We start from the raw sequence: 144,179 nt of genomic DNA on the forward strand, positions 1-144,179 counted from the left end.
AATCTGCTCACTCCAGCGAAACCCACGGAGAAATCATACGACGATTTGTGCACACTAGTGCAAGATTATTTGAACCCGAAGTAAAGCGTTCTGATGGCGAGGTACCGGTTCTACGCCTAAAAAAGGTCTGAAGGACAGGAAGTGGCGAGTTATGTTGCCGAGCTAAGGTGCCTTGCAGGACATTGCGAATTTGAAGGACATTTGGAGCACATGCTCAGAGACTTTTTCATACTTGGCATTGGCTACGAAACCATACTTCGCAAGCTTTCGACTGTAGAGACCCCAACCTTGAGTAAGGCCATAGCGATAGCCCAGGCGTTCATTGCCACCAGTGACATTACAAAGCAAATTTGTCAGCACACAAGTGCTGCTATAAGTACTGTGAACAAAGTGATGCTGTTTTTGAATCGTAACATACAGGGCAAGTCACACATACCTGCAGCTGCACGTCCGCAGATGTCTGAGTCCACCATCAAAGGTGATGAATGCAAGGCCATTAACACCTTGTTGGCGCTGCGGGGGTGATCATCGTTTCCATTCATGCCGATTCAAAGAGTATTTTTGCAAGGGCTGTGGATCAATGGGACACCTCCAACGAGTGTACAGGTGAGCTGCAAAGCCTGTTAAACCTGCAAACCACCATGTTGCAGAGGAGGACAGATCCACGGAGGATCATGACGAACCAGAGCCTCAGACTGAGGAGGCAGAGGTACATGGGGTACACACATTCACCACGAATTGTCCCCCCAATAATGCTGAATGATGAACTAAATGGTCTCCCAGTTTCAATGGAGTTGGACACGGGAGCGATCCAGTCCATCATGGGCAAAAAGATTTTCGAAAGATTGTGATGCAACAAGGCCTCAAGGCCAGTCTTAACTCCAGTTCGCACGAAACTAAGAACTTTCACAAAAGAACTGATTTCTGTAATCGGCAGTGCTACCATAAAGGTCTCCTATAATGGAGCAGTGCACAAGCTACCACTCTGGGTGGTACCGAGTGATGCTCCCTCGCTGCTTGGCAGGAGCTGGCTCGGAAAGATACGCTGGAACTGGGATGACGTCCGAGCGCTATCACCCGCTGATGACACTTCGTGTGCCCAGGTCTTAAACAAATTTCCTTCGCTGTTCGAACCAGGCATCGGGAAATTCCAAGGAGCAAAAGTGCAGATCCACCTAATTCCGGGGGCGCGACCCATCCATCACAAAGCGAGAGCAATACCCTACATGATGAGAGTAAGGGTAGAGATCGAGCTAGACCGGCTGCAAAGAGAGGGCATCATTTCTCCAATCGAATTCAATGAGTGGGCCAATCCTATTGTCCCAGTCTTCAAGGGAGACGGCACCATCAGAATCTGTGGCAATTACAAAGTAACTATCAATTGTTTCTCCCTGCAGGACCAATATCCACTACCAAAGGCTGACGATCTCTTTGCAACACTAGCGGGAGGAAAGATGTTCACGGAGCTGGATCTGACTTCAGCCTACATGACGCGGGAACTGGAGGAATCATCGAAGGCCTCACCTGCATCAACACGCACAAAGGTCTTTTTGGTTATAACAGATGCCCATTTGGAATCCGATCGGCAGTGGCGATATTCCAGAGAAACATGGAAAGCTTACTGAAGTCGGTCCCGCACACTGTGGTCTTCCAGGACGACATCTTGGTCACAGGTCGGAACACAGTCGAGCATCTGCAGAACCTGGAGGACGTTCTTAGTCAACTAAAACGCATGGGGCTCAGGTTAAAACGGTCGAAGTGCATTTTCCTGGCGCCTGAAGTGGAGTTCCTGGGAAGAAGAATTGCGGCGGATGGCACCAGACCCACCAACGCGAAGACGGAGGCAATCGAGAATGCACCGAGGCCACAGAACGTGACGGAGCTGTGGTCGTTTCTGGGATTCCTGAACTACTTTGGTAACTTCTTACCGGGTTTCAGCACAGTGTTGCATGTCTTACTATGAAAAGGGGACGAATGGATTTGGGGCAAAAGCCAAGAAAATGCCTTTGTAAAAGCGAGAAAATTGTTATGCTCAAACAAATTGCTTGTGTTGTATGATCCATGTAAGCCTTTGGTACAAGCATGTGATGCGTTGTCATATGGCGTCGGGTGTGTATTGCAACAAGTTAATGATTTTGGGAAACTGGAACCGGTTGCTTATGCATCCAGGAATCTGTCCAAGGCTGAGAGAGCCTACAGCATGATTGAAAAAGAAGCGTTAGCGTGTGTCTATGGGGTAAAGAAAATGAATCAATACCTGTTTGGGCTAAAATTCAAATTGGAAACTGACCATAAGCCACTGATATCCCTGTTTTCTGAGAGTAAAGGGATAAATACCAACGCATCGGTCCGCATCCAGAAATGGGCGCTCACATTGTCTGCATACAACTACACCATCCGCCACAGACCACAAACTGCGCCAATGCTCTCAGTAGACTGCCATTGCCCACCACGGGGGTGGAAATGGTGCAGCCCGCAGATCTAGCCATGGTTATGGAAACATTTGAGAGTGAGCAATCACCCGTCACTGCCCGGCAGATCAAAACCTGGACAAGCCAGGACCCCTTATTATCTCTAGTCAAAAGCTGTGTGCTTCATGGAAGCTGGTCCAGTGTCCCAGTGGAAATGCAGGAAGAGGTAAAGCCGTTCCAGTGGCGCAAAGATGAAATGTCTACACAGACAGACTGCCTTCTGTGGGGCAATCGAGTAGTGGTCCCCAAGAAGGGCAGAAACACCTTCATCAATGACCTCCACAGTACCCACCCAGGCATCGTAACGATGAAAGCGATCGCCAGATCCCACGTGTGGTGGCCCGGTATCGATGCGGACTTAGAGTCCGACGTTCACAGATGTAATACATGCTCTGTTAATCAATGCACCAATGGAGGCGCCGCTAAGTTTATGGTCTTGCCCTCCAACCGTGGTCTTGGGTGCACGTTGACTGTGCATGCCCGTTCTTGGGTAAAATGTTCCTTGTGGTTGTAGATGTGTACTCCAAGTGGATTGAATGTGAGATAATGTCGGCTAGCACGTCCGCTGTCACTACTGAAAGCCTGCGGGCCATGTTTGCCACTCACGGCCTACCCGATGTCCTGGTGAGCGACAACGAACCATTTTTTACCAGTGCTGAGTTTAAAGAATTTATGGCCTGTAACGGTATCAAACATGTGATATCTGCCCCGTTTAAACCAGCGTCCAATGGTCAGGCAGAGAGAGCAGTGCAAACCATCAAGCAAGGCTTGAAGAGGGTAACTGAAGGCTCACTGCAGACTCGCCTATCCTGAGTCCAGCTTTGCTACCGCACGAGACCCCACTCACTCACTGGGATCCCACCTGCTGAACTGCTCATGAAAAAAGCACTTAAGACGAGGCTCTCGTTAGTTCACCCTGATCTACATGAACAGGTAGAGAGCAGGTGGTTTCAACAAAGTGCATACCATGATAGCGCAAATGTGTCACTCAAGATTGAAATTAATGATCCTGTATTTGTATTAAATTATGGACAAGGTCCCAATGGCTTCCCGGCACTGTCGTGGCCAAAGAGGGGAGCAGGGTGCTGCGGGTCAAACTTTCAAATGGACTCATTCACGGGAAACACTTGGACCAAATCAAACTCAGATTCACGGACTACCCTGAGCAACCCACCTTGGTCCCTACCTTTTTTGATCCTCCAACATACACACCAGTGGCAACCGACACCACGGTTGACCACGAAGCAGAACCCATCATCCACAGCAGCCCAGCAGGGCCCAACACACCAGACAGCCCAGCAAGGCCAGCTGCAAAGCAGCTCAGCGAGGACCCAACAAATGATTCAACAACACCGAGACGATCAACCAGGGCAACAAGGGCCCCAGATCAACTCACATTGTAAATAGTGAGGGGGGGGGGAGTGTTGTTATATATGTAAACTTGTATTTACTCTGCACAGCCACCAGAGGGCTCATCTCCTGGAGTCCCAAAGGATCCCATAATCCCTTGGGAGCACAGGTATTTAAGGAGGCTTCACAGGTTGGAGAGGCACCTTGGAGACCTGCAATAAAAGACTAAGCTCACACTTTACTTTGAGCTCACAGTGTTCAGTCTGACACTTTCTCCATACACTACAATAAGAAAATAAGAAATAGGAGCAGTAGTAGGCCATATGGCTCCTCGAGCCTGCTCCGCCATTCAATAAGATCATGGCTGATCTGATCATGGACTCAGCTCCTTTTCCCTGCCCGCTCCCCATAACCATTATCCCCTTATTCTTTAAGAAACTATCTATTTCTGTCTTAAATTTATTTAATGTCCCAGCTTCCACAGCTCTCTGAGGCAGCGAATTCCACAGATTCACAACCCTCTGAGAGAAGAAATTTTTCCTCATCTGAGTTCTAAATGGGTGGCCCCTTATTCTAAGATCATGCCCCCTAGTTCTAATCTCCCCCACTAATGGAAACATCCTCTCTGCATCCACCTATACCACTGTGCCATCACCTCGGGTGGGTCTGTCCTGCCGGTGGAACAGGACATACCCATGGATGGTGATGGAGGAGCCTGGGACATTGGCTGATAGGTATAATTCTGTGATTATGACTTTGTCAGGCTGTTGCTTGACTAGTCTGTGGAACAGCTCTCCCAACTTTGGCACAAGTCCCCAGATGTTGGTGAGGAGGACATTGCAGGGTCGTCTGGGCTGGTTGCACCTTTATCATATCCGAATCCAATGCCTGATTCGAAGTTGAGTGGTCTGTCCAGTTTTATTCTTAATATCTGGAATAAAAAGCTACTATCAGTAAAGGTGACCATGAAGCTATTGTGTTGTTGTAAAGACCCAGCTGGTTCTGTGAGGTCCTTTAAGGATGGAAACCTATCATCCTTACTGTCGCAGTTTGATACAGCTGAGTGATTTGCTGGGGCATTTCCGAAGGCAGTTATGAGTCAACCACATTGCTGCGGGTCATTGGTCAGACCGGGTAAGGACCGCAAGTTTCCTTCTTTACAGGACCTTAGTGAACCACTTGTGTTTTTTTGACAATCCAATAGCTTTATGATCACCATTATTGATATTAGCTTTTTATTCCAGATTTATTTCATTGTTTTTTTTTACTGAATTCAAATTCACAAACTGCCATGGTGGAATTTGATTACCACCCATGTAGTGAAGGTGAAATTTTATCTCAATGTGTTTGTGTGACATCCCTCTGATCACTAATTGAATGGAGGCTTTAGTTAACAGCTTTGTTAAAATAGGGATGTCGAATGAATATGTGAAGTGTATGCATGCTAATATCACAAACAGCAATTTCTGGGCTAAATCCTTTTAACTTTATTCACAGAAGAACTATAGCATGAGACCATAGATATCCATTCCCACTGGACCACCTGGAATCTGACAAAAACCATACTGATAACTGTCACAAGGGATATGTTATTTAACTAAGCTTTGTTTTAAAGCCTTGTGTTTATTAAACAGACAGCAATTAATTTGCCTACCACACAAGGGAGCATGGAGCAAGACATACAAATTATGACCATGGATGGAGAAAGAGAAATTTCAGTTTTGTGCTCAGGGGCATTTTTTTTTCAGAGGAGCAGTTGACCAAAAACTGAAACAACCCCAATGGACAGTTGTTTTGCAAATTAAGTTAAACTGCCCCAATTTATTTAATTGTGTTTTTTTCTAACCCCCAATTTTGTGAAGCTGTAGTGGCAGTGTAAAACCTTGCTATTGGTGAGTGGGGCTTGTGAGATTTAGGGTTGACTTTCTGCAGGTGTTTCTTCGGATTGCCTGCTGTAACTGTGGTGAAAGAACCGTGAAAACCTGGTAAACGGTGTGAACCCCTGTGAAAATTCAACCCCTGAGCGTGGGGAGCATTGCATGCACATAGTGGAGCTATTTAGAATAATGGACATAAAATCAAGATGGGCTCCATTTTGGAGGTGCAATCCTACCCGCCCAATTTTTTCTATATGCTGTGCCCAGGCAACCCCTTATGCACAATTTCAATAAGATGATAATGTAACCCATAATTCTTTTTCTTGAAGAAGCATTGATGTGTAATTGCATTCTGCTCCCTGCATTCATTTCAGTTGCTATAGAGGGCACCATTTTTACACTGTAATTTTTTTTTGTAAATACTTAATGACAGTATTGTTGCTTGCTGTTACAATCCATCCTGCATCAATCAAAATGCTGAGGCTTGGAAATCCTTTGGGCGTTCCTATAGTACTCCACCCTAAGAGTTTCTGGCCTCAATCGCCTTCCACATCTGTCTCTGACACTCGACATCAGTTTGTCGATGCTCCAAGGTAACTCCACGCTATCCATGTCACCTTTATCCCACCACGGGAATGCTGACTTTAACTTTGGACTCACTCATATGGTCTCCTTAATATTTCCTTTTTATTACCGGGATATATCTATCCTAATCTTGCTATGTAAGCTCACCTATGTAACTTTAGTTTTCTTGTGTCCATTCATATGTGCATTTTGTCTGCCACTCCAGATCCGAGCCCATCACATTGACTTCCCCTTTTTGTTCTTTTCTTTTTACTACTCCTAGGCCCCTCTCTTCTGCCATCATAGCTCCTTTCATTTCTCCCTTCTTGGGTACTTTGCTTGCAAAAATCTCTGTCCTTATCCTTCATTACTCATAGAAACATAGAAACATAGAAAATAGGTGCAGGAGAAGGCCATTCGGCCCTTCTAGCCTGCACCGCCATTCAATGAGTTCATGGCTGAACATGCAACTTCAGTACCCCATTCCTGCTTTCTCACCATACCCCTTGATTCCCCTAGTAGTAAGGACTTCATCTAACTCCTTTTTGAATATATTTAGTGAATTGGCCTCAACAACTTTCTGTGGTAGAGAATTCCACAGGTTCACCACTCTCTGGGTGAAGAAATTCCTCCTCATCTCGGTCCTAAATGGCTTCCCCCTTATCCTTAGACTGTGTCCCGTGGTTCTGGACTTCCCCAACATTGGGAACATTCTTCCTGCATCTAACCTGTCTAACCCCGTCAGAATTTTAAACGTTTCTATGAGGTCCCCTCTCATTCTTCTGAACTCCAGTGAATACAAGCCCAGTTGATCCAGTCTTTCTTGATAGGTCAGTCCCACCATCCCGGGAATCAGTCTGGTGAACCTTCGCTGCACTCCCTCAATAGCAAGAATGCCCTTCCTCAGGTTAGGAGACCAAAACTGTACACAATACTCCAGGTGTGGCCTCACCAAGGCCCTGTACAATTGTAGCAACACCTCCCTGCCCCTGTACTCAAATCCCCTCGCTATGAAGGCCAACATGCCATTTGCTTTCTTAACCGCCTGCTGCACCTGCATGCCAACCTTCAATGACTGATGTACCATGACACCCAGGTCTCTTTGCACCTCCCCTTTTCCTAATCTGTCACCATTCAGATAATAGTCTGTCTCTCTGTTTTTACCACCAAAGTGGATAACCTCACATTTATCCACATTATACTTCATCTGCCATGCATTTGCCCACTCACCTAACCTATCCAAGTCGCTCTGCAGCCTCATAGCATCCTCCTCGCAGCTCACACTGCCACCCAACTTAGTGTCATCCGCAAATTTGGAGATACTACATTTAATCCCCTAGTCTAAATCATTAATGTACAATGTAAACAGCTGGGCCCCAGCACAGAACCTTGCGGTACCCCACTAGTCACTGCCTGCCATTCTGAAAAGTCCCCATTTACTCCTACTCTTTGCTTCCTGTCTGACAACCAGTTCTCAATCCATGTCAGCACACTACCCCCAATCCCATGTGCTTTAACTTTGCACATTAATCTCTTGTGTGGGACCTTGTCGAAAGCCTTCTGAAAGTCCAAATATACCACATCAACTGGTTCTCCCTTGTCCACTCTACTGGAAACATCCTCAAAAAATTCCAGAAGATTTGTCAAGCATGATTTCCCTTTCACAATTCCATGCTGACTTGGACCTATCATATTACCTCTTTCCAAATGCACTGCTATGACATCCTTAACAATTGATTCCATCATTTTACCCACTACCGATGTCAGGCTGACCGGTCTATAATTCCCTGTTTTCTCTCTCCCTCCTTTTTTAAAAAGTGGGGTTACATTGGCTACCCTCCACTCCATAGGAACTGATCCAGAGTCAATGGAATGTTGGAAAATGACTGTCAATGCATCCACTATTTCCAAGGCCACCTCCTTAAGTACTCTGGGATGCAGTCCATCAGGCCCTGGGGATTTATCGGCCTTCAATCCCATCAATTTCCCCAACACAATTTCCCGACTAATAAGGATTTCCCTCAGTTCCTCCGCCTTACTAGACCCCGACCCCTTTTATATCCGGAAGGTTGTTTGTGTCCTCCTCAGTGAATACCGAACCAAAGTACTTGTTCAATTGGTCCGCCATTTCTTTGTTCCCCATTATGACTTCCCCTGATTCTGACTGCAGGGGACCTACGTTTGTCTTTACTAACCTTTTTCTCTTTACATATCTATAGAAACTTTTGCAATCCGTCTTAATGTTCCCTGCAAGCTTCTTCTCGTACTCCATTTTCCCTGCCCTAATCAAACCCTTTGTCCTCCTCTGCTGAGTTCTAAATTTCTCCCAGTCCCCGTGTTCGCTGCTATTTCTGGCCAATTTGTATGCCACTTCCTTGGCTTTAATGCTATCCCTGATTTCCCTTGATAGCCACGGTTGAGCCACCTTCCCTTTTTTATTTTTACACCAGACAGGAATGTACAATTGTTGTAGTTCATCCATGCGGTCTCTAAATGTCTGCCATTGCCCATCCACAGTCAACCCCTTCAGTATAATTCGCCAATCTATCCTAGCCAATTCACGCCTCATACCTTCAAAGTTACCCTTCTTTAAGTTCTGGACCATGGTCTCTGAATTAACTGTTTCATTCTCCATCCTAATGCAGAATTCCACCATATTATGGTCACTCTTCCCCAAGGGGCCCCGCACAACGAGATTGCTAATTAATCCTCTCTCATTACACAACACCCAGTCTAAGATGGCCTCCCCCCTAGTTGGTTCCCCGACATATTGGTCTAAAAAACCATCCCTTATGCACTCCAGGAAATCCTCCTCCACCGTATTGCTTCCAGTTTGGTTAACCCAATCTATGTGCATATTAAAGTCACCCATTATAACTGCTGCACCTTTATTGCACGCACCCCTAATTTCATGTTTGATGCCCTCCCCAACTTTACTACTACTGTTTGGAGGTCTGTACACAACTCCCACTAACGTTTTTTGCCCTTTGGTATTCTGCAGCTCTACCCATATAGATTCCACATCATCCAAGCTAATGTCCTTCCGAACTTTTGCCTTAATTTGCTCCTTAACCAGCAATGCTACCCCACCTCCTTTTCCTTTTATTCTATCTTTCCTGAATGTTGAATACCCCTGGATGTTGAGTTCCCAGCCCTGATCATCCTGGAGCCACGTCTCCGTAATCCCAATCATATTTGTTAACATCTATTTGCACAGTTAATTCATCCACCTTATTGCGGATACTCCTTGCATTAAGACACAAAGCCTTCAGGCTTCCGACTCTCATGCTGCTGTCCCAGCTTGACTCTTTCTTAGGTGATCTTTGCCTCTCTTGGTAGCCTCCATGGAGCCCATCGAGGCACTCGTCGTTGCCTCCTTATGAGCAGAAACCCCAACTGCCCCATGCTACTCTCTCACCTACCTTGCCACTCAGTGCACATACTGGGGGCTAATCTTGCCAATTTCCTTCCTGTCTCACTCAACCTCCCAGCGATGACCGTGTGGACTCTGTCAGTGGATCAGCTTTCACCGCCCCTCTCCGCATCTCCCTCCAGAATATCCATTTACTTTGTGCCATCCACGAGCTTATTGTGAATGATGGCATCAACATCATGGTCTGGACAGAAACTTGGCTGATGGGTGATGACTCTTTCCACCCTTAATGAAACATCCCTGCCTGGTTATACCTTCCACCACTTTCCTTGGCCCCTCTGTCCTTGCAAACTACCGCCCCATCTCTAACCTCCCTTTCCTCTCTGAAGTCCTTGAACCATGGTGTTGCCTCCTAAATTTGTGCCCATCTTTCCTGCAACCCCATGTTTGAACCCCTCCAATCATGTTTCCGCCTCTACCGCAGCACTGAAACAGTCCTTATTAAAGTCACAAATGACATCCTATTTGACCGTGACCATGGTAAAGTATCCCTTCTCACCCTTCTCGACCTCTCTGCATCATTTGATACAAGTGACCAAACCATCCTCTTCCAACTCCTCTCCTCCGTCACCCAGCTGGGCAAGACTGCACTCGCCTGGTTCCATTCTTATCTATCCAGGCATAGCCCAATAATCATCTGCAATGGCTTCTCTTCCTGCTCCTGTATATTTACCTCTGGAGTCTCCCAGGGATCTGTCGTTGACCCTCTCCTATTTCTTATCTACATGCTGCCACTTCGTGACATCATCCAAAAATACAACATCAGTTTCCACACATCCGCTGACAATATCCAGCTCTACCTCACCACCATCTCTCTCTATCCCACCACTGTCTCTGATTTGTCACGCTGTTTTATCAACATCCAGTCCTAGATGAACAGAAATTTCCTTCAACTAAATATTGGGAAGAACAAAGCCATTGTATTCGGTCCGCGACACAAACTCCATTCCCAAGCCCCAACTCCAACCCTCCAGCACTGTCTGAGGCTGAACCAGGCCGTTTGCAACCTTGGCCTTCTATTTGCCCCTGAGCTGAGCTTCCGACCCTTATCCACTCAATCACCTCCATAATATTGCGTGTCTGCACCCATGCCTCAGGTCATCTGCTACTGAAACCCTCATACATGCCTTTGTTACCTCGAGGCTTGGCAATTCCAATGCAATCCTGGCTGGCCTCCCAACTTCCACCTTCCAAAAACTTGAACTCAACCTAATCTGCTGCCCATATCCTAAGTCACACCAAGTCTGGTTCATCCACCACCCTTGTGCTCACTGACCTCCATTTGCTCCTGGTCCAACAATGGCTCGATTTTAAAATTCTCATCCTTGTTTTCAAATCTCTCCATGACCTCGCCCCTATCTATGCCTGTGTCCTTCTCCAGCCCTACAACCCTCCGTGATCTCTGCGCTTCTCCAATTCTGGCCTCTTGCACATTTCTGATTTTAATCACTCCACCATTGACGGCCGTGCCCTCAGCTGACTGGGCCTTAAGTGCTACAATACTCTCCATAAGGCTCTCTGTCTCTCAACCTCTCTTCATCCTTTAAGATTCTCTTTAAAATCTACCTCTTGCTGTCCCAATATCTCCTTATGTGGGTCAGTGTCAAATATTGTTTGATAATCGTCCCTATGAAGCACCTTGGGATGTTTTGCTAGGTTAAAGGCAAGTTGTTATATTCCACAATTTAGATGAGTGATAGAGAATTCAAGCAGGCTGCAAAGTTGAGAAAACACAGACCCCTGCCTACGTGAGAGATAGCACGATGCCTTAAGCATCAATCAACTTGACATTTCAAGACTTTTGGCAGAGAGCCAATTATGGGCGAACAACATATCAATTGAGCCAATAAGGTCAAAGGAGGCGAGCTCACAATTGTAAATTGATCCGGGGATAAGTACAGCCATTTTTTGCCATGTGTTTCAGAAGGACAAAGGACCTGGCATAAAGCCAGCAGTTTGTTGTAGCTGCCAGAAAAAGTTACTTTAAATCTATCACCGGAGTTTGCATCTCATTGAAAATTAAGAGATCTAACAATGAGGAAGACTCATTCATGAGGAAGAATAAACACAGGCTCACCAATATTGGATGTTCTATATCCTCATGAACATGGATTTACAGATCTCAATGCTTTAAACTTGACACATAGGGCTAAACCATTTACTTTTCTGTCAATTCTGTATTTTCCAAATGCTCAATACCCCTAAATTTTATACTTATTACTAACCTCGAGATTTAGCCATGTTTCTGATATTCCCACCACATTATAGTTCCCGACTGCCATACAGCCATGTCTACCTGGTTTCATGTCTCTCTCTGGGTATCTGCGGCCATACCGTGTTCATACCTACCTGTTGACTGTGTTCTTTTTTATTATCTATCTCATCTGGGATGCAATTTACTGACTCCCTCCCCACCACCTATCTAATTTAAGTGATTTTCAATTGCTTTCTCAATATTTCTCGCGCGTCTCTTTTCCCCTATTTGGTTTAAGCGTGTTCCATCTCTTTTGTACCTGTCCATTTTATTCTGGAAGAATTCCCAGTTATTGTTTGCATTGTCTTTCTCACACCATTCTGGTAGCCTCCACAATGGTTTGCTGAACTACCCTTCAATTCCCAAATACCAGAAGTATACCAGAAAACATTATTTATTACCCTCTGTCCTTGAGTTCTCATATAGGTGGCATTCAAGGCCCATATGTTAATTTTCCTTATGTAATTTATTCCTACATCTATTACATTACTAGAATCTTATCTGGTCTGTTTCATTATACCTTCTAACCTTTCCTCTATATGTACTGCTCCAACTCCAGGTAGACAACTCATCATCCTGTAGGTGTTGTCCTCATGACACACATGGCTATCCAATTTCCTGAGCAAAGAATGCTCTGTGATTACAATCTCTCTGTGACCTACAAACTTGTCTTTATCCAAGCTGCCCTCTATGGATTACATACTATCTTTTCTTCTGGGACCTTATTACCATCTGCAGTGTTGGACAGTGCCTGGTGTCTGTCCACTAATATAATCTCTTGGGTAGTTTTGTAGGTTTTCCTTTCTTCTTTTACTAACCTTATTCCAGCTCATATTGCCATTTCCATGGCTTTATTTAACATTTGTCACACTGTCACAGTAATGCTGTTCCTAATTATTCTGGTCTACTATGAAGGTATGAGGCGTGAATTGGCTAGGATAGATTGGCGAATGATACTTAAGGGGTTGACTGTGGATGGGCAATGGCAGACATTTAGAGACCGCATGGATGAACTACAACAATTGTACATCTCTAGGGAAATCAGGGATAGTATTAAAGCCAAGGAAGTGGCATACAAATTGGCCAGAAATAGCAGTGAACCCGGGGACTGTGAGAAATTTAGAACTCAGCAGAGGAGGACAGGGATTAGGGGAGGGAAAATAGAGTTCGAGAGGAAGCTTGCAGGGAACATTAAGACGGACTGCAAAAGTTTCTATAGATATGTAAAGAGAAAAAGGTTAGTAAAGACAAACGTAGGTCCCCTGCAGTCAGAATCAGGGGAAGTCATAACGGGGAACAAAGAAATGGCAGACCAATTGAACAAGTACTTTGGTTCGGTATTCACTAAGGAGGACACAAACAACCTTCCGGATATAAAAGGGGTCAGAGGGTCTAGTAAGAAGGAAGAACTGAGGGAAATCCTTACTAGTCGGGAAATTGTGTTGGGGAAATTGATGGGATTGAAGGCCGATAAATCCCCAGGGCCTGATGGACTGCATCCCAGAGTACTTAAGGAGGTGGCCTTGGAAATAGCGGATGCATTGACAATCATTTTCCAACATTCCATAGACTCTGGATCAGTTCCTATGGAATGGAGGGTAGCTGATGTAACCCCACTTTTTAAAAAAGGAGGAAGAGAGAAAACAGGGAATTATAGACCGGTCAGCCTGACATCAGTAGTGGGTAAAATGATGGAATCAATTGTTAAGGATGTCATAGCAGCGCATTTGGAAAGAGGTGACATGATAGGTCCAAGTCAGCATGGATTTGTGAAAGGGAAATCATGCTTGACAAACCTTCTGGAATTTTTTGAGGATGTTTCCAGTACTGGAAACATCCTCAAAAAATTCCAGAAGGTTTGTCAAGCATGATTTCCCTTTCACAAATCCATGCTGACAAGGGAGAACCAGTTGATGTGGTGTAGTTGGACTTTCAGAAGGCTTTCGACAAGGTCCCACACAAGAGATTAATGTGCAAAATTGAAGCACATGGGATTGGGGGTAGTGTGCTGACGTGGATTGAGAACTGGTTGTCAGACAGGAAGCAAAGAGTAGGAGTAAATGGGTACTTTTCAGAATGGCAGGCAGCGACTAGTGGGGTACCGCAAGGTTCTGTGCTGGGGCCCCAGCTGTTTACATCGTACATTAATGATTTAGACGAGGGGATTAAATGTAGTGTCTCCAAATTTGCGGATGACATTCAGTTGGGTGGCAGTGTGAGCTGCGAGGAGGATGCTATGAGGCTGCAGAGTGACTTGGATAGGTTAGGTGAGTGGGCAAATGCGTGGCAGATGAAGTATAATGTGGATAAATGTGAGGTTATCCACTTTGGTGGTAAAAACAGAGAGACAGACTATTATCTGAATGGTGACAGATTAGGAAAAGGGGAGGTGCAACGAGACCTGGGTGTCATGGTACATCAGTCATTGAAGGTTGGCATGCAGGTACAGCAGGCGGTTAAGAAAGCAAATGGCATGTTGGCCTTCATAGCGAGGGGATTTGAGTACAGGGGCAGGGAGGTGTTACAACAGTTGTACAGGGCCTTGGTGAGGCCACTCCTGGAGTATTGTGTATAGTTTTGGTCTCCTAACTTGAGGAAGGACATTCTTGCTATTGAGGGAGTGCAGCGAAGGTTCACCAGACTGATTCCCGGGATGGCGGGACTGACATATCAAGAAAGACTGGATCAACTGGGTTCACTGGAGTTCAGAAGAATGAGAGGGGACCTCATCGAAACGTTTAAAATTCTGATGGGTTTAGACAGGTTAGATGCAGGAAGAATGTTCCCAATGTTGGGGAAGTCCAGAACCAGGGGTCACAGTCTAAGGATAAGGGGTAAGCCATTTAGGACCGAGATGAGGAGAAACTTCTTCACCCAGAGAGTGGTGAACCTGTGGAATTCTCTACCACAGAATGTTGTAGAGGCCAATTCACTAAATATATTCAAAAAGGAGTTAGATGTAGTCCTAACTACTCGGGGGATCAAGGGGTATGGCGAGAAAGCAGGAATGGGGTACTGAAGTTGCATGTTCAGCCATGAACTCATTGAATGGTGGTGCAGGCTCGAAGGGCCGAATGGCCTACTCCTGCACCTATTTTCTATGTTTCTATGTTTCTTTGGGCTCAAGTTTCGGGCCGCGCCTAAAATGGCGCAGCCCGGACCTGGACGCCCGTTTTTCGCGCCACAAAATGCGCCTAAAAAAACCGTACCTATTCTCTGGCTCCCTGCAGGTCCTCTGGAGCTGGGCGTGGCGCAGCACGACCTGTAGAGGGCGGAGCCACGTCCCTGCGCTGAAAACAGTGCCGGGACCTCTGCAAACGCGCACTACAGTCGGCGCGCATGTGCAGTAGCTCCAGGCGCCCAAAACTGTGGGAGGGGCTTGAAGCACGCAGCCCCTAGCCCTGGCCGAATGTCTTCACTGGGCCTGCGTGGATAAGGCTCCTCCCACTTGACCGGACCCGACCCGACCCCCGCTCTCCCCCCCCCCCCCGGCGACTCGACCTCTGCTTCCCCCCGCCCCTCCCCCCCCGCGACACTTCCCCCCCCCCCCCCGGATCCTCGCGACTCTTTCCCCCCCCCGGACCTCCGCGACGCCCCCCCCCCACGAGACCCGACGCCACCTACTTGTAAATCCAGCCCGAAGTCTTGGGCCCGGCCATTCAGCCTCCTTCTCTCCCTTCCTTCTTTTCCTCCCTTCCTCCCTTCCTTCCCTCCCCTCCCTCCATCCCTCCCTCCCTTCTCCCCCCTCCCTCCATCCCTCCCTCCCTTCTCCCCCCCTCCTTCCCCCCTTCTCCTCCTCCCCTTCTCCTCTTCCCCCCTTCTCCTCCTCTCCCCCATTCTCCTCCTCCTCCCCCCCGTTCTCCTCCTCCTCCCCCCTCTCCCCTAACCCCCACCCCCCTTCTCCCCTCCCCCCCACCCCCCTTCTCCCCCTCCCACTCCCACCCCCCTTCTCCCCCTTTAACACACCCCTTCTTCCTCTTCCCTTCTCCCTCTCCCCTCGCTGTCAGAAACACAGACACTGACAGACAGAGAGTGAGAGACACACACACAGACAGACAGAGAGATAGAGACACTGACAGAGACACACTGCGGGGGGAGGGCACCCCAGCATGCTGTTGGAGGACTCCCGGTGCTGCAGTCGGTAAATAGAAAATGTTTTATTTATTGATTTTTAAATTTAAAAAAAAATTTTATTAATTTTTTTTGGTTGATTTATTGGTTGATTTATTGATGTATTTATCATTTATTATTGATGATGGCTCTTTATTTGTAAAACTGAAGTGTTTAATGTTTGTAAACTTCCCTTTAAACCCTAGTCCCCCCCCCCCATTCCCTACGCCTGATTTGTAACCTACGCCTGATTTTCTAAACTGTAGACAAGGTTTTTTCGAACGTACAAAAATCTTCACTTACTCCATTCTAAGTTAGTTTGGAGTAAGTTTTCACTGCCTAAACTTTGAAAACAGGCGTAAGTGGCCGGACACGCCCACTTTTGAAAAAAAAATTCTGTTCCAAAGTGAAACTGTTCTAACTGACTAGAACTGGAGCAAACTAAATGCCGAGAATTCAAATTTCTAAGATACTCCATTCTAAACCAGTTGCTCCAAAAAAACAGGAGCAACTCAGGCCGAAACTTGGCCCCTATGTTTCCACTCCTCAAAGATTGACTCTTGATTCATGATGCTAGCCTGGCATATCACTTAACTGAGATAACTTACTGAATCTAACTATCCTGCCATGTATATACTTTTGGATCACTGACCACTAGATGGCGTCACTGTTGGAGGCCATTGGGCTGCACGCATGTGTGTGCAGCCCAAGTATAAAAGGCCAGCCATTTTGTATATTAGTGACTTTGGGCCTTAATAAAGCAGAGACAAGGTTATACCTCTTGGAATTAAACAGTACTCAGTTTAACAGTTATCGCATACACAACATTTGGTGACGAGGCAACAAGAACCTTTGCATGTAAAAATGAGCACAATTGGATTGTTGGAGCGATTTGTGGCAGGAGAAGATTGGACAGACTTTGTGAGCCATTTGAGCCAGTTCTTCGTGGCCAACAAAATGGAGGAGGTCGGCGATGCAGATTGGCGCCGGGCGATGTTCCTCACGGTTTGCGGTCCAAAAATTTATGATCTGATAAAGAATCTACTCCTGCCTGTGAGTTCAACAGAGAAGACGTATGAAGAATTGTACACACTGGTACAGGACCACTTTAAGCCAAACGAAGACATCATCACCTCGTGATACCGATTTTATACGCACATTTGCTCAGAGGGCAAGAATGCGGCAGAATTCTTTGCCGACCTGAGATGTCTAGCGGGACTGTGTAAGTTCGTGGCTGTGTTGGCAGACATGCTGCGGGACTTCTTTGTAATCGGCATCAACCATGAGGTGATCCTACAGTGGAGATGTTGGACTTGAACAGGGCCATTACGATCGCTCAGTCATGCATGACGACGGATAGAAGTCTAAAGCAGATATAAGTGAAAAATTGAAACTCGGCAAGTACTGTAAATATGATTGATTCGGTGTTCAGCAAAGCGGCACATGGCAGGGCCTACTCGACTACGAACGCAAAACCTGTGGCTGCCCAAAGTCTGCCAGCAGGAATGCATCCGATTTCTCCGTGTTAGCGTTGTGGGGAAAATTACCAGTACCAGCAGTGCCGATTTAAACAATATAGTTGCAAAGGCTGTCTGAGAGTGGGGCATCTCCAGCGCAAGTGTCCGCAGCTGAGCAAGCGTGCTGCGACACACCATGTGAAGGATGATGGTCAGACTAGCGCGGATCCGGATGCGCAATCCGAGATAGTAGAGGAAGAAGTGTATGGACTGTACTCGTTCCTAACTAAGAGTAAACCGATAATGATCAACATGAAATTTAATAGGGTGCCAGTATCGATGGAACTAGACACGGGGGAGAGTCAATCAATAATGAGCCAGAGGGCATTCGACAAGCTGTGGGATACTAAGGCTGTGAGGCCCAGGCTAAGTCCAGTCAATGCCAAGTTGCGCACGTACACCAAAGAACTTATATCGGTGATTGGCAGTGCCACAATTAAAGTGTCGTATGATGGTGCGGTGCACTTGTTACCAATATGGATTGTCCCAGGCAATGGCCCAACGCTGTTCGGCAGGAAGTGGCTTGAAAAAAATCAGATGCGACTGGTAGATACATGTGCCCAAGTACTGAGCAAGTTCCCCTCGCTGTTCGAACCAGGCATTGGCAACTTCACGGGAGCCAAGGTGCAGATCCATGTGGACTTGGATGCAAGACCCGTCCATCATAAAACTCGGGCAGGTCCATATATGATGAGGGAGAAGGTCGAAATCGAACTGGACAGACTCCAGCATGAAAGGATCATATCACCGGTTGAATTTAATGAATGGGCCAGCCCCATTGTTCCTGTGCTGAAAAGTGATGGCACTGTCAGAATCTGTGGAGATTACAAGGCTACGAATCCAGAGGGTTTCGAAACAGGATCAGTACCCGTTACCGAAGGCTGATGACTTGTTTGCAACACTAGCCGGGGGGAAGTTGTTCACCAAACTGGACTTGACGTCGGCCTACATGACACAGGAGTTGGTTGAGACATCGAAGAGACTTACGTGCATTAACACGCATAAAGGACTATTTATTTATCACAGGTGCCCTTTTGGAATTCGCTCAGCTGCAACAATATTTCAGAGGAACATGGAGAGTCGACTGAAGTCTGTTCCTGGAACCGTCGTGTTCCAAGATGACATCCTGATCACAGGTTGTGACTCCGAGGAACATCTGAACAATCTGGAAGAGGTTCTACATCGTCTGGACAAAGTGGGACTCAGACTGAAACGCTCGAAGTGCGTCTTCATGGTACCAGAGGTTGAATTCCTGGGGAGGAAAATTGCTGCTGACTGCATCAGGCCCATGGACGCGAAAACTAAAGCCATCAGAATGCACCCAAGCCGCAGAATGTGATGGAGTTGCGTTCGTTCCTGGATCTACTCAACTACTTCGGTAACTTCCTACCTAAATTGAGCACCTTATTAGAGCCACTGCACATGCTGCTAAGAAAAGGCGACAACTGTGTGTGGGGTGCGTCTCAAGACAGAGCCTTTTGAGAAAGCCACTAATCTGCTTTGCTCTAACAAGCTGCTGGTACATTATGACCCATGTAAATGTTTAGTATTGGCCTGTGGTGCTTCGTCATATGGAATTGGTTACTTACTCCAACAAGCTAATGAGTCGGGTAAACTTCAACCAGTTGCGTATGCTTCAAAAAGTTTGTCTAAAGCGAAAAGAGTCTACAACATGGTAGAGAAAGAAGCACGAGCATGTGTGTATGGGATTAAAAAGATGCATCAGTACCTGTTTGGTCTTCGGTTTGAACTGGAGACAGATCACAAGCCGTTCATTTCACTGTTCTCTGAAAACAAAGGTATCAATTCCAATGCTTCATCCCGCATCCAGAGGTGGGCGCTGACATTATCCGCTTGTGATTATGTCATTCGCCATAGATGTGGCACCAAGAATTGTGCCGATGCTTTGAGCCGTCTGCCGTTGCCCACACCAGAGGTGGAAACGCCACAACCAGCGGACTTATTGTTAGTTATGGATGCTTTTGAATGTGAAGGAACCCCTGTCACGGCTCAACAAGTTAAGACCTGGACCAGCCAGGACCCGATTTTATCGGTGGTGAAGAATTGCATCCTCAAAGGTGATTGGTCTGCCATGCCTAAGCAAATGTGCGAGGAGACCAAACCTTACATTCGGCGCAAAGATGAACTGTCTATTCAGTTGGATTGTATACTGTCGGGCAATCGTGTTATTATGCCCAAGAAAGGGAGAGAGAAATTTGTACGTGAGCTACATAGCACACATCCCGGCATTGTAATGATGAAAGCCATCGCCAGGTCTTATGTATGATGGCCGGGAATTGACTCTGAGCTGGAATCGTGTGTGCATCACTGCAACACTTGTATGCAGCTCAGCAAAGCACCAGCGGAATCGCCGCTGAGTCTGTGGTCGTGGCCATCGAAACCATGGTCCAGGATCCACATAGACTTTGCAGGTCCCTTTTTGGGGAAGATGTTTTTAGTTGTGGTGGATGCATATTCGAAGTGGATAGAGTGTATAATCATGTCATCCAGCACATCCACAGCTACCATTGAGAATCTCAGTGTCATGTTCGTGACACATGGCCTGCCTGACATCATTGTTAGCGACAACGGATCGTGCTTCATCAGTCAGGTAGTTCAAGAGTTCATGAAACTCAATGGTATCAAACATGTAAGGTCAGCACCGTTCAAACCTGCATCCAATCGGCAAGCAGAACATGCTGTCCAACTCATAAAGCAGAGTATGAAGCGAGTAACCCAAGGGTCACTACAGACCCGCCTGTCATGCATACTGCTTAATTACAGGACAAGACCACACATGCTTACCGGGGTCTCACCTGCTGAATTAATGATGAGGAGAGGTCTTAAGACCAAGCTATCTCTTGTACACCCTGACTTGAATAATCATGTTGAATATAGAAGACAAAGTCAGCAAGGCTATCACGATCGCGCAGCTGTGTCACGTGATATTTCTGTAAATAATCCTGTATATATTCTGAATTATGGTCAAGGTCCCAAGTGGATTGCTGGTACTGTCATGGCCAAGGAGGGCAACAGAGTATTTATTGTCAATCTCAAAAATGGGAAAACATGCAGGAAACATGGATCAGATAAAGCTGCGGCACACAGACGAACTGGAACAGTCGGAGGAAGAGACAATCGACGACCAACCAACCTACCCCCAGTCATCAGAGGACTCAGTGGTCATCAGTGAATCGGGACTTTCAATCACTGACATGTTCAATGAAAATGGGCTTTCAATCCCTGACATGGTCATTGCCACTCCCACAGGTCAGCCACCCAGCCATCAGTCACAACAGACTCTGAACACTCACCGGCGGCTGGAGTTGAACTGAGACGGTCAACCCGGGAACGTAAACACCGGACCATCTCAATTTGTAAAAGACTGTGTTAATATCTCAGAGTGGGGTATTGTCATGTATGTACTTTTGGGATCACTGGCCACTAGATGGCGTCACTGTTGGAGCCCAAGTATAAAAGGCGAGCCATTTTGTATATTAGTCACATGGGCCTTAATAAAGCAGAGACAAGGTTATACCTCTTGGAGCACTCAGTACTCAGTACTCAGTGAAACAGTTATTGCATACACAACATATCCACAGGCCCAAAACACTACCAGAGGAGGTCTGGAATATTGACTGATAGATATGATTCTGTAAGTATGACCATGTCAGGTTGTTACTTGATTAGTGTGTGGGATAGCATTAGATTTAGTCCCCAGATGTAAGTGAGGACTTTGCCGGGTCGATTGGGCTGGGTGTACTTTCATCAGGTCCGAATCCAATGTTTTGCTCACAGCCAAGAGGTCCATCTGCTTTTTTATTTTTATTCTTTGTAGTGGTTTGTTAGGCCACTTCATAGATCAGTTAAGAATTAACCATCTTTGTATGGGACTTAACTCACATATATATAGGTCAAACTAGGTAAGGATGGCAAATTTCCTTCCCTAAAGTTGGGTTTTAGATTAATCTGACAACTTTATGCTTTTATTCCAGCTTTTTATTCCAGATTACTTTATTTTTTGTTTAAATACTCATAAACCATGGCGGTGCAAGATATGAAGGTATTCCCACAGTGCTGTGAGGGAGGGAGCTCCAAGATTTTGACCCAGCAATGATGAAGGACTGGCGATATATTTTCAAGTCAGAATGGGCACATACGGACACATACAAAGTTAGTTTGAATGCAAAGGTTAATTTGTAGAAGCAAATGACGGAACTTCATGAATGTAAGTAACAAATAGTTCAAGAATCATAAGATAACAACCGGTTTAATGTCGTACCTTAATGGGAAGAAACAGCCCAAAGTACTTCACAAATGGAAAATAGCCCAGGTATGTCCTGCCCACAAATCTAATCCGGCCAATTACCACCACATCGGCCTACTCTCAATCATCAGCAAAGTGATGGAATTTGTCATCGATATGGCAGTGTCCTAGACCCAACCATCTTCAGCTGCTTCATCAATGACTTTCTCTCCATCATCAGGTCAGAAGGAAGGATGTTCGCTGATGATTGCACAGTGGTTCCACTCACAATTTCTCAGATAATAAAGCAGTCCGTGCTCGCATGCAGCAAGACCTGGATGACATTCAGGCTTGGGCTGGTAAGTGGCACGTCGGGGTGGCCCACGACCTGCGAGAGGAGACCACCGCAGCTCAGGAGTATAAAGAGCTGGGGCACCCCACTACAGCTTCCAGCGCGAGTCGTCCCACGTGTGCGATGACTTTGAGGTCATGTCACCAAGGCCCAGGTCGTCCATTAGGGCATGGGCTGGAACATTGGCGGGGCTCAGGCACAGCGGAGGAGCGGGAAGGTTGTAGCAGAAGTGCGGCAAATGAGGGTACGGGGCCCAGAAGAGCCGAGGGACCTTGTGTGTGCACTAGGTCCATGCAGCAGAGCAGGTCTCCAGTCGTCCTGGTTAACCCTTGCCACTGGATAAAGGCCTAGCTCTGTCAAGCCCTTGTGGTGGCTGATGTGCAACGGTCACCACATGTTAAAAAAATCCACACACAGACATCTTCCACCCCTGGAGTTCAGGACTGGAATATCGGGTCCTTCATTGAAATATCTATGAACTCATCCCTTTTGGTGTGGAAGCAAGTCATTCTCAATCGAGGTGACTGCCTATGATGATGATAAGTAGCAAGTAACGTTCATACCACACAAGTGCTAGACAATGACCATCTCCAACATGAGATAGTCTAGCCACCTTCCCTTGACATTTAATGGGATTGCCATCACCGAACCACCACCATCAACATGGGTGTCACCATTGACCAGAAACTTAACTGAACCAGACACGTAAATATTGTGACTACAAGAGCGGGTCAGAGGCTGGGTATTCTACAGTGAGTGACTCACCTCCTGACTCCCCAAAACCTTCCCACCATATACAAGGCACAAGTCAGGAGTGTGATGGAATACTCTCCACTTGCCTGGATGAGTGCAGTTCCAACAACACTCAAGAAGCTCAACACCATCCAGGACAAAGCAGCCCGCTTGTTTGGCACCCCATCCACAACCTTAAATATTCACTCCCTCCACCACCAGTGCTCCGTGGCTGCAGTGTGCACCATCTACAAGATACACTGCAGCAACATAACAAGGCTTCTTTGGCAGCACCTCTGAAACCCGTGACTTCTACAACTTAGAAGGACAAGGGCAGCAGGCACATGGGAACATCAACATCTGCAAGTTCCCCTCCAAGTCACACACCATCCTGACTTGGAAATATGTCGCCGTTCCTTCATTGTCGCTGGGTCAATATTCTTGAACTCCCTCCCTAACAGCACTGTGGGAGTACTTACAGCTCACGGGCTGCAGCAGTTCAAGAAGGCGACTTCACCCTCAACTTCGCAAGGCAATTAGGGATAGGCAATAAATGCAAGCCTTGCCAGCAACGCACACATCCCATGAGTGAATGAAAAAAAAGCTCCCAATGTACGACTGAGAGTTTGATCTTCACTCGTGAGACAAGTCTTTACCATTCGTTTTCTATTAGTACATTTCAATGAAATTCTCTGGCTTCGTGGCAACTCTGAAAGAACTGAGAACGATCATTTCTGACAGGTTGTTGACTTTCATCACTGGATTAGTTTTCACTGTAGTAAGTCTGCTGCATTGGTGTTTTATGTTAATTTCAAGTGTTCCTTCATCTGATGACTGATGAATGTCTCATTGATTTCAGAGACACACATCATTATTGTCTGACTTTATTTACTAGGTATGTTCTCAGTGCTACTTCTTATTGAGTGACACCTTATGTAGTCCACAGGGCTAAATTGCAGAGTTTAGAAAATCAGAAATTACTTTTGGCTGTAGAATTTACCAATATTTCGCAAAGATTCCTTGTACCTTTCCCCTGCAGAGGAGAAGAATCCCTTTCTGGACTTTTAAAATGGAAGGAAAAACTTCGGGACACAAATGAGTTTAAAGGGCAGACGAGGCCTGCAGGTGATAAAAGGGGATGCATTCATGGAGACCCCCCACCCCCCGCTAGTGTTTGGACTCAAAGGAAAGGGAATTTAATTTGGAACTCAATGAACATTTTGGTATCCGAGGAAAAACTCTGAGGAAGATAACTAAGAGCTTTACAAGTTTAAGATCTTGAAAGGAACATTTTGGAAGAGACTGCCAGAACAGAGGGTGGGACTTCACTCAGGAATTAAGTTTTGGAGCTGATTTAATTTGCCTGGGAGAACGAGTCAATCGATAACTAACAAGAACTGTGAGGCATAAAAATTCACTCCCTAGGATATAAACACATCAAGAGCTATCAGGCTAATCACCAGAGACCATTAGTGGTATGCATGTGCAAATAGTCCTATAGAAATCACAGGCCCAGCCAAACGGCCCAAGAGTTTAAACACTGCTTCAACAATGCCAACCGGTGATTTTCCACATTAACACATCATAATCAAATTGCTGCTGAACGAGCCCGACAAATTCTGACAGAGAAGAGAGCTCAAAACTAGTGAGCAGCTCCCTTGAAACAAAGAGCTGGGCCAGATTTGGCAGGAGATAAGGAAGCCTTTTTGGGGTATATCTATTCCCAGTTTTAAAGGGAAAAAAAGCAGCAGGAGGTGGGGAGTGAAGAAATGGAGTAGTGGAGAAACCTACAAGAAGCCATCAAGGATTGACCGAGCACGCCGACAGCAAGAGGCCCACGAAACGGAAGGTTGTCAGCAACCAAATTGACAACTCGGGCCACCACAACCAGCGAAACGACCAACCGAAACCAACTCAGCAAAAACCGAATAATCGACATTTATTTCCATTCTACAATCTACTTCTGAATGACCAACGGGTGAGAAATTACCTAAAAGGACTAACTAAAACTATTCCTAACCAAAGAAAGTGGGTACTTACCCCATACATCCACAACGCCAATTACCACATCAACGGACTCACCCCAACTGAAGACTACGCAGTCCGAAGTTCTCTCTTCCGTCCTGGGTACAGCTCGCCTAGAAGGCAAAGTGCAGTGAACCCCGAAACCGCGATTCACCAGCAACTGTCAAAAGGGATTGGTGAGCATAGCCCCTGAACCCCCAGAGCTATAACTTAGTTAGTTAGGGGAATTGGGAGGGGGAGGCAGGGATAACTTGTGTAAATGTATCTGCATTCCCCTCTTTATCCCATTTAGAGTTTAAGCTGTATTCTTTTCCCCACAGGCTGTATTTTGACAATTTATTCAATGTGTTGTACCCCTCAATGTGTATTGGTATCACTATTCTGTGTGTGTTATTAAAGGTGTGCCTTTGACTTCTTCTTAAACACAATAAAGCCATACCTGCTTCTTACCTTGAAACCGATTGTCTGTCACAGTCCCTTCATAATTCCAGAGTCTAGAACCAAGGATGTGGGAGCGATTCGAAACCGCTCATATAAGGTCAGAAGGGAAAGCTGACCCCCTGAGAACCACCCCTTACAGATAATGGCGACCACGAAGGGACTCTGGGGCAAGGAACGTTACAAGAGAGAGACTGGTTTCAGGAAAAGAAGCAAAATGGAAGAGGGGATTTCCTCGTATCTGTTTAAGAGGATAAATGTGGCTAAGGAGTGGGTACTCGACCTATTGTATGCTGAGCGTCCAGAAAACACTGCAGCTCAATGGACTGAGAGCAAGGACCATAAAAGGTCGATGAAGAAGGCCATTTGGCTAGTTTGTCTTCAGCGACAGATCCGGCTTCTAGATGAGGAGAATGATAAATTAAAGGGAGTATTGAGGCAGGCAGAAGAGAGGTCCAGCGCAAGGGCCACAGTCGGAGAAAGGCTGTGCACAAAGGTGGGACAGTTGAAGGAAAGTAGAGAGCTCACTAAAGAAAGGCACAAAACCCAACTGGACCTTTTACAGTGTCAGATTATTGAAGCCAAGAATAGCGAACGGGCGTTGCGGGAAGAGAATTCCTGCCTAACCAAGTAAGTTAAAGAGTACGGGAAGAGGGTGAGAGATATTCAGGTAGCCTATAAGGTAGCCAGTACCAGGGAATTTGAGGCAGGAGACCATGGCCCCTGCCATCAGCAGATCCAAAGCTTGAACCTTGCTCTATCCCGGGCTAAAGGCATGGTGTGCCTGATAAACCCGGGTTTAGCCCAGGAATACCTGGTAGAGCAAGGAGAAACCCCTCAGTCACTATCTGCAGCTCCCGGGAATGGCCTGGAGCAGCAGGGGTGTCAGCCAGAGTGCGGGGCAGGCAAGGATTGTGAACTACCAACACCGGCAGCCCCGAGTCTTAACTTGGCTTGGCAGCAGGGGGAAGAGGGCGAGCCAATACAAGAAGGGCCGGAACCAGGGCCAATGCACCCGGTCCGGCAGCAGAAGTTTGGCCCGCCTGGTGCCAATGGGGCAGCAGGACCCCTAGAAAGCAACTTCGTAGTCCCCCACAACACCCAAAACCTGAGGGCTATGATAGGCCACCTAAGTAAGCTCACCCAACAGGGGGATCCCTCATTACACTTCCTGGAAGTGGAACACACAGGGGATATTAACGGGTGTGATGATTCAGAGCAGGCTAAGCTGTTGCTCTTTTCGCTAGACACCAAGCTGTGCCATTCCCTCTCTGCAGAGAGCAGAAAGGGGCAAAACACATACGCTGCGGTTAAGGAGGAGGTTCTGGAGGCCATGGGTATGAATGGCGGGAGTCCTTTCTCCCGAGTGGAGAAAACAGTGCAGCTCTATTGGGAGACTCCACAGGCTTTCGCCGACAGGTTGTGGCCGGTCTACGAAAGGGCCTGTAGTGGCGTTCTTGACCGGGCCCACCTGGCCCTAACGAGCTGGCTCACTGGCTCCGCAGCCTGGTGGCAAACAGCTTACCTGAAGTAAAGGCAAAAGCTAAGGTGTGGTTCGATCCAAGAGATCTCAGAACCACCGAGGAGACAGTGGTAAGACAGCTGACCCTGGCTTACCGGAACGGTGGAGGGACAGAGGAGCCCTCCTCTAAAGGGAGATTAAACCCAACCAAGGCAAGAGAGAGTGGCATCAGGAAGGTGGGAACCCGTCCCACAAAAGTGGGTGAGTGTTTTGGGTGTGGGAAACATGGGCACTGGAGGAAGGATTGTAGGAACCCCTGGAAAGAGACTAAGGGAAAGGCCACTCCAGCCCCAGCCCGTAAGGCCGGGGCAGGAACACCCGACTCTTATGAGACACTCGTAGCTACCCTACAGACACTTATAAACAGACAGGGAGCAGTAGCTATCGCAACCGGTACAGTAGCCGGTACGGTAAAACCCTCTGCTCCAACCCACCCAGATGCATGACTAAAGCCAGCGCAGCCTGTATACCTCTGTTCCCTAGAGTACAATGCCTGGAAGAGACCGTGCGTTACGATGGAGGTGGAGAAAGTGAAAGGGACCGACCTGCTAGATACCGGTGCTTCCAGCACCATTGTATATGCAGATAACCCGGCTACCTCACCTCTATCGAACGGGGTCCCGTACAGTCTAGTGGGGTTCACAGGCAATGAGCAAACTGGTTTGTTTTCCATCCCGCTCACCATTCAGTTAGGGACACACAAAACCAAATGTAAGTGTATCCTGATGAAATGGGAGCAGGAGGGAAAAGGGATCCTGGGGGCTGATTTTATCATTGGCCACCAGATCCTAGTGGAATTCAGGAACCACTGTCTATGGGGAGCCATAGGGATAAACAAGGGAACGTTTTGTACCGTGAAGCCAAAGGAGGGTTACGACTTGGAATTACTGGTCAGTGTTATGTTTTGTCCATGTACATTAAATGTATAGTTACAATGGGGTACCACAAGGGGCACTGTAGTGGGAGATCCGAAAGTACCTGCGAGACAGAGTATAAAAGGCTGCCCACCACACCTGAGGGGCACTCTGGAGTTACACAATAAAGGACCAAGGTCACAGCAGTTACTACAACACCAGATTGTGTGGAGTCAGTGATTTGAGTGCTACATACATTACAAATTGGCGATAAGGACACGGACGAGCTCTTCACGCAACCATGGCTACTTTGGGCACGCTAAAGGATTTCACAGAGGGTAATGACTGGGATGCCTTTACGGAAAGGCTCGAGTACTATTTTATAGCAAACGACCTGACAGGGAACACAAACGCACTGATAGGGAAGCGTAAGGTGATATTGCTGTCCAGTTGTGGCAATGAGGTTTATCGTCTCGTCAGGGATTTTCTGGCACCCACGAGCGCCAAGGACAAGTCATATGAGCAGCTGAATGAACTCATTCGTAACCAACTGAAACCGAAGGAGAGCATCCTCATGGCCAGGCTCAAATTCTACCACCACTGCAGACCTGAGGGCCAGGATGTCACAAAATATGCTGCGGACATCAGGAGACTTGCGGCGCCGTGCGATTTTGGCACACACCTTAATGAGGCGTTGCGAGACATCTTTGTTATGGGGATTGGCCATGAGGGTCTCCGTCACAAGCTGCTATCTACTGAACCTACAGTTAGCCTGCAGCAAGCCATCAACATCAGCCGGGCATTTATGACCTCGACTTGCAGCACCAGGCAGATGATCCGACAGGTCTCGAACCCGACAGGTACTAGTCACAGGATAGCGCCCGTCACGGACAAAACTGCAGAATGTGGCTCTGCCCAGGACAGAGAGCACGGACCTCAGGGTCCTGGAACTCAGAGTCTGCCAAGGGGGGCTAATTGAGTAGCACCATGCTGGCACTGCGGAGGAAGCCATGGAGCTCACCGGTGCAGGTTTGCGGAGTACACGTGCAATACCTGCCACACAAAAGGCCACCTTCAGCGTATGTGCAAAAGAAATACGACTCACCGTGTGGCTGAGGAGATGGTAGATGATCTGCTATCCTGCGAGGAGCATTGCGGTTTGGCTCGACGGGCATCCCAGCCCCAGGTAGAAGAAGATGATGTGTTTGGACTGTATACATGTACTGACGATTCGGCCACAGTGATTATGGCAGTCAAGATTAACGGAGTCCCAGTGAGTATGGAAGTGGAGACTGGGTCGGGTCAATCGCTGATGAGTCAGGAAACTTTTGATAAACTGTGGATCAACCCAGCTGCACGACCCAAGCTGGTCCCGGTCACGGCGAAGCTGCACATCTACACCAAGGAACTGATACCTGTTCTTGGCAGAGCGGATGTGCAGGTATCTCACGGTGGCGAGACGCACGGTTTACCTTTGTGGATCATTGCAGGCGATGGGCCGACGCTAATCAGCAGGAGATGGATGGGGAAGGTCTGTGGGAGCTGGGAAGACTTCATTTCTCCACAGACCGCTGTCCCCCATGTTCACAAGCAGCAGCGCCGACCGAGCTGGAGAAGAGAGAAGGGCTTCGACGGGCTGCTCCAGCAGGCACTGTCGGCCCACAGGCAGTGGCGGCTTTCTCTCTCGAGAGGGAGAGCAGGCAGCAGCACAGCGAGTTCAAGATGGTGGCGAGCCTCGTGGCAGCAGAGTTCTGCAGAGAGAGGCAGGCAGGCACCAGCAGAGCACCTAAAATGGCGGCACCCAGTAGAAACCTCGTGGGATAAAACAAAATGGCGCCTTAAAAGGGAAATATACCCGGGAGTCTTAAAGGGCCCTTACACAATTGGCGGTCCCCACAAAGAGACTTTTGTAAGGGCAAGAGTGAGTCAAAATGATTACTGTGATTTGTATGATGATGTGATTTATGACGAGTTAATATTTTGATGCTAAAATGATTACTGTGATTAAAATGATTGATATGATTGGTGAAAAGAGTTAATATCACAATGCACAGTTAAAAGGGTTAATGGATCTGTGACTAACATGCCTAATGGATTAATGCGATTTCTGATTTTATGTGATTTATGCAATTGTTCAGCGGCTGCAGACAAGCCGCAAAGGCAACTATTTTCTGGGAACAGAGGCAACGCACTAGTTGCCATACCCTGTCTCAGAGCAGCCCATTACCGCAGGCAAAAATGGGCAGTATGCCACCACCATACCTCACCCAGTGGAGCTGGGATTTAATAACTGTTCAGTGTACCTGCAACCTTTTGATATAACTCTTCAACGCATCTATATGTATCATACAAATGTACTGTCTATGTGTATCTGCTTTCTACTGGAGATTATGTTTGTGTACTTGTATCACCCATGTAAGGACTGCAAACACCACATGCTTGCACCAGATCGCAAACATAATCTCTACATGGGGGGGGAAGAGGGAAGCGGATGGTCATGGACTCACACTCACAAATCAACCAGGATGAACAAGGCCGAGGTTACCGGCAATTTGCTTTTGGAACTGGGTGGGGGGGGGGGGGAGTGAGATGTTATGTATTGTCCATGTATATTAAATGTATAGTTACAATGGTGCGCCACAAGGGGCACTATGGTGGGAGACCCAAAAGTACCTGCGAGACAGAGTATAAATGGCTGCCCACCACACCTGAGGGGCACTCTGGAGTTACACAATAAAGGACCAAGGTCACAGCAGTTACTACAACACCAGATTGTGTGGAGTCAGTGATTTCAGTGCTACATACATTACAGTCAGTAACACCCCAGTGGAGTACCAGGCATTTGTACGGTCCCATCTTGCAGCATTCGCCACCCACACACATGACTGTGATAGGGTAACGGGGGTGGAAGTTAGTATAGAAGGGGACCCCATGACCCGACCACAAAGGCAATATAACTTCCCCAGAGAAACAGAGGCAGACCTGACAACGGCGCTGGGATCACTGGTAGAGCAAGGGGTGTTAAGACCGATAGCTACCCATGTGAACTCTCCACTGTGGCCGGTTAAGAAACCGGACAACTCATAGAGGGCCACCGTGGACTATCGAGTACTAAATAAGAATATCCCTGCCTGTGCACCCGCTGTAGCAGCCGTAGCAGACCTCATAGGGAGTATTCCAGCATCCGCGACCACTTTCACGGTGCTGGACATTTCCAATGGGTTCTGATCCATTCCTTTAAAACGGGAGGACCAGTACAAGTTCGCCTTTACCTTTAAAGGCCAACAATACACATGGAATTGTCTTCCCCAAGGCTTCCACAATGGCCCCAGCATTTTTCACCAATGCATGGCGAACTGTTTAAAGGGCTTTAGCAGACCCCAGCAGTTGGTGCAGTATGTGGATGACCTGTTCCTGTTTACTGATCAGGGGGAGGAGCATGGCCCACTGCTGGCCGAGCTGCTGGAGCTGCTAAAAGAAGAAGGGTTTAAAGTAAACCCCAAGAAGGCACAGATCGGCCAGAAGGAAGTCAAATTCCTGGGGCTGACTGTGCGCGCTGGGAAAGGACCATAGACAAGGCTAGAAGGGAGGCAGTACAGGAGTTACCAGCCCCCAACACAGTGACAGGGGTAAGATCCTTTCTAGGACTCACCGGGTACTGCAGAGATTTTATTGAGGATTATGCAGCCACCGCAGCCCCTCTGCTCAGGCTCCTACACAAGGGTGTAGAGTGGGACTGGGATGAGGGTTGCGAGGCAGCATTTAATCAGCTCAAGAAGGACTTGCAGACTGCGACAGCCTTAGGAGTGATAGATGTAGGAAAGGAGTTTTTCCTGGAGGTGGCAGCCAGCGGGGACAGTTTGAGCTCAGTGCTGCTTCAACAGTGGCACGGCCAGCTGAGACCGGTGGTTTACTCCTCCAGGATCCTCACAGATGTAGAGAAGGGGTACTCCAACTGTGAGAGACACCTCCTAGCCACACATTGGGCCTTGATCTTGATCCTTGATCTTCACGGGAGGGTCTCCTCTAACACTTCTAACCCACCACACACCTACTCAGATGCTCTTGGATGGGAGGATTAAAGACGGGATGGTGAGCAGTGCCCGCATTGCTCGCTGGACCCTGCTCTTCTCCCAGATGGACCTCAGAGTAGAAGGCCCCCGTGAGCCAAGGCTGGCAGCCAAGCTAGTCTACACAGCAAAAGCCCACAGGTGCTCCATAGAAGGGGTATGGGAGGTAAACATTAGCCTTCGGGCGGGGTTACACCCTACAAGCCGGGACATCTACGTGGATGGATCCAGCACAGTATCTGCTGGCGAACAACTCACTGGGTGCGGAGTCTATGACCCAAAGCCAGGTATTGCCCTGGCAATCAAGCTCCCCAGCACTATGAGCGCCCAGCATGCTGAACTGTCCGCCGTAATGAACGTGGTGACCCACCCCGAGGAATTCCCTACCCCGTACACAATTTGCTCGGACAGTATGTTCACCTGCAATTCGTGTACGGAGTACCTGGCTATCTGGTCCCATCGTGGCTACACGTCCGCTGACGGGAGACCCCTGGCAATCAAGCCCCTGCTGGAGAAAATCATGATAGCAGTGGGGGAAGAAGGAAAGGTCTACATACATAAGTTGAAGGCCCATTCAAAACCCGAACATCGTGCAGAGGAAAACCAACAGGCGGACAAACTGGCCAAAGAAGGTGCCTGCACGGGAAGGTTCTGGGACCCCTATGACACCGGCCGCATAACAGCGGTCAAGAATCAGAACAGGGCAGCAGAGGGTACAGGGACAGCTTTGGCCCTGGACTTAAAAACAGTTCAGGCACAGGACCTGGCCCTGAAAGCTGTCCTGAACGCGTTAGCTAGAGGAGAGAGAGTCGAAGGTCTGTACGACACAACAGCCATTACCGTTAAGGAAGGCATGCTGTTTAAAGAGAGACAATGGGTCGTGCCACAGCAGTACCAGAGGGAATTCCTAAAACTGGTCCATGAGGGTCCAAGAGCGGGACACCCCGGGCCTGAGACCACCTGGCAACGGGTGGAACAGGCAGGATGGTGGCCGGGACTCAGGGAGGACGTCCGCGAGTGCTGTGCGAACTGCCTGGTGTGTGCTGCGAACAACCCTGACCCCCAGAAAAGGAAGGTGTCCCTAGGTCATGTCAGGAGGGTAGAGGGACCATGGCAGTCAATCCAAATTGACTACATGGGGCCCCTACCCACCGCCCAGGGAGGCTACAAATACTGCCTAGTCCTGGTGGACGTGTTCTCAAAATGGGTTGAAGCTTTCCCCCACCGAACAGTCACCGCACTAGGGACAGCTAAGATTCTAATGAGGGAAGTGTTCTCTCCACAGTATGTGGAGTCGGACCAGGGGAGCTATTTCACCGGGCAGGTAATGCAGGCAACCCTTAAGGTGCTCAGCATTGAGGGGAAATGGCACGTTGCCCACAACCCACAATCATCGGGCATTGTGGAGCATTTAAACCACACCATTAAAGAAAGGCTGCGGAAGGAGACGGGAGACTCACCACAAAAGTGGGTGGAGGTCTTACCGTTGGTCCTAATGGGGATCCGAGCCAGCCAGTCAAAGAGCACGGGATATTCCCCATACGAGCTCATGACTGGCCGGATCATGCGGACCCCCACCCATATCCTAGCCCCGGTGCTCACAGAAGGTCAGCTCAGAGAGGTGAACCGGAACCGGTATGTCAGGAACCTGTTTGAACACTTCAAGCAGATTCACTGGCAGGCTGCTAGTAACATGGGCAGACAGCATTGAAGTAACCGATTGCTGCTCGAACTCAGCAATCACCATGAATGGGCGATAGGGGACCAGGTCATGGTCAGGAACTATGCTCGGGTAGGAGTTTTTGAAGCATTATATATGGGGCCACACAGCATTGTCGACAAGGCAAGCCTAATGGTCTATGCCATAAAGCTGTCCCGCCGTACTCAGTGGTTCTACATCAACCAACGCAAGCTGTACAACCCAGGGTCAGCCAAGCACAGAGGGCAGCCGGGAGGGGTGAACCGTCCTCAGGGCGGGGACCCTCCGTTGGCCACCCCCGATGGTGGAGGGCCCACAGGGAATGTGGCAGGCTCAGAAACCGTGCCTATAGGGGCGGTGAATTGCATTACTGGAGGGGCTGTCCCACCCATCGTTTGGGATTCGGACGCACCCCCAGTAACCGAAGCCCTGAGAAGGACCCTCCGTACACCACGGCCAAAGATACCGTGGTCACCGGCATCTGAGCCTCAGCGATTCTACCCTAGGTGAAGGGCAGCCCGACAGGGAAGGCCAAAGGTCAGAAGTACAGAGGCCGCTCAGAGTAGGGACCCCCAGCCAGCCGCCTCCAGCGGTGAGGGTCTCAGAGGAGCAGTAGCAATGAGCTGTCCCAGAGACAAGGGTCTCCAGCTCACCGGCTGCGGGGAAACCCTAGCATCCAGGCGGCTATCAGGCCGCACAAAACATGGGTACGACAGGGATTAACTCGGCCACCCGGAGATGGGTGGCGGTTGTACATAGCTCTAATTTTTATTTTAAGGCAGCTGACTGCACCGTTTTACATTTTAAGTTTAGTTTAGGGTTAAGGTTAATGTAGCAGTAATGTTTAGGTGATTGTTTTGAGTTTGTCTTGTGTGTCAGCCAGTCTGAGAGCAGTTTTCAAGGGCAGGATCCAGACATTACCGGACAAACCTCAGGAGACCAATTGATGTTGTTTAATTTTAATCTATTTTCTTCCTTCTGTAATGTTATTGTACATTGCCTACATGCTGGTGAATATAATGTAATTGAAATGAAATGTAACTGTGCTGAAATGCAATTATAGTGATGGAACCCCCACCAAGCTAGGAGGATGTAAATGTAAAAAGTTTGTACCTGTAAAGGGAAAAGTGTGTATCTATGGTGATGTTGCATAAGTGTAATGCATATTTTGGGTATAAGTTTAGTTAATTTATGTGGAAGGTTATCTCTTGGGAGTCAGGAACTTTGCTCACCTGGAAGATGATACCATAAGTGGTATGGTATCACAGGGGGGACTGTAGAATTTACCAATATTTTTCAAAGATTCCTTGTACCTTTTCCCCTGCAGAGGAGAAGAATCCCTTTCTGGACTTTTAAAATGGAAGGAAAAACTTAGGGACACAAATGAGTTTAAAGGGGCAGACGAGACCTGCAGGTGATAAAAGGGAATGCATTCATGGAGACCACCCCACAGTGTTTGGACTCATAGGAAAGGGAATTTAATTTGGAACTCGATGAACATTTTGGTATCCTAGGAAAAACTCTGAGGAAGATACCTAAGAGCTTTACAAGTTTAAGATCTTTAAAGGAACATTTTGGCAGAGACTGCCAGAACAGAGGGTGGGACTTCACTCAGGAATTGAGTATTGGAGCTAATTTAATTTGTCTGGGAGAATGAGTCAATCGATAACTAACAAGAACTGTGAGACATAAACATTCGCTCCCTAGTGACAATAAGCACATCAAGAACTATCAGGCTAATCACTGGAGACCATTAGTGGTATGCATGTGCAAATAGGCCTACAGAAATCATAGGCCCAGCCCAACGGCCCAAGAGTTTAAACACTGCTTCAACAATGCCAACAGATGATTTTCCACATTAACACATCATAATCAAATTACTGCTGAACGAGACGGACAAATTCTGACAAAGAAGAGAGCTCAAAACTAATGAGCAACTCCCTTGAAACAAAGAGCTGGGCCAGATTTGGTGGGAGATAAGGAAGCCTTTTTGGGGTATATCTATTCCCAGTTTTACAAGGAAGAACACAAGCAGCCGGAAGTGGGGAGTGAAGAAATGGAGTAGTGGAGAAAATTGCAAGAAATCATCAAGGACCGACCGAGCATGCCAACAGCAAGAGGCCCATGAAACGGAAGGTTGTCAGCAACCAAAGTGACAACCCGGGCCACCACAACCAGCGAAACGACCAACCAAAACCAACTCAGCAAAAACCAAATAATCGACATTTATTTCCACTCTACAATCTATTTCTGAATGACCAACGGGTGAGAAATTACCTAAAAGGACTAACTAAAACTATTCCTAACCAAAGAAAGTGGGTATTTACCCCATACATCCAAAATGCAACTTACCGCATCAACGGACTCACCCCAACTGAAGACTATGCAGTTCGAGGTACTCTCCTCCATCTGGGGTACGGCTCGCCTAGAAGGCCAAGTGCAGTGAACCCCAAAACTGTGATTCACCGGCAACTGTCAAAAGGGATTGGTGAGCATAGCCCCTGAACCCCCAGAGCTATAACTTAGTTAGTTAGGGGAATTGGGAGGGGGAGGCTGGGATAACTTGGGTAAATGTATCTGCATTCTCCTCTTTACCCCATTTAGAGTTTAAGCTGTATTCTTTTCCCCACAGACTGTATGTTGACAATTTATTCAATGTGTTGTACCCCTCAGTGTGTATTGGTATTACTATCCTGTGTGTGTTATTAAAGGTGTGCCTTTTACTTCCTTTTAAACACAATAAAGCCATACCTGCTTCCTACCTTGAAACCGATTGTCTGTCCAAGTCTGTCACAGTCCTTTCATAATTCCAGAGTCCAGAACCAAAGGTGTGGGAGCGATTCGAAACCGCTCCTATAAGGTCAGAAGGGAAAGCTGACCCCCTGAAAACCACCCCTTACAGTCCCCATATGCAGTCTTTAAGTGGCTGAATCCCTTAAAATTGTCAAAGCAGCCCTATAACAGCAGCGGAGGCCCTGGGAGCAGTGTGGAGACCCCGACCTGCGGGAGAGCACCAGCGGCAGGTCGGAGCCATAAAAGGAGCGGTGAGCGGAGGTGCTGGGAGCAACATGGAGGCGTACCACTACAAGGTACAGCATGAGCTGCAACGGCAGCAAAGAGTTACGTCATCAAGGTCCAGGTCGGTGATTGGAGCATAGGCAGATACAGCAGGAGCGGTGAGGTTGGGGCGATGGAGCAGCGAGGTTGGGGCGAAGGGGCGGCGAGAGACTGGAGGGACGTGATCAGGGCCCGGGAGAGGCGTGAGCTCAGGGCCAGGGGCCTAGGGGCCCAGGGGCAGCATGGGCCAACCCACACTGCGAAATGTGTGTGCACAAGGTCCGTGCAACAGAGCAGGTCCCAGTTATCTGGGGTAATCCTTGCCACTGGACCAAGACCTAACTCTGTCAAGCCCGTGTGGTGGCTGGTGTGCAACAGCCATCACACGTTAAAAAAATTAACGCACAGGCATCTTCCACCCTTCAGGATGTCGTTCAGGAATTTTAGGTCCTTCATTAGAACACCTGTGAACTTATCCTTTTTTTCATGTGGAAGCAAGCCATCCTCATTTCGAGGGACCGCCTATGATGATGATGGGTATTGGATATCCAGCCCATCTAGACTGCTGCAAAGTGCATCTGGACTGCAGAATTAGCCTGTAGTTCCTTTCTGTTATAACTGAATTGAATTCAAACAGTGGAAATTGCTAGTAAATGGACTTTCATTTAATTTACAAAAGTAAAATACTGCAGATGCTGGAATCTGAAATAAAAACAGAAAATGCTGGAAGTACTCAGCAGGTCTGGCAGCATCTGTGGAGAGAGAAACCGAGTTAATGTTTCAGGTCGATGATGAAGGTTTTGACGAAGGGTTATCGACCTGAAACATTAACTCTGTTTCTCTCTCCATAGAAATTGCCTGACCTGCTGAGTATTTCCAGAATTTTCTGTTTTTATTTCTTGTTATTTAATTTCACTATGAAAAGTTCCATTGCATTATAGCTCTGAATATTACTCACATGCTATAAAATAAAGTTCCTTTATTTAAGAATTCAATTTGTCATTCCATAACTGAAATGGCTGGCACACAAATACTCTTGTAAGCAATACAAATACATGAATGATTAAGAGATACAAAGCAGAATTAGCCTTTTACTTATGTGATTAAAAACTATCGATTGTAAAGTGGGGTTGCATACCCTCAACCATTTTCTTTCTAACTTTAAAATTATGAGCATCTATAATGAACATCATGATAATTATTCTGAAAATTATGAATAATTTCTTTAAAAATGAATAAAACAATATTACTTAAATATATATCTCAGCCATACATGTCTAAGTTAAAATAATGCAAAAATGATTTAAAATAATTGTGTAACATTTTCAAGTAAAGTAAAACTACCTTCTAAACACAAATGTTAAATAAACATTAAAGTTTCATCTGTAGTATTCAGCAGTAATGCTGACTCCGCAGTGCTGTCCCTGTTGGAACAGACAGGGTTTGGGGAGGACACCTCGTTTAAATGGGGCAGGTAGGTGAAGCATTACTATGGGTGCATCTCGAGCACCTGCCTATCCAATTCTGTTTATCGACATTGGGGGTAGCCCAAACCAACCCCGCTCAAAGAGATCCCATTTGCTCACGTTCTCAGCACCGCCCCCCCACCCCTCTCCCCCAGCTGTGTAACATAGAAACATAGAAACATAGAAAATAGGTGCAGGAGCAGGCCATTCAGCCCTTCTAGCCTGCACCGCCATTCAATGAGTTCAAGGCTGAACATGAAACTTCAGTACCCCCTTCCTGCTTTCTCGCCATACCCCTTGATCCCCCGAGTAGTAAGGACTTCATCTAACTCCCTTTTGAATATATTTAGTGAATTGGCCTCAACTACTTTCTGTGGTAGAGAATTCCACAGTTTCACCACTCTCTGGGTGAAGAAGTTTCTTCTCATCTCAGTCCTAAATGGCTTAGCCCTTATCCTTAGACTGTGACCCCTGGTTCTGGACTTCCCCAACATTGGGAACATTCTTCCTGCATCTAACCTGTCTAAACCCGTCAGAATTTTAAACGTTTCTATGAGGTCCCCTCTCATTCTTCTGAACTCCAGTGAATACAAGCCCAGTTGATCCAGTCTTTCTTGATAGATCAGTCCCACCATCCCGGGAATCAGTCTGGTGAATCTTCGCTGCACTCCCTCAATAGCAAGAATGTCCTTCCTCAAGTTAGGAGACCAAAACTGTACACAATACTCCAAGTGTGGCCTCACCAAGACCCTGTACAACTGTAGCAACACCTCCCTGCCCCTGTACTCAAATCCCCTCGCTATGAAGGCCAACATGCCATTTGCTTTCTTAACTGCCTGCTGTACCTGCATGCCAACCTTCAATGACTGATGTACCATGACACCCAGGTCTCGTTGCACCTCCCCTTTTCCTAATCTGTCACCATTCAGATAATAGTCTGTCTCTCTGTTTTTACCACCAAAGTGGATAACCTCACATTTATCCACATTATACTTCATCTGCCATTCATTTGCCCATTCACCTAACCTATCCAAGTCACTCTGCAGCCTCATAGCATCCTCCTCGCAGCTCACACTGCCACCCAACTTAGTGTCATCCGCAAATTTGGAGATACTACATTTAATCCCCTCGTCTAAATCATTAATGTACAATGTAAACAGCTGGGGCCCCAGCACAGAACCTTGCGGTACCCCACTAGTCACTGCCTGCCATTCTGAAAAGTCCCCATTTACTCCTACTCTTTGCTTCCTGTCTGATAACCAGTTCTCAATCCACGTCAGCACACTACCCCCAATCCCATGTGCTTTAACTTTGCACATTAATCTCTTGTGTGGGACCTTGTCGAAAGCCTTCTGAAAGTCCAAATATACCACATCAGCTGGTTCTCCTTTGTCCACTTTACTGGAAACACCCTCAAAAAATTCCAGAAGATTAAGGGGGCCAATCTATAATTTTTTTAAACTTCCCATCTTTGGGGAGCTGAGCCTCTTCCATAGCTTAGGTGGGTTTACTTCTACCCTACTGAAGACCATTATGCCTCATGTCACCGAGCATGCTAGCATCCAGTGTTATATTATGTCCCTTAAAGACCAGAGAAGTGGGAACTCCAACTGTGGGAAACCCTGTCCCTGCCTCCTCAGTGGTCGTTTAAGGGATAGACAAACCACTATCCCTTACAAGACCGGAGGAAAAATCCCAAACTAATGTCAAGATTCACCGCATTTGCATCCCAGCCTTTTTCAAAGCTATTCTGCTAGGCTCCCACCAAAACTCTAGCAGAATAGAATCGCAGAACCATAGAAACAGAATGGTTGCAGCACGGAAGAAGGCCGTTCGGCTGGTCGAGCCTGTGCCAGCTCTCTGCAAGAGCACCTTAGCTAGTCCCACTCCCCCGCCCTTTCCCCGTAGCCCTGCAAATGTTTTTCTTTCAGTTACTTATCCAACTCCCTTTTGAAAGCAATAATTGAGTCTGCCTCCACCACCCTTTTAGGCAGTGCATTCCAGATCCTAACCACTCGCTGTATAAAAAATATTTTTCTTATATCGCCTTTGGTTATTTTGCCAATCACTATAAATCTGTGTCCTCTGGTTCTCGACCTTTCTGCCAATAGGAACAGTTTCTCTCTTTCTACTCTGTCCAGACCTCTCAAGAATTTGAACATCTCCATCAAATCTCCTCTTAATCTTCTCAGCACTAAGGATAACAGCCCCAGCTTCTCCAGTCTATCCATGTAACTGAAGTCCCTCAGCCCTGGAATCATTCTCGTAAATCTTTTCTGCACCCTGTCTAAAGCCTTTACATCCTTCCTAAAGTGTGGTGCTCAGAATTGGACACAATAATCCAGTTGAGACCGAACCAGTGTTTTATAAAGGTTCATCATAATTTCCACACTTTTGTGCTCGATACCTCTATCCATGAAGCCCAGGATCCCAGAAGCTTTTTTAACTGCTTTCCCAACCTGTCTTGCCACCTTCACTGATTTGTGTACATATACCCCTCGGTCTTTCTGTTCATGCACCCCCTTTAGGATTGTGCCCTCAAGTTTATATTTCCTCTCCTCACTCTTTCTACCACTTTTTTGTGTTAAAATTCATCTGCCACGTGTCCGCCCATTCCACCAGCCTGCCCATGTCCTCTTGAAGTCTATCACTATCCTCCTCACTGTTCACTATACTTCCAACTTTTGTGTAATCTGCAAATTTTGAAATTGTGCCTTTTACACCCACATCCAAGCCCTTAATATATATCAAGCAAAACCGTGATCCTCGTACCGACGCCTGGGGAACACCACTGTGTACCGTCCTCCAGTCCTAAAAATAACCATTCGCCACAACTCTCTGTTTCCTGTCACTTAGTCAATTTTGTATCTATGCAGCCACTAACCCTTTTATTCCATGGCCTTCAACTTTGTTGGCAAGCCTATTATGTGGCACTTTGTCGAACACCTTTTGGAAATCCATGAATACCATGTCAACCACATTACCCTCATCAACCCTCTCTGTTACCTCATCAAAAAACTTGATCAAGTTGATTAAACACGATTTGTCTTTCACAAATCCATGCTGGCTTTCCTTAATTAATCCACACTTGTCCAAGTGACTGTTAATTTTATCCCTGATTATTGTTTCTAAAAGTTTCCCCACTACCGATGTTTAACTGACTGGCCTGTAGTTACTGGGTTTATCTTTTGAATAAAAGATGGATGAGTGAGTTAAGCTCCTTTATCTTACAGAGGTAAATACATCCCATAGCTGTAATCTTCAAGCAGCTGTTTTATTTAATTAAGTTATTCAATTCATGCACATAGTCATTTGCTGCAAAATTATCAGCCCTAATTTTAATCCCCCCCAAAGAGTCCTATGATGAGTTCGGACCCTGACACAATGTTAACCCTGGGTCACGCAAGTTGCAGACTGTGCCGAACCTACCAGAGAAGCTTAGTGGCAAGCAGTAGCATGGGCAGAAGAGGGCCAGGACAGTACCATCTTTTTATAGTTTTCTGTAACATTATGGGCTGGATTTTCTGTCTTCTGCTGCCCATGTTAGCACCCCGGATAGGCGGCAACGGCGGCGGGAATGGTTTCTGAGCAGGCAGCCAGGTTGCCGGGAAATTAGTTGCCAGTTTTGTGGGGGCGCTGAGCAGCACTGCTCGGGAGCATCAAGCTGGAGTGGAACACCACCGATTTCGACTGCGCTTCGATTTTGAATTGACGCTGCGCCTGGAGCGCCCCATAGCACACCCTAGTGGGACTGCCTGGAAAACCAGACAGTCAGAGCTGTTCCGGCGGAGGTGAGTGAAGTAAGTAATGAATTAGGTAAATGTGATTGTTTTGTTTATTTTTATTGTTGCGATTTATCCTAATGTGGGGTGGTCAAGATATTGGGAAAGTTTTTTTGTATTTTGTGCCGATTTTTTTTTTCTTCAAGCAAGTCTTCTTCAGGCGCTCCAAGGCTGGCTCTTTAGCTCGGGATTTTCGCTTGCTCAGCCGGCCTAGCGTCCTATAAGAGGTGTCCTCCCTTAGCGCTCTGCTTCACACTCAGAGCCCAGATGACGTTTGTGGCTGAGGACGCAAACATTACCGCCCTGCTGCCATTACCACCCCGAAAGGACCAGAACCCAAAATCCAGCTCCATAGTTATAATCTTTTTATTGTTTTCATGAATGCTTCTCCTGGCCCCACGAGAATGATGAGGGCTTTCTCTGCCCCAAGCTTCTCTTCTACTCCCGCATCCCCAATCCCCTCTGGGCCACTCCTGCAGCTAACTATTTACCTTAATGCCGGGGACCATTCTCTCGGGTCTCCGGTAACGGCATTTAGCCGTGGAAAAACCTGCTCCCACCACCTGGCCAAGTAGTGATTCCCGCCGCCGCACTCACGCCCCAAGTTCAAATTAGGGCTAGTGTATCTGAACAGACTTAATCCCTTTGGAAAGTCCGGGTCTTAAAATTATACTGTGCAATATTAGTGTACAAATAGTTAATGTGTTTATGGGGAATTCTTTTGAATTCTAACTTAAGTGATGCTAACTGATTTATTTTAGCCCAATTAATGCTGCCTTTAAAATAACAGACAAATACATTTCATACAAACATATTATGTATTTAATTGCCAGTACTGGTTGAACCTCCCTTATCCGGAAATCTCGGGACTTGGCCTGTTCTGGATAAGGGATTTTTCCGGATGGGGGGGGGGGGGGTCACGTTAAATTGGATGGTACAGATACTGAGCAAGGGGATATCGGGGCTGGCTGGCTTGGAGCTGGGAGTGCGGCAGAGAGATCATGGGGGTGGGTGGTGGATAGCGAGGTCAGGCCAACGATTGTGGGAGTCGGCAGCGAGGAAGGACTTCAATTTGTTCATGTCGGAATTCTGCGCATGTGCCACCCGGTGGCCAGGAATGGTTCTGGATGAGGGAGTTCTGGATAAGGGAGTTCTGGATAAGGGAGATTCAACCTGTATTGCAAAGCATAATTTCAAATATCTGTTTTTTATATTGTCCGAACTTATTGCAACATAAATGTTACTATCAAAGTAGTTAAAATAAAGAATAAACTACCTTTTCTCTGTATTTCACTCTATAGCAAGATGCATTTACCAGCTTTTATGTCTTTTTCTCAGGCAGTTTGATTCAAGTATTTGATTCTGGTCATTCTTGATCTGGCTTGTATGATTACATTTCTGATTAACTTGACATTCAAATTCAGAATCTGCTGACACTTGTACCAAGGAGGAAGGCTGTTCTTCAAGAGAAATCTCAGAGTTTTTTTTTCTATTTGCAATTGGACATACAAACTGTCCTTTCTGTTTGAAATGCTCTCTTATACGTGTCAAGTAATTTGATTCAACATTAGTTTCTTTCTTGAACCAAACTATATAGCAGGTTGGAAAGCAATTGCAGCATAAAATGCTATAGATTGATGCTAAAATTGCAATTGATTCAATTGCTGAGGCATATTTGCTGCTAGCTTTTGTGTTAATATATACAACAACAAAAGAAATCCACACAATTAAATAAATGAGCATACTAAATGTGATAAATTTTGCCTCGTTATACATTTCTGGAGCCTTCCTTCCTTTAAAAGCAAGAACGAAGCAGACACATGCAAGTAAAGCAATGTATCCTAACATTACACTGAATGCTACATGCGAACCTTCATCACATAACAGCAAAATGATTTGGGGGATGTTTCTACTTTTCACAGGCTTTGGAGTATTCAAAGATAACCACGTTGAACAAATGATCACTTGAATTCCTGTGATAACAATTATAATGGGTACTGGTTTATAGACTAACTTCAACTTTTTATGTATAATCGGATTAAAACTAAAAGCCAGGATGATCCGAAAAGATTTCACCAAAATACAAGAAACACAAAGTGTAAAGCTTATACCAAAAAGTGGTTGTCGGATTTTACAAATGCAATCAGACGGTTCTCCAATAAACAACACAACACTGACAAAACCGAGTAACAGTGAGAACAGCATTATGTAACACATCCAACCTCCAGCAGCTTTCACAGCTGGTGTACTCAGATGTTTTGTGAACAATATGACTATTATACATATTATAAGTACTCCTAAGGTGGCAAGTGTGACGATCACAACAGAAACAGCATCTCTCCATTGAAGAAACTCTATAGTTCTATTCTGGCATGTTGAACTTCCTTTCTCAGACCATTGGTTTTCTGAGCACTGCATACAGTCATTGGAATCTGCAGAGGAAAGAATGTTGTGGAATAGCATGAAAGAGGTGCAGTGAAATTCTGAAACTAAATCATTTGATATTATGGGGGTAATTTTATGAGTTTGTTCTACCAGTGTGAAGCATCATCCACTGGAAATGCATCTTTGGAATTTGGGGAAGCGCGAAAATTCCTGAAATGCACACCTGGCAGGTGAGGCTTTTGCGCAGGGAGCAACAATTTGTAAAATTTTTCTAAACATATGAAAGGCATAAATGATCAAGCAATGAAAAGCTGATTACAAACCTCAAAGTATATATAAAAACAAGCAATCCAACTAAGAGCAGTCATCAAACGCTACCAATATTATAAAGAAGGGGAACCAATCAAATAATTTCAAAAGAAAAATACTGTGGACACTGGCAATCTGAAATTAAAACAGAAAATGTTGAAGAAAGGTCATCGACCTGAAATGTTAACACTGAATCATTTCAAAAATTTTTTGAAAATCCTTTCAACCACCCTCTTAAGCTGTCAGTAAGGTGAGATACATAGTACTGGAAATAAGTTTGTAACATGATGAATCCATTCAAAAAAAAAAAATTTTTAAGAAAATGCTCAAATTATCTATGCAACAGGATTCTCTGTACCTTATTTGCATTTTTGAGGCTTTGCAAACCTTTCACTGTAGACGGAAAGGCTCAACAAGGTGGCAGACTACAGCTCTCAGCAGGCTTCTGTGTCTATAACTCTCTGAATTTGTTTTATCAATGACAGCAAAAAGGCTGTTCACAATTGCTGATGTAAGATAAATTTGGCATTAGGGGTACCAGCGGGACAAGGGTTAAAGTGCTGGTTCCTGCACCAACCCATAAGAAGGTAAAAGGCCTCTCTTCGGCCTCGTACCAAGGCTCCAGGAGTTATCAATTCAATAATATTCCGACAAGATACGATGTGAGAACCTAAACAGACATTGATAAGACCTTGCGATGAGGCTCGAGGCAGACTCACGGGCACCAAGGAGAATCAACAAATTCTGACCTAGTCACGGCCTAAGATGGTCACGAGGGTCTTGGCCTGTCAATCCAAAGTAGCACCAAAGCGTGGCAGTACGAGTGTACGGCAGCAAGGGAAGATATATAGATATTGAGGACATGGAGACAACGTCTCTGCAGTGACGGGATATAGTGACCCAAAGCGTGGCAGTATGAGTGTATGGCGCCAAGGGAAGACATATGGATATAAATAACGTCCTGCATACCTAACACGAATTAAAGGGAGTGCCCAAGATAGCCCTGAAGAAGATGGGTAACACGGCTATTAAAAAGGCGAATATAACCAATCATTAATTGTAACTTGCGTAACTACGTAATGCCATAAAAAAGCTGATAGTGACTATCTTAAGTGACATATGGATCCAAAAATAGAGCCGGGCAAACAATTAATAAGCTTTGTTGATTGAAGAGAGACTTTTGTGAATGTCTGTCATTGAGTGAGAGTCCTTGTGTGATTTTTTGACTGCGGAATGAATTTTTCATGTTTCTGAAAGCCTGTTTGGAAAAATAGTGCAACTCCACCCACTTTTCCAAACAGAGTGAAAGTTTTTTTTAACCCTTTGTAGTGTTGTCCTGTATGTGGGAAGTTTTAGGACATTTTAAGTTAGAAATGCAGATCTGGATTTATTCGGATGATAAGTTACGGAGCTAGGAAATGCACAAAGGATAGGTTTGTTGAGCAAAAGATAAAAAAATACATGGTCCCGGTGGTTAAAAAAAAGAATTTATTTGACACGCTCACTTACTTGTCGAAAGGAAACACGCAATCATTGATTACATTCGGTTGAAAGATATAAATTTAGTCTAGGAATGAGATAAAGAATGCCTTTTAAAAAAGGCCTGTGAGGGTCTCTCGAGGCTGCGGGCTGGGGAAGTACGCTCCCATTTTCCTTTTTGTAAAATCTTGACGCGAAAGCTTCTAGCTCAGTAAAAAGAGTTTTAAATAAAGATTGGCATTACAAAATTTGAAGTGGGACTCGGAGATATTAAGAGAAGTCACAGCAAAATACTGAGATGGATTCAAACTAAAAGAAAAATTATTAAATTAAATCTGATCTCTTAAAGAAAAAAGGATGAAATAAAACTAAAAGGTTTGGAAACAATCTAGAAATACCTTCAGGGATCAGGTTAAACTCCTGGGTGAGTGGTGAGCTATCTGTGAAGGTGTAAAAGGGACTTTGAAAAAATGTTAAAACGGCAAGCTTTAGCAGTTTAGAAAAAATACATTGTAACGATCTTGAAACTGGAATTTGAGATAACGAAAAGCAGCCCTCAAAGCCTATGTGCTAGACTCCGTTCTAGTTATGGAGAAAAGAAAAAAGATAAAGACGCAACTTTGAAAGAAAATAAATTGAACGATTTGAAAGAAAAAGTGTCTTCGATTGTCTGATGATTTTAAATTAACAAATTTACAGAGACACGAGCCTTCTGTGTAAAATACAAAACCTAATTTGAAGAAAGGAGATCTGGGAAAAAAAAAGACGTAACGTACTAAATAGGTGCTGACAAAAAAAGGGTGTTTGCGATGGAAAAAGATATAACTTACTAAATACTAGTTGATATCGGCTGTGTAAAAGATATTGGTTTAATTGAAAAAAAAGAATTTAAAGAAGTAAAAGACACTCTCCATTGATAATGATTTTAAGTTACGAGAAAGTTTCACTGCAGTTTGAAAGAATTCCAAAATGGACGTTGTTTATCAAGAAAAGTCCCGAACAGTCTAAACAAGCAGGAGGGTTTTGAAAATAACAAGGAGAAAAGATCTAAGCTATGCGAACTCAGCACAGAAAGAAAAAACTGGGAATTAGAGAATCTTACTAAATTTTAAAATTCTTATAGAAAATGGAACTGGCACGGAAGTTTAGATTTTGTGCTGAGAGAGAAATAAAACACAAGATTTGCCCAGTGAACGGAACCGTAAAATAAAACGAAATGTTGGAATGTATACAGCGTGTGTGAAAATTGGATTTCAGTAAACAAAATAGCTATTAAAAATGTGTGGTCTCATTTTAAATCAATTAAAAAAAATCTTTGGCAAGTACTTGAATTAGAAGTTAAGAAAAAATTGGAGTTTAATCTAAAATGCCGTCTTTCCTGATGAGAAGACTTTTATTATGACGGCTTTACTAATGATTTCTGTTGTTTTAACGGATTCCTAATTTCGAAGCAAGTTTTGAAGGCACAAAGACTTTAAAAAAAATGTTTTCGGATGATTATGCGAAGTCACGTAATGACATCAGGCCTTCTTACAAACCTGTAAAGGAGTTAACCCTTTCCATTGACAGCTGTTTTATACTGGACATTATTAATTTGGATTTCTTAATAGAATAAAAAAGACTCACCTGACAGATAGAGGAAATGGTTGGATAGTCAGAATAAAAATAAAAACAGAACTCACCTATGTAATAATACTCGCCTGATACAAATAAAAGAAAGATACTCAAACAAAACAAATTCAAGAGCTAAAGGCTAAGATAAATAAGCTGGAAGAGATTTTTTTTTAAATGGGACCAGACGGATAGTGCAGTGCGCAGCCATAGCACCATCGCCTATGGCAATAGAGCCAATGTACCCCACGGTGGGTAAGTGTAGTCTACAAACCCAACCTAACCCTTACCTCCGATTTCACAGAGTGACCTCGACATGCATGGATAAAAGATGAGTAGACCAGAACCTAACACCTGGTGACGACCAGGCTATCTCTTTAAAATTTGCAGATAAAACACTCACTGAGATGGGACCGCAGTGGCTACTTCGACTCTGGAGACTCAGGATACTGGGAACCTTAAGGCCCACGCAAGCACTGGATAATACTGACAGACTACGAGAGATATAGCACACGCAGGAAAGACACAACTACATGAACTAGCTTTGTTTAATTTAACTGCCGAAATATGCATCCCAGCAGCAAAGGACTGGAGCAAGGACAGAACTTATTTTAACACATGGCTATGTATAGTGTATTAAGTAAGGTTGTAATGTAGCAGGCTGTTGATGCCATGGGCGCCAGTAGATTCCGAGGACAGGAGCAAGTTCATAGGACCAAAAGGGGAAGGGCGCAGAAATCCAACTGGATGGAATTTCAGTTCTAGAAGCTCATGCCTGGGCGGGCGAAGCTACAAAACAAGCAGCCAAATCCACCGCAAGAAACAGAAGGGTGGGAACAGAACGGAGCAAAAAGGGAGTGGGACCCCAGGATGTTTAGGAAAACTGGCCAATGGGATAAAATGATGACCAAGGGAGGTCTCTGGAAAATAAAGGTCCAGCTGGGACACCAAACATGCCCTGACAACCCTGACAACCACCCTGGGGACAACAACTCTTCCCAGCACAACTACGCAAGTCCCCCCATAAGCCCGTCCATAAAGACTGGAGCCAAAGGGGGGCTAGTAATAAAAGAATCTAAAGAAAGGATATAATTTGGGGTGCATCAGCGACTACTTAACCTAAATCTAATGGATATCATTCTTCCTGGCTTCTGTGGGAATGAAACTACCAGAACCTGACACAACGGATCCTCGAAGGCCCAGAATCCACTACCCTGAGATTTAATGTCAGAAAGGGAACAGGGCAAGGTTGAACAAAAAGGGGAATACTGGAAACACGAGGCACAGGTTATGCAGCAGGGGTTACGACGATGAATTCCACAGACCTGTATGCAATACGACCGGGTTAACAACTTAACGTAAATCTTGAGGGGTTTACTGGGGAGGGACATGGATAACCAAGCCCTACAAGTGCGGTTGGGAGATGGCGCGGAAGGGGAACTGTTACAGGTGGCCCATACATTGCAGAAGCTTGCCAAGACAATAAATTTGATCCACGCAATGGGGAACGACATAAGTAAACGATTACAAGCTGAGATAGTTTGCTCCGGGTATGGGGCCTGGATTAAGTGAAGTACAACATAACTTGGAGCAACTCCAGAATGGGGACATACCAGATTGGATCCCAAACAGCATACTTAACAATTGGACTCTAGATAAAAAAATGAATAACACATGCGAGGTATGAAGGAATAGTCACGCATGGGTGCCAAATTTCAGATGTATTACTGGGCGGGTGAATCTGATCGGATTTGTGTTGTCCATACCACAGTATGATGTAACAAAGAGAGACCCCTTATATCAGATCGATAATATCAGTGAAGTAAGAAACCAAACTCGCTTGCGTTACCATCAGCCTGCCAGACGGGTGATTAAAATTAACAATAGTACCAAAGGGATTGACATAACCGACTGCTATAAAATTAACCAAGTGGTTTTATGTCGAGGTACACCACGATTGACGAATGATGATTGCAGATTCCACCAAACAAACGGATGCATGCTGAGTATCACTCCTCTCGAACACGATTCCGAAACAATTGCTGCTGCACAAGGGAATGGAGATTTGGTGCGTGAGCACAGGAGCAGCCAACCCGACGATTAAGACCAGGGGAGGAGTCACCCCCTGTGTCATCACCAACCCTAACTTCTGGTTCAGGCCCATGGGAAAAATAGACATAAATGGATACCACATACATCCCAAGACAACATAAATCATCCACGGAACGGTCACGGATACCCTCCGAGAGGGGTACAAGGAGGCGGTATGGGAATCGCAAGGCACCGGAATTAAATGAGGAACAATTACGTTTGGTGCAAGGTATCCAGAATCAAAGACGACAGTATATCCAGCTGATGGAAGAAGTAGATAACCTGCAGAGAGACACTAACGCGATGCTGGTTGATCAGCTCTGGTACTCAAAGCTGGGGACATTGGACTTGATATTCAAATTCACCCATGGATAAGAATAATATCACATGTACTTGTAGTAATACAGGGCCTGGTCATGATGGGATTAACATGTGCACAAATTAAACAGGTCAAACGATACGTCAGGGCACGCACTATGATTAAGGCCATAAGGGATGAAAATTTAAGCAGTCCTACAGGAAGAACTTACCTTATATAACTCTGCGGGAAAGGTCTCAGGAGGTCCCAGGATACGATGTGAGAACCTAAACAGACATTGATAAGACCTTGCGAAGAGGCTCGAGGCAGACTCACGGGCACCAAGGAGAATCAATAAATTCTGACCTAATGAAGTCATTCTAGTCATGGCCTAAGATGGTCACGAGGGTCTTGGCCTGTCAATCCAAAGTAGCACTAATAAGGTAGTCCAATTAGAGAAGTAGCACTGATAAGGTAGTCCAATTAGAGATCTAGGGAGGTCTTACCAGGGAACGGAGAGGTTTTTGAAATGTATAAAAGTTGTATGATTGTGCTGTTCGGAGAGCATCTCCACTCACAGGCGGCTGTGATAAGAGGTGTTCCCGGACGTTCGTAATAAAAGATCGTTATACCTTGCCATTCGTCTCTGTCTGCTAACTCCGGGGGCTGTTACGCGGGTTGGGGCGAGCGTCGACCCTCTATATCAGGGGGCCCGTTCATGGGAGGAGAAGCCTTCCCATTTTCCCCTTACACTGACATGAATATTGCCACTGATAAACAACATGAGGCTAGAAATTGATCAAAGGCCGCCACCACCTGTTTACTGCCCAAAATGATCAGGCCGGAGGAGCGGTGAGAGATCGTGGCTGAGATTCGGCGAGTGATTGTGGCGGAGGTGCGATGAATGTTTGGTGCGGAGCTGCAGTGAGAGATCGTGGCGGAGGTGCGGCCAATGTTTTGTGGCGGAGGAGCGGCGAGAGATCGTGGCGGAGGAGCGGTAAGAGATCATGGCGGAGGTGTGGTGAGAGATCATGGCGGAGGTGCGGCGAATGTTTGTGTCAGAGGAGCGACGAGAGATCGTGGCGGAGGTGCGGTAAATGAGGGTACGGGGCACAGAAGGGCCGAGGGCCCAGGGGCAGCTCAGGCCAGCCCACACTGTGATATGTGTGCGCACTAGGTCCATGCAGCAGAGCAGGTCTCCAGTCATCTGGTTAACCCTTGCCACTGGATAAAGGCCTAGCTCTGTCAAACGCATGTGGTGGCTGATGTGCAATGGACATCACACGTCAAAAAAACCCACGCACAGGCATCTTCCACCCCTGGAGTTCAGGACTGGAACATCGAGTCCTTCATTGAAACATCTGTGAACTTGTCCCTTCGAATGTGGAAGCAAGTCATCCTCGTTCGAGGGACTGCCTATGATGATGATCACAGACCATGCTAGGACTTACTGATTGCAAGCCCCAGCCTATTCTTTCCATAACCAATTAAAAAAATATGAATTTGCTATATTTTAGAGGTCTCTTACAAACTTCTTTCCATATCCTTTTAGTGGAGCGTCCACCCCAATTCCACTTCCACAGCCTAATATTCCCCCTTGAAACAGCATAACCTTTGGCTTACTGGCCAAGTGAGATCTGCAAGTACAAATACGATAAAAGTGACAGACATGAGTAATGATTTTACGACTGAAATCTACCATCGGAGTTCAGATTACAATCAAACTTTTTGCTCTTATGGTTCATAACTATTTGGAGACTTTGATTAGAGTACAGCACTGTAATTGGCACTAGGCACTAAAAAATATAAGTAACTTTACAAACTGGAAGTCCAATCAGGTATTCAGTCCATAGTTTGTACATATCTTTGTATCTGGAACTAATTGTGCTCAATTTTCTCCCTACCATCTCACTCTTGATACCTACCAGTTTTTTCAGAGTAACTTCCTGCTGTGCAGAGACTACAACTATAACAACAATCATTTTTAGATGATGTACTCTTCCTTTCTCCAGGTCTACAGGTTCGTGAGCAATTAGACAATATAACCTGTGAGAAACACAACATGAAAATACATGAGTAACTGAAGATTTTGTTAACAGTGCTTCTCTTGAGCTCAAGTCACCACTATGACTAGCCCAGGAGAACAAAGACATTGGGGGAGGAAATTCAGTACCACCCATTTTGAGGCGATAATGGCGGTGGGACGGTAAATTTTGCGCCAGGAAATAGTTCGCGTCTGCAGCCGCAAAATTCACTAGTTGGGCCCTGAGTGTGGAGCGGAGCGCTAAGAGAGGTCCACACCTCTTATAGGGCGCTAGGCCGGCTAAACTACTGAAAATCCCAAGCTAAAGAGCCAGTCTCAGAATGATCAAAGAGAGGCTTCCATGGAAAAACATATCGTCAAAAAAAACACCAAAAACATTCCCAATAACTTACTGGGGCCACATAAACATAAATTGCAAAAATAAAAAAAAAAACAATCACACATACCTCGGGTAGGCATTCCTTCCCTCACTGTCGCCGGTACAGCTTGGACTGCCCGATTTCTCAGGCGGTCCCACTAGGGCACACTACGAGGCACTACGGGTCCTCCAGGAAACAAATTTTGATATGGTGTCGCAACCAGGGGCGTTGCACACCGGCTCGCCTCTCCCGGGCAGTACTGATCCGCGCCCCGCAAAACCGGCACTGAATGTCTTGGCGGGGTGCTGGTAGCTGGTTTCCGCCACCATTATCACCCCTCTGGGGCACAGGTATAGGTGGCAACGAACCGAATTTCCACCCCTAAATGTAACACTAGCAAAAGTATTGCAAAACAAAATGGTAATGGGAGAGGAGTTGGGGAGCGGGGAGATCTGATGGTACAGTAGATAGGAAAACCTTAGTTTCAATTGTGGTACCAGGAATTAAATCACATGCTGGCAAATAGAATGAAAGGTCATTAAGTGTCTATGTGAAGCAAGCTCAACCAGGTTTACAGTGCTGGCCATTCCAGAGCAAGATATGTCCAACAATTCAGGACAACCTGGTCAAATTTCTATCTTTGAAAATATTGTATTGGGAATGTATATATTAACATAATTGCTGCAGGAAATCAGCATTAAAGTACATTGTTGAGATGGAATAACAGAAAATATGGAGAAGACCGTAAGCAACAATCCTGTCTTTTTATTTTTTTCTCTCCTCCTGAGGAACTCCAGCAATCAGAACTAAAATTGGCTGGAGAGAAGTTCTAAAGGCTTAAGCAACAAATATGGTAAAGGCACCAGCCAATCCTGATGAAGAACTAGGCTGAAGTACCAACTGTTGGGACTCGCAGAGGGAGAAAGGGAATGTGTATCTTTCAAAACAGCAGGAAAGCTGTGTACAACAACTTGTAGCATATTCCTTCACTCGGACTACTTGCAGGGTTTAGGCTTAACTGGCAGATTTGTATTATATAATTTATTAGAGGGTACATATCACTTAATATGTTAGACTATACCAGGTATATGATTCAGATTATGTAGATAGTTAATGTGTTTAATTGCATGGGGTAATAAAGCTTTGTTAATGATGATTGGCAGCCTATTCAATTTATTGCAACACCATTCTACCCCTGCACTTGGATTTTTAAAGTTATTCTTTTCTTGTTTCATTTCTGTTTCCTTCTTTGATTTTGCTATGTTTGACAATTTGAAATTTGAGGTTGCATGGTATCCCCAAGTATGTAACATTTACAGAAGTTTTATTTCCAAATTGTCAGTTTTCATGTTCCATCATCGATCCCCAATATTATGGTTGATTGTAGGTGACTGGGCATGATCTGTGACTGGTGCCCATAGCAACACCAGTACATGCTGATATGTGTTTATAACTTTTTGCCCATTTTATAAAATACTTCAACACATGTAAAATAAATTTCAGAAAATGCTAACTAGCAGTTCACACCTGATTCATGGTGATCCAGCAGAGATTTTGTTTTATTCTTGAGAAATATAAATAAAGTGCTAAGGCCCATAGTTCAGAATACCACCAAATTTGAAAAGAATAAGAAAGAAGATGCGATAAATGAAGAATTCGTGATTATGCAATACAAAGAAAGAAAGAAAGACTTGCATTTATAAAGCGCCTTTTACGACCACCGGATGCCTCAAAGCACTTTACAACCAATGACGTACTTCTGAAATGTAGTCACTGTTGTAATGTGGGAAAGGTTGAGTTTTAAAAGCTGGTAGATTATAGGAGGAAGGGAACAATGAGAATGGTAAGTAGTTCTAGAGTTTTGAACTCTTAGGAAAGAATGAGTTACAGTGGTAGATGATGAGATGAGTTGAAATCAATTCAGTGGGAACGAGAATGAGCATGTACAAACATAGAAACATAGAAAAAATAGGTGCAGTAGGCCGTTCGGCCCTTCGAACCTGCACCACCATTCAATAAGATCATGGCTGATCGTGCACTTCAGTACCCCTTTCCTGCTTTCTCTCCATACCCCTTGATCCCTTAAGCCATATCCAACCCTCTTAAATATATCTAACGAACTGGCATCAACAACTCTCTGTGGTAGAGAATGCCACAGGTTAACAACTCTCTGAGTGAAGAAGTTCTCCTCATCTCAGTCCTAAATGGCTTACCCCTTATCCTTAGACTGTGACCCCTGGTTCTGGACTTCCCCAACATCGGAAACAGTCTTCCTGCATCTGACTTGTCCAGTCCCGTCAAAATTTTATATGTTTCAAGAGATCCCTTCTCATCCTTCTAAACTCCAGTGGATCCAGTCTCTCCTCATATGTCAGATTCCCAGCCATTCCGGGAATCAGTCTGGTGAACCTTCACTGCACTCCCTCAATAGCAAGATCGTCCTTCCTCAGATTAGGAGACCAAAACTGAACACAATATTTCAGGTGAGGCCTCACCAAGGCCCTGTACAGCTGCAGCAAGACCTCCCTGCTCTTATACTCAAATCCCCTAGCTATGAAGGTCAACATGCCATTTGCCTTCTTCACCGCCTGCTGCACCTGCATGCCAACCTTTAATGACTGATGTACCATGACACCCAGCTCTCATTGCACCTCCCCTTTTCCTAATCTGCCACCATTCAGATAATATTCTGCCTTCATGTTTTTGTCCCCAAAGTGGATAACCTCACATTTTTCCATATTATACTGCATCTGCCATGCATTTGCCCACTCACCTAACCTGTCCAAGTCACCCTGCAGCCTCTTAGCATCCTCCTCACAGCTCACAACGCCACCCAGCTTAGTGTCATCTGCAAACTCGGAGCTATTACTCTCAATTCCTTCATCTAAATCATTGATGGAAATTGTAAATAGCTGGGGTCCCAGCACTGAGCCCTGCGGCACCCTACTAGTCACTGCCTGCCATTCTGAAAAGGACCCGTTTATCCCGACTCTCTGCTTCCTGTCTGCCAACCAGTTCTCTAACCACGTCAATACATTACTCCCAATACCATGTGCTTTGATTTTGCACACCAATCTCTTGTGTGGGACCTTGTCAAAAGCCTTTTGAAAGTCCAAATACACCACATCCACTGGTTCTCCCTTGTCCACTCTACTAATTACATCCTCAAAAAATTCCAGAAGATTTGTCAAGTATGATTTCCCTTTCATAAATCCATGCTGACTTGGACCGATCCTGCCACTGCTTTCCAAATGCGCTGCTATTTCATCTTTAATAATTGATTCCAACATTTTCCCCACTACTGATGTCAGGCTAACCAGTGTATAATTCCCTGTTTTCTCTCTCCCTCCTTTTTAAAAAAATAGTGTTACATTAGCTACCCTCCAGTCCATAGGAACCGATCCAGAGTCGATAGGTTGTTGGAAAATGATCAGCAATGCATCCACTATTTCGAGACGCACTTCCTTAAGTACTCTGGGATGCAGATTATCAGGCCCTGGGGATTTATTGGCCTTCAATCCCATCAATTTCCCTAACACAATTTCCCGCCTAATAAGGATTTCCTTCAGTTCCTCCTTTTTGCCAGACCCTCGGTCCCCTAGTATTTCCGGAAGCTTATTTGTGTCTTCCTTCGTGAAGACAGAACCAAAGTATTTGTTCAATTGGTCTGCCGTTTCTTTGTTCCCCATTATAAATTCACCTGATTCTGACTGCAAGGGACCTACATTTGTCTTCACTAATCATTTTCTCTTCACATATCAATAGAAGCTTTTGCAGTCAGTTTTTATGTTCCCAGCAAGCATACTCTCATACTCTATTTTCCTCCTCCTAATTAAACCCTTTGTCCTCTTCTGCTGAATTCTAAATTTCTCCCAGTCCTCAGGTTTGCTGCTTTTTCTGGCCAATTTATATGCCTCTTCCTTGGATTTAACACTATCCCTAATTTCCCTTGTTAGCCACGGTTGAGCCACCTTCCCCGTTTTATTTTTACTCCAGACAGGGATGTACAATTATTGAAGTTCATCCATGTGCTCTTTAAATGTTTGCCATTGCCTATCCACCGTCAACCCTTTAAGTATTATTTGCCAGTCTATTCTAGCCAATTCACATCTCATACCATCGAAGTTTCCTTTATTTAAGTTCAGGACCATAGTCTCTGAATTAACTATGTCACTCTCCATCTTAATAAAGAATTCTACCATATTATGGTCACTCTTCCCCAAGGGGCCTCGCACAACAAGATTGCTAATTAGTCCTTTCTGGTTACACATCACCCAGTCTAGGATGGCCAGCCCTCTAGTTGGTTCCTCGACATATTGGTCTAGAAAACCATCCCTAACACACTCCAGGATATCCTCCTCCACCATACTGCTACCAGTTCGGTTAGCCCAATCTATATGAGATTAAAGTCGCCCATGATAACTGCTGTACCTTTATTGCACGCATCCCTAATTTCTTGTAGGATATAATATCTTCTAAGCTTCAAATACAGATACAAATACAAGTTCAAAGAAGGAATGGGCATAGTAATAGTGATTATGGGCTCAATTTTCCCCAGTGATTTGCGCCGTTTTTTGGCGCAAGTTAAAAAATTAGTTTCCTCAAGGAATGTGCGCCAGCATAACTCAGTTAGTTCCGATTTTTTTTAGGTTAGTTTTTTTCCGCGTCATAGGGGGCATAACATGATCTCTGCTCCAGTTTTTGTCAATTATGGAAGTTTTCCCCCAAAAATGTCTCCTAGGGCGCCGTATGTGACCACTCCCGAAAAATCTTCTGCTGAGTTAAGAAAAAGCAGCACGCATTGGAAGGTGATCCGAATGCATCACAACACAGCAATACGCATCAAATGTAGCCCGGGGCGTTGGGGGGGTTGGGGTGGGGGGGTTTCCCAATCACTGCGCCTGCTCAGACCTGGGTGTAGTCCATGCAACCCTGTGGGGAGAGAGAACAAAGAACCTTATCCTGCCTGCCTGCCGTTTTGAGCTTCTTACAAAGGTAACATTTAAGCATGGGGGCAATACTGACAATGCCATACCTTGTGCAAGCTTTTTGCAAGATGGTGCTGCAGAGGAGACAATTGATTCGACGTCATCACATGAGGAACCTCAGAGCCCATAGGGTACTGGGCAGGAGGCCGTACCCACGCCAGGTATATCGAGACAGGTGTTCGTACCTGCACCTGAGTGATGCAGACTGTGTCAGAAGGCTGCATTTCCGCAAATAAGTTGTAACTGAGATCTGTGAATTGGTAAAAGCAGACCTGCAACCTAGAAGTGTCAGGAGGACTGTTTTGTCAGTTGAAGTGAAGGTTACGGCTGCATTTTCATTCTATGCATCTGGATCATTCCAAGCTACAACTGGGAATGTGTGCCATTTCTCAACATGCAACACATGTCTGCATTCGGCAGGCGATTGCTGCACTGTATGCCCGGAGGAATGATTTCAGCAAGTTCCCCATGACTGCCCAGGCAATGCTTGACAGGGCTGTGGGCTTCTCCAGGATGGCAGGCTTCCCCAAGGTACAGGGCTGCATTGATTTTACCCACATCGCCTTGCGAGCACCTTTGGAGGATTCCAAGATGTACAGGAACAGAAAAGGCTTCCAGTCCATTAATGTGCAACTTGTGTGTGACGAAATGCATCGCATCATGTCAGTTGATGTAAGATACCTTGGGAGCACCCATGATGCATTCATCCTATGCAAGAGCGTTATATCTGCCATGTTTGAGCAGCAGCCAGGAGGGCAGAGCTGGCTACGGGGAGATTAAGGGTATGGCCTCGCCACCTGGCTCATGACGCCCTTATGCATAACCTGGACGGAAGCTGACCGGGAACACATGTCGCAGCCTAATAGAGAGGACCATTGGCATCTTGAAACAGCATTTCCGATGCCTGGACCATTCCGGGGGCTACTTGCTATACTCCCGTGAGATTGTCAGTCAGTTCACTGTTGTGTGCTGCATGCTGCATAACATAGCCATCAGGTAGTAGAAGACCCACCTGAGGTGAGAGTGGTTGATGATAATGATGAAGAAGATGCAGATGACGAGGAGGAGGAGGAGGACAAGGACAAGGAAGCCATGTAAGTACCTGAACCCAGAGCACGACGGCACAGGAGGGCGTTGGTTCCAGCGTTTCTTCATTTCTTTGGGTGGAACTTTTATGTGACCTCTGCTGGTGTCCAGCTCCTGTCATCTGCCCTCAATCACAGTAACTAGTGCCTCTACATTATCCTGTAAGAAATTCTTGGTCCTCACGCCGCGTTGCATGTTGTATTGCAGCTCCGATTTTTCCAATGATAATTAAAGTTCTCACACACAAAACTGGCTCTTTAAAAATGGCTGATTGCAGACTGGGAGTTGTACTGCGCATGCGCACCCATAGGAATCACGTCAAAAACGCCTTTTTTTTCCTCGCATGCGCAGAAGGGGCGGCATCGTTTTTCCGGCGCTGACAGCTGCTTCCACCCCCCGAGGCTACAGGACAGGCTGTGTAGCGGCAATTTTGAAAAATAGAGCAGGGAAACTTGGCACATTTAGTTTTGGAGTAGTTCTGGCTGAGAAAAACCGGCATAACTCTGGCAATACGCCAAAAAATGGCTTTGGACAAAATTGAGCCCAAAGATTGCAATGAAAGAGAGAAGTTACAGGTTAGAGATGAGAAAATGATGTAAAGCTTTTTCTTATACTCTATGCACGAATGTAAGTAAAGTTGCTAGAAGAACCTCTCCAGGTATTGGTGCAGTGTTATTGGAACTGATACTCAAATAATTATTGAGAGGAAAAGATGTTTCGCATAAAAAAAGTAAACTAAGCTTCTTGGAGCCAACTTTAGCAGTAAAGGAGACGTGAAAGTTCAATTTGAGATCAGAGGAGGTAGCGAAGCTAAGATTATCAATAGATGAGAAAGGGCTGGATGTTTTCATTAAGGCATGTTGTTTGGACGTGAAAGACATTGAGAAAATGTGTCCATAAATGAGGTTCTAGAATAACATGAAAGTGTGCTGAACTTGCACGATAATACGAGGTCAGCTCATTAAGATAATTTAGTGGTACATGGCATGCTGAGAGCAGCACAGGGGGTTGGGGCTAAAAAGTGGGTTCCAGCAGCAATACAATAGTTGATGGTTGCCTATATGGTGATGCTTTGATTTAAATGCACTAGAACACAAAGTCCTATTGAAGAATTTATTATTTGAGGCATGGGCAAACATGGGGCATTAAGTAAAGGTGTCGCTACACTAACGAGCACCCTGAAACAAAACTTAGAACTTTTTAGGCACATTTTCCCTTCAGTTTCTGTTGGATATGGGCACTTGGTGAATAGAATGCTGTTTAGGCGCTCTAGCTATATTATACCAAGACCCCGAGTTGAAATAATTTCTGGGATATTGATGATCCATATGTCAATGTGCTAGTTTGTAGCACACTCGGTTCTGCTTGCCTGAATTGGGTGCATGAAGCTTATTGAGAGCAGCGTAGGCCTCAGGCTTCTATGCCCAATAATACAGATACTGGCACCTGAAGCAACTGCCACAGTATTATTGGTCCCATTGGGTCTGAAGAATTGAAAGACGAAGATCCCTCACTGAAAGATAAATGCAGGATATTGTGGAATGGAGTGTTCAAAATATTTGTAAACCAAAACAGAATCTAAACATGCATCCGTAACTATTACCTGAAACAGTGACTTTTCTAAAGTAAGCTTAAGACCATTACAAAACTTTATACTATAAAGAAATCCAATTCTAACCCGAATTGTTTCATATTAGATATTTTTTTTAAACTTCTGTACTGAAAAAAGTAGAACTCAAACACCAATTCTTGAATTGTTTTAAATAGATCACCTTTACGGTTTTCGTCATATATATCATTTTCTTCTCCACATCGTAGTTGCCAACTGTGTCATACTGTATAGAACCATTCACCATTCTCCAGGTGATTATGTCATATCCACTTGTGTAATCTCCTGAACTGTCAAATTGAAATTGTCCATGTTCTGTCTTAAAGCTAATCTTCTTCAATTCATTGAACAACTGCAAGTAAAATATTCTTCAGTTATTGGAAGTTTATACAGCAATATGTTGAATGCACAAAACAGAAATACCTTATTTTTGCAATCATAACAGACTTCAGGAGTAAGGCTTGGGCAGAGTGAGAGTCTTTACAAAAACGGCATTGTGACTGAGGGAGTTGGGACTGTGGCAAGTTAGGATTAGATATTATAATTAACGGCTAAGAGTTTTATTCGGTTTTGTTTCATTTTTACTTTCTTGTTTCATCATTTCAGGTACCAAAGAGGGAACTTCGGAGGAGGACTATGACTGCCAGCATTTCTAAAGAACAAGTTCATCTGTGTTAAATAAAAACAGAGAATGTTGGGAATACTCAGCAAGTCAGGCAGCATCGGTGGAGAGAGAAACAGAGTTACATTTGAGGTCAATGACCCTTCATCAGAACTTTCTGTGCATGTATAAATTTCAGCTCACTTTGGAAAGCAGGGGTTCCCAGGAAGCACTCCAAGTAGTTCACCTGTTGCAAGTGTGAGGAGATAGTTATAAGGTTAGTGAAACAGGTGAGTGAATTTAAGATTTTTATGGAGTATGAGGTTTTTTCTGCAGAAGGCTGTTGTCAGCACTTCTTCCCCTGCAGGATGCTGAGATTAGTATTCACACTGCTAACTGATATCTGATCCCAAGCTTACAGGGAGGGTAGTAGACACTGAGTAAGAAAGCAGAAGAGGTTAGGGAAGAAAAGCCAGTCAAAGGAGATAATTGTAACTTTTATCACCTGGCAAAAACCAAATCGGCAACCTGCTTTACATAGAGAAGAAAATTGTGGGGTGGGGGGGTGCAAAAATGAATGGCTGGTTTGCTAACACCTGTTTTTCGCACAGTGATAAAAGTTAAAATGACCACCATGGTGGTACGTTTTGTGGATACTTTTGAAGGCGAGGAGATAGGTAGCTGATAACTTTGTCACTAATGGTGGATTTGAGGGAGAGAGTTTGTGGAGTAGATCAGAGGCGGAAGACTGGAGTGTATATTTGGAGCATAGATCATCATCATCATAGGCAGTCCCTCGAAGCGAGGATGACTTGCTTCCACACCAAAAAGGGATGACTTCACAGGTGTTTCAATGTCCCAGATCCAGAACTACATCGTGAAGGGTGGAAAATGCCTGTGCGTGGATTTTTTTAACGTGTGGTGGCCGTTGCACACCAGCCACCACACGGGCTTGACAGAGCCACTTCTTGGTTCAGTGGCAAGGGTTAACCAAGACGACTGGAGACCAACTCTGCTGCACGGACCAAGTATGCACACATATCGCAGTGTGGGCTGGTCCATGCTGCCCCTGGGTCCTCTGAGCCCCAAACTCACGCCTCTCCTGGGCCCCGGTCACCTCCATCTACAAACTCTTGTTGCCCCTTCGCCCCTCCTGCTGTGCCTGCCCACATTGCAATCAGTGACCTGGCTTCGCAGCCGTCGCCCTCCTGCAATGGCACCAGCCTGCTGATGGTCTTGCAGGCTGGGACTGCGGCAATTTCTGGGCCGGGCCGCCGCACGCTGCTCCCTCTAATGGCCCCAGCCTGCTGATGGAGAAGCTGACAAAGGTAGGATTGAGTGAGGTGATGGAGGAATTTGAAGATAAGGACAGTGCACACAAGACTTTGTGTTTGGAATAGGAAAGAAGCTGCAAAGTTCTGGATGAGATCAAGCTTGTGAAGGGTGGAGATGGAATGCCTGTTATGAAAAGGTTGGAGAAATCAAGTCATGGGAAGATAAAGGCATGGGGATGAGGGAGGAGGGCATGCTTTCAACGTTCTGGAGATGCCTGGGTAATACAGAATCTTGACATTTATTTACCTGCCATGGTGGGAAATTCAAATTTGGATTGCACTTTTCTTGACTACAATTGAGCATCTTCTGAAGAGCATAAACTATGGCATTGATGGCTAAGTATATTGCATAGCTAGCAGATTCACTAATATTTTCAGTTATTTTGTAATATGCCTGAGATTCGTTTTGCTGTGAGTTTTTATCATTCTGAGCTGGTTTATTTATATCATTTTTATTTGCATAGCTGAAGTATGCTTGAAGAAGCTTGTTAGCAGCTTTGGGATACATCTCCGACTTTTTAAAGTAGTCTTTAAAGTTTGAAATGTTTCCTCCTTTGAATGTGAAGCCCAAAATAGTTCCAGCTCTTTCAACATGATTCATTTTGACAACCTGCCTAGATTTGGACCAGCTATCACTGGCAATCCAGGTTTTAGTTACATTCTGTTGAATCAGTGCAGTGAACAGTTTGACGACAAGTGATGCTCTTAAAAATACAATCATAACTTCTGCAGTTGAGTTCTTAATTTTTTCAGCTATTGCATTGATTTTCTGACTTTGTTGTTCATTTTCAGAAACTGGGATCAGTTCCCGAAAGTCAAAACATATACTGAGCTTTTGTGCACATGAGATAAAACTGCTTATTCCATTTCGTCCATACGCATCATCGGTAGCAATGGCTCCAACCCAGTTCCAGTTGAAGTGCCTCACAAGTTTAGCCATGGCAGAGGTTTGATGGATGTCACTTGGAACAGTCCGTAAAAATGATGCAAATCTTGCTTTGTCACTGAGTATTTCCGCCGATGATGCATAACTGATCTGTCAAGAGTTCAAGGAAAGAGGTAATATTTCAAGAAAGAACCATTTTGTATTGTTAGAAGAAAATGTATTCGATATGCAAAGATAAATTCTTTAATGCAAATATTTTTAAGCAAATATCAAATGTGTGAGGCAGTTATTCATATCCTTTTACAAATAATCAGAATACAAGATGTGAAAGAGAAATAAATTTGCACAGTCTCAATCCAATTTTAGCGGCTCTATGTCCACAGCCAAAAATGGCCTATAACTCAGTACTAATCAGCATTGAGTTCTATTCGGTTAGGTCAGACGTAAGGCTGATATAAGCAACAAAGTGTCACACTGGGGTAAAGTACCATCCTCACGTAAGACTTTCCATACTCTTTAAAATTCTAAGAATGCTTGTTCAGATTAAGGAGTAATAGATGATTTTAATAGCTTGAAATGAATTTTGTATAACCACTGCACAGCAGGAGCAGTCGCTGACAGACTACATAAGGATACATTAAAAGTCTGGTTTGCTTACATAATACATATGAAAATGTTTCATTGTATCGTATAGAAACAGCTGTTTTTAGGGGCCCATCAATAAACATAGAAACATAGGGCTAGACTTTCCATTAGGTGGCCATCGCCCCAAAAAATGGGCCTTGTTCCAGTGATGGAGGACGTCTCAGACTTACTGATCGCTGGTACGTGGCCCATTTTTTTTATTTGCGATTTTCCACTCAGCCTTAGGCCGGCGATGTGGAATGGGCGATCTGATTTTTCGGCAAAGTCGCATTCGCCCACCGAAAGAGAAAGTCAAAAGCCTTCTGCACATGTGTGAGATTTTTTTTCCGGCCAACTGGTTTTACCGCGTTTTGGGAGGTCAGGGTCATCACACATCTCAGAAGATACAGGGAGGGGTAGAGAGAGAGAGAGAGAGGAGATTGATAGAGGAGGAAGCAGGAAGGTTAGACTTGATATATTTGCAGCGATTCCAATTGAAAAATCAAATTTAAATCGAAATAATTGTATATAAATAATTATATAATAGTATATCCATTCTGAAAATGACTTCGGAGACTGAATCCGAGAGGAAAAGGGCTAAACCCTTTAGTGATGAGGCAAACAAGGCCCTGGTCGATGAGGTGCATGCCAGGTGGGTCAATTTGACATGGGGTGTGCATGGGAAACCGCCACCCCATGTCTACCGAAAAATTTGGGCAGAGTTTGCAGCCGTGGTTTCAACTGCATCCCATGAGGCGAGGGGGGCTGACCAGCCCAGAAAACGCTGGAATAGCTTGGTGGCTGCAGCAAGAGTAAGTTGCATTTTATATTTTATATTTTATTGATGCATGAAAATTTTTATTAGAACAATGACTCTCCTGCATTGAACCTAATTCTTGAATGTGTTAGTTAAACCATGGTAACAGTAATTTGCACTTAATATTTTATAATTTATATGAAATGTTTTACTTTTGCATTTGTATTAGAGCAATGAATGTCTTGCATTTAATTCAAGTTGGACATTCTTTATTGTATTAATGAAACCATGTTAACAGTAAGTTGCATTTTCTATTTCAAATTTTATATTTAATATTTTACTGATGCATGCATGCAAATTTTTATTATAACAATGAATCTCCTGCATTGAATTTAAGTTTGTCATTCTTAAATGCGTAATGTAAACCATGTTACAATCCGGACAGTGATCTGAACAAGCAGCATGTAACATTTTAAACATTTTAAACTTTTGTGACCTCAAAGTACTACCTAGTCCATTAGCTTATGCAATGCCAGGCCATGCTCTTTTCTCATTTGCAGAAGAAGATATCTATCAACCATGCCAAGCAACGGCGGACGGAGGGGGGCGGGGGGGCTACATTGTTCAGCTGCAGCCATTATCCAAAATCGAAGAGCGTGCGATCGCACTGGTTGCCCGTGATAACCATTCGGCCACCACGCGTGGTCTGGCTGAACCCAGCCATGCGTCTCGTGAGTAATTTGTAATTTGTCGAACTGTACTAAAAACAGTATTAAAAACTTAAGTATGTAAATGATCTAATGTCCTGTAATTATAATGCAAAATGCAATATACTTGTAATGTGCTTATGATGTACTAATGATGTCATGTCATTTCATGCATGCATAAGAAGCAGGGCATAAGAAGCAGGGATTGCAGCAGCTACAGCTTTCTGGGGTAATGTAAAGTATTGACATGTAACATCTCTTGGTAATGTTCACTGTTTTGTTCTAATAAGCTGTGTAAATATGTCATCATATGTGTTTTTAAGGTAAACCTGATACACTGGTACAGGTGCAGTCGGCACTAGCATCTTCACCTTCTCAATCGGTGGAGCAGGAGGAACTAGAGGAGCTGGAGCTGGAGAAACCTGAGCACTTTCCTCGCCTAGAGGAGGAGAAGGAGCAGGAGGAGGATGAAGAAGAGCTGAAGCTCCTGCACGAGGCGGCTGTTGATGTGGGGTGGGAAGAACCTGCAGTCATCTTAATTGAGAGCGATGAGGCACCGGGATCAAGTCATGTGCAGCTGGTGACACCAAGGCGCGACATGTTGCATGCACCGACCCCACGGAGGTCAGGTCAGTGAGGCGAGCAATCGCCTACCTCAGAAGGGCAGACGGAGTGCTTGATCTCCATGTGCAGGGAGACGGTCGCGATAGGTCGCAAGCTTATCCAGGGGTTCCATCAGTTCTCCACGAACTTCTCCAGCTGGTCTGTCATGCAAACTGAGTTAGCACAACAGACCTTGGAGGGGATCAGAGAGCAGACCGCCGCAACCAAGGCCCTTCGGCCTGCATTGCTGGCTGGCCGTACCCCAAGGTGTCGTGTTGGGTCCAAGTGCAACCCCAAGCACTCAAGTGAGTACGGAGGATACAGTTCCTCCTGACTCGGAAGATGAACATCGTCATGCTTCGTCTTCCATTCCCACACCATCCCCATGGCAGAAAGTCTTGTCGTTGCCCGCTGCATGCCAGCTTCGTCTCGGTCTGCGGGGACCAAAATGGGCGGGTGGTGTTAAAACACAGGGTGGGAAAGGACCTGGAGGGAAACGTGGCCATAGGTAGGGAGGGGGGTTGTTTTTTCATAATAATTGTTAATTTTTTTTTAGTTCGTTCGTTCTTTGTTGTTTGGGGTGGGGGGGGGGGGAAGGGCGAGGGTGTTGATGATAAAATATTTTTAATAATTTGTTCTGTAAAAATTAACATTTTTATTGAGTTGAACAATTCTTCTGCATTCTCTCAAAGTTAAGTTAAGCATAACATTTTAACAATTGTTCTGCATTACTTGAGCATTGTATTATTGTGACAAAAGTTTAATTAACTTAAGCTTTGATGAAAATGCCAGGCTACTGCAGGCAAGGCAGAAACGTAACTCTACGCAAATGCAACTGGGTGGCAGTGTGAGCTATGAGGAGGACGCTAAGAGGCTGCAGGGTGACTTGGACAGGTTAAGTGAATGGGCAAATACATGGCTGATGCAGTATAATGTGGATAAATGAGAGGTTATCCACTTTGGGGGCAAAAACACGATGACAGAATATTATCTGAATGGTGCCAGATTAGGAAAAGGGGAGGTGCAACGAGACCTGGGTGTCATGGCACATCAGTCATTGAAAGTTGGCATACAGGTACAGCAGGTGGTGAAGAAGGCAAGTGGCATATTGGCCTTCATAGCGAGAGGATTTGAGTATAGCAGCAGGGAGGTCTTACTGCAGTTGTACAGGGCTTTGGTGAGGCCACACCTTGAATATTCTGCACAGTTTTGGTTTCATAATCTGAGGAAGGACATTCTTGCTATTGAGGGAGTGCAGCGAAGGTTCACCAGACTGATTTCCAGGATGGCAGGACTTATATATGAAGAAAGGTTGGATCGACTAGGCTTATATTCACACGAATTTAGATGAATGAGAGGGGATCTCATAGAAACATATAAATTCTGATGGGACTGGACAGGTTAGATGCAGGAAGAATGTTCCCGATGTTGGGGAAGTTCAGAACCAGGGGTCACTGTCTAGGACCGAGATGAGGAGAAACTTCTTCACTCGGAGAGTTGTGAACCTGTGGAATTACCTACCACAGAAGGTTGTTGAGTCCAGTTTGTTAGATATATTCAAAAGGGAGTTAGATGTGGACCTTATGGCTAAAGGGATCAAGGGGTATGGAGAGAAAGCAGGAATGGGGTACTGAAGTTGCATGATCAGCCATGATCATATTGAATGGTAGTGCAGGCTCAAAGGGCCGAATGGCCAACTCCTGCACATATATTCTATGTTTCTATGTTTCTATGTTTCTATGTTTTGCTTAACAGTAAATGTAAATGTAAATGTAAATGTGACTATCCAAATGAAAGGTAATGAAAAGCGTTCATAAATGAGCTGCTGACGCAACAGCATAGCAGCCGGGTAACTGCCACTGGGTACTGGTCTTCAGTGGGGGGGGGTTGCGGTGGGGCAAGGCGAGATCACCAGGCTGATTGCCCTCCCCTAGGTCCTCACCAGCCTCTTCTTCCGCCTCTTTCTCCTCTTGCTCCTCGCCGGCTAGATCTTCCGTCTCCCCTCCTTCTGGAGGTGGACCTGCAGCCCCATCTGGCATTAGTTGTCCTCTCCTTATTGCTAGGTTATGCAGCATGCAACACACCACAATAAACTCAGCAACCTGGTCAGGGTGGTACTGTAGGCTACCACCAGAATGGTCCAGGCATCTGAAGCGCTGCTTTAGGACTCCAATTGTCTTTTTGACGCTGTTGCTTGTCGCTATGTGGCTTTCATTGTAACGTTTCTCTGCTTCAGTGATGGGATTACGCAGTGGCATCATCAGCCAACTGGCAAGTCCATATCCCTTATCCCCCAGCATCCAATCGTGACCTTCTGGCTGATTGAGAAACAGGTCAGGGATAGCACTCTCACATAGGATGTGCGCAACATGGATGCTGCCAGAAAATGTAGCATTTACTGTCATGATTATTTGCTTGTGATCGACAACAATCTGCACATTTAGGGAGTGGAATCTCTTTCTATTATGAAACACCTCCGCGTTCTTTAAGGGGGCATTCAGGGCAATGTACGTGCAGTCTATTGCTCCCTGCACCTTGGGGAAGTCTGTTATTCTGGAGAACCCCAAAGCCCTCCTGGTCTGTGCCTCCCTGGTCATAAGGAAGCTTATAAAGTCCATCCTGCGAGCGTAAAGGGCTTCAGTCACCTGCCGAAAGCAGCAGTGTGTGGCGTGCTGAGAGATATGACAGATGTTGCCAGCCGAAGCCTGAAAGAATCCCGAAGTGTAGAAGGCTACAAGTTGAGGTAAGATTGCGTTTCTTTGTAGTTTTGTTGGCTGTATGCTCGCCTCCTCTGTCTCCTCTGTCCCTGTCTATGCATTTCTCTGCCTCCTCTTCGATTGATCCTTTCAGAAACAAGCTTGTGAGCAGTTATGAGTAATGGCGCAGAAAGCATAGACCCCATCATTATTAATAATTATTTTCAATTGCTATAAATGCACTTTTCACTAAAGAATGTAAATCTATTAAACTACTCCCTCTATACAAGCCCCAGTCTGTATACCAATCTCAGTCTAATACTCTCTCTATTCCAGCCCCAGTCTAACACTAGACCCCATTACTTTCAATAATTATTTTCACTTGGTATAAGTGCACTTTTCATTAAAAAATGCCTAATCCACTAGGCTACTATTATTAAAATTAAATATAATTAATTATCTGAGTAGATCTGTCTATACACCTCCCTTAAATAACTCACAACTATCTAAGCACGATTTTTTAGCTGCCCCCACCCTTCCTCCGATCTTCAAAATGGCGTCCGTAGTGCCCATATCCTTCTGTAAAGCCCGGGAAAAGCAACTATTACCCAGCCTTGTTCTCGGCGAGCAATCAGCCCGGCAAAGTGCCGGCAAGGTGCCAAAAGTTGGGATGGGCGATGTGCGGGCGATCAGCTCGCCGATCAGTTCGGCGAAGTGAGCCGAAACTTGGGGGCTTATTTTTCCGGCGATCTTTCTGGCCTAGTTTCCACTTTTTCCTCAAAATGGGCGATAGAGGTCTGTTTTGGGTGATATATGGGCCATAGATGGGTGATGTGAAGTGGAAAGTCTAACCCATAGAAACATAGAAAATAGGAGCAGTAGTAGGCCATTTGGCCCTTCGAATCTGCAACTCCATTCAATATGATCATGGCTGATCCTCTATCTCAACACCATATTCCCGCCTTTTCCCCATACCCCTTGATGCCTATTGTTTCTAGAAATGTATCTATCTCCCTCTTACATATATTCAGTGACTTGGCCTCCACAGCCTTCAGTGGGAGAGAATTCCACAGATTCACCACCCTCTGAGTGAAAATATTTCTCCTCATCTCAGTCCTAAATTTCCTACCCCATATCCTGAGACTGTGACTCTTTGTTCTAGACATCCCAGCCAGGGAACCATCCTCCCCACATCCAGTCTATCCAAACCAGTCAAAATGTTATACATTTCAATGAGATCCCCTCTCATTCTTCTAAACTCTAGTGAATATAGCCCTATTAATAATATCCTCCACAAAAAGCATGTCAGCGCAGAGCACAGTGGCCGTGTGTTGATGCTGTGATGCATTCTCCAGTTCATCAGACAAGTCAAATCTTAGTGATGCTATTTCATTAATATAACAGGCCAAATGTTATCAGTAGCTTTTTAAAAATTCCTTCTTGGGATGTAGACGTCGCTGGCAAGGCCAGCATTTATTGCTCATCCCTAATTGCCCTTGAGATGGTGGTGGTGAACTGCCTTCTTGAACTGCTGCAGTCCATATGGGGAAGGTACTCACTCCCACAGTGCTGTTAAGAAGTGAGTTCCATGATTTTGACCAATGACAATGGAGGAACGCCGATATATTTCCAAGTCAGGATGGTGTGTAATTTGGAGGGAAATGTGCAGGTGATGGTGCTCCCATGCACCTGCTGCCCTTGTCCTTCTAGGTGGCAGAGTTCGCGGGTTTTGAAGGTGTTGATGAAGAAGCTTTGGCGAGTTGCTGCAGTGCATCTTGTAGATGGTACACACTGGAGCCACGGTATGCTGGTGGTGGAGGGAGTGAATATTTAAGGTGGTGGATGGGGTGCCAATCAAGTGGGCTGCTTTGACCTGGATGGTGTCGAGCATCTTGAGTTTTGTTGGAGCTACACTCATCCAGGCAAGTGGAGAGTATTCCATCACACTCTTGACTTGTGCCTTGTATACATAAGACTATACAATGTCTATACATAAGACTAACTTTTTAGTTCTTATTCACATTTTACTTCAATTACTGAAGTTAAAAAATTACGGGTCTCTTTCTTTTTTGACCTTAACGTCCCCTGCTAAGATTGTAGCACTCACCTCAAAGTACTCAGACTCTGACCTGCTCTTGTTGCCACAGTATTTATGTGGCTGGTTCAGTTAAGTTTCTGGTCAATGGTGACCCCCCAGGATGTTGATAATGGGATGTTCGGTGATGGTAATGCTGTTGAATGTCAAGGGGCGGTGGTTAGCCTCTTGCTTGTTGGAGATGGTCATTGCCCGGCACTTGTGTGGCGCAAATTTTACTTGCCACTTATCAGCCCAAGCCTAAATGTCATCCAGGTCTTGATGCATGTGGCTGTTTCATTTTCTGAGGAATTGCGAATGGCACTGAACACTGTGCAATCATCAGTGACCATCCCCACCTCTGACCTTATGATGGAGGAAAGGTCAATGATGAAGCAGTTGAAGGTAGTTGGACCAGTGCGAAGTGATTCATTTTGGTAGAAAGAATGAGCTGAGGAAATCTAAACTAAAGGGTACAATCCTAAAGGGGGTGCAGAGAGACCGAGGGGTATATGTGCACAAATCATTGAAGGTGGCAGGGCAGGTTGAGAAAGCAGTTCAAAAAGCTTACGGAAGTAAAATGGGGGCAGCAGCAAAAGGTAGAAAGGAGATAAGGAAAGGAGGACAGAGAAATCAAAGGCAAAAATCAAAAAGGGCCACATTACAACATAATTATAAAAGGAAAAGAGTGTTAAAAAAACAAGCCTGAAGGCTGTGTCTCAATGCGAGGAGCATTCGTCATAAAGTGGATGAATTAACTGCGCAGGTAACTGTTAATGGATATGAGATAATTGGGATTACGGAGGCATGGCTCCAGGGTGACCAAGGCTGGGAACTCAACATCCAGGGATATTCAATATTCAGGAAGGATAGACAGTAAGGAAAAGGAGGTGGGGTAGCGTTGCTAGTTAAAGAGGAGATTAACGCAATTGTAAGGAAGGACATTAGCTTGGATGCTGTTGAATCTATATGGGTAGAGCTGCGGAACATCAAAGGGCAGATAACGCTAGTGGGAGTTGTGTACAGACCACCAAACAGTGGTGGTGAGGTTGGGGATGGCATCAAAAAGGAAATTAGGGATGCGTGCAATAAAGCTACAGCAGTTATCATGGGCGACTTTAATCTACATATAGATTGGGCTAACCAAACTGGTAGCAATACTGTGGAAGAGGATTTCCTGGAATGTAGAAGGGATGGTTTTCTCGAGGAACCAACTAGAGAGCAGGTCATCCTAGGCTGGGTTTTGTGTAATGAGAGAGGATTAATTAGCAATCTTGTTGTGCGAGACCCCTTGGGGAAGAGTGACCATAATATGGTAGAATTCTTCATTAAGATGGAGAGTGACACAGTTAATTCAGAGACGAGGGTCGTGAATTTAAAGAAAGGTAACTTCGATGGTATGAGACATGAATTGGTTAGGATAGATTGGCGAATGATACTTAAAGGGTTGACGGTGGATAGGCAATGGTAGACATTTAAAGATCACATGGATGAATGTCAACAATTGTACATCCCTGTCTGGTGTAAAAATAAAACGGGGAATGTGGCTCAACCATGGCTAACAAGGGAAATTAGGGATAGTGTTAAATCCAAGGAAGAGGCATATAAATTGGCCAGAAAAAGCAGCAAACCTGAGGACTTGGAGAAAATTAGAATTCAGCAGAGGAGGCCAAAGGGTTTAATTAGGAGGGGGAAAATAGAGTATGAGAGTACGCTTGCTGGGAACATAAAAACTGACTGCAAAAGCTTCTATAGATATGTGAAGAGAAAATGATTAGTGAAGACAAATGTAGGTCCCTTGCAGTCAGAATCAGGTGAATTTATAATGGGGAACAAAGAAATGACTGACTAATTGAACAAATACTTTGGTTCTGTCTTCACTAAGGAAGATATAAACAACCTGCCGGAAATACTAGGGGCCGAGGGTCTAGCGAGAAGGAGGAACTGAAGGAAATCCTTATTCGTCAGGAAATTGTGTTAGGGAAATTGATGGCATTGAAGGCCAATAAATCCCCAAGACCTGATAGTCTGCATCCCAGAATATTTAAGGAAGTGGCCCTTGAAATAGTGGACGCATTGGTGGTCATTTTCTAACATTCTATAGACTCTGGATCAGTTCCTATGGATTGGAGGGTAGCTACTGTAACCCCATTTTTTAGAAAAGGAGGGAGAGAGAAAACAAGGAATATAGACCGGTTAGCCTGATATCAGTAGTGGGGAAAATGTTGGAATCAATTATTATAGACATAATAGCAGTGCATTTGGAAAGCAGTGACAGGATCGGTCCAAGTCAGCATGGATTTATGAAAGTGAAATCATGCTTGACAAATCTAGAATTTTTTGAGGATGTAACTAGTAGAGTGGATAAGGGAGAACCAGTGGATGTGGTGTATTTGGACTTTCAAAAGGCCTTTGACAAGGTCCCACACAAGAGATTAGTGTATAAAAAATTAAAGCACATGGTATTGGGGGTAATATGTTGACGTGGATAGAGAACTGGTTGGCAGACAGGAAGCAAAGAGTAGGAATAAACGGGTCCTTTTCAGAATGGCAGGCAGTGACTAGTGGGGTACCGCAATTTCAGTGCTGGGCCCCCAGTTATTTACAATATACATTAATGATTTGGACGAAGGAATTGAATGTAATATCTCCACGTTTGCAGATGACACTAAGCTGGGTGGCAGTGTGAGCTGTGAGGACGATGCTAAGAGGCTGCAGGGTGACTTGGACAGATTAGGTGAGTGGGCAAATGCATGGCCCATAAATGTAGATAAATGGTGGCAAAAACAGGGAGGCAGAATATTATCTGAATGGTGACAGATTAGGAAAAGGGGAGGTGCAACGAGACCTGAGTGCCATGGTACATTAGTCATTGAAAGTTGGCATGCAGGTACAGCAGGCGGTGAAGAAGGCAAATGGCATGTTGGCCTTCATAGCAAGAGGATTTGAGTATAGGAGCAGGGAGGTCTTACTGCAGTTGTACAGGGCCTTGGTGAGGCCACACCTTGAATATTGTGTGCAGTTTTGGTCTCCTAATCTGAGGAAGGATATTCATGCTATTGAGGGAGCGTAGGTTCACCAGACTGATTCCCGGGATGGCAGGACTGACATATGAAGAAAGACTGAATCGACTAGACTGGAATTTAGAAGAATGAGAGGGGATCTCATAGAAACATATAAAATTCTGACGGGTTTAGACAGGTTAGATGTAAGAAGAATGTTTCCGATGTTGAGGAATTCCAGAACCATGGGCCACCGTCTAAGGATAAGGGGTAAGCCATTTAGGACCGAGATGAGGAGAAACTTCTTCACTCAGAGAATTGTGAACCTGTGGAATTCTCTATCATAGAAAGTTGTTGAGGCCAGTTCGTTAGATATATTCAAAAGGGAGTTAGATGTGGCCCTTACGGCTAAAGGGATCAAAGGGATCAAGAGAGAAAGCAGGAATGGAGTACTGAAGTTGCATCCTTCCTAAAGGGCGGTGCCCAGATTGTACACAATACTCCAGTTGAGGCTGAAGTAGTGTTTTATACAGGTTCATCATAATTTACAAGCTTTTGTACTCTATAACTCTATTTATGAAGCCCAGTATCATAGAAACATAGAAAATAGGTGCAGGAGTAGGCCATTCGGCCCTTTGAGCCTGCACCATCAATGTGAAGGCCTTAGAGAGGGTGCAGAAAAGATTTACTAGTAATCTGCACAGAGAGGTCTTAAACGGAGTGGAGTTAAACAGAATGGTTTATTTGGGAATTTGGAAAGAGTGGGAATTTCTGAGACAGCGGACCTGCGAGGCAGCAGCAGTGGGAGGCTGAGGCTGAGGCTTAAAAAGGCAAGGCTCAACAGGCAACATTTGAAAGGGACGTCAGAGTTTAAAAATGATGTTGGCACAAGGGAAGTAGCTGATTGGTGAGTGATTTTTTTTCTCTGTTAAGTTAGTACATATGGCCAGACTTTACATAAAGGACCTCAATGCCTTATTGCCCGCCGAGAAGCATCGCTAATGCTCGGTGAAAAAAACGGGCGAGAATTTGCATTTTTAGGGAAAAGGTGTGTGGAAATGATTGCCCGGCGAAAAAAGTCAGCGTTGCACACTCATTCTTGGCGGTCTCTCAACGGGTAAGTGGAAAGTCAGCCAAATGGGCGGTCTGTTCTGAATACCGGTGAGGATGATGGTGGCTCTGGGGAGTGTAGTCAGAGCCAAATCCACGTCACCATAGGTGGCTCAGCTGCACATGGGGGGGAGCAGGAAGAAGAATGGAAGAGCTATAGTGGTAGGGGATTCAATAGTCAGGGGAGTTCAACAGGCGTTTCTGTGGCTGCAGATGTGACTCCAGGATGGTAGGTTGCCTCCCTGGTGCCAGGGCCAAGGATGTCACTGAGCGGCTGCAGGGCATTTTGGAAGGAGAGTGTGAACAGTCAGAAGTCGTGGTCCATACTGGGACCAATGACATACGTAGAAAGAGGGATGAGGTCCTGCAGGGAGAATTTAGGAAGGGGGACACCTTGTTTTTTGCATTTGTATTCTATGTTTAAGAAGTGTTTTTGGAAATGTTAAACATTGAACGAATTATATAAATGTTAGAAATTTGTGTGGGGTGGGGTGTTTTTTAAAGTTATAATTATGATTTCATTCAAATGTTCTCATTAAATGTTTTTTATTCAACAATACCTTGAATCAACTTGAACGTTAACTGTCACCAAGGTAATGCACAGCATTTATGTATGAGCTGCAGACACATCAGTCTTGCAACTTTGTAAATATGACCAACGTTATTTCAAGCAAAGTGCTCATTTATGAGCTGCTGACGTAAGAATCTTGCAGCTATATAGTCACCATGGGCCCTTTCCTGTGGTCTTGAGGGAGGTGGGGGCATGGTTTAGAAATATAGAAACATAGAAAATAGGTGCAGGAGTAGGCCATTCGGTCCTTCGATCCTGCACCACCATTCAATAAGATCTTGGCTGATCATTCACCTCAGTACCCCTTTCCCGCTTTCTCTCCATACCCCTTGATCCCTTTAGCCGTAAGGGCCATATCTAACTCCCCCTTGAATATATTAAATGAACTGGCATCAACAACTCTCTTGGGTAGGGAATTCCACAGGTTAACAACTCTCTGAGTGAAGAAGTTTCTCCTCATCTCAGTCCTAAATGGCTTATCCCTTATCCTTAGACTGTGTCCCCTGGTTCTGGACTTCCCCAACATCAGGAACATTCTTCCTGCATCTAACCTGTCCAGTCCCGTCAGAATTTTATATGTTTCTATGAGAGCCCCTCTCATCCTTCTAAACTCCAGTGAATACAGGCCCAGTCGATACAGTCTCTCCTCATATGTCAGTCCTTCCATCCTGGGAATCAGTCTGTTGAACCTTCACTGCACTCTCTCAATAGTAAGAACGTCCTTCCTCAGATTAGGAGACCAAAACTGAACACAATATTCCAGGTGAGGCCTAACTAAGGCCCTGAACAACTGCAGTAAGACCTCCCTGCTCCTATACTCAAATCCCCTAGCTATGAAGGCCAACATACCATTTGCCTTCTTCACTGCCTGCTGTACCTGCATGCCAACTTTCAATGACTGATGTATCATGACACCCAGGTCTCGCTGCAGCTCCCCTTTTCCTAATCTGCTGCCATTCAGATAATATTTTGCCTTTGTGTTTTTGCCACCAAAGTGGATCACCTCACATTTATCCACATAATACTGCATCTGCCATGCATTTGCCCACTCACCTAACCTGTCCAAGTCAGCCTGCAGCCTTTTAGCGTCCTCCTCACAGCTCACAGTGCCACCCAGCTTAGTGTCATCTGCAAACTTGTAGATATTACACTCAATTCCCTCATCCAAATCATTAATGTATATTGTAAAGAGCTGGGGTCCCAGCACTGAGCCCTGCGGTACCCCACTACTCACTGCCTGCCATTCTGAAAAGGATCCATTTATCCAAACTCTCTGCTTCCTGTCTGCCAACCAGTTCTCTATCCACGTCAGTACATTACCCCCAATACCATGTGCTTTAATTTTGCACACCAATCTCTTGTGTGGGACTTTGTCAAAAGCCTTTTGAAAGTCCAATTACACCACATCCACTGGTTCTCCCTTGTCCACTCTACTAGTTACATCCTCAAAAAATTATAGACTATTTGTCAAGCAGGATTTCCCTTTCACAAATCCATGCTGACTTGGACCGATCCTGTCACTGCTTTCCAAATATGCTGCTATTTCATCTTTAATAATTGATTCCAACATTTTCCCCACTACTGATGTCAGGCTAACCGGTCTATAATTACCTGTTTTCTCTCTCCCCCCTTTCTTAAAAAGTGGTGTTACATTAGCTACCCTCCAGTCCAGAGGAACCGATCCAGAGTTGACAGACTGTTGGAAAATGATCACCAATGCATCCACTAATTCTAGGGCTACTTCCTTAAGTACTCTGGGATGCAGATTATCAGGCCCCAGGGATTTATCGGTCTTCAATCCCATCAATTTCCCTAACACAATTTCTCGCCTAATAAGGATTTCCTTCAATTTCTCATCGTCAGCCTGATCGTGTGGCCCAAGGTCAGCGTCCACCTCCTCATCCTCCTCTTTCTCTTTCTCCCGAGGTGGACCGGCTGTCCCTTCTGGCAATTCTTGTCCCCTCCTGATAGCCAAGTTGTGCAGCATGCAGCACACCACCACGAATTGAGCTACCTGCTCAGCGTGGTACTGTAACTCGCCTCCTGAGTGGTCCAGGCATCTAAAGCATTGCTTAAGTACTCCAATGGTATTCTCGATGAAATTGCGTGTGGCTCTGTGGCTCTCGTTGTATCACCTCTCAGCTTTGGTGTAGATGTTACACAGTGGGGTGATCAGCCAGGTGGCGAGGCCATATCCTTTGTCACGATGCATCCAGCATTAACCTTGTGGCTGACTGGCAAACATGTCAGATACAGCGCTCTCATGCAGGATGTGCGCATCATGGATGCTGCCCGGAAATTTTGCATTTACTGCCATAATAATTTGCTGGTGGTCGACAACGAGTTGCACATTCAGGGAGTGGAATCCCCGGTTCCGTAAAACCTCTGCATCCTGAAAAGGTGCCCACATGGTGATGTGTGTACAATCTATTGCTCCCTGCACCTTGGGGAAGTTTACAATTCTGTAGAATCCTAGAGCCCTCTCAGTCTGTGACTCTCTGATCATAGTGAAGCTGATAAAGTCCATCCTGCATGCCTAAAGGGTTTCAGTGACCTGTCGAATGCAGCAATGTGTGGCATGCTGAGATATAGCACAAATGTCGCCAGCTGAGGCCTGAAAGGAACCCGATGCGTAGAAAGCAAGTGCTGCGGTGACCTTGACCTTGATGGACATTGTGGTCCTGATGGTGCTGGCATGCTGCACATCTCCCCTGATGAGCTGGCATATCGCACTGATAACCTCTTTGTGGAAGCGCAGTCTCTCTCAGGCACGTGCTATCGGACAACTCAGGTAAGACTGCTTCTCCCTGTAAGTGCGTGGGGTGTAAGGTCTCGTCATCCCCAGCAGTCTGGCACATCTTTGATTGGGCACATAATGCTGTTGAATATACCTTCTGTCATCTCTAGTCTGCAGCATGTGCATGGTCATCAAGACAGAAATTACAGGCCCCATTACAGTAACTCTCAGTATTATACCTATTGTTCACAAACAATAAATTTACCTACTAAGACACCTAAAATAACTTCAAATCATCCACAGTATGATAAGATGTTTGTTCAGATGTTCAAATCATGTTAAAAGACCCCCAGAAGTTGAAACAGCCTTTTATATGAACCGACTTCCAATTTACAAAATGGCATCCATACCGCTGGGTTTAGTTCAGGTAAGAGCAACTTTTTCACAGCGGGTTTTTCGGCGACCGATATTTTCGGCGATATGTGGGTGAGGTGCCAAAAGTAACACTTGGCGATACTATGGGCGTTAGTTTTGGTCATTCTGAACTTTACAACAAAAAAAAGTGGGCGGGCGGTATTATTATCTCTCGGCGTTAAGTACATGCTGAAAGTAACGCTCGGCGATAAGGGAGCGATAAGTGGGCATTAGTTTCCATTTTGTGCCTAAATGGGCGATATCTGGGCGTTATACCTCATCTCAGTGTTAAAATGGACGTTAAGTGGGTGATATCGATGGAAAAAAAGTGGAAAGTCTAGCCCAATGGGACGAAAGGCGGATAAATCCCCTGGACCTGATGGCTTGCATCCTAGGGTCTTAAGAGAAGTAGCGGCAGGGATAGTGGATGCATTGGTTGTAATTTACCAAAATTCTCTGGATTCTGGGGAAGTCCCAGCAGATTGGAAAACTGCAAATGTAACACCACTATTTAAAAAAGGAGGCAGACAAAAAGCATGAATCTATAGACCTGTTTGCCTAACATCTGTGGTTGGGAAAATGCTGGAGTATATTATTAAAGAAGCAGTAGCAGGACATTTGGAAAAGCATAATTCAGTCAGGCAGAGTCAGCAGGGATTTATGAAGGGAAAGTCATGTTTGACAAATTTGCTGGAATTCTTTGAGGATGTAACGAACAGGGTGGATAAAGGGGAACCAGTGATTGTGGTGTATTTGGACCTCCAGGAGGCATTTGACAAGGTGCCACAAAAAAGGTTACTGCACAAGATAAAAGTTCATGGGGTTCGGGGTAATATATTAGCATGGATAGAGAATTGGCTAACTAACAGAAAACAGAGAGTCGGTATAAATGGTTCATTCATGGGTTGGCAATCAGTAACTAGTGGGGTGCTGCAGGGATCAGTGCTGGGACCCCAACTATTTACAATCTATATTAATGACTTGGAAGAAAGGACCGAGTGTAACGTAGCCATGTTTGCTGATAGTACAAAGATAGGAGGAAAAGCAATGTATGAGGAGGACACAAAAAATCTGCAAAAGGACATAGGCAGGCTAAGTGAGTGGGCAAAAATTTGGCAGATGGAGTATAATTTTGGAAAGTGTGAGGCCATGCATTTTGGCAGAAAAAAAAATCAAAGAGCAAGTTATTATTTAAATGGAGAAAAATTGCAAAGTGCCCCAGTACAGTGAGACCTGGGGGTACTTATGCATGAAACACAAAAAGTTAGTATGCAGGTACAGCAAGTGATCAGGAAAGCCAATGGTATCTTGGCCTTTATTGCAAAGGGGATGGAGTATAAAAGCAGGGAAGTCTTGCCACATACAGGGTATTGGTGAGGCCACACCTGGAATACTGCTTACAGTTTTGGTTTCCATATTTACGAAAGGATATACTTGCTTTGGAGGCAGTTCAGAGAAGGTTCACTAGATTGATTCCGGAGATGAGGGGGTTGACATGAGGAAAGGTTGAGTAGGTTGGGTCTCTACTCATTGGAATTCAGAAGATTGAGAGGTGATCTTATCGAAACATATAATGGGGGCTTGACAAGGTGGATGCAGAGAGGATGGTTCCACTGATGGGGGAGACTAGAACTAGAGGGCATAATCTTAGAATAAGGGGCCACCCATCTAAAACTGAGATGGGGAGGAATTTCTTCTCTGAGGGTTGTAAATCTGTGGAATTCGCTGCCTCAGAGAGCTGTGGAAACCGGGACATTGAATAAATTTAAGACATATAGACAGTTTCTTAACCGATAAGGGATTATGGGGACGTGCAGGGAAGTGGACCTGAATCCATGATCAGATCAGCCATGATCGTATTAAATGGCGGAGCAGGCTCAAGGGGCCGTATGGCCTATTCCTGGTCCTATTTTTTATGTTCTTATGAGAATGATTCCAGGGATGAGGGACTTCAGTTACGTGGATAGACTGGAGATGCTGAGGTTGCTCTCTTTAGAGCAGAGAAGAGTGAGAGGGGATTTGATAGAGGTGTTCAAAATCATGAGGGAACTGGACAGAATAGATAGAAAGAAACTGTACCCATTGGCAGAAAGGATACAGATTTAAGGTGATTGACAAAAGAGCCAAAAGCGACATGAGGAAAAACTTTTTTATGCAGCGAATGGTTAGGACGTGGAATAGACTGCCTGAAAGGGTGGTGGAGGCAGACTCAATCGCGGCTTTCAAATGGGAGTTGGATAAGTAGCTGAAGGGAAAAAAATTGCAGAGCTATGTGGAAAGGGCGGGGGAGTGTTCTTGCAGAGAGCTGGCATGGGCTTGATGGGCCGAATGATGTTCTTCCATGCTGCAACCATCTATGATATGATCTATGATATGACCAAGGACTCTGCCCTGAAGAACTCATGCAGCGATGTCCTGGGGCTGTGATGATCGACCTCCAACAACCACAACCATCTTTCTTTGTGCTAGGTATGACTCCAGCCAGTGGAGAGTTTCCCCCCAGTCACTCTCACCTTACCTCTGACCTCTGGAATGCTCTTCCTCCACTTAGGGCGGTCTTGGGCCAGGGATTCCCAGGTGCCGGTGGGGATGTTGCACTTTATCAAAGAGGATTTGAGGGTGTCCTTGAAACCTTTCCTCTGTGCATCTAAGGCTCGCTTGCTGTGCAGGAGTTCAGAATAGAGCGCTTGCTTTGGGAGTCTCGTGTTGGGCATGCAGATAATGTGGCCCACCCAATGGAACTGGTCCAGTGTGGCCAGTGCTTCGACGCTGGGGATGTTGGCCTGATCGAGAACACTGACGTCGGTGCATCTATCATCCCACTGGATTTGCAGGATCTAAGTGGAGGAAGAGCATCTGGCAGGGCGTTCAGCACCTCGAATCATCGCCGAGAGGATGCAGAAAACAAGCACGGGCAGTGGAAGGAGCATGCAGCAAATCAGACTCCCCACCCACCTGTTCCTTCAATTCTGTAATTCCTGTATTGGACTGTACAGTCACCTGAGAACTCACTTTTTTAGAGTGGAAGCAAGTCTTTCTTGATTTCGAGGGACTGCCTATGATGATGATGACCTCTGGAATTCAGCTCTTTTTTCCATGTTTGGACCAAGGGGTCTGGAGCCGAGTGGTCCTGGTGTAACCCAAACTTAGCATTGGCGAGCAGGTTATTGGTGAGTAAGTACCGCCTGTTAGCACTGTTGACGACGACATCGCTTTGCTGATGCTTAAGAGTAAACTGATGGGTCGGTAATTGGACGGACTGGATTTGTTCTGTTTTTTGTGGACAGGACATAACCGAGGCAGTGTTCCACATTGTCTGATCGATGCCTGTGTTGTAGCTGTACTGGAACAGCTTGGCTAGAGGCGCGGCTAGTTCTGGAGCACAAGTCTTCAGCACGACAACCGGGATGTTGTCAGAGCACATAGCCTTTGCTGTATCCAGTGCGCCCAGCCATTTCTTGATATCACGTGGAGTCAATCGAATTGGCTGGAGACTGGCTTCTGTGATGGTAGGGACCTCAGGAGGAGGCCGATATGGATCATCCACTCGGCACTTCTGGCTGAAGATGGTTGCAAACACTTCAGCCTTGTCTTTTGCACTCATGTGCTGGGCTCTGCCATCACTGAGGATGGGGATATTCATGGAGTGTCCTCCTCCCGTTAGTTTTTTAATGGTCCACCACCATTCACGACTGGATGTGGCAGGTGTCTGCAGAACTTTGATCTGATTCTTTGATTGTGGGATCACTTAGCCCTGTCTGCAGCATGCTGCTTCTGTTGTTTAGCATGCATGTTGCCCTGTGTTGCAGTTTCCCCAGGCTGGCACCTCATTTTAAGGTGTGCTTAGTGCTGCTCCTGACATGCTCTTCTACACTCGTTATTGACCCAGGGTTGTTCCCCTGGCTTGATGGTAATGGTAGTGAAGGATATGTCGGGCCATGAGGTTACAGATTGTGGTGGAATACAATTTTTCTGCAACGGATGGTCCACAGTGCCTCATGGATGCCCAGTTTTGAGCTGCTAGATTTGTTCTGAATCTGTTCCATTTAGCACGGTGGTAGTGCCACACAACATGATGGAGGATGTCCTTAGTATGAAGACGGGACTTCGTCTCCACAATGACTGTGTGGTGGTCACTGCTACCAATGCTGTCATGGACAGATGCATCTGCAACAGGTAGATTGGTGAGGATGAGGTCAAGTAAGTTTTTCCCTCGTGTTGGTTCTCTCACCACCTGTTGCAGGTTCAGTCTAGCAGCTATGTCCTTCAGGACTCAGCCAGCTTGGTAATGGTGCCACCAAGCTACTCTTGATGATGGACATTAAAGTTCTCCACGTAGAGTGCCCTTGCTACTCTCAGTGCTTCTTCCAACATGGAAAAGTACAGATTCATCAGCTGAGGGAGGGTGCTAGGTGATAATCAGCAGGAGGTTTCCTCGTCCATGCTTGACCTGAAGCCATGAGACTTCATGGGGTCCAAAGTCAATGGTGAGGACTCCAAGGGCCATTGCCTCCCAACTCTGTATACCACTGTGCCGTCATACTTATGAGTATGACTATGTCAGGCTGTTGCTTGACTAGTCTGTGGGATAGTTCTCCCAATTTTGGCACAATCCCCAGATGTTAGTGAGGAGGATTTTGCGGCCGGGTGTGCCACTGTCATGTCCGTAGCTGATGCCAAGGTCGATGCCAGGTGGCCCATCTGTTTTTTTTCTTATTATGATTTTTTGCAGCAGCTTCTTACCATTTGCCATTTCAAAGGGCAGTTAAGAGTCAACCACATTGCTGTGGATCTGGAGTCACATATAGGCCAGACCAGGTAAGGACAGTAAATTTCCTTCCCTAAAGGACATTAGTGAACCAGATGGGTTTTTACGACAATTCGATAGTTTCATTGTCACCATTGCTGACACTAGCTTTTTATCCCAGATTTATTTAATTAACTGAATTTAAATTCCCCAGCTGCTGTGGTGGGATTTGAACTCACATCTTTGGATCATCAGTCTAGGCCTCTGGATTATTAGTTCAGTATCATAACCACTGTGCTACCATTCCTGACTCACCACAAGTGTCCCAATTTTACTTTGTAATTCCTCTTCCCATCCTCCATTTTTTTGCATCTCTCTACAAGGTAATAATTCACACACATGCACTTTGCTGCAGGGATCACAGAATAGTAATGAGGATAGGATCCTTGTCTGATTTTTACCTGACTAGCCCAGGGACACTGAGACCAATTGCAGCATTGAGGATCAAATCTGAACCTTTCCTCATCTCTATGTGAAGTATTACCCCATGCAGTGCATTCAATGCTAAAGGCATTTGAGGAGTTATCATTGTAATGTATGCACCTGTGAGTATGCTCACAGGTTTGTAGAGCTGTTGCCACCCTCCTGATCTTTGGGCACCCGGTGCAGAGAGGAGCGGGCAGGTCGGATGGCCTCCTCGTAGGACTGTTCCTGGGCCTGGCTAAGGTGGCCACAAATAGATCCAGGTGGTCGAGGGGGTTGTTCAGCCTGACTGCCTGCCTCTCTTCCGCGCCTACATCCGGGCCAGGGCATCCCTAGAGATGGAGCACGCTCGCGGCCTTCCGCGAGAGGTGGGCGCTGGAGGGACTGGAGTGCATTATCACCCCCGGCAACCAAATTTTAATGTAATTTTATGTTTTAAAGTTTAATTTATTTTAATTGCCGGGTTTTAGTGCCCCCTCCCCCTTTTATTGGGGGCACTTGTAAATTATATGATTTTAATGCCCCAAAAAAAATCACAAAAAAAACCCACAAAGAAAACCCCAAAAAAACAAAAAAATAAAGAAAAAGAGAGGGCAGTTAAAAGTGTCTGGAGTGTCCTCCAGATTGGGGGGCACTCGATCTAATGTTTATTTTGTCCCCCCCCAAAAGAATTGTAGAGTTGTTGCCACCTGAGCTTTGGGCACCCGGTGCAGAGAGGAGCGGGCAGGTCGGACGGCCTCCTCGTAGGACTGCTCCTGGGCCTGGCTAAGGTGGCCATTAATAGATCCAGGTAGTCGAGGGGGTTGTTCAGATCGACTGCCTGCCTTTCTTCCACGGTTGCGTTCGCGCCAGGGTGTCCCTGGAGAAGGAGCACGCGGTGTCCATCGGTACGCTCGTGGCCTTCGGCAAGAGATGGGCACTGGAGGGACTGAAGTGCATCACCACCCCCAGCAACCCAATTTTAATTTGACTGTTTAAGGTTCACAAAGTTTTATGTTAATTTGTCGGTTCTAATGCCCCTTTAATAAGGGGACACTTGGCTTTATAGTTTAATTAAAATAGTTGTGGAGCTGTTGCATTGTGAGTGGCTTAGTTCACAAAACTCAATAAAACCCCAGTCAGTTGAGTCTAGTTCATCCACGATGAGGTATGCAGTTGTGAGCCTAGTGCATGAACTGGTAATGTGTAGTGTGATTGTGATATGTTCTTACTATACAGTATAAATGCACACGAGGCCATACTTGAGAGAAGGTAACTCTGTGACCAGTTACCTTTATTACAAGACCTCAAGTGATGAAGGTGGGTGGAGCTTCACCTTTTATACCTGAAAGTCCAGGTTAGGAGTGTCTCCCACAAGTTCACCCCCTTGTGGTCAATATTCTCAAGGTGTACAACTTAGGTCAGCTTATACATGGGTTACAATGATAGTTGAATACATGACAGATTGTTAAACCTTTGTTAATAAACCAATTAGCTCTTAATAGCAATATTTTACTATGAATTCTTAAGCAAAGAACCCATGAAGCAAATATATTACAACCATCAGTGCTACTTTTGAATTAACATTGAGCATTGCTTCTGCCAATTTTGATAACATTTAAATCTAATTCTTTGATTAAAAAAAAAATAACTGTTGATGGTAAGTCTACTTTTTAGAAGTTGGTAATGAATAAGGCAATTTCTGCCCCATCAGTCTACTCTCAATCATCATCAAAGTGATGGAAGGAGTCATTAACAGTGCTATCAAGTGGCACTTACTCGCCAATAACCTGCTTACCATTACAATGTGTTCCACCAGCACCACTGAGCTCCAGACCTCAGAGTGCAGCCTTGGTCCAAGCTTGGACAAAAGAGCTGAATTCCAGAGGTGATCAGTGGCACCAAGGAGCCCTAGTAAAACTTGAAATTAATATGGATTAATTCGGAAAATTCTTTAGTGGCTGGAGTTATAACTGACATAAAGGAAGATGGTTGTGGATATTGGACACCAATCGCCCCAGAACATCGCTGAAAGAGCTCCTCAGGGTGAATCCATGACCTCATCTCCCTTATCTGGAGAAGGAGGAGAACATGCCAGGGTATCTCAGAGGAGCCGTAATCATGACCATCTGCAAGAAAAGAGACAAGTCCGTTTGCGGTAATTACAGAGGAGTTTCTCTGCTGTCTGCTGCAGGGAAAATCATCGAAAGAAGCCTCCTCTATCGTCTCCTCCCAGTGGTGAAGAGTTCCTCCCAGAGTTGCAATGCAGATTCCGCCCACAATGGACATGATCGTCACCGCACGACAAATCCAAGAAAAATGTAGGGAGTAGTATCAACCTCTGTATATGGCTTTTGTTGGCCTCACAAAGGCCTTTGACTCTCAACCATGAGGGATTATGGAAAGTCCTTCTCAAATTCATCTGTCCTCAAAAATTTGTCACCATCCTCTGCCTGCTTCACGATGACATGCAAGCCGTGATTTTTACCAATGGAACCACCACAGACCCAATACAAGTGAAGAACAGGGTCAAGCAAGGTTGTGTCATCGCACCAATGCTCTTTTCAATCTTCCTCGCTGCAATGCTTCATCTCGCCTTTAACAAGCTCCCCGCTGGAATGGAGTTAAACTACAGGACAAGCGAGAAATTGTTCAACCTCCGACGCCTCCAGTCCAGATCCAAGGTTGCTCCAACTTTTGTCTTTGAATTACAATATGCAGATGCTTGTGCTTGTGCACACTCGGAGGTCGAACTCCAAACCATTGATGACACCTTCACTGAAGCGTACGAGAGTCTAGGCCTTACATTAAACATCTGTAAGACAAAGGTTCTCTCAGTACTGCTCCCTGATTATCAAGATCCATGACGAGACCTTGGACAATGTGGAACACTTCCCATACCTTGGGAGCCTACTATCAGCAAGGGCAAGCATCGATGATGAAGTCCAACACCGCTTTCAGAATGCCAGTGCAGCCTTTGGCTGCCTGAGGAAAAGAGTGTTCGAAGACCAGGCTCTCAAACCCGGCACGAAACTCATAGTCTACTGAGTGGTAGAGATACCCACCCTCCTATATGCTTCAGAGACATGGACTATGTGCAGTAGGCACCTCAAAGCACTCGACAAGTACCACCAATGCTGCCTCTGCAAAATCCTGCAAATTCATTGGCAGGATAGATACACCAACATCAGCATTCTCTCTCAGGCCAACATCCCTAGCATCGACCACGCTTGATCAGCTCTGATGGACGGGCCACATTGTCCACATGCCGATACTAGACTCCTGAAACTGATGATTCCACAGTGGTCAGTTCCCTCGCAATTCCTCAGATAATGAAGCAATCCATGATCGCATGCAGCAAGACCTTGACAACATCTCGGCTTGAAGTGATAAGTGGCAATCAACTTTTGTGTCACACAAGTGTCAGGCAATGTTACTTACCACTTGTTGGGAGCCTAATCATCTCCCCTTCACATTCAATGACATTACCATCGTTGAATCATCCACCATTAACATCCTGGGAGTCACCATTAACCAGAAACTGAACTGGACCAGCCACATAAATGCCATGGCGACTAGAGTAGTCCAAAGGCTGAATATTCTGTGGTGAGTGGCTCAACTCTTGATTCCCCAAAGTCTCTCCACCACCTACAAGGCATAAGTCAGAAGTTTGATGGAATACTGTGCACTTGCCTTGATGAGTGCAGCTCCAACAACACTCAAGTAGCTCAACACCATCCAGGACAAAGCAGTCCACTTGATCGGCACCCCACCCACTGAATTAAACATCCACTCCCTTCACCATCAGCCTACCATCGCATCACTGTATACTATCTCAGGAGCATTGCAGCAACTCACCAAGGCTTCTTCGGCAGCACCTCCCAAACCATGGAACTCCATCACCTAAAAGGACAAGGGCTGCAGATGCATGGGAACAAAATAACTTCCAAGTTTCTCTGCAAGTCACACACCATCCTGAGTTGGAAATACATTGTTGTTTCTTCAGTATCGCTGGTTCAAAATCCTGGAATTCCCTACCTAACAGCATTATGAGATTACCTTCACCACATAGACTGCAGCAGTTCAAGAAGAAGGCCCACTATCACCTTCTGAAGGGCAACTAAGGATAGGAAGTAAATGCTAGCCTTGCCACCAACACCCCAAAATCCCAACATCCCAAAAATGAATTACAAAAACTTATAGTTGAAATGAAGAAACAATTTTACTTTTCAGGTAATAAAGAATAAATACACATACCTGTGGAATGAGGTACAGGTTCAACATTCTTGCAACTACAATCGATATTTCTGAGTATGCGTCCCCTACAACTGCTTTTACAATGGGTATATAGTCTGTGTAATTGCAGTGAACTTCAACACTGCTGTCCGAGGAATTAAATTTGGAAAGAAACCTTGTGGTTGCTTGTATTGCAGCGACGACATCAGAGCAGGTATCATAAATTTCATATCCCAGTTTGACACCCGGTAGCAAAGTAGAATTGTTTATCTGCTCGATCCTATATATCATAGCCTGGGCTTGGAGAAACGTAGAAAGGCCAAATCTAGACAGAATATAAAAACACAACAATTTTCCCTCAATTTTGAATATATAATTTTTCTCGTAAATATTTGCTCTGTATTAATGTACTGATCTAAGACTTAATGGAGTATATTTTTCACTTTGTGTTATTTTGATACAAATAGTTCTAAATATGTAAAATTTTATTGTAAAATAGCACAGACAGAAATGAATCGTTTATACCAAAATAAACCCCAATGTGTCTATCATTTATTTGCAAAGACCAGAATGTTTTGGCTTTACAGCAGATCGGTGTGGAATGGCACTCTCTGATATAAATAAATGTTCCTGAGGGCTCAATTTTCCCCAGTGATTTGCGTGTTTTTTTGGAGCAGGCCGCTTTTTTTGGCCTAAGTTTAAAAAAAAACAAGTTTCCCCGATCAATTTGCACCAGCCTAACTTAGTTAGTTACGATTTTTTACGGTATATTTTTTAGCCAAAGGGGGCGTAACCTGCCACCTGCGCCAATTCTGGCAAGTTAGGCAAGTTTGGCCAGCTGAGAATTACTCCAGTTCTTCTTAGGCCAGCATATGTGGCCTCTGTAGAAAAACCTTCTGGAGAGTTAAGGAAATTGGCGCAGGTAAGTGCAGCAGATGCCCGGACAGCAGTAGCAGGAGAGGCAAGAGAGAGGGGGAGAGAGGAGTGAAGCCTTTCAGGTATAGTTAGGTGCGGGGACTGGGAGGGAGGAGGCCATTCGGCCTGGGATAGGTGTGGGGATCGGGATAGGGAGGCCGTTCGGCCTGGGATAGGTGTGGGGGAGCGGACTGGGAGGAGGCCATTCAACCTGGGATAGGTGCAGGGGAGCGGGCCGGGAGGCTGTTTGGCCAGGGCTAGGTGTGGGGTAATCGACCGGGAGGCCACTCAGCCAGGGCTAGGTGCAGGGGAGCAGACCAGGAGGCCGTTTGGCCTGAGATAGGTGCAGGGGAGCAGACCAGGAGGCCACTCGGCCTGAGATAGGTGCGGCGATCGGTACCGCCATGGTGGGGGGGGGATTTTAATAATTTAATGGCGGTAAGTTGCTGCAATGTATTTTAATGTGCTTGTGCAAGTTGCGAGCTGGCTGTATGTTTCACTTTCCAGCCTCAGCCCGCATTGTGTCCCTGCTTACCATGGGAACCCAATCTTTTTGGCACAGGTCAAGGTTCCACCCCAAAAACTAAAGGACAGGTTAGGCTGCGCCAAAATTAAGAAATCAAATGGAGAAACTTGGAACATTTTTTTTGCCGTACTTAGGTTCCAAAAAAGCACGCGTAACTCTTCAAGTACACCCAAAAAAAGCTTTGGGGAAAATTGAGCCCAATAAGTTATACTGATTTTATGAATTAATGTTCCAGTCTTCCTTAAGAGTGCTGGGTATTAAAGGAGTTTTAGCTTACCAGTGTTGGGAACTTAAACTGCCTAATCATTGAAGACCATAATAATCACAGTAAAGGATCTGAATAAACCGGAGATGTCCTTGTTAACTAAAAATAAAAAAGTATAATATCGAACTAAGAAGTACAGAAATAAGGATATTTTGAACAAGAATTAGATCTACAGATCAAGGAGGACATAGATGGAGGTCCATAAGACTGGATTTTCAGCTTTCCTGATTTCGGAGTGATAATCGCGGCGGGACAGTAAAGATACCGCCTGGAAAGATTTTGCGCCCTCGACTGGGAAATTAGGCAAAAAATATCGGGGACGTTAAACCAGGCGTTACACAATAGATTTGTGCACCCGAGCTGAAAATCAAGCCTTAAAAAAGTTTTGTTGTTATTTAGTGGCCTGCAACATAACGTTGTATATTGTTTGGTTTTATTTGGTGGGGGGAGTTTTTGGGACTTTGTTGCAGCAAGATTTATGATTCATCATTTGCCATTGGTGTCTTGTACATCATTCCAATGTTCACCGGAGATGTGCCTTTATGGGGGTACATAGCATGTCCAAAATTGACTCCATCCCTCAGTTTCCTCCATTTAGGAGAGCCAGTCCACTATGAGTTTTTGACATGCGACTCATGGTCCAACTGCATCTCCACGCTGCCTTCACTGTGGATGGTGTGGCTATCCAATGGGGGCCTCGTTAGACTCCTCTTCATCGTCCTCCTCCTCCTGAGGTGGGCCTGCAATCCCCACTGGCAATGCCTGGCCCCTCATGATGGCCAAGTTGTGCAACATGCAGCACACCACAATGAATTTGGGTATTGTTGAGGGGAGTATTGAAGGCTGCCTCCAGAGCAGTCCAGGCATTGGTCTGCCTGTAGGAGATGGTATATCTCTGTCAGCACTTCCTTTTGGAAGCACAGCCTTCTCACACACTGCTCCTCAGAGAGCTGGAGGAATGAGCATTGGTGCATGTAAACCTATGAGGGGTGAGCCCTCCTCCACAGATGTCTTCGACCTCTCCTCATCCATGGGCCGACATGGCCAAGAGCCCTTCTTCTAGCTTGACACTGCCTGGTAAAAGCATGGAGCATGATACGCTGGCGAACTAGTAATGCCCCATTAAATTTTCTCACTCACCTTATAAGGGCACTGTAATGGTAGATAATAGTGCTGTTTGCAAGTCGGAGCTTCACACAGTGCGATGTGTGCAACTGTTGCAGTCAATGCGATCTGCGATGTAGTATCCTCATCCCTCCATTTAAATACACTGCCAATACCGCCTGCTGAACCCTGGGAACTCCTGGTTTTTCAGACGTTTCCTGGGGTGGGCGTTAAATGAGGCGTTGGGGCTGAATTTTGCATCCGGGGCGCTGGTGGAACATTGCACGATGATTGACGTCATGGTCTCAGTGAAACTAGAGGGTGGGATGGTAAGTTTTTGTGCCGCTGCAAACCATGAGCTGCATTTATCTGCCGGGTGCTGAAAGCTGGATGCCTGGCCTAACACCCAAAAACAGCATTTACCACCCCGCTGGGGTGCAATAGAGTCGAAAATCCAGTCCACAATATTTAAAATTGAGGTCAATTTACCTAACGCAAGGGTGAGAGCGAGGACTGGTTGAAGTTGCTCAACAACTAAGTATACATACAAGGTACTACAATGAGATATGTCAATTTCTTTAGCAATATGAATAAGACAAAAAATGTAAAATTGCATTCCATTGCCATGGAGGGAGTGTAACTGGAGAAATACACCTGCAGTTTAAAAAGCAATGGCTACAGAAGTCAAGGCAGGCATACTAGTCTGTAGTTGGTGTTAGTGAAGTGGAGGTAAGATGTAGTACAAATAGCACGAATGAGCAAAGTGGTTAAATATCAACAATAATGCATCATGACGCACCATAATAGCAGTAAGATTTAAATACTCATGATATTTCAAAAGGTCTTTCCAGTAGTAAAACAATAATAATTATGTTGATTTAAGCATGAAAATAGGTATAAAACCTGCTATAAATATGACTTTTATATGACTGCTATAAATATGACGAGGGGTCGGTTCCAGGACCACTGCTTTTCTTGATATATATTAATGACTTGGAAATGACAGGGCACAATTTCAAAATTTACAGATGACACAAAACTTGAAAGTATAGTGAAAAATTAGGAGGATAATGATAGATTCTCCTCTCTTTAAGGTCCATTACCACCTCTATGGCCTTTTTCCGACCGGGGACAGGCGGATGGTCCAATCCATCAGAAATTGCCCTCGGGCCGAACCCTTACCGCCTTGCGATGATCCCTTTCTGCCCCATGAGGGAAATTGCCACGTATGAGCGGAGTCTCCGCCGCTCGATGCCTTGATAGCTTTTCCTGGCGGGAAGCTGGCAGTGGCTGGGCAGCACGTCCGCCCTTAAAAGAGAGGGCGCACCGCCGCGGCCACCATTTTATTTTAATTGTCGGCCGACACAATGGCGGCCATGGGTTTGGTGGCCCAGTGGGTGCCACTAAAGCGGCTGCAGAGCTCCCGACTCACTTCCACCCCGCTCCCGACTCACTTCCACCCCAAACGCTGCCCCGGTGTTTTTTTAAAGTTAAAGAGGCCAATTTCACTCTATTCTTCGCCCCATCAATTTGGGCAGAGAATATTGATTTAATTCAAATTATTCGCCCCAAATGAGGCGGAGGGCAATTTTGGCCCCAAGAGTACATAGACATGCTGGTGGAATGGGCGGACATATGGCAGATGAAATTTAATGCAGATGAGTGTGAAGTGATACATTTTGGTAGACAGAAAGAGGAGAGGAAATATAAACTAAAGGGTACAATCTTAAAGGGGGTGCATGAACAGAGAGACCTAGGCATATGTGTGCACAAATTATTGAAGGTGGCAGGGCAGGTTGAGAAAGCAGTTAAAAAAGCTTATGGGATCCTGAGCTTCCTGAATAGAGGTATAGAGTACAAAAGCGTAGAAATTATGATGAATCTGTATAAAACACTGGTTGGTGCCTCAACTGGATTATTGTGTCCAATTCTGGGCAGCGCACTTTAGGAAGGATGTGAAGTCCTTAGACAGGGTGCAGAAAAGATTTATGAGAATGATTCCAGGAATGAGGGGCTTCAGTTACATGGATAGACTAGAGAAGCTGGTGTTGTTCTTCTTAGAGCAGAGAAAGTTAAGAGGAGATTTGATAGAGGTGTTCAAAATCATGGGCAGCCTGGACAGAGAAGATAGAGAGAAACTGTTCCCATTGGCAGAAAGGTCGAGAACCAAAGGACGCAGATTTAAGGTGATTGGCAAAAAAGCCAAAGGCGACATAAGAAAACACTTTTTTATGCAGCAAATGATTAGGATCTGGAAAACACTGCCTCAAAGTATGGTGGAGGCAGACTCAATCGTGGTTTTCAAAAGGGAGCTGGATAAGTAGCGGAAGTACAAAAATGTGCAGGGCTATGGGGAAAGGGCTAGTGGGACTAATTGAAGTGCTCGTGCAGAGAGCCGGCACGGGCTTAACGGGCCAAATGGCCTTCTTCCGTGCTGTAACCATTCTATGATTCTACGTGTTGAAGCACTACTGGTACTTTTAAATACTGGAAAATAGACTTGACTCGTAACAACTAGGGGCTGAAATTGCCTCCTGCCAAAAACGCGGCCCATTTACCCTGTTTCGACAGTTTTCTTTGCTGCCGTAGATGTGGTGACCACCATATGGTAAAAAAATCCACGCACAGGCATCTTCCACCCTTCAAGATGTAGTTCAAGACCTGATATATTAGGTCCTTCATTGAACCACCTGTGATCCCTTTTTGGCCTGGAAGCAAGTCATCCTCGATACGAGGGACCGCCTATGGTGATGATGAGATGTGGTGGCCTCTTGCGCGAAATTCCACTCTTTGGCCTTTTTTTCCGAGCGGCCCGGAAGTCAGTCATACTGGGGGCGGAAGTGCAGTGGTGAGCGGAAGTTGACGCACTAGAGGGGTGGAAGTGGGGGGCGGGCGGAGCGTCCGCCGCTGTCACTCATCAGCATAGCGCTGATGACGTTATCATGTTGGCGCATCACCATGTCTTTCCCCTTCAATTAAAGGGGAGGGCCGCTGTGATTCTTTAAGTTAGGTCCGCTGGGCCAGCAGGGAGGGTTTCGGCTGGGCCAACGCCCTCCAGGCTGCAAGTTGGCGGCCCGGCCGAACTCGGGGGCATAATTGATGACAAAAAAAAAGATGGCAGCCGCACCGCCATTTTAGAAGCACTCCAAGGTACGCTGGCAGAAAAGGCTGCCGGTGGCACCAAGCGGCGGGAGCAAGATTTTTTACGCGGAATTTCGCGTTCGGAGGGGGGGGGATCATCAACGGTGCATGCTCTGATGATGCACTTCAGATGGATCAGCAGCAACAGAATGGTAGCGGGGAGAGCGGGTCACCGCCAGATACCACAGGAATGGAATTTTCAAAATGGCGGCCATTCCACGAAAAATCGGCGGCCATTGCATTCTGCTGCATGGTCGCCGATTTACAGTGATAATAAGCCTTCAGGGAAGGGGCATTTTCAGCCCCACAGTGTTTTTAGTCCACCAGCAGTAAACATTTGTCAGCTATGGCTCAGTGGGCAGCACACTTGCCTTTGAGTCAGAAGGTTGCGGGTTCAAGTCCCACTCCAGGAACTTGAGCACATAAAAACCTAGGCTGACACTCCAGTGCAGTGCTGAGGGAGCCCTGCACTGTCTGGGGTGCCGTCTTTTGGATGAGACATTAAACCGAGGCCCCGTCTGCTCTCTCAGGTGGACGTAAAAGATCCCATAGTACTATTTCGAAGAAGATCAGGAGAGTTATCCCCAGTATCCTGGCCAATATTTATCCCCCAATCAACATAACAAAAACAGATTATCTGGTAATTATCACATTGCTGTTTGTGGGAGCTTGCTGTGTGCAAATTGGCTGTGGCGTTTCCCACATTACAACAATGACTCCACTCCAAAAAGTACTTAATGGGCTATAAAGTGCTTTGAGACGTCCGGTGATCATGAAAGGCGCTATATAAATACAAGTCTTTCTTTTCTTTCTGAATTAAAGAGATATCAGAAAATGCAACATTGAAACAGCTTTATAAAAAATCAGCTTTATTTCCTAACATTTTGACTTCTGTCCACTATGGCTAATGCCATTCTCTTCAACTGCCTATCTGACACTAAGACCTGGATGAGTTGTAATCAAAGCTTCTGCTAGGCTGCATTGCCGTGCAGTGGTCTGGAGGTCCCACACAGGCTGCTCACTGGCTTTTAAAGGGAAGAAACTATGCGACAATTTGAATGGGCTGTGCATCCAGTTAAAGGGACCACTCACGGAAAAAAAATTAAAGGGAACATTGGTTTTAACTTCTTCCATCTTAAATTTGGCAAAACAAAAGCCATTCCCTTTATCTTTCCCACCAATGCCTCATCCACACCAATCTAGCTCCAAGAATGCCTTCTTCCACTTTTGAAATATGGTCTGCCTTTGGCTGTACCTCTCTTGCACTGCTGTTAAGATCTTTATCTCCTCAAGGCTTGGCTTCTCAAATGTGTAACTTGTTGGTGTCCCCATCTCCTCCCTCTACAGACTGTAACTTGACCCAGAAAGCTTTAGACCCCATTCACTACCTTACAATGTCACAAACTCTCATGATTCCATCCTTCCAACTTTCATTAACGTTCTGTAACTCAACAGATCAATTATGAGATCCTTGTTGATCTGTTCAGATTTCTTCATGATGGTGTCCCATGCTACCTGTTTGATTTTGTCCAGTTATATGTCCCAGCATATACTCTTTACTCTTCTGCCACTGATCGAATTCCTACTCCCTTTGCTGTACCATTGACAGCCATTGCTTCTTTCACTGGAATTCCCTCTCCAATCACTATCTCCATTAATGTTTTCAAAAACCTGTTTGAAACCCATCACTTTTTGCTTTTTTGCTCCCCTCCCCAAAACTGTTTCCATCTCCCCTTTCTCCCCTGCTCCATATCCACCTTTTCTGTAAAGCACTTTGAAATGCTTCCTCGTTATCGAATCCATCCATGGCCTTGCCCCTCCCTTTCTCTGCAACCACCTCCAGCTCTACAACCCTCTGAAATCTCTGCTCTTCTCCAAGTCTGGTCTCTTGAGCATTACTGATTTTATCGCTCCACCATTGCCAGTTATGCCTTCTGTTGCCTCGGCCCTAAGCTGTGGAATTCCGTCCCTAAAGCTCTCGTCTCTCTACCTCTCGCTCCTCCTGTAAGGTCATCCTTAAAACCTACTTTTGACCAAGCTTTAGGTCATCTGTCCTAATATCTTTATGTGTCTCGGTGTCAAATTTTGTTTGATAATCGCTCCTGTGAAGTGCCTTGGGACATTTTAGTATGTTAAAGGTGTTATACGAATCCAAGTTGTTATTGTTTCCACTTGTGCTATGCAAATGCATTAACCAGTTTGCTAAAAGTAGCGGATAAAGGAATGTACGTTGCTCAAGTTCAGAAAAGAGCTTGGGTTTATGACCCCCTCCCCATAGAAACCATGCCTCCGATATTTATAGGGAGGTAAGGAAGATGCAGGAGCGCACATTAATGTGGAGAAAATCAGGCAAGACCGTGGACACAGAAGCCCTGCTGATTTTAAGGATTTCCAGCCCGGCATCTGGCCAAATTGACAGGCCAGCCAGCTGCCGGGCGAGAAAGCCAACAGCAGGAGGCCGCAGCTGGGGATCCTTGGGGTCCCTGGTAATCGGGAGGGGTGAGGGAGCAAGTGATCAGGGCTTGAAGAGGGGGAGAGCGGCCATCGTGGGAGGGAGGGGGGCGGGGAGCGAGAGATTGGGGCTTGGGGCATGGAGCGGAAAGTCAGCCATCATGGGATGGAGGAAGGCCTGAGATCGGAGCTTGAAGGAGTAGGTCTGCAATCGTGGCATGGGGTGAATGAGAGGCCGCGATTGGCAGACGGAAGGCCAAAGGCATCCTTGAGGGACCGGGGGGGAGGGGGGAACACTCCTATACCTCCTATATCACAAGGAGTGCTATTAAAGGCACTTGAGCCAGCAGCTCCCACCTTCCTTTTACTGCTGGATTTCCGAGGCCCTGGGCAAACCACACGGCAACTGTTAAATTCAAATCAGGCTCCCAATTGCAATCTCTCCAAGGTGGAACACTTCCACAACATGAAAACCACCGCTGTAAACAGCAACAGGCACATACGTGGCAGGTTAGGGACACGTTTCCCTATTTAAAAATGTTTAACCCCACCCCCGATCCGCTCCCGCCTTTCATGCGGTGTTAATGTCGAAAAGTACCTTGGAGGCACTGGATAACCTATATGTAAATAATAATCGTGTGAGATACTAAGGTGGAAGCTTTAGAAAAGATAATCAAAATAGCTTACTTTTTAACACTATATTATTCCAGAACTGTTTGGTTAATATTCGGGTTTTCAGGGCATAAGGTCCCACACTCATTTCCTGCTCTGTGGCGAGTAAACTGATCTCACCTGGGCAACAGTTACTGTCTCCGCTGCTCTCAGTGCTCCTGAGTCCAAATGTGGAAAAGTCAGCTAGGGTCACTACTCCTCATTGTTATCCATTGCCTCATGATGGATATAGGGAGTGCTAGGTAAGGACAGGATTAGGCTGAGCTGCCATGCTTTCCAAAGGTCTGCTGTTAGATCACTGCCTGGCCTCATACATGAATGGAGGGTAGGTGCTCATGTAACTGTAGCCCAGCAAAAATCAGTGCCTTCAGGAGAGAAGGGATAAAAAGGGAGAAGAGAATGGAGTATATATGCTCAAGTACATATGGTATTCATAAAATGATCCACAACCCATTGTGTCTGTGACTGTAAAATAGCTTTTGTTAAAATAATGCACAACCTTGGGATTGTATAACTCAGATTAGCATCAGCATACACAAGGAAAACTGGGACCCCCGCCTCAACAGCCGGCCACCCTCGCCCCCTCCCGCTCCGCCATCGCTTTTGTTACAAACTACTACTTGAGTCTGTAATTCCTCACTCTTCAGTTTTCATTTTGTATTATGTTAAAACTACTGTGCTAATGAGGATGAAATGTATGTAAGATGTAGATAGAGTTCTATGTATATGTAATGTTATTGTCTAAAGAGCTATTGCATGCAATATTTGCAAATTGTTTTTCCTGTTATTTTACAATCAATGGTTCCATTCAAAATAATTTCAGTGGGTTGTGTTAGTAGACATTAACAAAATGGCTCTCGCCCACTGCACTGTCAGAGGTGCTGTCTTTCAGATAAGATTTTAAATCAAGACTCTGTTTGATCTCGCAAGTGGACATAAAACATAAAACGATTCAAAGAAGAGTCGGAGAGTTCTCCAGGCATCCAGGCCAATATTTCTCCCTTGACCAACATCACTAGAATTACCTGGTCATTTATCTCATTGCTGTTTGTGGGATCTTGCTGTGTGCAAAATGACTGCCATGTTTCCTACATTACAACAGTTTTAGCCTAACCGCCCGGTGGCAAGCTGACGCCACCCTGTTTTACTTCCTTATTCATCAAGTTATTGCATTCCTCATACATCTCAATCCCTCCAGTCCACTGCTCAGATTCTTCTAAGATTGTTATTCTTGTAAAGTAGTTAAGGACTTTTGATGGAAATCATGTTTAGTTAGGTTTTCCACCGGGTGGATTAGGTTAAGATTACCACTAATGACTAGACTTCAAAAGTATCTCATTGGCCCTGAAGCACTTGGAACATTCCCAGGCATAAAAATGCAGTATAAAAATGCAAGTTTCTTTTGTTCTGTCCTCCTTTTTCCTTCTTTCATTCTTTAAAAATCTCATAAAGCTAATTTGAAAATAAGCACAGTATTAAGAAATACCATAATTTATATCAAAAGGAAAGCTAATTGATAATGATGGAAAACTTACCCCGAGCAGTGTAGTGATCCCGGCTGAGTTCGGTTTGCCAAGTTTTCCACCTTTTCGTGGACTGGAAAGAGTCCTCCGATGATGATGTCTCCTGGAGCTCTGGCTCCAACAATATCATCAGGGATATCACAAAGTCTGACTGAGTGGAAAAGAAAAGTCCAACAAGAAACAGCGAGTATGACAAGTGTGGAAAACATGATCAACAATTCATCACCGCATCAAGCTGGATCTGACATTAGATGCAACATATGAGATGTGAATAGCACCTGTGAAAAAGTGAATTCTAATGTAACACTATCTGCGCTATTTGTTTTTACTGTCAGTCAACGGGGAGGAGCTATGCTTGTATCAAATTCCTTTCTCTGCTATTTTAAAGGATGTTTTAATTTGTTTATTTTAAATGGTTAGTGGCTTGGTTAAAATATGAGGCAAATTTAACACAGCACATTAAATAGTTGTTCGATAACAGCATCAATAGTAAGTTCTAGACTTTAAGGAAAGCTATTGTTTCTTATTCCTGTTATTGTCAATTGTGATTGAAATGATAACTACTGTCACTCGGCAGGGTGTGATAGGGAAAGAAATGTTTCAGCAGCAATTACGTAGGATTATATAGGATTACATAGGATAAGGCACAGAGACGGCCATTCGGCCCAACCAGTCCATGCCGGCATTTATGCTCCACTCGAGCCTCCTCCCGCCTTTCCTCATCTAAATCTATCAGCATAACCCTCTATTCCCTTCTCCCTCACATGCTTGTCTTAAATGTATCTTTACTGTTCGCTTCAACCACTCCCTGTGGTAGCAAGTTCCACATTCTCACCACTCTTTGGGTAAAAAATTTTCTTCTGAGTTCCCTGTTGGATTTCTTGGTGGCTATCTTATATTGGTGGCCTCTAGTTATGTTCTTCCCCACAAGTGGAAATTCTCTTTGTATCCACTCTATCAAAACCTTTCATAATTTTAAAGACCTCTGTTAGGTCACCCCTCAGCCTTCTTTTTTCAAGAGAAAAGAGATCCAGCCTGTTCATTCTTTCCTGTTATGTATACCCTCGCATTTCTGGTATTCATCCTTGTAAATCTTTTCTGCACTCTCTCCAGTGGCTCTATATCCTTTTTATAATATGGCGACCAGACTATCTTATATATCAAATCATAGAATCATAGAAATTTACAGCACGGAAGGAGAGCCTAATCCCATTTTCCAGTTCTTGGTCCGTAGCCCTGTAGGTTACGGCACTTCAAGTGCACATCCAAGTATTTTTTAAATGTGGTGAGGTTTCTGCCTTTACCACCCTTTCAGGCAGAGAGTTCCAGGCTCCCACCACCTTCTGGGTGAAGAAATTTCCCCTCATATCTCCTCTAAACCTCCCCCCAACTACTTTAAATCTATGCCCCCTGGTTGTTGACCTCTCTGCCAAGGGAAACAGGTCCTTCCTATTCACTCTATCCAGGCCCCTCATAATTTTGTACACCTCAAGAAGGTCTCCTCTCAGCCTCCTCTGTTCTAAAGGAAACAGACCCAGCATCTCCAATCTTTCCTCATAACCAAAATTCTCCAATCCAGGCAACATTCTTGTAAATCTCCTCTGCACCCTTTCCAGTGCAATCACATCTTTCCTGAAATGTGGTGACCAGAACTGCACACAGTACTCCAGCTGTGGCCTAACCAGTGTTTTATACAGTTCAAGCATAACATCCTTGCTCTTGTATTCCATGCCTCGACTAATAAAGGCAAGTATTCCATATGTCTTCTCAACCACCTTATTTACCTGGCCTGCTACCTTCATGGATCTGTGGACCTGCACTCCAAGGTCCCTTTGTTCCTCTACACTTTTCAGTGTGGTACCATTTAATGTGTATTTCCTTGCCTTGTTAGACCTCCCCAAATGCATTACCTCACACTTATCCGATTGAATTCCATTTGTCACTGTTCTACCCACCTGACCAGTACGTTGATATCTTCCTACAGTCCGCAGCTTTCTGCTTCATTATCAACCACACAACCTATTTTAGTATCATCTGCAAACTTCTTAATCATAACCCCAACATTCAAATCCAAGTCATTGATATATACCACAAAGAGCAAGGGATCCAGCACTGAGCCCTGCGGAACCCCACTGGATACAGCCTCCCAATCACAAAAACACCCATCAACCATTACCCTTTATGGTATCATTTGAAATTTCCTCTGGCACTTTTGACTTTGCGTATTTGCTTACTTATCATTGGGCTTACTTATAAACCTCAATTTCATTCTTTTAGAAATACACACATAGTTTTAAAAGCATCTAGTCACTGTGGAAATCACTCTAGAATATAGACAAGGTGGTTTCTGCAGCAGCTATAGATTTTTAAAGGGCCGGATTTTGTGATAAAAATAATGTTGAGGCTAACAGCCCTAACTAATTCTCCCCATGCCTTCTCAAATCTTTTGGGCACTCACAAATATCCCTTCCTGCCACCTGATGAAAGATCCAATGCTTTTCAAGAAAACATTCTGCCCCCATATCTTCAGTGTATGGATATGCTCTTAAATCTAGTTTTGTGTTTCATCTAGGTGCTACCTGTGAACCAGGAACATCTGAGGTGCCTGGCTGATAGGTGTGAATAAGAATCTCTCTGGATTGAGGAGGCCATTACTTCCACTGATGAACCAGCTGCAAGTACTGTATTGCTTTATTGAGAGACAACAGCATCATCCTTTTCCATTTCACTCACGCCTCTGCTGCTGGACACTGTCTCACCATGTGGCACAACTGACCATAAAACATGCGTTTGCATTTGCCACCATTCTTCTTACACCATGGATACACATCATGCATCATGGAAGAGTGGTTCCACTAGTTGGAGGTGCACGATTCAGTAGCAGCTGCTTGCCTCTCTGCAATTATGATAGGTACTGAGCCCTGGATATATAAGCACGTGTTCTTATACCAAAGCTCTTGGTAATGACTTCTAGTAGCTGTTGTCCCAAGTCTGAGTTTCCTCATTAGCTATACAATGGCCATCTGCATTGTGGAAGGACTTACACAATGAAGTTTGTGTCAAGCAAGCCTACTTAATATTCTAGACGTCGAAGTCCAAAGGCATATACTAATTTGACTAATAACTGCATAATCTAGGTCCTGATGTGAGGGGCTTTGGCAAAAAGGCATGCCTACTGTGGGATTGAATCCCTCTCCAGAGGACCATATGATAGATCAATGTTGGGTGAAGGTCTCCCTCTTCAGCTGTTTTCCCTTCTTGCCACCCCAGTGCTTGCTCCTGGCACTTCCACAAAGGCCAGAGGCAGTCCATCCATTGCATTGCTGGGATTTCAGAACAATGATGGAAAACTGTGCCTATGTACCGCAAGCTTAACTTGTATTGGAATCTTGCAGGCATTAAAGAAAGATGAAAAAGACTACAGAGCCCTTCACCCCTTCTCAGCACGAAGGACAGTATCCAGCCTTGAGTTGACTACCACACTCCCATATGTTCCAGTCAGTGCCTTTGAGATATTTTCTTGGGCCATTGCACTACATTTTCCTGTTGTTTAGCCCATTGTTTAAGATGATGGGTAGAACTACTCAGGCTGAGAAATTCAGGTCGTTTACACCTCTGGTTTGTACCCCGTTTCTGCGCCTGGATGAAAAGTTGTTATTTTTACGCTCCATTTCCTTTCGGGGGCGATAACCCGGATGTCGTGAGCAGGGCGGGACTTCCACACCAGGCTCAAAGTGTCCTGCCTCCCGAATGTTACCGCCTCCAAATGAGGCGCAACTGAAATTTTCCCCCTAGATCTTTGGTTGAGTCCACCAACAGCACAATATAACCTCTAAAAAGAGGAATCATAAATTTTCCGGGGTCAGGGAAGTTTCCCAATTTGCTCGCAAATAGCAGGCACCCACACCACCAGGCGCACGTTGAGGGTATCTGGTATATAAAGCCAACCGAAGAGCTTTCTTCCCCCGGGAAAGACATTGTAGGTGTCCCCAGAGACTGCTTAATTTTTTTAAATGTTTCCAAATCTTGGGAGTCCAGGCCACATTCCCAGCCTGGATCCCTAGTGATCCCCACATCCTCAGTGGGCAGCTCGCCTGGTCTCACCCAACCCAACCCCAGGTCAAATGATGACCTGGGTCACAGGAACTCCAATATTTGGAGCCCATGTTCCCTTGCATCAATGATCATGTTTTGTGGTGGACAGAAGCTCCAGCTGGAAGCCCTGGTACTAGGAAGGATCCTGGCGTACCTGGATCCCAGCCTAGCTTTTGGCCATTTTGACATATTCCTGCCAAAGTTGCACCAACTACTTAAAGAACGACCCAAAGAGCCAGTAATAGTGTGATTCCTCTGTAGGTTTTGGGCTGCTTTTTGTGGAAAGAAACTGTAAGTGCAGTCAAACACCAAGGGTATGTGTTCCTCAAATAAAATCTTATTCCCCAGTCTCAGAAAGGCAGCTCCAAACTGAGCTCCTGGTGCTTTTTAATGAGACTATTGCCATTCTCCCCGTCCCCCTCCACAAGCTTTTAGGAATTTGGCACAACTACTATCAATGCCTGCTGTCCTATTAGCTCGGCATTCACTTCCCCCCTAAAGCCTGTTATTTGTGCAGTAGGCTTCATTGGGTTTTTCAACCTCTATGCAGATGAGTCCTTGCTTTGACTTTTGGGTCAGATGCTAACTCATTTATAGCCTTCTTTCCAAACGTGTCAGGACATGAGAAGAACACATCAGACTGGAGAGATAAGCTGATCATAAAGAATTAAATACTATTGTTAATATCCTGTACCTGAGTGCATTCACTTTTTCCCTATTTCATTGAAACTGTTTAAATATTATTAAATTAAATTATTATTCATATCATGTCTTTTTAACTTTTCTTTGCTGTCTCTTCAAGCAGTTTTCCTGATGTACATTCAAATGTGTGCATTTGTTATTCAAATTTAAAAAAAAACAATTCTATAAACAAACCTTGAGTTGCTGGAAACATTTGACATTTTGACACGCACCTTATGTACAACAATGTAAGACCTAATCGGACAGGCTTATTGACTAGCTTTCCCAAATAGAGATAGCTACCACCATTCACAATGCCAGTACTGCCATGGAAGTCTGAACACTTTCAAATCAGCAGGCAGCATGATGTGGAGGCCAGGAGCAGAAGTCACCTAAAGCTGGTAATTGATGATGTTGCTATCTCTCCAGATTGTTATCCATCCACAGCAGGCTGCCTCCCTGCCTTGATAGCTCAGAAACCTGAACACATGCAGGACCAGTGCACGAGTCACTGTCTCAAGCTGGCCCAAGTAGGGGGTTGGGGGGGGGGGGCGAGGCGATGGGGGGGGCGAGGTGCCTGCTCACAGAGAACAAAAGATGCTTTGGTGCGATGAGCCTATCATTGACAATTGTCTGCCGTCCTCCTGTCTGGTTCCTGTCACAAAATTTGCATCAGAAACAAGCATGGATTTTGTTAGATGAGCATGACATGTGTCTACTGGCAGCAAGTTGAAGCACTGTGGTAACAGGAGCAATGCATTGGTGTAACTGGCTGATCATGAGAATGACGCCTCTGTCAATGGCAATCTTATGTAGAATGCAGCAAGCAATAATAAACCAGGACACTTTTTTGTCAGGATTGAATTACTCAAACATAGAAACATAGAAAATAGGTGCAGAAGTAAGCCATTCAGCCCTTCAAGCCACCATTCAATAAGATCATTGCTGATCATCCACCTCACTACCTCTTTCCTGCTTTCTCTCCATATCCCTTGATCCCTTTAGCCGTAAGGGCCATATCTAACCTCCTCTTGAATATATCCAATGAATTGGCATCAACAACTCTCTGCGGTAGCGAATTCCATAGGTTAACAACTCTGAGGGAAGAAGTTGTCCTCATCTCAGTCCGAAATGGCTTACCCCTTATCCTTAGACTGTGTCCCCTGGATCTGGACTTCCCCAACATCGGGAACATTCTTCCTGCTTCTAACCTGTCCAGTCCTGTCAGAATTTTATGTTTCTATGAGATCCCCTCTCATCCTTCTAAACTCCAGTGAATAAAGGCCCAGTCGATCCAGTCTCTCCTCATATGTCAGTCGAGCCATCCCGGGAATCAGTCTGGTGAACCTTCGGCTGCACTCCCTCAATAACAAGAATGTCCTTCCTCAGATTACGAGACCAAAACGGAACACAATATTCCAGATGAGGCCGCACCAAGGCACTGTACAACTGCAGTAAGACCTCACTGCTCCTATCTTCCAATCCCCTAGCTATGAAGACCAACATGCCACTTGGCTTCTTCACCACCTGCTGTACCTGCATGCCAACTTTCAATGACTGATGTACCATGACACCCAGGTCTCGTTGCACCTCCCCTTTTCCTAATCTGCCGCCATTCAGATAATATTCTGCCTTCATGTTTTTGCCCCCAAAGTGGATAACCTCACATATATTCACATTATACTGCATCTGCCATGCATTTGCCCACTCACCTAACCTATCCAAGTCACTCTGCAGCCTCTTAGCTTCCTCCTCACAGCTCACATCGCCACCCAGTTTAGTGTCATGGCAAACTTGGAAATATTACACTCAATTCCCTCATCCAAATCATTAATGTATATTGTATATAGCTGGGGTCCCAGCACTGAGCCCTGGGGCAGCCCACTAGTCACTGCCTGCCATTCTGAAAAGGACCCGTTTATCCTGACTCTCTGATTCCTGTCTGCCAACCAGTTCTCTATCCACATCAGTACATTACCCCCAATACCATGTGCTTTAAACTTGCACAACAATCTCTTGTGTGGGACCTTGTCAAAAGCCTTTTGAAAGTCTAAATACACCAGACCCACTGGTTCTCCCTTGTCCACTCTACCAGTTACATCCTCAAAAAATTCCAGAAGATTTGTCAAGCATGATTTCCCTTTCATAAATCCTTGCTGACTTGGACTAATCCTGTCACTGCTTTCCAAATGCACTGTTATTTCATCTTTAATAGTTGATTCCAACATTTTCCCCACGACTGATGTCAGGCTAACCGGTCTATAATGTCAAAATCTCGACTCACAATATACGACTCAGACACCTTCAGCCCAGCAGATGCTCCTTTAATTTTACTTGCAGCAAGGAAAAAATCTCACCTAGTCAAAGGCTAAGTGGAGACCTCCAAAATGGTACAATTTCACGAGATATTTATACAGTAAAAACCCAAGTTATGGCCTCTTCCTGTGTATTGGCTCTGTCTTGCAGTCAGTGAATACAGATAAAGAGTTAATTACTATATCCTTGTCCTGACATGGTTTCCAAATATTTCCTTTTGTCAGGGTTATTAGTTGGCCAATCAGCCATTACTCGATGAGAGTGTGGTAATGAACTATTACTGGCATTGCATTGTGTCAGGATTGTCCAGTTTCCTGGTCAGTATCTTTTTGCATGAAATGGATGAGGTCTGTACAAGAGATAATGGCTGGTGGTTTGAGTATCTCGAAAAAGAGTGGGGCGGAGTGGAACTGCTGTTGTATGGACAATAGGAGAGCACATGGGTGGTACTTGTCTCAGCAGGACTTGTCTCCTAGCTGTCTGGTGGCCATTGATTAGTTATCAGCAGTTTCAAGCCAGGTTTAGCTGTTTATGCAAACCGACTGTCCGTTGCAGAAATTTCTGGAAGGACCAGGACTCCATTTTGTTTTATATCAAAAGGGCACAAAAATACAGTGTGATACAGCTTAGAAAAAAATACATTTCCACAATAATTACCTGTTTTCTCTCTCCCTCCTTTTTTAAAAAGTGGTGTTACATTAGCTACCCTCCAGTCCATAGGAACTGATCCAGAGTCGATAGACTGTTGGAAAATGATCACCAATGCATCCACTATTTCTAGGGCCACTTCCCTAAGTACTCTGACCCCGGGGATTTATCGGCCTTCAATCCCATCAATTTCCCGAACACAATTTCCCGCCTAATAAGGATTTCCTTCAGTTCCTCCTTCTCACTAGACCCTCGATCCCCTAGTACCTCCAGAAGGTTATTTGTGTCTTCCTTCGTGAAGACAGAACCAAAGTATTTGTTCAACTGGTCTGCCATTTCTTTGTTTCCCATTATAAGTTCACCTGAATCTGACTGCAAGGGACCTACGTTTATCTTCACTAATCTTTTTCTCTTCACATATCTATAGAAGCTTTTGCAATCAGTTTTTATGTTCCTGGCCAGCTTCCTTTCATACTCTATTTCCCCCTCCTAATTAAACCTTTTGTCCTCCTCTGCTGATTTCTAAATTTCTCCCAGTCCTCAGGTTTGCTGCTTTTTCTGGACAATTTATATGCCTCTTCCTTGGATTTAACACTATCCTTAATTTCCCTTGTTAGCCACAGTTGAGCCACCTTCCCCGTTTTATTTTTACTCCAGACAGGGATGTACAATTGTTGAAGTTCATCCATGTGATCTTTAAATGTTTGCCATTGCCTATCCACCATCAACCCTTTAAGTATCATTTGCCAGTCTATTCTAGCCAATTCACGTCTCATACCATTGAAGTTCCCTTTCCTTCCCTTTCCTTGATAGATAGATTTTTAACCAATAAGGGAATTAAGGGTTACGGGGAGCGGGCAGGTAAGTGGAGCTGAGTCCACGGCCAGATCAGTCATGATCTTGTTGAATGGCGGAGCAGACTCGAGGGGCTAGATGGCCTACTCCTGTTCATAATTCTTATGTTCTTATGTTCTTATGTTCTTAAGTTCAGGACCTTAGTCTCTGAATTAGTTATGTCACTCTCCATCTTAATAAAGAATTCTTCCATATTATGGTCACTCTTCACCAAGGGGCCTCGCACAACAAGATTGCCAATTAGTCCTTTCTCATTACACATCACCCAGTCTAGGACAGCCAGCCCTCTAGTTGGTTCCTCGACATATTGCTCCAGAAAACCATCCCTAATACACTCCAGGAAATCCTCCTCCACCGTATTACTACCACTTTGGTTAGCCCAATCTATATGTAGATTAAAGTCGTCCATGATAACTGCTGTACCTTTATTGCACGCATCCCTAATTTCTTGTTTGATGCTGTCCTCAACCTCACTACTACTGTTTGGTGGTCTGTACACAACTCCCACTAGCGTTTTCTGCCCTTTGGTATTCCGCAGCTCCACCCATACAGATTCCACATCATCCAAGCTAATGTCCTTCCTTACTATTGCGTTAATTTCCTCTTTAACCAGCAACGCTACCCCACCTCCTTTTCCTTACTGTCTATCCTTCCTAAATGTTGAATACCCCTGGATGTTGAGTTCCCAGAATTGGAGCACCCCACCTGATCAGTCCAGGCAGCAGTAGCTTTGGTCTAGCACCAATGTGGTATTCTCTATGAGAATTCAAGTAGAGTTATGGGGCTAGACTTTCCATTATTTTTGTGTGCATACCGCCCACTTAACATCCATTTTAATGCTGAAATGAGGTATAACGCCCATATAGCGCCCATTTAGCCACAAAATGGAAAGTAACACCCATTTCTCGGTCACTTATCGGCGAGCGTTACTTTCGGCATGTACTTAACGCCAATAAAATATATTATCGCCCGCCCACTTTTTGGGGCACAAAGGTCAGAATGGGTGCAACCAATGGCCATAATATCGGCCAGCGTTACTTTTGCCACGTAATTAACGCCGAGATTTAATAATACCGCCCGGCCACTGTTTTTTGTCATAAAGATCATATTTGCCAAAACTAATACCCAAAAAATCGCCCAGTTTTACTTTTGGCATCTCGCACACATCTCGCCGACAATATTGCTCACCAAGAAAACCGCTGTGAAAAAGTTGAACTGACCTGAACTAATCACAGTGGTATGAACGCCATTTTCTAAATCGGTCGCATCATTTAAAAGGCTGCTCTGCTTCAACTTCGGGGGAGTTTGGATGTACTCTGGAGGTCTTTTAAGGTGATGTGAACATCTGAACAAACATCTTATCATGCTGTGGACAATTGGAATTTACTTTAGGTGTCTTAGTGGGGACATTTATTGCTTGTGAACAATTGGTATTATACTGATAGTTATTGGAAGGAGGCCAGCCATTTCTCAGCATGTCTTGATGACAATGCAGATGCTACAGAGTAGAGATGGCAGAAGATATATTCAACAGCATTAAGTGCCCAATCTAAGACATGTCAGACTGATGAGGAGGACAAGACCATATACCCCGCGCACTTACAGGGAGAAGCGGTCTTAACTCAACTTATCCGAGCACACCTGCCATCGGAGACTGCGCTTCCACAAAAAGGTTATCAGTGAGGTATGCCAACTCATCAGGTCAGATCTGCAGCCTGCCAGCACAATCAGGACCGCACTGTCCATCGAGGTCAAGGTGACCGTGGCACTTTCGTTCTACGTATCTGATTCCTTTCAGGCCTCCGCTGGCGACATTTGCGCTATATCTCAGCATGCCACACATTGCTGCATTAGACAGGTCACTGAAGCCCTTTACGCACGTAGGATGGACTTTATCAGCTTCCGTATGACCAGGGAGGCTCAGAATGAGAGGGCTCTTGGATTCTACTGAATTGCTAACTTCCCCAAGGTGCAGGGAGCAATAGACTGTACGCACATCACCATGCGGGCACCTTTTCAGGATGCAGAGGTTTTTCGGAACCGAAAAGGATTTCACTCCCTTAAGGTACAACTCGTTGTCGACCACAACCAAATAATTATGGCAGTGAATGCCAAATTTCCGGACAGCATCCATGATGCTCACATCCTGCGTGAGAGCGTTGTGTCTGACATGTTTACCAATCAGCCACAAGGTCAATGCTGGATGATTGGTGACAAAGGATATGGCCTCACTACCTGGCTGATGACCCTCCTGCGTGACACCCACACTGAAGCCGAGAAGTGATACATCAAAAGCCGCAGAGCCACACGCAAAGTGGTCCAGAAAAGCATTGGTGTGCTTAAGCAATGCTTTAGATGCCTGGACCACTCAGGAGGGGAGCTCCAATACCACCCTGAGCAGGTAGTTCAATTTGTGGTCGTGTGCTCCATACTGCACAACTTGGCTATCAGGAGGGGGCAAGAATTGCCAGAAGGGACTGACGTCCACCTCAGGAAAGAGAGGAAGAGGAGGACGAGGAGGTGGATGCTGACCTCGGCCCAGACAGTCAGGCTGACTATGCAACCATGCCCACGTCCCCCTCCAGACCGCAGGAAAGGACCCATGGTGACTACAAAGCTGGAAGACTCTTACGTCAGCAGCTCATAAATGAGCGCTTTGCCTGAAAGAATATTGCTGTTATTTACAAAGCTGACACACTGCTGTGTGTGCAGCTCAGACATCAATGGTGTGCATCACCTTGGTGCCAGTTAAAGTTTAAGTTGATTCAAGTTAAGTTTAATTATACCCTTTCATGTTGAGGAATCACCAGTGTGCAACGGTGCAGCTATCGGAGACAATGCGCAACAAGGTTATGTTAAATAAAAAGCATTTAATCCGACCATTTGTGTGAAATCATAAGTATAACTGTCAAAACACCCCACCCCCACCCCACCCCACCCCACAACACATTTAAAACATTGACATCAATCAAATGGTCAACATTTCCAGCAACACAGAACACAAATGCAAACCAAAAAGGTAGCCCCTCCCCCCTCCCCCCAGACATTACAACAAATTTGATACACCAAGATGGAAATATTACAAAGCCATCACCTGCGGACATGCACCTCACTTTCCTTCTCCCCCCCATTCTTCTCCCCACCTCAACCCCTTCCCCTCCTGACTCCATGCCGCCTGGCCGAGGAGCTCCTCAGGCGCTGCGTCATTGGGGGGATGAAGGCAGACCCGGTGGTTGCACGGATATGGGAGAGGAGGGTCCCGAGGTGGGAACCCTCTCCGAGCCAGAAGCGAGATGTTCCTCCTGGCTCGTATGTGTCGTTGGCAATGGGGGTGTGTAAAGCTCAAAGTTTCTCAAAATTCAAAGATTCCCCCTCTGTGTGAAGAAACCCTAAGGAAGGATCATTTTGGACTCGCTTAAGATGAACTTTGGGATTTTAAAAGATGCGTGGGTCTGTAAGGGAAAAGGGCTGCAAAACCAGGGGACTACTAACCTCTGAAAAGGCCAGTCTTTGGGTATTGGAGCTGTCTGGGATATTAGAGCTAAACAAATTGTCTGGGGAATTGTGTAAACTCAAAAACTCTGCTCCCTAGGAATCATTAATATTTCAACAATTGACCCACAGATAACCAGCTCTTGCTCTAAGCATGAAACCCATCCAGCACATGCATAATGTTAATCACTTTTCCTGCCCGCATGGAAAACCCAGGCCTAGGCACACAACGCAAACACCAAAACTAATTTTTACAATCGCAACTCGAATCCAACAGATCGACACATCCTAAACAAGTTATCGTTAACGAGCCCGTCAAAATTTAACAAAGAATTATCAAGCCCGCCAAAATTAAGACAAAGAATCGAGTTTGATTTGCCGCGCAGATGAGAAAGGCTCTCGGAGCATAATTGAGGCCCTGTTTTACGGGTTAATGAGCCTTCTGATGAGCCTGCTGAGCAACTAGAACCTTCACTGCACTTTCGGGCTCTTGAGCGACCACTGCTCCATCAGCGTCTTCGGCCTCGATGGCACTCCTGGGTTACACTGCTCTGCTACCGAAGAAGAAGGAAGAACATCATCAAAAAGGCAGAGAAAGCAGTTCCCAGTGACTTCAGACATCACCAACTCATCGCGGCAACAACTGACCACACCCAACGTGGTAACATCGCGATCGACAAATCGTAAGAAAGAAACTACTCGAGAAGAAACCGAAGTTTCGAAAGTTTTCCACTCTACGGTCTATTCCTGGCTTACAACGGGTGAAACATTACCTAAAGTAACCCAAAGCCCTACTCCTACAAGAAGAAAGTGAGTACTCACACCATAAATCCAAACCGCGCCTTACCACATCAGCGGACTCAACCCAACTGAAGACTACGCAGCAAGACGTCTTCCACGATGTTCGGGGTACGGCAAGCAGAACCTACAGAGTCCAGCGAACCCAGAAATCGCGAACCATCGCTAATTGTCAATAAGAGGATTGGTGAGCATTATCCCTGTTGTCCTAGAGTTTAACCTAGTCAGATTTAGGCATTGGGAGGTGGGAGGTGTATTATTTTCTGTAACCTCTTTTGTATGTAATAAAGTGTTCCTTATTCTAGAGATTGTAAGTTTTGACATTGTACTTTTCTTTCCTGAATAAAATCAAAGTTTCTTGCACCAAAACCAGTTGTCTGCTGCACTTTGTCAGTCCCCAAATAAGGGTTTTGTCAATGGGCGATAATCCGACGATCTGAAAACCCATATTTACTGCCCACGCTGGAAATAACGCCCATTTTTGGCCGATTTGCACAAAAGTGGAAAGTCTAGCCCATGGGCAGGGAAATATTGAGAGAGCTTTACGAGCATCACCGAGAGCATGCAGAAATCAAGCGCAGGCAGTGGAAAGAGTATGCGGCAAATCTGTCCTACCCACCCTTACCCTCAATGACCATCTGTCCCACCTGTGACAGGGATAGCGGCTCTCGTATTGGACTGTTCAGCCATCTAAGGACTCATTTTAAGAGTGGAAGCAAGTCTTCCTCGATTCCGAGGGACTGCCTATGATAGGAGTAGGACTGTTCTACCTACCAGTGAATATTATCATGGCTTGAAGTTTTTCAACATAAAAGGGCAGAGTGAGAATAGGTCTGATGAAATTTGGGGCCAAAGTTTATTAATCTCAGGGAGCAGCAAGATTAAGTATGGGGCTTCCATGGCTCAGTAGTAGCACACTTACCTCTAAGTTAGAAGGTTATGGGTTCAAGTCCCGCTCCAGTGTATAGAGCACATAATGCAGGCTGCCCCTTGGTGATATCATCCGAAAAAGCTGAGTCAGTTTCCACATGTACACTGACAACACCCAGCTCTACCTCTCCACCACTTCTCTAGGCATCTCCATTGTCTCTAAATTGTTGGACTGCTTGTCTGACATCCAGTTCTGGATGAGCTGAAATTTTCACCAATTAAATATTGGGAAGACCAAAGCCATTGTTTTTGGTCCCCGCCACAATCTGCGTTCCCTAGCCACTAACTCCATCCATCTTCCCAGCATTTATCTGAGGCTAAACGAGACTGTTCACAACCTAGGCATCATATTTGACCCTGAAATTAGCTCCCGGTCACATATCCGTGGCATAACTAAAACCGCCTATTTCCACCTCCGTAACATTACCCGCCTCCGCCCCGCCTCAGCTTTTCTGCTGCTGAAACCTTCATCCATGCCTTTGTTTCCTCTAGACTTGACTACTCCAACGCACTCCTGGCTGGCCTCCCACATTCTATACTACATAAACTTGAGGTCATCCAAAATTCGGCAACGCATGTCCTAACTCGCACTATGTCACGATCACCCATCACCTCTGTGTTCGCTGACCTACATTGGCTCCCGGTTAAGCAATGCCTCAATTTCAAAATTCTCATCTTTGTTTACAAATCCCTCCATGGCCTCGCCACTCCCTATCTCTGTAAGCTCAATGATGTACCTGGTGGCTGAATGAGCTTCATTGTAGGCTTGCTGTGCAGCAGTCCTGGGATGGCGAACGGGAGTCAGCAGCCAAGTGCACAGTGGGTAGCCCTTGTCTCCAAGGCGCCAGCGCAAACTTGGTTTGGCCCAGCAAAGACGCCTGGCACACTGGTCTGGTGCAGGATGAAAGCATCGTGGCTGCTGCCAGATACTGGACATCAACTGCCATGATTTTGCGGTTGTGGTCGCACACCAGCTGAACATTGAGGGAGTGGAATCCCTTGGGGTTTCTGAAGATCTTGGGATTGTTCTGTGGTGCTCTCAAGGGATGTGAGTGCAGTCTATTGTGCCCTGAACTCTGGGGAACCCTGCAATCCTCACAAATTCGGTCTGCCACTCCAACTGCTTCGCCCTGCTCATAGGGAAGGATATGTAGTCCATCCTCCTCTTATACAGAGCATCTGTCACCTAACGGATGGAGCTTTGCACAGAAAACTAGAAGATGTTCAAGGTGTCTGCTGTTGCAGCTTGAAAAGATACAGTCGCATAGAAATTGAGGGCAATGTTGACCTTGATGCGATTGTCCGAGCTGTCCTCAACTTTGTTTGAGGCCGGAAGTCTGACTGCAGGAGATTGCACAGCTCCGTCATGATGTCCTTGCGGAATCGCATTCTCCGGAGACACTGGTCATCCGTCAGGTCCATTAAAGAGAACTACTGTCTGTAGACCTTTTGATGATAGAGCCTTCTGCCCCCACATCTGTGTTGGCGTCTTCCTCTCATATCTGCGTCAATGCCTTCTCCCTCCTGCTCTTGTTGGTCCTCACCCTCTGAAGCCTGCTGCTGGCATGCAGCTGCCTCCTGCGCATGTTGCCTCCTGTTCTTTTGGATCACGATGTTGTTCGAGGGGTCTGCGTACCTGACCCTCCTCCTGATGTCAGGCACTTCCAGAGGTCCTTCCTGGGCCATCTCTCTGGGTTCAGCTCTGTCGCCATCTCCATGTTGGTCAGCCATGTGCGCTGTGTCTCTTGCCCACTGCCTCTCCAACCGTTGGAGCCGGCAACGCCTTCTCCTGCGTGCCTCCCTGCCGCGCACAATGTGCAGGAGATGTTCCGCTGCCAGCACTGACCCCATTTCGTTATCTTCCGCAAGCTCAGCCTCCTCAATCACGGCTCTCTGTTGTAGAGTATGAAGAGCCTGGGCCACTATAACTCAATCCCGCTGTCAACAAAGCTACTCGCAATGGTTGAAAATGTCCGAAAGAAATCTCCCCGACAAAAATGCTGCTAGATGCAACAAGCTTTTAAATGCCACTGACAGTCTTGAGCAAGCACTGTGTACCGACCCAAAAACTATTATTGGCACCGACAGGCGGCCAGAAGACGATTTGAGCTGAATTGAGCTTCCAGTGCTGGTCCGAGGCAGTGCGCGATCTGATGACATCGTTAGCGACTCATCTGCAGGAGCGGGGTGGAAGTGGGGGGCGCGGGGTGGATATCCACACCACCAGAAAAACCCTTCAGGGCAATGCCGTGAACATCGGCCAGTCCGCTACGACTCGACGGCCATTCCGCACTGACCTGTGGCTGCCGTTATCAGGCGGCTAGAGGCCTTGTAGAAAGGAGCAATTTCAGCCCCTAAGTGTCTTATTAAAAGAAGAAAGATTTTTATTTGCATAGTGCCTTATCATTTCTGTCAGAAATGTTTCAAAGCATGTCACAAAATGGCTTAATTTGAACTAATTTAATTTAATAAATTTACAAAGGTAATTGTGACAGATCTTTTATGCATAGCTAGATTCTACAAATGGGAATGAGATGAATGCCCAGTTAATCACTATTAAGGTACCAATGCCACCTCCCAAAATTTGGAAAAGCCAATTTAATATATTGTTGCCAGGAGATGAACAGATTTTTCTTGGGTGAATTATGACAATGAACAGGTAGTTATCTATTTGTTCCTCTGTGTCTCTTGTTGCCTCACTTGTTTGACTCTTACACCCACTGACCTTTCTTCTCTTCCTCTTCTGCTGAACTCTTACCATCACATGGATATTTTATTTTTCCTACTGTCAGGAGACTCTCAACTTTCTGATTGATTTCCTTCTCTTACTAGTGCCTGTCCACACCTATTTAATGAGTCTAATCCACTTCCCCTCAAATTCTCCCAAAAACTACTGACAGGAAGCTGAGGTCTGATGTTGAATACACTGATTTATAACCTTTCCACCAAACATCAAACCATTGTACATGTCACACTTTCATCTTCAGCATTCCCCACTGACTACTGTATGCAACATAGGAGCTATCATCACACTGATCCATTTATTTTCTTACCCTTAGTCAACACATTTGGGAAGAAAATGTTGCAAATGAGAAGTTTGCAAACCTTCTTTGCAGTAGGTTTCTCTGTTTAAATAGTAGCATTTGTTTAGTAAGTTGCAAAATTATTCAAACATCAGTTAAAAAAAAATGGTGGTAATTAGATGTTAATTCATGATGCCCATTATAGCCCTTTCTCAGACATCACAATTAATAGCAGGAGTATTTTTTGTATAAATCCCCTGGACCTGACAGCTTGCATCCTAGGGTTTTAAGAGAAGGTGCGGCAGGGATAGTGGATCCCCTGGATTCTGGGGAGGTCCCATCAGATTGGAAAACTGCAAATGTGACACATCTATTTAAAAAAGGAGACAGGCAAAAAGCAGGAACTATAGACCAGTTAGCCTAACATCTGTGGTTTGGAATATGTAGGAGTCCATTATTAAAGAAGTAGTAGCAGGACATTTGGAAAAGCAAAATTCAGTCAGGCAGAGTCAGCATGGATTTATGAAGGGGAAGTCATGTTTGACAAATTTGCTAGAATTCTTTGAGGATGTAACAAACAGGATGGATAAAGGGAAACCAGTGGATGTGGTGTATTTGGACTTCCAGAAGTCATTTGACAAGGTGCCACATAAAAGGTTACTGCACAAGATAAAGGTTCACGGGGTTGGGGGTAATATATTAGCATGGATAGAGGATTGGCTAACGAATAGAAAATGAGTAGGGATAAATGGTTCATTCTCAGGTTGGCAATCAGTAACCAGTGGGGTGCCGCAGGGATCAGTGCTGGGACCCCAACTATTTACAATCTATATTAACGACTTGGAGGAAGGGACAGAGTATAATGTAGCCAAGTTTGCTGACGATGGGAGGAAAAGCAATGTGTGAGGAGGACACAAAAAATCTGCAAAAGGACATAGACAGGCTAAGTGATTGGGCAAAAATTTGGCAGATGGAGTATAATGTTGGAAAGTGTGAGGTCACTTTGGCAGAAAAAAAATCAAAGAGCAAGTTATTATTTAAACGGAGAAAGATTGCAAAGTGCTGCAGTAAAACGGGACCTGGGGGTAGTTGTGCATGAAACACAAAAGGTTAGTATGCAGGTACAGCAAGTGATCAGAAAGGTCAATGGAATCTTGGCCTTTATTGCAAAGGGGATGAAGTATAAAAGCAGGGAAGTCTTGCTACAGTTATACAGGGTATTGGTGAAGCCACACCTGGAATACTGCGTGCAGTTTTGGTTTCCATATTTACGAAAGGATATACTTGCTTTGGAGGCAGTTCAGAGAAGGTTCACAAGGTTGATTCCGGAGAGGAGGGGGTTGACTTATGAGGAAAGGTTGAGTAGGTTGGGCCTCTACTCATTAGAATTCAGAAGAATGAGAGGTGATCTTATCGAAACGTATAAGATTATGAGGGGGCTTGACAAGGGTAGGATATTTCCACTGATAGTGGAGACTAGAACTAGGAGGTATAATCTTAGAATAAGGGGCTGCCCATTTAAAACTGAGATGAGGAGAAATTTCTTCTCTCAGAGGGTTGTGGATCTGTGGAATTCGCTGCCTCAGAGAGTTGTGGAAGCTGGGACATTGAATAAATTTAAGACAGAAATAGACAGTTTCTTAAACGATAAGGGGATAAGGGGTTATTGGGAGCGGGCAGGGAGGTGGGCCTGAGTCCATGATCGGATCAGCCATGAGCTTATTGAATGGCGGAGCAGGCTCGAGGTGCTATATGGCCTACTCCTGCTCCTATTTCTTATGTTCTTCTGTTCTTATGCTATGTATTGTCTCTATTTCTCCCTATATGTTGCCCCAGCCCTGATTTTCCGAATCTCGCTGACAGAGGCTTGAGCTGGCCCATAACATGGGCCGGCCTGTGCTGGCAGTTCAGGGGGTGGGTCAGGGACTGCACCAAATTTTACAACAGGAGCTCCTTCCATTAATTCGAATGGACAAGTGTCATGTAAAAAGCTTCCCCAGAGAGCTTTGATTGTAGCACAATTAGCTGGAGAATGGAAACTCTGATGAGGCAGCAACTTTTAAAGGGCCAACCATGAATCCAATGTCGTATCCAATATCCCCAAGAAAGACAATGTTCAAATTGGAAAGAAAGAAAGAGGTTGGGGACAGAGCTGGGTAAATGGCAATCAGAGTGGATCACAAGCAGAGTGAAAGAACTTTGTAATAGTAGGAACTGGTGGAGAGGAGGAATTCACTGGTAGGTGTAAGGTAAGTTCGGTAAGTAACCATCAGATTGGAATTTAACTTTCTCTTGTAAGATAAAAGAAATGGAATGGTCAGTGGCAGTAGCAGTTAGCAGTTAACAACTATAGCCTGTCAGCGATTGCTTGATTAGGTGGTAGATGCTGGGAGTCCATGTTCCATATTTATGAAGGGTGTGCATGGTTACAGCCGCTCTTCCACTATTTGAAGGGTCATGGACCCCCGACCCTGCGAGAGAATAGCTCCACAGGTAGGGAGATAAAAGAGCTGGAGCACCGTACCTCTTCAAACTCCAGTGCGAGCTACTCCAAGTAGGCGACGATTTTGAGATGGGCGACTGGGTGACATCATCAAAACCCTGGTCACCGTTTTGGAGCATAGGCAGGAACATCGGCAGGGCCCAGGTACAGAGGAGTGGGAAGGTCGGGGCGGTTGAGCGGCGAATGTTTGGGGCGAGATGCGGTGAATGTTTATGGTGGAGGAGCGGTGAGAGATCGTGGCGGAGGTGCGACAGATGAAGGTACGGGCCCAGAAGAGCCGAGGGCCCAGGGACAGCACGGGCCAGGCCACACCGCAATATGTGTGCGCACTAGGTCCGTGCAGCAGAGCAGGTCTCCAATCGTTCTGGTTAACCCTTGCCATTGGATAAAGGCCTAGCTCTGTCAAGTCCATGTGGTGGCTGGTGTGCAATGGCCACCATATGTTAAAAACATTCACGCACAGGCATGTTCCGCCCCCTCAATTGGAGTTCAGGACTGGAACATCGAGTCCTTCATCGAAACACCTGTGAACTCGTGGAAGCAAGGCATCCTCGTTCGAGAGACTGCCTATAATGAATCTCGTTCAGCTTCACAACCCCACGAAATGTCTGCGCTCCTCAAATTCTGCCCTCTAGAGCATCCCTGATTAGAACTGCTCAACCATCGGTGCCCGTGCCTTCAGCTGCTTGGGCCCCAAGCTCTGGAAGTCCCTCCCTAAACCTATAAGAACATAAGATAAGTAATAGGAGCAGGAGTAGGCCATATAGCACCTCGAGCCTGCTCCGCCATTCAATAAGATCATGGCTGATCTGATCATAGACTCAGCTCCACTTCCCTGCCCGCTCCCCATAACCCCTTATCCCCTTATCGTTTAAGAAACTATCTGCCTCTCTACCTCTCTTTCCTCCTTTAAGATGCTCCTTAAAACCTACCTCTTTAACCAAACTTTTGTTCATCTGCCATAATTTCTTCTTATGTGTCTTGGTGTCAAATTTATCTGTTTTGTCTTATAACACTCCTGTGAAGGGCCTTGGGATGTTTACTATGTTAAAGGCGTTATATAAATAAAAGTTGTTACTGTTGACACTCGCAGTGGAGTACTGAGGAAGTGCTTGTGCTGTCAGAGGTGCCATCTTTCAGATAAGAAATTAAACTGAGGTCCCAACTGCCCTCTCAGGTGTATGTAAAAGATCACATGGCACTATTTTGAAGAAGAGCAAGGGAATCTTCCCCATTGTCAGGACTAATATTTAGCCCTCAACCAACATTGTTGAAACAGATTATCTGGTCATTATTACATTGCTGTTAGTGGGACTTTGCTGTGTGCAAATTGGCTTCCATATTTCCTACTTTAAAAGTACTTATTCGCCTGTAAAGTGCTTTGGGACATCCTGCGGTTGTGAAAGGTGCTATATAAACACAAGTCTCTCTTTCTTTTTATTGCCTGGCTGGATTTCCCAAACTTTAGGATTGATGGCATTCATGTTGCCCTTCATGTTGTTTGAGAGGAGTTCCCTTTATACGAAAAGAAAGGGTTTTTCTCAATTAATGTTGAGCTGGTGTGCAACCACTACCATAAAATTATATGTTAACTGCCTAGAAATTGCAGTCGGAGGTTGTCACGTATGTACATTCTGTTTGTAGCCACCGGATGGCGTCATTGTTGGAGGCCACTGAGCAGCACACACATGGTGCTGCTCAGGTACAAAAAGGCCAGCCATTTTGAGAGTCAGGCACTTTGGGCCTAAATAAAGCAGAAGCAAGGTTGTATCTTGCTTAGTTAAACAGTACTCAGTTTGAACCTTTATTGCATACATAAAATTTGATGACAAGAATACAAGAACCTTTGTTTGCAAAATGAGTATGATTGGATTTTTAGAGCGATTCGTGGAGGGAGAAGATTGGGCAGACTTTGTGAGCTGTTTGAACAAAATGAAGGGGGTCGACTTTTCAGATCAGTGCCGGGCCGTGTTCCTCACTGTGTGCGGTTCAAAGATCTACGGTCTGATAAAGAATCTACTCATGCCTAGTGATCTAACAGAGAAAACATACGAGGAGTTGTGTACATTGGTACGGGAGCACCTCAAGCCAGACGATGGCATCATCATCTCGAGGTACAGGTTTTATACACATGTTCGATCGGAGGGCCAGAGCGCGGTGGAATTCGTTGCTGACCTGAAACGTCTAGCAGGACCGTGCAAGTTTGGGACCGTGTTGGTAGACATGCTGCGGGACTTCTTTGTTATCGGTATCAACCACGAGGTGATCCTGTGCAAAATTATGGCGGTGGAGGAGTTGGATTTAAAAAGGGCCATCCAGATCACTCAATCATGTATGACGACGGACAAGAGTCTAAAGCAAATAGCGGTGAAGAACCGAACCTCAGCAAGTAGTGTAAATGCGATTGATTCAGCGTTCGGCAGAGCGGCACATGGCAGGGCCTATCCGGCTGTGTTCGCAAAATCTGTGGCTGTCCAAAGTCCGCCAGAGGGAATGTATCTGACTTCTCCGTGTTGGCATTGTGGATGAAATCATCGGCACCAGCAGTGCCGATTTAAGCAATATAGTTGCAAAGGCTGTCTGAGAGTGGGGCATCTCCAGCGCAAGTGTCCACAGATGAGCAAGCGAGCTGCAACGCACCAAGTGGAGGATGAGAGTCAGAATAACGCGGATCCGGATACACAATCCAAGATGCCAGAGGAGGAAGTGTATGGACTGTACTCCTTCATAACCAAGAGTAAACCAATTTTGATTAATGTGAAGTTTAACGGGATACCGGTATCAATGGAACTGGACATAGGGACAAGTCAATGAACGAGAGGGCACTTAATAAGCTGTGGGGGTACTAAGACTGTGAGGCCCAGGCTGAGCCCTGTTAACACCAAGTTGCGCATGTACACCAAAGAGCTAATAAAGATGATTGGCAGTGCACAAATTAACGGGTCATATAATGGTGCGGTTCACAAGTTACCGCTGTGGATTGTTCCAGGCAATGGCCCAATGCTGCTCGGCAGGAGCTGGTTGGAGAAAATCAGATGCGACTGGAACGACATAAAGGCGTTGTCATCGGAGGAAGATACATGTGCCCAAGTATTGAGCAAGTTCTCCTCGCTGTTCGAACCAGGTATCGGCAACTTCACGGGAGCCAAGGTGCAGATCCACGTGGACTCAGATGCAAGACCCGTCCATCATAAAGCTCGGGCAGTGCCGTTTTTGGTGAGGGAGAAGGTCAAATTTGAACTGGACAAGACTCCAGCGTGAAGGGATCATATCACTGGTCGAAATTAATGAATAGGCCAGCCCCATTGTTCCTGTGCTGAAAAGTGATGGCACAGTCAGAATCTGTGGAGACTACAAGGCTACGATCAACAGGGTTTCAAAACAAGATCAGTACCTGTTAACGAAGGCTGATGACTTGTTTGCGACGATAGTAGGGGGGATGTCATTCACAAAACTGGACTTGACGTTGGCCTATATGACACAGGAGTTGGTCGAGACGTCAAAGAGATTTACATGCATTAACACGCACAAAGGATTGTTTATTTACCACAGGTGCCCTTTCGGAATCGCTCGGCTGCAGCAATATTCGAGAGGAATATGGAAAGTCGACTGAAGTCCGTTCCCAGAACCGTCGTCTTCCAAGATGACATCCTGATCAACGGTCATGACTCCAAGGAACATCTGAACAACCTGGAGGAGGTTCTACTGCGTTTGGATAGAGTGGGACTCAGACTGAAACGCTCGAAGTGTGTCTTCATGGCACCAGAGGTCGAATTCCTCAGGAGGAAAATCGCCGCTGATGGCATCAGACCTACTGACGTGAAAACCAAGGCCATCAAGAATGCACCCAAGCCACATAATGTGATGGAGCTGCATTTGTTCCTGGGTCTACTCAACTACTTTGGTAACTTCCTATCTAAATTGAGCACCTTACTAGAACCACTGCACATGCTACTGAGAAAAGGCGCCAACTGGTGTGGGGCGCATCGCAAGACAGAGCTTTCGAGAAAGCCACCAATCTGCTTTGCTTGAACAAGCTGCTGGTACATTATGACCCATGTAAACATTTAGCTTTGGCCTGTGACGCATCGTCATATGGAATTGGTTGCGTACTCCAACAAGCCAATGAGTCGGCGAAATTTCAACCTGTCGCGTATGCTCTAGAGCATCCGCGATGCTGAGGATATCATGAATAGCACATTTAGTGAGTTGGTCACACCGCAGGTAAAGGCTACACAGACAGATAGAGAATGGGTGACCAGCAGGAAGAGCAGTGGAAGGAAGGTAATGCAGGGGTCCCCTGTGGTCATCTCCCTCCAAAATAGATACACCGTTTTGGGTACTGTTGGGGGAGATGACTCATCAGGGGAAGGCAGCAGCAGCCAAGTTCATGGCACCGTGGGTGGCTGTGCTGCACAGGGGCAGGAAAAAGAATGGGAGAGCTATAGTGGTAGAGGATTCTATTGTAAGGGGAATAGAAAGGAGTTTCTGCGGCCGCAATCGAGACTCCAGGGTGGTATGTTGCCTCCCTGGTACAAAGGTCAAGGATGTCTCAGAGCGGCTGCAGGCCATTCTGGAGGGGGAGGGTGAACAGCCAGTTGTTGTGGTGCATATAGGTACCAACAATATAGGTAAAAAACAGGATGAGGTCCTACAAGCTGAATTTAGGGAGCTAGGAGTTAAATTAAAAAGTAGGACCTCAAAAGTAGTAATCTCAGGATTGCTACCAGTGCCATGTGCTAGTCAGAGTAGAAATAGCAGGAAAGTTAAGATGAATGGTGCAAGAAGGAGGGATTTAAATTCCTGGGACATTGGAACCGATTCTGGGGGAGGTGGGACCAGTACAAACCGGGCGGTCTGCACCTCGGCAGGACCGGAACCAATGTCCTAGGGGGAGTGTTTGCTAGTGCTGTTGGGGAGGGTTTAAACTAATGTGGCAGGTGAATGGGAATCTATGCAGGGAGACAGAGGGAAATAAAATGGGGGCAGAAGCAAAAGGTATAAAGGAGATAAGGAAAAGTGGATGGCAGAGAAATCAAAGGCAAAAAACAAAAAGGGCCACATTACAACATCATTCTAAAAGGACAAAGAGTGTTAAAAAAACAAGCCTGAAGGCTCTGTGTCTCAATGCCAGGAGCATTCGTAATAAGGTGGATGAATTAATTGCTCAGATAGCTGTTAACGGATATGATATAATTGGGATTACAGAGACATGGCTCCAGGGTGACTAAAGCTGGGAACTCAACATCCAGGGCTAATCAATATTCAGGAAGTATAGACAGAAAGGAAAGGGAGGTGGGGTAGCGTTGCTGGTTAAAGAGGAGATTAACGCAATAGTAAGGAAGGACATTAGCTTGGATGATGTGGAATCTGTATGGGTAGAGCTGAGGAACACCAAAGGGCAGAAAACGCTTGTGAGAGTTGTGTACAGACCACCAAATGGTAGTAGTGAGATTGGGGATAGCATCAAACAGGAAATTAGGGATGTGTGCAATAAAGGTACTGCAGTTATCATGGGTGACTTTAATCTACATATAGATTGGGCTAACCAAACAGGTCACAATACGGTGGAGGAGGATTTCCTGGAGTGTATAAGGGATGGTTTTCTAGACCAATATGTCAAGGAACCAACTAGAGAGCTGCCTATCCTACACTGGGTGGTGTGCAATGAGAGGGGATTACTTAGCAATCATGTTGTGCGAGGCCCCTTGGGGAAGAGTGACCATAATATGGTAGAATTCTCCATTAAGATGGAAAGTGACACAGTTAATTCAGAGACTGGGGTCCTGAACTTAAGGAAAGATAACTTCGATGGTATGAGACGTGGATTGGCTAGGATAGATTGGCAAATGATACTTAAAGGGTTGACGGTAGATAGGCAATGGCAGAAATGTAAAGATTTAATGGTTTCAGCTATATATGTGTTTACAGCTATATATTCTTCTCATTTTATGGTATAACTAATTCCATATGAACGTATTAGTATCAGGAAAATATTGGCCCGGAATTTGTGGTCAGCGGTAAAGGAAGGGCGCTTGCCGCTGACCTCAAAAAAGCTGTCCATAGTAATTTAGTGGGCTCTAGAGCATATATCTCCTCATTTCCGATATCAGTTTCAATTTGGTGCCATCTACAGGGGATCTGTGGCGTCCCGGAACGGGGCAGACAGCAGGCAGGCTGATCAGCCAGTCAGATTGATGAATTGTCACAGCCAGCAAAGCAGAAAATAAAAAGCAGGGAATATGAATCATATTTAAATCATTGTACAGAAAGCCAAATAATGATTGGGACACACATAAGGGAGAAATATAAATATCAGAATGAAAACTTAAATTCTTTTTTTCTACTTAAAAAAAATCTGCAATTTTTAAATGTTCTTCTGAAGGAATGAAACTCCACACTTGTAAAATTAATTTTACAGGCCCAGAGAGGTTGTTCAGCAATTATTGTGTTCAAAACTCAGTTTACTCCTGGTTGAACAAGGCCTAGCATTTTCATTGTTTTTAAATCAGAGATTGATAGCTTTTTGTTAAGCAAAGGTATTAAAGGATATGGGCCAAAGGCAGGTGTATGGAGTTCGATCGCAGATCAGCCATGATCTCATTGAATGGTGGAACAGGCTCGAGGAGCTGAATGGCCTATTCCTGTTCCAATGTTCCGATGCTCATAGCGAGAATAATGTGTAACTAATTGAAGTTCACGACAAATCAGTGATTTCTAATGATTCTATCTGCGAAGACTGCATCAGAGCAGCCTGTGGAGGAGCAGGGTATCGCTGACAGTAACTTCCAGATTTCCACATTTAACTGTGCATCTGTGGACATCAGAAGTTGCTGTCAGTTTTACTCAGTAATAACAATGAGCGCTGACAGCAAAATCCAGGCCAATATTAATATTTATTACAACATTAATTTATTGAAAATTGACCAGCTAAAAGGTAATTTCATAATTCCAACTTGCAGTTTTTTTAAGAGAAATGCAAGCTTATTAGTATTCTAAAGTGTTCCAAATGGGATGACTCTGCAGTTGTAACCTCAGGCAAGCTGCCAGAAATTGTCTTGCCCTTGAGACACCTAGCAAAATGTGCAAATACTAAAGTTAACTGAGGTCCTCTAGTGGTATGACTAAGATATTAAAGCTGCAGTGCCCAATAACTACATATGTTCCAGTACAGGCTAATAAAACAACCTAGATGTAAAACCTCAAGCAGGGCCAGGTGTGGATTATGTATTTACAACACTAACTTCTATCCATTGCCCCATTTCCTCCAATCATTGAGCTAAAGATGAAAAATACATCACGGGGCAAACAATCTGACCCACAGTGCCTGAAACGCTTCAGCACTTTGTATGTCAGAGTCCTGCATTTTTTGGTGCGGAGAGCTCCTGGCTCCTCTGTGCTCAATGTGCTGAGTGCTGGGAAAAGAGAGCAGGAAGTTCCAAGAGCACACAGAGCCTTCACACCAATTGTGCCCAGGGCTCATCAAGACCCCATTTGCAAGCAGGCACTACAAGGGAGGATTTCGGGTAAAGGAAGCAGGTTTTCCTCGGTGGCCTTGACCTTCCATTAAGGATATCCAGCTTACCTTATCTTGTGAAGTTTGGCCTCAAAATGCTGATGTGCTGCTGTCACCTCCATCCCCAAAAAATAATGTAGTCAAAGTGCCTGCAGCCCTTTGCAAGCTGTTAGCGTAGAACACCCTTCCCCCATAAATTTAGTGACCTCCCAGTGTGTGATAGGAGCAGCATGCTGGGAGCAGCAGTTAAATATTATATTGAGTGAACCTCATATCATTTGTGGGCAGGAGCACGTAGTTCCTCTGGATTACAATCCGGCATCACATTATCAGATTGCCTGTATAACAATATCATCTCCATTGTGGAAATAATTAAACTCTGTTGAATTCAGAAGAAACTATTTGTCCATGTCGACGTCAGCAAGTAAAGAGTGGAGAATATCAATACTTATGAGATATTTGCAGCTTTGAAATACAGGTTGAGCATCCGAAATTCAGAATGTTCCGAAATCCGGACACCGAGCCTATCCATGACGGGGTCAGCCGGACCCGCCCCAGGCCTCGCCCGCCGCCTCGGACCGCGCCTGCTGCCACCAGACCCCCCCCTTCCCCCCGCCAGCCTCAGCTGCCACCCCGGACCTCGCCCGCTTCGGTCGCCACCCCGGACCCCCGCCCGCCTCAGCTGCCGCCAATCCTCCCCGCCTCAGCTGCCTCCGGACCCCCTCTACCCCCCCCCTCCCGCCTCAGTCCCCGCCCCGGTCCCCCTCCCACCTCGGCCTCAGCTGCTGCCGGACTCCCCCCCGCCCACCCCGTGCCTCGGCCGCCGCTGGAACCCCCACTCCGCCACACCCCCCTCCCCCGCCCTTACTCGGCCCAGGTGTTTCTGGATTCAGGACGTCCGAATACGGAAATAGCCGAAATCCGGAATGGCCTAGGTCCAGATATTTCCGGATTTTGGATCCTCTACCTGTACAAATTAAATTATACTTTATTGTTCTGTTAATTTTACCTTCATAGGTGTTGTGGCAATTGATGTGTACATCACAGCAGAGAAGGAGGCAGTAGAGAATAATGACCTGGGAGCAGAGAGGGCATATCAAGCACTCAAGTTATAACAGCTATCCTAGGAGGTGGGTTTAATGAATTAGAATTAGCTACCTGGCCATGGTGGTGAGCAGTTTCTGAGGAAAAAGAAAGAAAGAATTGCATTTCCGACCACCAGACGTCTCAAAGCACTTTACAGCTAATGAAGTACTTTTGGAGTGTCGGCACTGTTGTAATGTGGGACACGACTATGAAGCTCAAGCTCACCAGGGAGGTTTAACTAATCATTGCCACCCTGTTCTACAGTGAGTGTCAACCATCCACAGTGTACTAATTATGGCAATAAGGACACCAGTGCATTCACACTTGATCTCACAAGAATCTCAGAGGTCCCCAGAGGGAACATCTCAGAAGTGAACCACTTTAATTGCTTAGCTTTTGGGAAACCATCATTTTATGTTTCGCATTTTGGAAGTATGACAGAATGCAAGACATATTAAAAGTGAGTGCATTTCATTCATTTTTGCAGTGCCAGCATGGTAGGTGTTTAAATTGTTTTGCTGCCATGTTTGTCTCTTGTGTGTTGTAAACTTCTCTTTGTTTGTTGTTGAAGTGCCCAATTTATAAGTGCTCCCTTAACTGGAATATCACTGCATAGCAGCATAGACAGCTGGTGAGCTACATGGGATACAGAAGGCCTGCTGTCTATATCTGTGACAAACCTAATCCATCAGCGCCAGCTTTTATTACTATAATTACTGTGGATTTAGTGCTTTCAGCCATGGCATCCACTATCATCTGTGCCAGGTTTCATGGTAGCACGGAACTATCAGCTAACTAGCCACTTTTGTCCTAGTCTTTCCATGCCACTGATGGAGTAATCTCCTCCTGCTGCCCACTGCTTTGTGTGAGTATAAAAGACAGCTATGAGGCTTTAGAATCCCTCTTACATGGCTGCCTTTAACCGTTCCTGAAGTGAGATAACGATGAGTGTATCTTGAAAGTTGAATTCCAAACCTCATGTGAGATATGGCTTGAGGAATGGTGCAAGGAGGACGGATTCAAATTCCTGGGACATTGGAACCGGTTCTGAGGGAGGTGGGACCAGTACAAACCGGACGGTCTGCACCTGGGCAGGACTGGAACTGATGTCCTAGGGGGAGTGTTTGCTAGTGCTGTTGGGGAGGGTTTAAACTAATATGACAGGGGATAGGAATCTATGCAGGGAGACAGAGGGAAGTAAAATGGGGTCAGAAGCAAAATGTAGGAAGGAGAAAAGGAGGAGTGGAGGGCAGAGAAATCAAAGGCAAAAATCAAAAAGGGCCACATTACAATATAATTCTAAAAGGACAAAGAGTGTTAAAAAAAAACAAGCCTGAAGGCTCTGAGTCTCAATGCGAGGTGCATTCGTAATAAGGTGGATGAATTAACTGCGCAGATAGCTGTTAACGGATATGATGTAATTGGGATTACGGACACATGGCTCCAGGGTGACCAAGGCTGGGAACTCAACATCCAGGGGTATTCAATATTCAGGAAGGACAAACAGGAAGGAAAAGGAGGTGGGGTAGCGTTACTGGTTAAAGAGGAGATTAACACAATAGTAAGGAAGGACATTAGCGTGGATGATGTGGAATCTATATGGGTAGAGCTGCGAAACACCAAAGGGCAGAAAACATTAGTGGGAGTTGTGCACAGACCACCAAACAGTAGTAGTGAGGTTGGTGATGGCATCAAACAGGAAATTAGGGATGCGTGCAATAAATGTATAGCAGTTACCATTGGTGAGTTTAATCTACATATAGATTGGGCTAACCAAACTGGTAGCAATATTGTGGAGAAGGATTTCCTGGGGTGTATAAGGGATGGTTTTCTAGACCAATATGTCGAGGAACCAACTGGAGAGCAGGCCATCCTAGACTGGGTCTTGTGTAATGAGAGAGGATTAATTAGCAATCTTGTCGTGCGAGGCCCCTTGGGGCAGAGTGACCATAATATGGTGGAATTCTTCATTAAGATGGAGAGTGACACAGTTAATTCAGAGACAAGGGTCCTGAACTTAAAGAAAGGTAACTTTGATGATATGAGACATGAATTGCCTAGGATAGACTGGTGAATGATACTTAAAGGGATGACGATGGATAGGCAATGGTAGACATTTAAAGATCACATGGATGAACTACAACAATTGTACATCCCTGTCTGGCATAAAAATAAAACGGGGAAGGTAGCTCAACCATGGCTAACAAGGGAAATTAAGGGTAGTGTTAAATCCAAGGAAGAGGCATCTAAATTGACCAGAAAAAGCAGCAAACCTGAGGACTGGAAGAAATTTAGAATTCAGCAGAGGACAACAAAGGGTTTAATTAGGAGGGAGAAAATAGAGTATGAGAGTAAGCTTGCAGCGAACATAAAAACTGACTGCAAAAGCTTCTATAGATATGTGAAGAGAAAAAGATTAGTGAAGATCAGAATCAGGTGAATTCATAATGGGGAACAAGGAAATGGCAGACCAATTGAACAAATACTTTGGTTCTGTTCTGTCTTCACTAAGGAAGACACAAATAACCTCCCGAAAATACTAGGGGACCGAGGGCCTAGCGAGCAGGAGGTACTGAGGAAACTGAGGGAAATCCTTATTAGTTAGGAAATCGTGTTAGGGATATTGATGGGATTGAAGGCCGATAAATCCCCAGGGCCTGATAGTCTGCATCCCAGAGTACTGAAGGAAGTGACCCTAGAAATAGTGGATGCATTGGTGGTCATTTTCCAACATTCCATGGACTCTGGATCAGTTCCTATGGATTGGAGGGTAACTAATGTAACCCCACTTTTTAAAAAAGGAGGGAGAGAGAAAACGGGGAATTATAGACCGGTGAGCCTGACATCGGTAGTGGGGAAAATGCTGGAATCAATTATTAAAGATGTAATACCAGTGCATTTGGAAAGCAGTGATATGATCGGTCCAAGTCAGCATGGATTTATGAAAGGGAAATCATGCTTGACAAATCTTCTAGAATATTTTGAGGATGTAACTAGTAGAGTGGATAACGGAGAACCAGTGGATGTGATGTATTTGGACTGTCAACAGGCTTTTGACAAGGTCCCACACAAGAGATTAGTGTGCAAAATTAAGGCACATGGTATTGGGGGTAATGTATTGATGTGGATAGCGAACTGGTTGGCAGACAGGAAGCAAAGGGGTCAAGTTTCGGGCCGCGCCTAGAACGGCGCAGCCCTGACATGGACTCCTGTTTATCGCGCAAAAATACGCGACAAAAATGTACCTTGCAATTCTTGGGCTTCCTGCAGGTCCCTCGGAGCTTGGCGCGGTGCGCAGACATCAGCGGGGGGGCAGAGCCACAGAGTCGCGCCGATTCTGCAAGTACAGGGGGGCGGGGGTTAATCAAATGAGAGAACATCGTGCCGGCAGCCCTGCGCGTTGGAGCGCACACGTGCAGTAGCCCATAAACATTGGCACTCGCCCATTTTTAAAGAAACTTGAAGAAAATTGCTGATTTGTCTCGTGGACCTCTGGAAAGGTTTGGGATTGAATTTTGTTGATGTTTTTGTGTCTGAAGGAGTGCTTTTAGCAGCACTGTTGAAGAAATCATCTGCTGAAATCAATGAGTGCTGCTTTTCACTGCTAAACTTCCAGGACAGGTGCTGCATAGGTGCATGCAAATTAAGGACTGTGTGTTTTGAAAAATACGAGTGTCAATTCAATACAACAATGGAACAACGTCCACCAAGAACAAAGAATTTCTTGCATGAGGAAGTGGAGATATTAGTCAACGTCATTGAGCAGAGATGGCAGGAGGCATAAAAGTGCCACCTAAAGAAATGAAGAAACGCTGGAACCAAGTTGCAGAAGATTACTGCGCAGTGCTGCATACCAGGAGATCTGGAAGCCAGTGTAAAAAGAAATGGCATGACCTTGGTCAAGTAGTTAGTGTAAGTAATATTTTCATTTTTTAATGCAATCGTAATTGTAATGTGATTATGTGTATGCCCCACCCTGCAGAAAGACGCTCTCAGTAAAAAGTTATATTTTACTCTTTGCAGAAGAAATTGGCCCACAATAAAAGGGAAGCAACTCGAACAGGAGGAGGCACGCCCAATCTGCATCCACTGACACCCTTGGAACAAAGGGTAGCTGCCATGATGAGTCGTACATTGAGAAAAGCAATCAGTACAGCACAAGCTGGGCCCACATGCGAGGAAGAGGGTAAGTTCTGAAAATGCATCGTGGCCCTTTAAATCAACCTGCTGCCTGGCCTGCTATGTGTGAGAGCACTCATGCCACCCATCCTGCCCCCTCCCTTGCTGTTAAACATTTGATTGTTCTGATGTATTTTGCAGAACATAATGATGATGATGATGCTGCCAACCCTGAGGATCCTGAAGATACAGAACAAGAACCAATACAACCAGATGCAGACGATCCAGACTCGATGATGGCGACGATGACTGAAATGTCTACAGGGGAGAGCTTCCAAATTAATGTTTATGAGCCCCCATTAAGGGGCATCAGAGTTTCAACCCCTTGCATAGGTTCTGGTTCCACCTTCCACGGTTTTGATTCCGATGTTCGGGTCCCAGTGGTGCTGCTGGTGTATTCTAGCAGTTTACAGCCAGTGCACCACCGTCCGAGCCTGCGCCTCCCACTCGCATAGGTTCTGGTTCTACCTTCCATGGTTTTGATTCCGATGTTGTGGGTCCCAGTGGTGCTGGTGATATATCGGAGCAGTTTACACCCGTTCACCTACCATCCCAGCCCACAGCTCGCACTCGAGTGCTGCCATCTGGAACACCGAGCGCCCCACCGTCCCAGCCCGCGCCTCTCTCTCCAGTACTGCTGTCTGGAACACAGAGCATCCCACCATCCCAGTCTGCGCCTCTCTCTCTAGTACTGCTGTCTGGAACACCGAGCGTCCCACCGTCCCAGCCCGCGCCTCTTTCTCTAGTACTGCTGTCTGGAACACCGAGCGTCCCACCGTCCCAGCCCGCGCCTCTCTCTCTAGTACTGCTGTCTGGAACATAGAGCATCCCACCGTCCCAGCCCGCGCCTCTTTCTCTAGTACTGCTGTCTGGAACACAGAGCATCCCACCGTCCCAGTCTGCGCCTCTCTCTCTAGTACTGCTGTCTGGAACACCGAGCGTCCCACCGTCCCAGCCCGCGCCTCTTTCTCTAGTACTGCTGTCTGGAACACCGAGCGTCCCACCGTCCCAGCCTGCGCCTCTCTCTCGAGTACTGCCGTGTGGAACACAGAGCATCCCACCGTCCCAGCCCGCGCCTCTCTCTCCAGTACTGCTGTCTGGAACACAGAGCATCCCACCATCCCAGTCTGCGCCTCTCTCTCTAGTACTGCTGTCTGGAACACCGAGCGTCCCACCGTCCCAGCCCGCGCCTCTTTCTCTAGTACTGCTGTCTGGAACACCGAGCGTCCCACCGTCCCAGCCTGCGCCTCTCTCTCGAGTACTGCTGTCTGGAACATAGAGCGTCCCACCGTCCCAGCCCGCGCCTCTTTATCTTGTACTGCCGTGTGGAACACAGAGCATCCCACCGTCCCAGCCCGCGCCTCCCAGTGCAGTGGTGCCGCGAGGCAGCCCCAGACAGAGAAGAAGGAGATTGGAGACACGCTCTCCTGAGATTCAGCGTGCAACAGATGCAGCTCAGGTTGTGGTATTGGCTATGGAGACCAATGAGTTTACCCGATCACTCATCGGTAGCGTCAGTGCAGTAGGTAAAGAGGTGACGGTCCTGACAGGAGAAATAGCAGTAATGACACAGGAACTTAGGGAGGGAATGTCTGAGGGAGTGTAATCGACGGCACAGGCCGTCAGGGAGGGCATACAAGTGACAGCACAGGCCCTCATGGAGGTAGCTGCTGCAATAAGGGCACATAGCCCCGCCAATCAAATGACACCACCACGAAGAAGTGAACATTCACTGAGATGTGGATGAGAGATGGCTACAACCTTTCTTTTCTGCTTTTGTTCTTGTTCTTGATGTAGCTGTAGTAGCGTTTTTCAAAGTGAAATTGTTTTGTAAGTTTTGTAACTTTACAACTAATAAGTGATCTTAGGGTTTTTAAGTGATCTTATAGTGTAAATGCTCTCACTTTTTGTAACTTATTTAATTTTGCACCTAAAAAGTTATAAAGTCCTGACCCTGCAGTACAGACTCACGCGAGGCACATGCTGAAGTCAAGGTCACTCTGGACCTGCACCTTTATTTCACAGTTCTCGAGTGCCACACTTGCCTGAGACCTGCCTTTATATACCTGTGTGGAACAGGTATGCAGTGTCTCCTGCAAGTCCACCCCTGGTGGTAAAGTATGCTTGTGGTTACAGGTCATATCTAGTTACAGTCATGTATAGCATGGTAAGATACAGTTATATACAGTAATGTGAGATACATGATATCACCCTCCCCCAAGGTCTTATTGTCTTTACAGATTCAGTCTCTCAGGTGGTCTACGCTCTCACGTGGAGCGTCTTAGTTGTGGGTCAGTTGTTTGCCTTGGTGTCTGTTTTTCTTTCGCTGTGATTGCTGATATCTCGCCTGGGCTGTCTGTTTCGTTCAGTATGATTGCTGGTATCTCGCTTGGGCTGTCTGTTGAGACCGCTCTTTCCTCAGGTTGTTCCCTCTGTCTGTCCACCAGTTGTGGTGTGAGTTCCACATTGTAGTCTGCCTCTGGTTCTGCAGTGTTGTTGGTGAATCTACTTTTTACTTGGTCTACATGCCTCCGGCAGGTTTGGCCATTGTCCATTTGTACAACCAGTAGCCTGTTTCCTTCCTTGCCTGTTACTGTCCCTGCAAGCCATTTGGGACCCCTGCCATAGTTTAGCACAAACACTTTGTCCCCTATTTCATTCCACCTCCCCCTCAAATTTCGGTCATGGTACTCATTTAGCTTCCGGTGCTTTGCCTCAACAATTTCATGCATGTCTGGAAGGATTAATGAGAGCCTAGTCTTTAAGGTCCGTTTCATCAATAGTTGCGCGGGGGGAACCCCAGTCAACGAATGCGGACGAGATCTGTATGCCAGCAGCAGTCGTGACAGGCGGCTCTGCAGCGTGGGACCTTGGATTTTTAGCATGCCTTGTTTAACAATTTGCACTGCTCACTCTGCCTGGCCATTGGAGGCCGGCTTGAACGGTGTTGTCTTAATGTGACTTATGCCATGGTCAACTATAAAATCTTGAAATTCTGCGCTGGTGAAGCACGGACCATTATCACTGACCAATATGTCAGGAATTCTGTGCGTTGCAAACATGGTTCTAAGGCTCTCCACAGTGGTGGAGGTGGTGCTCAAGTTTAAAATGGTGCACTCGAACCACTTTGAAAATGCATCGACGACTACGAGGAACATTTTGCCCATGAATGGGCCCGCATAGTCTACATGCACCCGCGACCACGGTTTGGTGGGCCAGGGCCAGGGGCTTAGGGGGGGCCTCCCTGGGGGCATTACTGAGTTGGGCACAAATGGTGCACCGCCGGACGCAGAGCTCCAAGTCCGCGTCAATGCCAGGCCACCAGACGTGGGATCTGGCTATGGCCTTCATAAGGACGATCCCCGGGTGCTCGCGGTGGAGCTTCCGGACAAACGCCTCTCTGCCTCGCAAGGGCATAACTACTCGGCTGCCCCACATCAGGCAGAATGCCTGTAGTGATAGTTCATGCATGCGCCTGTGGAAAGGTTTGATCTCCTCGGGGCAGGCATCGCGAGCCTCTGCCCAGTCACCAGTTAAAACACATCTTTTGACTAAGGATAACGTGAGGTCGCTGGTCGTCCAGGCTCTGATTTGGCGAGCCGTCATGGGCGAACCTGTGGCTTCAAAGGCATTGATTGCCATGACCATCTCACAGTCCTGTTCGTCGGACCCTTCCGTGGTCGCCAGGGGTAGCCTGCTAAGCGCGTCGGCACAGTTGTCTGTACTGGTCTGTGCATTATTGTGTAGTCGTAAGCCACCAGCATGAGTGCCCACCGCTGAATGCGCGCCAAGGCGTTGCCGTTTATTGCCTGCGCTCGGATAGCAGGGACATGAGGGGTTTGTGGTCGGTTTCTAACACGAACTTGGTCCCAAAAAGTTATTGGTGCATCTTTTTGACGCCATACACACATGCGAGCGCCTCCTTCTCAACCATACCGTACCCGCGCTCCGCCCACAATAGTGACCTGGAAGCATAAGCAAAGGGTTGTAATTTACCCGCATCATTGACGTGCTGTAAAACGCACCCGACCCCGTACGCTGACATATCACATGTAAGAACTAGCTTTTTACCTGGGTCAAAAAAGGCTAAAACACTGTTGGAACATAGAAGGTTGCGTACCTTATTGACGGCGCGTTCTTGGGCGTCCCCCCAAAACCAATCGCACCCCTTTCTGAGTAGCACGTGGAGAGGCTCCAGCAGTGTGCTCAAGTTCTGCATAAAGTTCCCAAAGTAATTGAGTAGCCCGAGAAAGGCGCGTAGTTCCGAGACATTCCAGGGCCTGGGTGCCAGACGAATTGCTTCGGTTTTGGATTCTGTTGGGCGGATACCATCAGTGGCAATCCTTCTGCCCAAAAATTCAACCTCGGGCACGAGAAACAGACACTTGGATTTCTTAACTCTAAGGCCTACCCGATCCAATCGACTTAGTACATCCTCCAAATTGCGGAGATGGGAGTCGGTGTCCCTGCCCATGATGAGTATGTCATCTTGAAACACAAACGTCCCTGGGATGGACTTGAGCAGACTCTCCATGTTGCGCTGGAATATAGCAGCTGCCGACCTGATGCCGAATGGGCATAGATAGATTTTTAACCAATAAGGGAATTAAAGGTTACGGGGAGCGGGCGGGTAAGTGGAGCTGAGTCCACGGCCAGATCAGCCATGATCTTGTTGAATGGCGGAGCAGGCTCGCGGGGCTAGATGGCCTACTCCTGTTCCTAATTCTTATGTTCTTATGTACATAAAAAGGCCTTGATGTGTGTTGATGGTGGTGAGTAGCTTAGACTCTTCGGTCAGTGCTTGCGTCATATATGCAGATGTGAGATCTAGTTTCGAGAAAATTTTCCTTCAGCCAATGTGGCAAATAGGTTCTCCGCTCTGGGCAGCGGGTATTGGTCATGTAGGGAGACTCTGTTTATGGTAGACTTGTAATCCCCACAGATTCGTACGGATCCATCAGGCTTCATGACGGGGACGATGGGACTTGCCCAGTCGCTAAATTCCACGGGTGAGATAATGCCTTCCCGCAGAAGCCGGTCTAGTTCGTGTTCAATCTTTTCCCTCATCACATAAGGCACAGCTCTAGCCTTGTGATGGACCGGTCTGGCATCCTGTGTGATGTAGATTTTAACTTTGGCCCCTTTGAAGGTGCCCACACCTGGCTGAAAGAGATGTTCAAAACGACTTAGAACTGTTGAGCAGGAGGTCCGTTCCTCTGATGAAATGGCGTGAACATCATCCCATTTTCAATTTAGTTTTGCCAGCCAGCTTCTCCCCAACAGTGCTGGGAGATCTCCGGGGACAATCCACAGGGGAAGTTGGTTCACCGTCCCTTTGTGTGTGACTGAGAGCATGACGCTGCCAAGGACTGGGACGATTTCTTTGGTACAGGTCCTTAGTTTGGTGTCGGTCCTTGTGAGTTTTGATCTGTTGCTTTTGTGCGGCCACAGCTGTTCAAATTGTTGGACGCTCATGAGAGATTGACTGGCCCCCGTGTCCAGTTCCATGTTGACGGGTATCCCGTTGAGTAGGACCCTCATCATTATTGGAGGCGTCTTGTTGTAAGAACAGTGGACATTGATCGTGTTGACCCGCTGTACCTCGGCGACCCGGGCACTGTCCCCACCGTCTTCTGGTCTGCTTTCCGACCCTTCCGATTCATATACCAGCCGAGCTGCTGTTTTTCTGCACATGCGAGCCAGATACCCTGTATGGTTGCAGTTTCTGCAAACAGCATGCTGAAATCGACACCCTCTTGTTGAGTGCCTTCCCCCACATCTCTGGCATAGACAGCTTCCATTGTTTCCAAAGGATGAGCTGCGCCTGGCTGATCTCTCATGAGCTTCTCTCAGTCTGTAGTTGATTGCTCGCATTGTGGGTTGATGAGGTGTGAACGGCCGTTCACACGGCCCTTGATGGCTTCTGGTGCCACTACCTGCTGTTGAAGGCCTGCTCTCCTGCCTTTGTCTGTGTGTGGGGGTAGCGGCTTGTTTCGCGCTGTGAACCCCTTGTTCTGATGTTTCGTTAGCTGTCGTACCCGCAGTATAGATCAACCTCGTTTCTTCTTCTCCTGCCAAGAATGTCTGTGCGACCAGTGCTGCTGCCTCTAGGGTCAAGTTCTTGGTCTCCATAAGCTTTCAGAATATGCCTGTGTGGCCTATTCCTTCAATAAAAAAAGTCTCTCAGTACTTCTCTCCTTAGTTCATCGGAGAACTCACATGAACTAGCCAGCCTCCGGAGTTCCGCCACAATGTCGGGTATGCTCTGGCCCACACAGTGTCTGTAGTTGTAGAACCTGTGTCTGGCCATGTGTAGGCTGCTCGCTGGCTTCAGGTGGTCTCTCACCAGTGTGCTCAACTCCTCAAACAACTTGCTTGCTGGTTTCTCGGGTGCCAGCAGGTCCTTCATTAAGGCATATGTTTTCGAGCCATAGCTGGTCAAGAGATGGGCTCTTCTCTTGTCTGCCTTATCGTCGCCCAGCCAGTCTTTGGTTACAAAGCTTTGCTGGAGCCTTTCTATAAAGTCCTCCCAATTGTCTCCAGCATTGTATTTCTCATCTGAGCCGTTGGTAGCCATTCTGTGGATGCTGTGATCCCGTAACTCGTTGCCACTGTAAAGTCCTGACCCTGCAGTACAGACTCACACGAGGCACATGCTGAAGTCAAGGTCACTCTGGACCTGCTCCTTTATGTCACAGCTCTCGAGTGCCACACTTGCCTGAGACCTGCCTTTATATACCTGCGTGGACCAGGTATGCAGTGTCTCCTGCAAGTGCACCCCTGGTGGTAAAGTATGCTTGTGGTTACAGGTCATATCTAGTTACAGTCATGTATAGCATGGTAAGATACAGTTATATACAGTAGTGTGAGATACATGACAAAAGTGATCTTGAAGTTTAAGTGATCTTAAGAGTGTAAGATTTTTCACATTGAAATTGTTTTGTAACTTTACAAGTTTATAAGTGATCTTAAAGTTTTTAAGTGATCTTCAAGAGTCATATTAAAAAGTAAAGTTTGATACAACAAATATTTTATTACAGTGACGTTAACTTTTCAATAAAATATTTTTTCATTAAAACTGTTTCATGTTCCATTAACACAATACAACGTAGGAACAACTCCAAAGAATAAACACGTCCATGCGCAACAGTGATCGCAGAGCCCTCAGGCATCAGTAATTGAAGCGTTCACGGATGAGCTGCTAGCGCAGGGCTTGAGCAATCGTTAAAGGAACACAATGGACGACCCTCCTCCGACCTCATGCTCCGACATCAGGCACTTGCATGCTTTCCTGATCATCGTCATCATCCTTATCCTGCTCTTCCAAAATACTATCATCAGGCACTGGATCCTCACGTGGGTCTTCTGGTTCCACTACCAGCTCCTGCTGCCTCATGATGGCTAAGTTATGGAGCATGCAGCACACAACAGTGAAGTGACCGACAATCTGAGGAGAGTATTGCAAGTAGCCTCCGGAATGGTCCAGGCATCAGAAACGCTGTTTTAAGTCCTTTTAATGATGCTGCACGTCGCAATGCGCGCCATGTTGTATTGACAGTCAGCTTCCGTCCGTGTCACGCGTAGGGGCGTCATGAGCCAGGTGGTTAGGCCATACCCTTTGTCTCCCAGTAGCCAGCTCTGCCCTTCTGGCTGCTGCTCAAACATGTCAGATATAATGCTGTCGCGTAGGATGAACGCATCATGGGTGCTGCCAGGGTATCTTGCATCGACTGACATGATGCGCTGCTTGTCGTCACACACGAGCTGCACATTGATGAAGTGGAAACCTTTTCTATTCCTGTATTGCTCGGAATCCTCCACAGGTGCTCGCAAGGCTATGTGGGTACAATCAATGCAGCCCTGTACCTTTGGGAAGCCAGCAATCCTGAAGAAGCCCACAGCCCTTTCATGGATCGCTTGTAAGGTCATTGGGAAATTGATGAAGTCATTCCTCCGTGCATACAGTGCAGCCGTGACCTGGTAAATGCAGGCATGTATTGCACGTTGAGAGATGGCGCACACATCTCTCTGTAGCCTGAAATGATCCCGAGGCATAGAAGGCAAGTGTAACTGTTACCTTCACTTCAACAGACAAGGCAGTTGGCGTTCTGCTTCTGGGCTGTAATTCTGCTCTCAGCATATCACAGATCTCAACGACAACTTCTCTGCGGAAATGCAGCTTTTTGACACAATCAGCCTCGCTCATGTCCAGGTACGAGTGCCTAGCTCGATATTGCCGATGTGGGTAAGGTCTCCTGCCCATCAGCCTATGGGTTACGATGTTCCTGGTGCGGTGAGCTCTAATCAGTTCTCTCCGATGCAGTGAATTGCTGGTGAACCATTGCATAATCCGTGGTGTTGACAATGCAGCATCTGTTCTGCAATTACAAATTTAAGTTTCAAACTGGCTATCTGGCTGCCTCTCCTTGTCCCTGGCCGAATGGCCTCAGCTTCCCTCACAGATCGAAGGCTGCTTGCTGTGTCTTCGGCTGCTGTCAGCCACTGCCACGCCCCTATCCCGTGGCTGAATAGCCTCAGTTACCCTCGCAGCTCGAAGGCTGCTTCCTGTGTCTTCGGCCGCCGTTGAGCCACTGACGCCGCCCTGTGTCCTACATGGAAGGAAGGCCTGCCTGAAGCACCGCAGCTCGAAGGCTGCTTGCTGCTGTTGTTGTTGGGCCGCCGCCGAGTCACTGGCACCGCCCTTGTCTCCTACATGGAAGGCCTGCCTGAAGCACCGCAGCTCGAAGGCAGCTGCTGCTTCACACAGGTAGGAATATTCAATATTTTGTATTTGCTTTGTTTATAATTTTTTATTCAGGATGGCTCTTTATTTGTATAAGTAAGACTGTTGAATGCTTGTAGAATTTAATTACTTCCCCAACCCCCCGCCCGCCCCCCCCCTCTCCCCTTGTTCCCTACGCCTGATTTGTAACCTACGCCTGATTTCTAAAGTGTCGGCAAGGTTTTTCTGAGCGCACAAAAATCTACACTTACTCCATTCTAAGTTAGTTTGGAGTAAGTTTTCACTGCCTAAACTTTCAAAACAGGCGTAAGTTGCCGGACACGCCCCCTTTTGAAAAAAAAATCTGTTCCAAAATGAAACTGTTCTAACTGACTAGAACTGGAGCAAACTAAATGCCAAGAATTGCAATTTCTAAGATACTGCATTCGAAACCAGTTGCTCCAAAAAAATAGGAGCAACTTAAGCCGAAACTTGACCCCAAAGAGTGGGAATAAACGGGTCCTTTTCAGAATGGCAGGCAGTGCCTAGTGGGGTACCGCAAGGTTCAGTGCTGGGACCCCAGCTATTTACAATATATATTAATGATTTAGATGAAGGAATTGAATGTAATATCTCCAAGTTTGCAGATGACACTAAGCTGGGTGGCAGTGTGAGCTGTGAGGAGGATGCTAAGAGGCTGCAGGGTGACTTGGACAGGTTAGGTGAGTGGGCAAATGCATGGCAGATGCAGTATAATGTGGATAAGTGTAAGGTTATCTACTTTGGTTGCAAAAACAGGAAGGCAGATTATTATCTGAATGGTGACAGATTAGTAAAAGGGGAGGTGCAACAAGACCTGGGTGTCATGGTACATCAGTCATTGAAAGTAGGCATGCAGGTACAGCAGGCAGTAAAGAAAGCAAATGGCATGTTGGCCTTCATAGCGAGAGGATTTGAGTATAGGAGCAGGGAGGTCTTGCTGCAGTTGTACAAGGCATTGGTGAGACCACACCTTGAGTATTGTGTGCCGTTTTGGTCTCCTAATCTGAGGAAGGACATTCTTGGTATTGAGGGAGTGCAGCGAAGGTTCACCAGACTGATTCCCGGGATGGCAGGACTGACATATGAAGAAAGACTGGATCGACTAGGCTTATATTCACTGGAATTTAGAAGAATGAGAGGAGATCTGATCGAAGCATATAAAATTCTGATGGGATTGGACAGGTTAGATGCAGGAAGAATGTTCCCGATGTTGGGGAAGTCCAGAACCAGGGGTCACAGTCTAAGGGTAAGGGGTAAACCATATAGGACCGAGATGAGGAGAAACTTTTTCACCCAGAGAATTGTGAACCTATGGAATTCTTTACCTCAGAAAGTTGTTGAGTTCAGTTCATTTGATATATTCAAAAGGGAGTTAGATGTGGCCCTTACGGCTAAAGGGATCAGGGGGTATGGAGAGAAAGCAGGAGTGGGGTACTGAAGTTGCATGATCAGCCATGATCATACTGAATGGTGGTGAAAGCTCGAAGGGCCGAATGGCCTGCTCCTGTACCTATTTTCTATGTTTCTATGTTTCTATGTTCCTATTGTGTCCATGCCCTGTAGAACTGTATCTCCAACACAGCTGCCACCGAAGTTGCCATGAGCTCAATAGTAAACTGTACTGCAGAAAACTATGGTATGTGTGATATGGCAGTGCATATCTGTGCATTGGAGTGCCTCACACTACCTAGATCACTATTCACTGCTGTGTACGAGGAGGCAACTGACTCCACAATAGAGTGTTTAAGAGTTGTGTTGCTGTAGCCAATGCTAACATCTAGTTCCCCATATAATTCAGTTAGGATGCACTGAATGAATGGAGGCCCTAAAATGGTCAGTGAAGTTGAGCCCTAATGAAGAGCGAATGCTCGGGTGAAGATTGGGAGGTCTGGAAAGAGGGACAGGCCCATGGGAGTGGGGAGTGGAGTTAAAGGGATTAGAAGATTGTATAAGTAATTAGTGAAGAAGAGTTTCAGGGCTAGAAATTCATTTTTTGGTGATAGCGGTGTTTTTTCGCCAAAAATACCAGTATCACTCCGCCAGTTTTTTAAGACCTAAGTTTTGGGAAAAAATGCGGCCAGCGGTAAAAATCGGCATTGTACGAGAATTCACGCCGGAAACCGCGACCTTCGCCAACTTTAGTCCGAGGCCGATTGCCGCTGCGAGATAAGTCTTGGGAGGGGGGAAAACACCAAAAATGTTTCTCAAAAAACAAAAATTAAAACATCACAAAACATTCACAAGACACTTAACTATCGAATTGCTGCAAAAGAATTAAAAAATAAAAACTTTAACTTACCTTATTTGCAGGTCTTCATACCTACCTTGTTTTTGCTTTTCTCTCTGTCTCTTCTCTTTCTTTCCTTTCAGGTGCTAGCTTGGCCTGGGCCAGTATGGAAAGGAGCCACTGCCGGCTGCAGTTTCTAGTGGAGATTATGGAAAAAATATGATACTTAGTGGTTCCCTTCCCATCCCCCTCACCCCAATTTATTTCCCTCACCACGCCATTCTCATCAAGTTCCACAATCCCTTCACCTTTCCACTACCTTCTACTTGATCCACAATTCCCTCACTCCCATTGCTACCCTTACACATTCCCTTTGAAGCTCCTACCTTTTGCCCTTTGTACTATCCACTCACCTTCACCTCCTCCTCAGTCCACTCACCATGCCGTTAACTTTCCCTACTCACCCTGGATCTGTTTCCCTCCAACCATTTCCCTCTGTTCTTCCCTCCTATCTATTTCTCTGAAATACATTTTGTTTGCTTTCAAAATGTAACTTTTAAAAAATTAAAAACCAATAAATCAGATTAGGATAAGAAAAGTCACACTTCCTCTCTTTGTGTCTCTTTGTCTTTCAGTCTTTCTGGTGTCAGCAATTAAAATGTTTACATTTTCCAAATGTTAATAAAATACGGATCAGTTAATTAAAGGCTTTCCTTTTGTTTCAAAATGTAACTGTCTTTTGAAAATTAAAATTAGCATGAGGAAAGACACTTTAAGCTGATTTTGACTACTGGCAGAGAATGGGAGGGCAGTCCGACCCTAGCCAAGATGCCGGCAGCTGGAATGGTAGCGCAAACATGCTACAAAAAGGAATAAAAAAGAAAATTGCGCATGATATCACGATTAACAAAAATGTTTTAAAAATTATATTCGAAGATAAAAGGTAGTCAAGGGCAATATTCACTCTAGTTTTTGTTCTTGCGCTGTCCCTTTAAGTTTTCTGCACGGTCTCTTCCAGCTTGTGAGCAGCCTGCACGGGACCTCCCGACTGATGCACAGTCACCCATCTTAGGGAAACATTGGTTAAAGGTCATGTGGGCCCTGGAGAAACAGATGCAGGTAATATTGCAAATGAAAATAAGGAAATGGCAGACTTGTTGAATAATTATTTTGTGTCAGTCTTCACAGTACAGGAAGAGGATAATATACCTGAAAATTCCAGGGAAATTAATAATGAATCAAGGATTAGGACTCACTAAAGTTAACATAGCAGGCGGTGAAGAAGGAAAATGGTATGTTGGCCTTCATAGCTAGGGGATTTGAGTATAAGAACAGGGAGGTCTTACTGCAGTTGTACAGGGCCTCGGTGAGGCCTCACCTGGAATATTGTGTTCAGTTTTGGTCTCCTAATCTGAGGAAGGACGTTCTTGCTATTGAGGGAGTGCAGCGAAGGTTCACCAGACTGATTCCAGGGATGGCTGGACTATCATATGAGGAGAGACTGGATCAACTGGGCCTTTATTCACTGGAGTTTAGAAGGATGAGATAGGATCTCATAGAAACGTATAAGATTCTGATGGGACTGGACAGGTTAGATGTGGGAAGAATGTTCCCGATGTTGGGGAAGTCCAGAACCAGGGGACTTGGTCTTAGGATAAGAGGTAGGCCATTTAGGACTGAGATGAGGAGAAACTTCTTCACTCAGAGAGTTGTTAACCTGTGGAATTCCCTGCTGCAGAGAGTTGTTGATGCCAGTTCATTGGATATATTCAAGAGGGAGTTAGGTATGGCCCTCACGGCTAAGGGGATCAAGGGGTATGGAGAGAAAGCAGGAAAGGGATACTGAGGGAATGATCAGCCATGATCTTATTGAATGGCGGTGCAGGCTCGAAGGGCCGAATGGCCTACTCCTGCACCAATTTTTATGTTTCTATGTTTCTATAAGCAAGAAAACAGCATCAGAAACAATAATGGCACTAAAGACTGACAAATCCCCAGGACCTGATGGTTTCCACCCAAGGCTTTTAAAGGAAGTAAGTGAGAAAATTGCAGATGCTTTAGGCATAATCCCCCAAAGCTCTCTTGATTCGAGAATGTTCCATTTAAATTAGAAAATTCCAAATATAACACTATTATTTTAGAAAGGTGAGAAAGAGAAACCAAGAAATTATAGACCTGTTAGTCTAACATCTGTTGTGGGGAAGTTATTAGAATCTATAATTAAGGACAGAGTGATTGTGCACTTAGAGACATTTGAGCTGATTTGAGAGAGTCAGCATAGATTTGTAAAGGTCAAGTCTAACAAACTTAATTGAATTTTTTGAGGAAGTAACTAAAGTAGTAGACAGGGTAATGGCAATGGATGTAGTTTATATGGACTTTCAGAAGGCATTTGATAAGGCACCACTTAAGAGACTGTTAGCTAAAATTAAAGCTCATGGAATTGAAGACAAATTATTAACCTGATTAGGAGATTGGTTAGCCAGTAGAAGATAGAGAGTAGGGATAATGGGCCCAAGTTTCAGGTGGAGTTGCTCCTAGTTTTTTGGAGCAACTAGTTTAGTTTGGAGTATGTTAGAAATTGCAATTCTCGGATATTAGTTTGCTCCAGTTCTAGTGAGTTAGTTGAGGTTGGCTTTAGGTAAGGTACTTTTTTTTTCAAAAGGGGGTGTGTCCAGCCACTCAGGCCTCTTTTGCAAGTTTCGGCAATGAAAACTTACTACAAACTAACTTAGGATTGAGTATGTGTCCACTTTTGTAAGTTCTGAAAAACCTTACCTAGAGTTAAGTTTAGTGCAGGCACAGCCAGAGACGGCGGGTGGGAAGCATT

General features: G+C 45.6%; 1 protein-coding gene across 1 annotated transcript; it reads right to left on the reverse strand.

The window, feature by feature from the left end:
• Nucleotides 1-43,130: 43,130 nt before the first annotated feature.
• Nucleotides 43,131-98,445, reverse strand: LOC139266629 (G-protein coupled receptor family C group 6 member A-like). The gene is made up of 5 exons (XM_070884219.1): nt 98,249-98,445; nt 87,661-87,964; nt 62,474-63,049; nt 51,918-52,038; nt 43,131-44,251 (listed from the first exon to the last, which is right to left on the reverse strand). Exons 1-5 carry the CDS (start codon nt 98,443-98,445, stop codon nt 43,131-43,133), a joined length of 2,319 nt encoding a protein of 772 aa, XP_070740320.1.
• Between the last annotated feature and the right edge of the window lie 45,734 nt (nt 98,446-144,179).

Source organism: Pristiophorus japonicus, chromosome 7 (assembly GCF_044704955.1).
Source record: "Pristiophorus japonicus isolate sPriJap1 chromosome 7, sPriJap1.hap1, whole genome shotgun sequence".
Taxonomy (NCBI): Eukaryota; Metazoa; Chordata; class Chondrichthyes; family Pristiophoridae; genus Pristiophorus; species Pristiophorus japonicus.

What these genes read in the sequence shown, in the direction of transcription:
- LOC139266629 (XM_070884219.1), bottom strand. Translation starts at nt 98,445, where the DNA reads ATGTTTTCCACACTTGTCATACTCGCTGTTTCTTGTTGGACTTTTCTT. An exon ending in TTCAAGCATACTTCAGCTAT is followed by an intron (nt 52,039 to 62,473) that starts GCAAATAAAAAT and finishes TGTTTCTCACAG; the next exon opens with GTTATATTGTCTAATTGCTC. An exon ending in AAGTTACTCTGAAAAAACTG is followed by an intron (nt 44,252 to 51,917) that starts GTAGGTATCAAG and finishes TTTCCTCTGCAG; the next exon opens with ATTCCAATGACTGTATGCAG.